Source organism: Xyrauchen texanus, chromosome 28 (assembly GCF_025860055.1).
Source record: "Xyrauchen texanus isolate HMW12.3.18 chromosome 28, RBS_HiC_50CHRs, whole genome shotgun sequence".
In the NCBI taxonomy this organism is placed as follows: domain Eukaryota; kingdom Metazoa; phylum Chordata; class Actinopteri; order Cypriniformes; family Catostomidae; genus Xyrauchen; species Xyrauchen texanus.
Window position 1 is genome coordinate 39,107,516 of NC_068303.1, and position 144,179 is coordinate 39,251,694.

At 40.4% G+C, this 144,179-nt stretch overlaps 3 protein-coding genes across 3 annotated transcripts; 2 read left to right on the forward strand and 1 right to left on the reverse strand.

Annotated features, from left to right (window-relative positions):
• The first annotated feature begins 9,797 nt into the window (after nucleotides 1-9,797).
• Nucleotides 9,798-11,526, forward strand: LOC127621633 (uncharacterized). The gene is made up of 4 exons (XM_052095310.1): nucleotides 9,798-9,971; nucleotides 10,157-10,373; nucleotides 10,482-10,608; nucleotides 10,918-11,526. The coding sequence occupies exons 1-4, from the start codon at nucleotides 9,830-9,832 to the stop codon at nucleotides 11,248-11,250; spliced, it is 819 nt and encodes a 272-aa protein (XP_051951270.1). The 5' UTR covers nucleotides 9,798-9,829; the 3' UTR covers nucleotides 11,251-11,526.
• A 14,803-nt stretch (nucleotides 11,527-26,329) lies between these two features.
• Nucleotides 26,330-32,376, reverse strand: LOC127621731 (uncharacterized). The gene is made up of 13 exons (XM_052095444.1): nucleotides 32,262-32,376; nucleotides 32,041-32,127; nucleotides 29,944-30,028; nucleotides 29,813-29,840; nucleotides 29,509-29,618; nucleotides 28,987-29,156; nucleotides 28,610-28,807; nucleotides 28,381-28,467; nucleotides 27,874-28,127; nucleotides 27,645-27,773; nucleotides 27,038-27,178; nucleotides 26,730-26,842; nucleotides 26,330-26,591 (listed from the first exon to the last, which is right to left on the reverse strand). The coding sequence occupies exons 1-12, from the start codon at nucleotides 32,374-32,376 to the stop codon at nucleotides 26,804-26,806; spliced, it is 1,443 nt and encodes a 480-aa protein (XP_051951404.1). The 3' UTR covers nucleotides 26,330-26,591; nucleotides 26,730-26,803.
• A 1,614-nt stretch (nucleotides 32,377-33,990) lies between these two features.
• lrp11 (low density lipoprotein receptor-related protein 11) lies at nucleotides 33,991-103,298 on the forward strand. The gene is made up of 9 exons (XM_052095308.1): nucleotides 33,991-34,856; nucleotides 52,997-53,154; nucleotides 59,874-60,015; nucleotides 60,867-60,992; nucleotides 63,785-63,931; nucleotides 73,346-73,516; nucleotides 77,620-77,676; nucleotides 95,931-96,044; nucleotides 101,240-103,298. The coding sequence occupies exons 1-9, from the start codon at nucleotides 34,259-34,261 to the stop codon at nucleotides 101,392-101,394; spliced, it is 1,668 nt and encodes a 555-aa protein (XP_051951268.1). The 5' UTR covers nucleotides 33,991-34,258; the 3' UTR covers nucleotides 101,395-103,298.
• Nucleotides 103,299-144,179: the final 40,881 nt, after the last annotated feature.

Genomic DNA, 144,179 nt, shown 5'->3' on the forward strand with positions numbered 1-144,179 from the left:
AAAAGGTCATGAGGCATCAGTGTATTACTCACTGTTAATTCAGAGTCTGGGAGCGGAGCTTTAACTTCTCTCAAGGGAGTATGGAAGAAAGATTTCATCTTGATATTGGAGGAGGGGGTGCGGGCTAGGATTCTTAAAAACGTTAAGTCTGCATTTAGAGATGCAAGGATGTGTCTTTTGCAATTAAAAATGTTGCATAGATGTTATTGGACCCCCTCTAAATTGTATAGGCTTGGTCTTAAAGACACACCCACCTGCTGGTGATGCCAATCGGAGGATGGTGACATGGCCCATGTTTTTTGGTGGTGTGTTGAGATCCAGAAATTGTGGTTGAAGATTCCGAATTTTGTGTCTGATTTAGTAGCCACTCTGGTTTCGTTTTTCCCCAGACTTTGTATTTTGGGCGATGGGGCAGTCAATGATGTTGGGATAGTCATACAGAGAATTGGGTTCTGTCCTCAAAATGAATGACCTCCCCATCACACAAAATGCAGAGTCTGGGGCAAAATGAAAATTGTGTGACCCAACACGTCATATTACTAAATCTTTGAATCTTCAACCAAAATTCCTGTATCTTAAAAACATGGGTTGTGTCCCCGTCTTCTGATTGGCATCACTAGAAGGTGAGAGTGTCTTTAAGACCAAGTCTATACAATCTAGAGTGTGTCCAATTTAATTGATTCAAAATCTTAAACGCACCCTTGAATCTCTAGATGTAATCTTGAAGTTTTTTTTTTTTATCTTAGCCCACACTCCCTACTCCAATACCAAGTTTAAATCATTCTCCCATTATCTCTTGAGTGAAGCTCCATACCCAGACTCTGAATTAACAGGGAGTAGTACTCATGTCTAGTGCCTCATGAGTCATGACCTTTTCCAAAAGCAGTAATCACCACTTCTAGAGTATCTGCTCTTTTAGGGGGTGTATGCTACTCCCAAAAATAGTATAAAGCAGGTGGCATAGCTGTAAGTTCCTGAAGAACTGAGATCTGGGTATCCTGAAATTTTGGACCAAATTTTTAAACAATCTCAACGTGATGTAATCTAATATAGGTCATCAAGCATATTAACACCCCTCACAATCCAATCCGACCAGCAGAAAGGAACTCACCAAAATGCAGCTTTGGGTTTAGCCATATGCTCGAGGCAACATTTAAATAAATGTCTGAATTAACCACTGGAAACTTTTGTCCATAGCATGTGCAGATGCGAGATAACAGGGTGTGACTTAACTTAACTGATTAGTTTAATAGAAATGCTTTGCAATAGTAAAATAGGGGCAAAAACTTTCTGTTCAATACCAAACCAGGGAGGGGCTCTCTCAAGTGGAAGTGACCAATGAGCCAAATGTCTGAGACAGAATGCATAATAATAAAACAAACTTGCGTGTAGGCCTAGCCCACCTTTGTCAAACGGCCTATGCAATTGTTGAAATGTTATCTGGGATTATTACCATTCCAAATTAAGGACTTTGCTATGCTATCAAATTGCTTGAAATAAGAGAGGGGGACATCTACAGGGAGAGATTTTAGTAGGAAGTTGAATTTTGGAATACAATTCATTTTATTAACATATACCTTTCCAATCATCGATAAATGTATTGAAGCCCACCTACTCACATCACTCGAAAACCTTATTGTTAAAGGGTCAAAATTAACTCTAACTAAATCAGACAAATTTGCTGGGAATAAAATGCCCAGATACTTAATGCCCGGTTTGGGCCACTGGAAGGTGAAAATTCATTTCTGGGCAGTATGCTGTAAGAGCCAAATCTTCGGATTTAGACCAACTGACTCTGTAACCTGAGAATTCAGAAAATGAATTAATAATTCTGTGGAGGCAAGGCATAGATCTACTAGGGTCAGAGACTAATAATAATATATCATCAGTATAACGCAAAAGCTTATGTGCCATTCCTCCCACCATCACCCCTGGAAAAGTCTCCACCTTTCTTATCGTGGCTGCTAATGATTCTAGGGCAAGACAGAAAATAATGGAGAAAGAGGGCAACTCTGGTTGCCCCTATCCTGAGTAAAATAATCTGAAATTAATCAATTTGTTTGTACCGCCACGACAGTGTGTCTATAAAGTAACTTAATCCATCCAATAAAAGTCTTCCCGAATCCGTATATTTCTAACATCTTAAAAAGATAATTTCATTCTATGACACCTTGTCGGCATCAAGTGAAATGGCCGCGACCGGAGTCGTGATCATGATATTGATGAAATGCCTAATGTTATCAGAGGAGCTGGAGCCCTGAAAAACCCCCACCTGATCTATATGTATAAGAGATGTCATAACTTTACATACATTTTTTACAAAAGTTTTACGTCTAGCCTGAATCAGGGAAATTGAATGGTCTTACAATTCCTTGGATCTTTGTCCTTTTTAAGAATCAGACCTATCCAGGCTTGTGTCATGGTTGGAAGCTTTCCATTCTTTAGTGATTCCATATGAAATTCTAACAAATGTGGAGCCAGTTCTGTAGCATAAGATCTATAAAATTCAGCGGCAAAGCCACTGGGCCCCAGAGCCTTGACTGAAGGGAAGGCCTTAATTACCTCGACAGGAGAATTATTTTGCTCTATTGTCAGCTTAGGGAGTTCTAATGGTTCCACAAAGTGTCTAATATCTCCATCAGTAGATGAAGACGGGGCACTATAAAGATCAAGATTGAATCTATCAATGACCAAGGTATATATTTCACCACCGGCTGATTTTACTGAGGAAATTATAGAAAAAGACCCTCTCTGCTTTATATATCTTGCCAAAAGCTTCTCTGCTTTGTCCCCAGTCTCAAAATATGACTGTCTTTTCCTGAATAGCCAAAACTCCACATTCCGCAACAAAATTGTATTATATCTGTATTTCAAGCACTTCAGATCTGCTTCTGCACTTTTAATATTCTCTTCCAACTCCACGAACTCTCGTGCTTTGGATTTTTTGATGTATGAGGCATTATGTATGATCCAACACCTAAGAACTGCCTTAAGTGTCTCTCAAGACATGCCCACAGAAGATATTGAGGACCAGTTGGTCTCCATATAAACATTGATTTCAGCCTTTAACATTTGTTGGAAATCAGAATTTTGCAAAAGTGATACATTAAAGCACCAACTATATTATTTCATTTTCTCTGTATGTGGCAACATCTTTAAACTCACCAGGGCATGATCTGAGACTAAGATGTTTCCAATTGAGCAATCAACAACAGATGAAATGAGGGACTTAGATATAAAACAAATCTATTCTAGAATAAATCTTATGGAACTGAAAAATTATAGTCCCTACCCAATGGGTTCAAAAGTCTCCAAATATCTGTAAGACCAAGATTTTTACACATCCTTTGAAGCGTCAATGTTGCTCTAGTGGGCTTTTTTTCTTCACTATGATCAAGGATTGAGTCCATCAAAAGATTAAAGTCTCCTCCCAATATTATATCATGAGGGGTGCCAGCGGTTTGTAACATCCCTTCAAGATCCATAAAAAAGCCCTAATAATCAGCGTTAGGTGTGTTAATATTAGCCAAAATCAACCTTTTCCCCTGAACTTCTGCCAAAACAATAATAAATCTTAACAATTTATCTTTAATCTGTTTGAGACATTTGAATTGTAGATGTTTATTTATCAATTTAATAACCCCCCCTGCTCTTACTTGAACCAGCACTAAAGAAAACATGTCCACACCATATCTTCCCAAATCTTTCAGCTTCCTGCGGGGAAAGGTGCATTTCTTGAAGAAACACTATTTCATATTTCTTATGCTTAAGAAAAGAAATAACCTTCCTTCTTTTTATGGGGTGCTCCAACCCATTCACATTCCACGTGGAGAGAGATAATCCACTCATATTAACATTTGACATTTTGACATTTAGTGCAACAATCAAATCCTGAACTTCCCTTAGAACCAAACAAATAGAAAAAAGAAATACATGCGCATTAACCCCACGCACGACAGTGCCAACCCCTCTGAAGCGTCAGTCCCTCTGAACTCAAAGAGTTCATGTATGCCTATGAGAGCCCCCGCAACAACTTTGCCATCGGATTGCTCAAGTCTGGTGCTTCTGTACATATTTTGTGAGGCAAAATTACATAACAGAAAATAATCTATAAAACAAACTCCAGCCAATAGGCAGAATAAACACAAAGAAGGTGTAGATTCATTAATAGGTGTGAAAGGTCTCAAAGGTGTGGTCCTCCACAAATCAAGCTCTAGTCTCTAATGGAACAGCACAAAATAAATAAATAAATAATTGTATATATATAAAGCAGTACAGTTTCCTCAGACAGACAAACGAATGTTCAGTGAGTCGGCTGGTCATGAGTGCAGCAGATGACGAAATCCCAATGTCCTAGAAAAATACTCCACAAAACAAACTCCAACCAATAGGAGGCATAAGCAAAAAGAACATGCAGATTCATCCACAACTGTCCCGAAGCAGTGTTATTCCACAAAACAAACTCCAGCCCAGTGCTTAATTTGTAAATTGCATAGCCCGGAACATAGCGGGGCGACCAATCCGGCAAGTGATTAGGGGAGGGAGAAGTAACGGAACATTTGAGCAATCACATTAGTAGACCAAGCTTGCATCAGTTGCTTTTATTACAGCGTGCACTTGACAAACAAACCAAAAACAGAATAAACAATGTAATCAACACGAGCATTTCCATAGTAAAGTTACTTTTAGTTGTTTAAGATAGACTATAAAACAGACATTGCTTTCCCCTCTGTCTCTCTATTTCGTGCTTTGCTTATAATACCGAATAGGGTTAAACTGAGATAGTGGGGTCCAACAAGGCAGAGAAATAGAAGTGATAAAATTGTGGAGGTGTAGAGAGATGCTCAGTAGGCATTGCAAATTAAGTTAATTTGAGAAAAACCCCTCTTACACTCTGCAATTGAAATTGGAACAGTGTTGACCACAATCAAAAAGTCTCGATATTCCCTCAAACCCCCGAATAGCAGATCGAGAGCTGTCAAAGCCAAACTGCTGACAAAGTGACTCGACTTCTTTGTGGTATCTATAATTACTGTGGCCTGTTTGGTTTCAGACGTTGGGCCCTGTCTAAAATGATCCAGTAAATTAAGATGTCTTTTCGCCATCATTATGCACCCCAACAAGAAGAGAGGTAATTTATTACCATGGAAATTGGAATAGTTACAGCTGTAAAATGTAATCGATCACCTCCAAAACAAGGCATGGACTCACACTCCATATAGCTAATTTCTTTCTTTTATTATTGTTTTACATGTAAAAAGTATATAGGAAGTTATTGACAACATTATCATTATTACACTTGATGTTTCATAAAACATATGTTTTAAAACATAAGTTACAGGTCAGCATTAATCTCTTTCAGTGCTGCTTGAGATGGGGGATCCCCCAAAACAGGTGCCAGATCTAAATTCAGAGTTACTGGATCCGAATCCTGCTTGTTCCGGCACAAATTAAGCCCTCCTCCAGCAGCTAGGTGGAACCAGCACAAAAAAAACGTTCCGGTTCCTCAGACAGTCGAGAATGTATTGAGCTAGTCTATTTCACTCAGAGGCCACATAAGACACACACCATGACTTCCTCAGTCCATTGATTTTATGACACATCCCTTGTAGGCATGTAGATATTTTACGGCCATACTTAGTATCCATTCTCAATCTAGCAGGGAATTTCAGTGTAAAAGTGATCTTCCGTCAATGCAAAAGCTTCTTGAAGGAATGTTATTCCAAGAAACAAACTCCAGCCGCTAGGCAGAACCAACACAAAAAGAAACAAATGTGGTGCTCAGCTTCCTCAGACAGTCAAGAGTAAGTACAGCGAGTCAATCAACTCCCATGAGAAACACCAATGGTTTACTCACCCACTGTTTCTATGAAATTCAAGGCTTGCTTGGGACATGTAAATACTTTGCGGCCATCCATAGTATCTATTCTCAGCTTGGCCGGGAACATCAGAGCAAAAGCGATCTTCCATTGATGTAAGAGTTTCTTGCATTCCTTGCATTGATCACGTTTCTCTCTTATCGAATTCAAAGTCTGGGAACAAGAAAATGTGGTTCTTCCAAGAAATCTTTCCTTTGCTCCTCACTTCATGCAACACAAGATCTTTATCGGATGATCTCAGAAATTTTTCCAGAATTGAGCATGAACTCTGTGAGCTTGCTCGATTTCTTGCTTCCTGTTGTGTCGAGCAGACTTGGGAAAAGCTCATCTAGAAATGTCACCATATCTCGGCCTTCCTCATGCTCAGGAATTCACAATTCATATGTTTTTTCAACTACTTCGGTTCTCCAAATTTTTAATTGTTTCAAAACAGCGTTCCAAATCTATCTTGGTTGCTAGCAGATTAGCAGCTAATTCTCTCTTTCCGATTTTTCTCTCGATATCCGACACTCTTGTAACCAACTCAGAGAATTTAGTTTCCACCGCCATAATCGATCAATGTATTACAGCAAGATCCTCTAAGTTGGCAACAACTTTTGTTAATATCATAGATATGTTGGACAGTTGATGCTGGATTTCTCCCACCGCAGCCTCCAAACTCCGCAGAGTCCCTGGTCTGCAGGCCCGTCAGAGGTTTCAGCTTGAGCGCGTAAGTGTCTTTTTATATAAGAGTCTGAAGATTTTGATTTCTTTGCCATATTGATTTTAAAGAACAGATATGTAGAAGGATGTATCAAATTTCACCGGATTATGACACAAAAATTATTCAAAACTAGCAAAGCGCACAGAGCTCGCTGTTTGGCATCACGTGACCCGCAGAATTTTAAATTGAATTAAGCACACCCTTGCATCCCTTGACATACAGGTGCATTAAAAAAAATTTTTGTGCCATGTCTATTTACTATTTACTAATTACTATTTGCCAGTAATTCATGCAAAATAGCCCCAACCAGGTATTTAGTGCATAAATGAACATACTTTTCAGAAGGTCGACTGTATTATAAATTCTTTATTCTTATATTTTGAGATACTGGATTTTTTATTTATAATAAATCAAAATAAAAGTTCCACTTTTTTAATGAAATTACAGAAATTGTTTTTTTTACACCTGACGTTTTTTTAAATCTTACCCCATTCTCCATCTTCCAGTACTAAATTCAAGTCTCTTTCCCATAACTTCTTAAGAGATGTTAAAACCCCGTCCTCTAGACTCTGATTTAGCCAGGAATAGTACGCTGAAGCTTCATGACCTTTTCTAAAAGCAGCAAGCACCATCTGAATAGTGTCTGCTGATTTAGGGGTTTGCTTACTACACCCAAAGGTGGTTCAAGGTAGATGGTGCAGCTTAAAGTACCTGAAGAATTGAGATCTGGGAATCCCAAACCGCTGTATAATATTTTCAAAGGATCTCAACGCTCCATTTTCATACAGGTCACCCAGTGTAGCAACTCCCTTCTCAATCCATTCTGTATAGGAGAAGGGGAACTTCTGCACAATGTAGGGTTTAACCAAATACTTACAGCAACGTTCAGGTAAATGTCCGAATTGAACATGCAGGAAACTTTTGTCCACACTAATTGCATGTGCGAAATATCGTGATGTGTCTTTACTTCTCCGGGCAGCTTGGTAGAAAGACTTTGCAATGGCAAGATAGGGTCAAGGACCTCCTGTTCAATAAAGAGCCAGGGCGGGACTCTCTCCAGTGGAAGCAACCAATGTGCCAAATATCTGAGACTAAAAGCATAATAGTAAAACACGACATTTATTCATTATAATATTTTACATATTTCGTACATGTTTAAACTTGACACCGGGTGGAGCACACGGGAAAGTGCATCGGTAGATCGGTTTCATGCTGAAGCAGAACGTTTTTTTACATAATGTTTTCTCCCGTAAATGTAAACGAGTGTAAATGCCAACATCATCATATTTGTCGAAAGGATGGAAGCCTGTCAACCAAAACATGTGCTCACTGAGTCTGCTTTTTTTTCCATGCGTTGCTCCTGGTCGGAGGTTTCCATAAATATCTAGTTTATACGTAGGGTTATGTCCTAACTAAATTTAACGGTGCCACGATCAAATATTTAGGAGTGCGTAAACTATGACTTAGTACCCATTTAGTACCCATCAACTAGCAAGGAGCCTTTTGAGTATCACCTTGGTAACTGCCTAGCAACCAAATGGGGTTACCTTAGCAACCAAGTAACAAATCACATATCTCTGCACCAGAATATCGTGGAGACTTCCGCTTTATTTCATTTTACTCAGGGTAGCAAGGAGACTTTTGAGTATCACTTTGGTAACTGCCTAGCAACCAGATGGGGTTACCCTAGGAGCAAAGTAACAGCTGAAAATGGCTAGTTAATATTTAATATCTATTTAAATAAATGTTGTATTCTTAAAATGCTGCTAGTTTAGGACCTGTGTGGAGTCTATTTCTCAGACTAGAGACTGTGATTTACTGGTCTTTTAGTTTTGCATCTGACCATCCAGTTCCCTTTCTATCCTGGTTAGAGATTATCTTTTGAAAACAGTAATGCATGGAATAGCCTCAAAGCCCATGGTGCAGGTTTTTTTTGTTTGTTATTTTTTTGGCAATTTTCTAGTTGGTAATAAACATTTAAACAGTTATCCATTGTATTTGATGTTGTAGGGTACTACAAAAAAGAAATATAATACGGAAAAGTAGGTGATATGTTAGCTTTTAGCTACAGCTTAGCGATTATTCTTATTTCTCCCACAATGCATTCCATAACGTCACATGAGGTACTCGCTGACTGTTGGACGACAGAAGAAAGCCCGCAGCCCACCTTACAATTGAGGGAGAGTGAGACGAGGAGTAGCTAACTAGTGAAAGAGTGACAGTGACAGATTTATAAGTAAGTAGATACTTAGATAGATAGAATAGCATAGCATAGATAGAATAGCATAGATAGTGAGAGATAGCATAGCATAACAGATAGCTTAGAGATAGATAAAGAGTAGATCATAAATAACGTTAGTCAAAATGGTTTATTACTGTGTTTGTGGTGGGTGCAAGAACTCCAGCAAAACTGGACATAGGGTCCATTCCTTCCCCAAGGACAAAGGGATCTTCCGAAGCTGGGTGCAGTTTGTGAAGATTAGGCGGGCAGATTTTTCAGCTAGCTCTGTCACCGCCTACTCGAGAATATGCAGCGCGATTTCAAAGAGGAGGATTACCACTCAGGGGATGCTAAAATGGTCTCACTTGGATTAAAGAGTGAGAGGAGTGCTAAATTACTTCCTACCGCCGTGCGTCTGTGAACGCAAACCTCTCTGCTTGCCCCGTCCCGAGGTCGAGAGACACCGTCTGCAGCAAGCGAGAAATTGCCACGGTAAGCATCATGCTAACGTTAATGTTTACAAGCTGCGTGTTAGCTAGCTCTGTGTGTATTTTGTATACCGTGTTCCCTTTGACACAGCCTCCACTAACTTACAAGCACGATCACTCTGACATTAGAAGAGCATATTTCGTGATTCACGAATAAAAATTAGAATAATAACAAAATTGCCCTGAAGTAAAAGTCCATATCATCATGAAAGCTTTATGGCTGTGCCATAGGTTATTGTTTCCACTGGGAAACTAACGTTAGTTGTAGCACACACGTCCCATTTTATTGATGGACTTATGAAACGACTGGGAATATTTACTTATCTTCTTGGAATTTCAAAGATGATAAGTAAATAATTCTCAGTACTTCCAAGTTGAAAATAAATGATTAAATGTTTCCATGTACTCCTGCAATGTGCTTGTACACCCAATGTGCTTGTGAATCACTGTTCTAAGTATTCATAGTATACCCACCTCTTATTTTACCACTACGCTCATTTGCATTTTGCTGACCCTTTTTCATATTTGTTTTCGCAAGATGTTGACAGACGCCTCACAGCAGGAGACTGTGGACAGTGTAGACACTGTGGAGAGTGTCGATACTGGGGATCAGCCCTTGCCCTCCTCCACTTCTGACGCTGGGACACAGTGTTCTTTGAAGCCCCCCCGATGGTCTCACGGTAAAACTTGGGTATTTTAAGGGGTAGTTATTAGATATAGTCTCTAAAACATTGCCAGCATCTATGCAACCAGAACATTTCCATACACATTGATTAAATTAATACATAGCCTACACCAAAAAACATACCAGTTTAGATTTGCCATGATTGTCTCATGTTTGGGTATGTTTACTGCCTCTCCACAGCTGTGCAGGTTAACCTGAAGCCCAAGATGGTCAGCGTGGGCACACAGACATCATTCGGCACACAAACCTCCACTCCCCTTGCTAGTCCTGAACAGACAGATGAAGATGATGATAATGCCTCTGTCATCAGTGACTTATCGTGGGTGCCCGAAGAGCCGATGCGTGAGGAGGACTTGTTTGAAGAGGAGCCACCTTACACGTGTGACCCCCATCACAAGTGAGATAGTTTAAAACCAACATAGACCATTTTGAATGCTCATTTTTGTGTACTGTAGCTTTGGTAGTTTGAATGCCCCCCCCAACAACAATTTTTTTGTTCTTGTAGTGGCATTGACAAATTCATTGTTTGCCAAGAGGAGCTGATGGGCCTTTTTGTCATCTGTCCGGCCTGTTGTGAGAGGTCAGATAGTAGCATCGTGCAGCAGGAAGGAACTTTTCTTAAGATCAAGCAGGTACGGTTTTGTTTACGCAGCAGGCCATCTGATTAGAAAATCAGAATATCTAATTACAATCTGATAGCTCTGACTGTCTTGCCAGTTAATTTAATTTACAATGTATGTACCAGGCTGGCTTTAGTCTATTGGTTTGTGATGGCATCATATTTGAGTGTTATACTGTATTGGTCATGTGTGTTTCATTGAAAACATGAAACCTTTGACCAGTAATGTACAGTACCTAATCTATATTGAATCCTGATATACTGTTGATTACACTTTTTTTTTTTTTTTCTTCTTCTTCTTCTTTTTTTTTTACATATCTAGGTCTGTGCATCATGTGGCTACCACCGTTTCTGGCAAAACCAGCCAATGCTCCACAGGAACATGCCGACCTGCAACCTCCTGTTAAGCGGGGCCATTCATTTCACTGGATGTTTGGCCACCCAGACATTAAGAATGTTGACTCTGTTTGGCCTGCAGTGCATCAGTGCGAGCAGTTACTTTCGCCATCAGCGCCGCTACACCATCCCTGTAATCGTTCAGGCCTGGCAAAACGATCAAGCGAAGAATTGTCAACCTCTGTGTGCGGTGTTGTCTGGGTTCACTGTGTGTCAGCTTGATATGCTTTTGCATGTATCACTGCATATGCATTCATGAAAGAGTGTGAGTGTGAGTGACTGTGTGTGACTGTGTGTGAGTAAGTGAGTGTGAGTGAGTGTGAGAACCATCAGTTGACCCTCAGGTAAGACCACACTTTTGCAGGCAAAAGAAACAATGTGCAAAGGTTTCAGGTCTAGCCCTTCATCAGTGGGCTTTTTTTATATAGATTTGTTTACTTGCAACCTGTGTCTTTGTTCAGTAATCCTTGTCCTTGTTCAGTAAATGTTTAGTAACCCTTACAAGCAATGCCAATAAACTGTTTTTTCTTATTAAAATTCATGTGTTCTGTGTACTTTATAACATTTTAAGGGCAATTGGGCGATCACAACAGAATAAACAATTATTTTTATTCATTCTCATCCAAACGAGGCCATTGAAAGCCCTGATAGGTTTGGTCACCACTTTGGAAGTTTTGTCTGATGGTTAAAACCACACAAGAGGGTAGAGGCTTCCTTATACTCCTCCCTAAAACTCCATAAGCCCAGCGTATAGCCTGCCTGTACGCAGTGTACCGGTATTGCCTAGGAATAAGTAGGAAAGATTCTTAAGTTTTAAACTCTGTAAGTAGGTTGGAAACGTCATTTGAAGCCTGTCTCTTATGCATGTTTGTGCATGCAACACATCTCCTGTCACCTATTGCTGTTGTTCAAAGGACTCAGTGTAAAAACATTGGTAAAGTAAACATAAACCATGAACATACTCGTGCGTGCTGGCTTGAAGGGGACCATGATCCTGTCTGAAGTGTGAATATGCTATTTGTAGCACAAACGGATTCAGGCAGCATGCCTCAAATCCAGGATGCCGCGTTAGGCACGTTACATCTGCTGGCCGCGGGGTGAGATCCTCGACCAGCGACCAAAACGCGCTCACCTCCCTACAACACAAGCTCTCCACCACAGTTTCCATGGGACGACACCGCCCACACAGACACCTGTCAAACACAGCGACACAGACGCTTACTACTCACTCACTCCCTCTCCCAGTAAGCCTGACGGTGTCAATGACAATCAATCACGAGGAAAACTAGTTGACACTATCAACAATAATCACACTGACGTCGGCTACGGCGAAACAACATTTTCACCGGAGAAAGAGGTAAAAGCTTAGAAATAAAGCATAAAAGTTATTGTATGCACTGCTGCTCATAGAATACTAGCTCCAGCGGTCATTGCTGCGTTTCTAAATGATAGCAACTCACCAGGACACTACACCAACTCTCCATTCATTCTCCTCTTGCCACCTCTTCCTCATCCCAGTTAGACGCCATAGTAGTCAGTGCTAGTCTGCTAGAATTAGTTCAAGTAGCTGAGAACGGCTGAGGCTACATTCCACAGCGTCTACCTCATGTGACGTCATCGCCGAATCACGTAAAATATAACCGTTTCTAACCAAAAACTACAAAAACTGGACTTTAACACCATTTTGGAGACATTTCTAACTTTATATACATATCTTGACTGCTTTATCTACCCATTAATCGACAGTGGTGTTTAACCTGCACAATGGGCTTTAATCTCTCTAAAACAATAGACTTTAGGAGAAAATAGAATTTCAGGAGAAATGGGTTTATTTTTGCCTATTTTTAAAACAAAATTTGACTTGCAAGTGTATAGCAACTGTCAGCAGTACCTTAGCAAAAGGGGAAAACCCACTCTGAATTGTGATTTCTTCATGGTAGTGCAACCATTTTCATTTGTTCTAATAAGTCAACATTTTTGAGTACTGAATTAGCACTTTAGAATGCTTTTGTAAGGAATAGGTGACACAGCATGTTTGCCATCACAGGTAAAAAACAACAATTATTTCAAACCGTAATAATATTGGCAATTAATAATTTTATGATCAATTTAAGTCATCCTTGATGAAAGGAAGCATCAATTTCGTGTTCTAAAAATGGAAGCATATATAATATAAATTTCATAAAGTAACTTGTGAATTATTTCTTCATTAGCAGTACTTTTACTTAAGTAAAAAAAAAAATTTGATAGCTGGAAAAGTCACCAAGTGTAATGAAGGCAGGAGAAGGCAGTCGGGGGGTGAGGATCTAAATATGGTTTATTTGCAAAATAACTAGACAAACACTGGAACAAATAAAACGTCCACAATGGAAAAATAAAACAAAAACACGAAAGACATCCAAGGGGTACACAGGTTGAGGAAACATCCACGGAGGGAAAAGGTAACGTTTAACAAACATCTACATTCTAACATCCACATTCTACGATCGACAAGGACTGGGGAACAAACAGGGTTTAAATACACAGGGAGAGTGATGATCAAACGACAAACAGGTGAGAACAATGAGTGCTGGCAGTGATGAGGGCCGGGAATTGTGGGAATTGTAGTTTAAAGACAGTTTACTAGTGAAACACGGGGCAGACAACAAGGGATCTTGACACCAAGTATTGTATCTTGTACTACATTTAAATGAAACACAATAAAAATGGGTCAAAAATGACCCGAACACCACAAGAGTGTTAAGACAAAAATAAACTAAAGTTCTTATGATAAATTATAAGAAGTTCGTAACAATGTTTCTTGAAAAATTCTTAAGCGGATTAGCAGAAATATTTTCTTATGAACGTCTTAATATTTTTTTTACGAATAAAATGACAGGCTTTGACTGACTGATACTAGCCTGCTCGTGAGGGTGCATTGTCTAACACATACAATAAATTAAATGTATCTATCTATTAAACTTTTTTTAAGTAGCAACCACCTCGCTATAATTTTTTTAAAATGTAAAGTGTGTGAGATGTGTTCGTTTAATGACATTAACATCATATGTATTTAGGCTATTATAATGTTGTAATAATAAATATTTGTGATCCTCATTTTAAGTCTTTTGAACCAGAAACACATTTTGAGTTTTATACATTAAAGTAAAAAGGACAGTCTCAGTGGTCTAATGATATAATTATTATGATTCTATGGACTCTAAAGATTGCAGAGAGAGAATGCCATTTTAATTAACAAGCATGATTGCTCACCAAATTAAGAATCTTCAAAACAACATTTATTGCTTGAATTTCATGATAACCTTTACATGGTTTGAAAGCTGAAAATAAAAATAACATTTACATTTGCTTTTATGCATTTGGCAGACCCTTTTATCCAAAGCGACAGTGCCCTTATTACAGGGACAATCCCCCCGGAACAACCTGGAGTTAAGTGTCTTACTCAAGGACACAATGGTGGTGACTGCGAGGACGAACCAGCGACCTTCTGATTACCAGTTATGTGCTTTAGCCCACTACGCCACCACCACTCCATTAATAAACACAAAACATAAAAAAATGTGTTTTGTTCTAAAATTTCATTGGAAGGTACGGAAGAGGATTAGGGCCAAGAAATAATAAAAAAAAATAAAGCCATCTCGAGATTAAAGTCATTATAATGTGAGATTAAACTCGTTAAATTTCGAGAAAAAAGTCGAAATACAATCTTGAGAATAATCCCATTAAATATCGAGAATAAAGTCGTTGTGTTTCGAGAAAAAACTCGTTAAGTTTAATCTCGCATTATAATGATAAAGACTCAAATCGTTTCAGTCAGCTTATAAAAGCTGTTTTGTTTTACATGCAGAAGGTTTCCTAATTGGGGCTGTCATGTTATGATCACATGACCAGCCAAATACTACTTGCTTAATCTCAATAACCGCCCTGTTATAGGACACTTTAACTCAAGGGGTGCTTCTCATTTCTAAAGCTGAGCATCCTCCTTTCCTTTCCTTGATTCCTTTCCTCGCTTCCTAGCTCCGCCCTCTTAGGAAATGAGGAAAGGATCCAAGGAAAGGAAATGAGGACAGAGGAATCGAAGCAATATTTATTTGTAAATTGAAATGCCCTACTTCCCACCAGAGTGCGTTTTTGTGCAGCTGGAGTACCTTGGTGCGCTTCCCGTTATGTAATTGAAACTTTATTTATTAACATATTCTTAATAAATGCAAATATAGATGCACTGTTGAAGTATGTGACAATTATGGTTTATTTAAACTGTGAAGGGGAAACTTGAAATCTATGGAAGCATATGGGTAGCAATATTCAATTTGACATTTAATATGCAAAATGACAATGCAATATGTAAAATGGCAATGCATTCTGTATTTAAATTTACATTTTACATTACCATTCTAGCAACGTTTGGTGCAAAATGAAAACGAAAATGAAATTACATAATTTACATTTGCCATTTCATACACTCGTTTTAATATGCATTATTGAAACGCTTTACACGTTGCAAAATTAAAATTAAAATGAAAATGTATTACAGAAATGATTAGATATGTGTAACATGTTCAAGCAAAAACTGTGGCAAAATGATCATTCAAATGTTATTTTTCTTAATTGCATTTACACTCACAGTCAAGACACTTGCGATTGCTTTTTCATTAAATGTCCCGCAATGAATGTAGCAAAATTCAATGTGCACATTGAAAATGCATTCCGAGCCGATCACGCCCCTGCCCCGCCCCCTCCCGCCCTGTCAATCACTGCATCAAAGCGGGGCTCGGCAACAGGTAAACATAACATGTTATGGCTATGTTACGTGTTTTGAGCTTACAGTCTATGGTTTTGAGGTGTTGGAAAAATGGCGGCGGCAGAGCTAATACGAGCGTTAAATTCACTAGCAGATGAAGTGGAGCGTGAACAGAGAAACGGTAGTATTTCCGAAGATTATTACGAGTATGTAGGTGATAGAACCAGTACGTTGTTGGAACGTCTGGGAGAATTTTCTGCCTTATCAGGCGCCGACACCCGTTTGGCTGCTGACCTCTTAAAGGTGGTGGAAGAACAATTGTATTCGGAGAGGCCTAGGGGAGTGGGGAGACCAGCAGCCGTGGAGATCCCTGGCGAGGCCATAGAGGGGTATCTTATGTATGGGTTAAAAGTTAAAGATATCGCGGCCTTGTATGGAGTTAGTCGATGGACGGTACATCGACGAATGCAGCAGTGTGGACTGAAGTAAACAACAACTTAAATATATTTTAATGATTTTATACAAATGCCTCAAGGCCATAATCTCTGTGTTTACTCCCGAATACTGCCATGGGGATTTTTAAATGTAGTAACAGTAACTGTTAATAGTTATCTAACGTTACTTCAATTAATTTCAGAAGTAACAATTGATTTACATACATACTACCGGCAAGTCTTATCCTGTGTGACTGATGTATTTAGACCTGCTTTGTCTTTGTGGTGGTGAAACGTCTTGAAGCAACAGAGAAACATACAATTGAATAGAATAATCTGATAGGTAGAAGTTAAACTAGGACATTCAGATATGACATGAATAACTAAGACACAGACACATGTGTATAGGGTTTTACACATTTCTGTTCATCACATAAATATCTGATGCATCTAATGCTAAATATATCACTATTATTCACTTGTTCCGCAGAGTTCAGAGTTGTACTCTGGCATTGAAAATACAGAACTGGACCGTTTGGTGATGGACATTCAAAGGGAGTATCGTATGATGAGAGCTTTTCTCCAAGCAAGTGGACATTTGATTCAGTGTAAGTTTGTTTTTGTTTACATACTTGCAGGCAGATTTATACTTCTGTGTGGGACCTATGGCAGACCAGGGGCCTGTACCATGATGGTAGTTGAACAAACTCGGGGTTACAGGATTGGTTTTGAGTCGACAAAACCAAACCGATGCAATCAGGCTTTATTGGTACCATGACGCAGCTCATCAACTTTCTCTGTCAACTCAGGCTTTGATCCTTAAGCTATGATTACTCCACACGCGCGTGCACATAAAAGAGTGACGTCGACACTGAACAACCAATCGCGTTCGATATGGATAGAGGGAGAGCTATATATTTTTCCGCGCAGGAGCAAGAGATTATTATTCAGAAATATGAAGAATATAGGAGTGTTTTTCAAGCACGCAGTAACACTGTATCTGCTGCCAAAGCAAGAGAACAATCTTGGAGGAAGATTGCTGATTGCGTTAATGCGTAGGCTAAGTTAAACAATTAATGTAAATTTATGTAGGATAATCATATTAAAAATTTATTAAATGCTAAAATTAAAATGTGTATTCGTGCTGATATATACATGCATACATAAGTGAGTGTGTGTGTGTGTGTGTTTAGGCTATTACATCCTAAGAAAGATTGATATTCATTGATTTTTAGATGCAACTCCAAACGTTCTTGGCAGCAGATCAAAACAAAATATAAAAATATAATTCAAAGTGGTGAGTATTTACCAAAACCTTTTATTACTTTTGTGAACATTTAATCACAAACACTTGTTTGCAGCAAACAGAAAAAAGTGTGACATAAGGAAAACTGGGGGAGGGCCACCTCCTCCAGAATACACTGTGGCGGAGGAGTTGGCACTGAGTAACAACAAGGGGCGGCTGATTATGGATGGGATTGCAAGTGCTGTACAGTCTGACCCTGGTGCTGGCTCCTGTAAGCAAGTGACACTGGGTATGTGTGTGCAATGCATTACTAATGTTTTAAAAAAAAAGTTAAATATGGCTGACTCTATGTTCTGCACAGTAGAGGGAAATACAGTGTCCCTGTTGAAGCCAGCACACATGCACAAAGTCTCCTGCACAGAGGTCAGTACACCAGACAGAACACAATGAACATAACCTGCTTTATAACAATTTTGATTTAAATTGGCCTTCAATTTATAGGGTGAACCAAATGATGAAGACACTCTGTCTGTGTCTTCAGAGACAGTTGCTGAGGTGAATGCACTGGGCTTTTTATTATAGCACACATTTGAATGTCATAATTAAATGACTGGCTCTTACACATCTCTTTTATTGTAGGATTTTTCACAACCTGCCCCAGAAACTGAAGCCTCTACCTCAATGGACTTCAGAAGGAATGTGAACAAGGTAATGCTTTAAACCCTTAATTACAGTCAGTCCTATGTTTGTAGAAAGTCATGCCACTTTTTGTGATTTGATCAACCTCCAGAAAACGTGTAATGATTGTTTGTGGTGGAATTGTTTCAGGTGGAAACAGACTCAGTCAGGGCCCTTTACAAAAGGAGTCTAGAACTAGACTGTTCACTGAAGGAGCTGGGCTGAGAGCTGAGGAGGCTCCAAATAAAAAAAATTAAATTGGAGATCAAACAGCTGGAAAAAACAGATCTCAGTATGTGAACTTTTTTTTTTTTTTTTTTAACCAAGTTACCCTGTATGAACACTATGAATGTTTATTAATGTCATTTTTCTTTCTCTCTTTCCTCCCTAGCCACATGACCAATAAAACAGTTTGAGACCTATCAGCAGTGTCAGTGTGCTTTTATTAAGCAAAATATTGTGTTGTGATTGCATCTCTGACAGCTGCGCCAGCTGGGTGGTCAATTGCGATGGGGTCAATTTCATCAGGGAGAAGCTGGTTTTGTGGCCCTGTCTGAGGGTCAGGATAGGGGGTTAGCAAAAACCTCTGGCATGCATAACCTCGATCTCCTACCAACAGGCCATAGAACAGAAAAGGGAAAAATTGTGTAAGCTTTTCAAATTAAAACTTTAAAGTGTACTGTACCAATTTTAACTTGCCTTCCTCAAAGCGCTGACACAAAATAGACTCACGGAAAATTCGTGAGTCATGCACTGAGCCAATCCAAACTTGTGATCATGCATTCATGATCACAAGTCATCTGCAGATGAAATGTACAGTAAATAATTGTCCTATCTGTTAGTTACTCATTTAAAGATTGATCTCAATGCAAATAAAAATAACTTCACATTTTTCAAATACCTGAACATTAAGGCTGTGAAAGGACTTTCTGTTCACATAATCTGCCTCATGTTCTCCTAGAGCTGTGGAGATTGCAACATGTGTGCAGTCTATTGCTCCTATGATTCTAGGGAATCCTATCATAGGAATTAAAAATATATATTTAAAATCATTCTTAACAGCTACTGTAGACTATTGCATTATATATTTCTAAGTATGAAATGTGCTTTTTTGCAGAAGAAAAAAAACGAACGTGAAAGGTTAAATTTGTTCATATGATGTCACCCAATCAAGATATCTTACCGGCAATTTTATAAAATCCCTCTTTTATGGACATGGACGATAAATGTCCAGGGAACACAATGAAGCTACCCCTGCAGAGCGAGGACCACCTTGCGAATGGTCCGACAGACCGTGTTTTTACCTAGATTCTCTGCATCACCGACCGCATACAAGTATGTACCACTTGCCAAAAAACGCAACGCAATACATACCATTTGCGGTACAGTAAGGGCATGGCTTCGACGAGTCACATTTGTTATGTGCGGCTCAAGAAGTTCACAAAGATAAGACATTCCTTCCGCGGAAAATCTGTATCTTTCATACAAGTAAGTATCGGGAAAGTCAAATGGATTTTGTCTGTCCCTAAAACTCTTTCTCTACGAAGTGCTCGTCTAACAATTTGCGCGGAGATGTCCACAGGACTTGGGAGAAAAGGTGAAGCCATTGCAGCAGAGAACAGACGCTGGGAATTAGTTGCGTCACCTATATGTTTCTTTGCTCACAGCTGATTGGTCAAACTTCAGTCTGAGATCTTGAATCCAGAACATAACCTGCCCCGGAGCAGGTTAGCCGTGCAGCGTAAGATACCATGGCAACGAACACCAATTAAAGCCGAGCTACTTTCATAGTACCTAAAAGCCAGAGTTGGCGGAAGCTAAACTGGAACATAGCTGGCTAGCCACCTAAACCGGCTTCATGGTACAGGCCCCAGCATAGCCTTGATGAGGTTTGCATTTATAGCCCTGCTTTGGTGTGTTTGTATTGTTCTGCAAGTATACAGCCAAACCAGTGGTGTCGACTACAGGAGTAGTCAGCAGAAGCAGGTATTTTACGTTATGACAAATTGTTATTTGGATTCATGTTTTATGAGCTTTTCCTTCTATATATTTGTGTAAGCAGCCTTTGCACTTTCATTACAAGCAATCAGGCACTATTACATTTAGTCCCAATGAATGCAAAACTACTGCAGATATATTTTGTATAATCCTGGGGAGGGTCTTTGGTTCTGACCAATTACAGCACTTGCATTCTGCGTAAATGCAATGTATAGTTATATTATGGAGAGGTGTAACCATCGTAGCTACACAGAGCATACGGCTTTGTTCCAATGTAGAAGTATAAACCAGCCTTCAGTCTACACTCACAAGATAGCTAATAAGATATTTGGTGTGTACACACAAACATTAAGTCCAGTTCAATTCTGAAAGATATAAAAACCATTAGTCATTATTATTATTATTATTAATTTTATTTCAGTAACTCTCTTTTTGAAATTCTTGTATTTACTTTGCATCAAGTAGAAGTGATTTTACCCAACTCTAATTAACTTTACGCAAACGCAACATTACAAAAATCACAATAATATCTCATCATCTGAAGTTTTTAGGGTACGTGAATCACTACACAGAGTGGACCCAGAGGGAACACAACTTCGAGCCCTGGCTAACCGGACTCTTCATCGCAGACAGTACTCCGTTCCTGCTCCGAATTGCATGTGGAATATAGATGGAAATCATAAATTAATACGGTAATTCGATTTTTTGGATGGCACCCAACTGGGATTGTCAAATGTTTTGATGCCAAAGACCCCCAAATATTATGATCTCCTTGTGAGGGACCTACATATTTTCATTTACTACACATTTATACTGTGAGACAATAATATTAAGCATTATATTTTGAATGACAACAATGTTGTTATAATTATATTCATTATTAAATTATATACAAGACAGATTTACAGGTGAAACTCAAAAAATTAGAAAATCGTGCAACAGTTCATGTATTTCAGTAATTCAAATTAAAAAGTGAAACTAATATATTTAGTATATAACTGTATAAATATGTATGATTATACTTTTCAGAGGGCCGACATTTCTGTATTTAAAATCCTTTTTAATTGATTTTATGTAATCTAATTTTTTGAGATTTTGAATTTGGGGTTTTCATAAGCTGTAAGCCATAATCATCAAAATTATAACTTTTGCACGATATTCTAATTTTTGGAGTTTCACCAGTATAAGGGTGGTGATCAGGCCCGGATTAAGAATTTAGAGGCCCCTGGGCACAATGTCTTGTAGGGTCCCCCACCCCACCCACACAATCAAGCTTTTGAATTTTTGGATACTATTTGCTGGTAACACCTATAGCGAGCAACTAGCTGGCATATGCAAGCACATAGTGCCTCACCTTTACCAATCCAGTTATATGAATCAAATTCTTCCATAATTAACACACAAACACGTACACACACCCATTAATGTAGCTTTCCTGTCTGTCTCTCTCTTCCTCTCCTGTCCTCTACTCCTCGGCTCTACAGGGGCTGCCGCTCTTTGTCTCTCTGCCCCTTTCCTCTTCCTGTGATGAAAAGGATGCAAACAGTATAGGTCATCTTAACTCAACTTTTTTACTCTTCTTTATACTCTCTTCTTTATACTAAAATAATTCTGCACTTATGTATTTAGCACTTTATTATTCATGGCCCCTAATGGCACTTTGTTTGATGATTGAATGATAGTGAAATGGTAGTAGACACATTACAAGATGCTGTAAGTATTATGGTATAATATTGGTTGCTTACAATACAAATTACAATTGCTGGTGTATGACCTGTCCAACTATTGACAAATGTACTACATGTAAGTCGCTTTGGATAAAAGCATCTGCCAAATGCCCTAAATGTAAATGTAAATCAAATGTAAAATAAAGCAGCTTGTTTTAGTTTTTTTTGATAATACTATATTTCATGTAAGTTGTTCTCTCTCTCTCTCTCTCTCTCTCTCTCTCACACACACACACACACACAATACCTCCTCCTCTCCTCAGGGTCTGTCTGTCTGTCTCATGCCCTCCTCCTCTCCTCAGGGGCTGTCTGTCTGTCTTTCTCCTCCTCTCCTCAGGGTCTGTCTGTCTGTCTGTCTGTCTTTCTTTCTCCTCCTCTCCTCACTTTTTTGTCTGTCTGTCTGTGTGTCTCTCCTCCTCTCCTCTCTCCGGCTGCCCTTAAAAAGACTTCTTCCTGGCTTTCCTGTTAGCAAACTCAGTTACAATGTCATCAAAATCCAAGTCCATGACCAGCTGAGATTCAATGGCCATCAGTGACAGTGCACTGAGGCGCTTTTGTGTTTGTGTTGTTCAAAGTTCATTTTTTAATTTGAAAAAAAGAGGAAGAAAAATAACTTTTTCAATATAATAATAAGTCGTTATTTCGACATAATAAGGGGACATTCTAATATGCATAAAGCCACATTTAGCTTTCTTATAATGTTTTATATGGGAGGAAAATACTTAACGTGAAATTAAACGCGTTACGTTCATATTCTGGACTCATCTGATTTTTTGTAGTATACATACTTTATTATGATTTTAGTATCATAATGATTAATAATACTAATTTAATAGATCAGATGCACGCACAATTATCCGTGAACTTGATAAATGTTGCAGATATGTTCTTCTAGGATAGCCTGTGCCTACTATCCACAAACAAATTGCTTTCAACTTATGTGTGCAAAATTCAGAATTCAACGAATGTGCAGCAATTTCTACAAATCGAGACATTTTTGTGAATAAAATGTTGTATTTTGTATTAGTGATCATAATTTGCGCATGCAACAAAGAGGATGTAGCAGGTGACGCGTGCATTTATTGACGTCTTTTCTGAGTCGATCTCATTTGAGTGTATTCGGCAATGCTTATAACGTGTAATTAAACACGTTGAGTTTATATTCTGGGCTCATCAGATTTTTTTTACATAGTATTATTAGTATGATTTTTACTGTCTGTTAATAACACTGTCCGTCTCTTTATGTTAAGGTTTGTATTAATTTCGATATGCCAGAGGGCAGAATAAGACAGGGAATTAAAGAATGCATTGTAGTTATGTTGACCTACTGTTTTCATAACACTGGATATTCTGCTAATTCATACTTTAAAACGTTGCATAATGGCAATTAACTTATTTAGCAATTACACTAGTGCTAGTTTTGTTGTCAGTGTTGCTCAAATGCACGCGTACGTGTCACCACCAGCAGTAAGTACCTGCATGTGTTGGGAAAAGGGAGAAGAGCGAGTTCGGCAAAAGGCGGATTCGAACTCGGCCGAACGCGTCAAAAGCTACCATCATGCACCTCACGCCTTACGCTACAGTAGTTATTTTGTGTCGAGCGTCTTTTTGCTAAAAAGACAGGCACCGGGTCGGCACGTAGTGCAAATATACGCTCCGTTTTCGGAAATGGAAAGAAAAAAAAAAAAATATCTTCCCCTCACTTGGGCCCCAAGTGCGCATGGGCCCCTGGGCCCGTGCCCATAATGCCCATTGGGTAATCCGGGCCTGGTGGTGATAGAAAAAGTTATGGAAATTTTCTAGTCAAAATGTGTACAAACTCTGATGTTCTTTTCTTGTCTCTCATCCTTTTTGTCTAAAATCAGCTGGCGATTCGTGATCCATGGAGGTATTGATGGGTTTAACCGTCTTGTAGTATATCTGAATGCTGCTACTAACAATAATGCCACCACTGTGCTGGATGCTTTCCTTGGTGCTGTTAGCCAGTATGGGTTGCCATCTCGTGTTCGTTCAGATAAAGGAGGAGAAAACATTGAGGTGGCTCAATTTATGGTACAGAACCGTGGAGAAAACCGCAATTCTCACATTACGGGAAGGAGTGTTCACAATCAGAGGTAAATGAAAATTTACTTGTATGGTTTGAAATCATGATGCTTTTCTGATATATATATATATATATATTTATGTTGGCTTGACATGTTCACCAACAGATGATTAATTCCATAACAATAACATTTTACCTCTGGCGAAATTTTGGCACAGTCATGCAGTGTGGCTTCTCCTTACGACAAACGTGAAATCAAAAAACCAATAGTAGCGCAGAACCTGATGGCACAATTAATGAGACAACAAACCACCACTTGCTCCATACACGTGTCCTCAAAGTCATACTCAAAATTAATGCTAAAGATCGGCTTTCTTTGATGGACACCATTTCTATCCCATATGTACAGTTGCAATCAAAATTATTCAACCCCATGGCCTGCAAGTCATTTTACTGCCAAGAACACAATTTTATGAAAAAATTCAACAAAGGCATCAGTAAACTATTATAGAAAGTTTATTAATACACATTTGAGTGATTCTAAGAATGTAAAGCAGAATAATTTATTCTTTATAACCTCTTTACAAACGCTACCTGTAAGTGCTTAGAAGCATCTGTCACCTCTCTACTGCAATCTTGGCCCATTTCTTGCTTGAAAAAGCTTCCAGATCACTGATAATCTTTGGCATTCACATTATCCCCGCTTTCTTCAAATTCCACCAAAACTTTTCAATGAGATTTAAATCTGAACACTATACAGGCCACTCAAGAACATTCTAAGACTGATCCCAAAACCAAGCTTAAGTAGATCTGGATGTATACTTTGGGATGGCTGTCCTGCAGGAAAGTACATTGCTTTAGTTCAATTTACTGGCAGAAAAGTTGCCAATAAAGTCCTGTAAAACTGTTGTTAATTGCTCTAAAATTGCTTTACAGTTTTGTTCTTATTAATTTTACAGCAATATACAACAGTTTTACATGCAACTTTTTTTTTACAGTGCACCATCTCCATGGTCAAATATGGAGGTGGTCCCGTCTCCTGTTCCTGGATATCTGCCTACCTGCCAAGTTCAGTTCCAACCCAAATCAAACGCACCTGTCTGTAATTTGCAAGTGCTCCTAAAGATCTTAATTAGCTTAGCCTAATTAGGTTCAGTGTGTTTGATCAGGGTTGGAGCTGAACTTTGACGGTAGGTAGATCTCCGGGTACTGGACACCCGTGGTCAAGACTATTCAAACACCTGTCAAATTCAAATCTAAATGCACAGATATGGCTTTGATCTATAAAAAGGTTATGAATTTTAGTGATCATAGTGTGATACTTATTTTTATTATCTTTTTTTTAAGGATTGAACGTCTTTGGCAAGATGTATACACACAAGTCCTTGATTTGTTCCACGCATTGTTTTACCATTTGGAAGTGACTGGACTGTTGAACCCTGATGATGAGATCCACATTTTTGCTCTGCATTGGACCTTTTCCTCCCAGTTACAACATCAGCTTAACACTTTTAAAGAAGCATGGAATTTGCACAGACTGAGAACGGTCGATCTCCATATCAACTGTGGCTGCAAAACAGAGATGCTGCTGATGATTTAGGGACTGTATGTATGCACATTTAAACTCAAGAACAATTAACACTTACTCTTATGCTGGTCCATTAAACCAGTGCTTCCAAAACCTGTCCTGGAGGCACCGCCCCCATGGGCACGTTTTGTCTCCATCTAATGCCATCTCAAACCCCAAGATTTTGTTTGAGAAGCACTGCATTAAACCACTAAATGTGACATTCGGGACATTCGGGAAGTCTTATTTAACACAATTTATGTAAATTATTAAATTTAATTTCCTCACTCATAACTACATCAGAACAATACATGTATGCCTTGGTGGCACATAAATGCTTGTTATTTTGCATAATATCAAAGCACCTGTCCTTGTATTTTTTTAAGGTTGATGAGGACTATGGTGTTGACTGGGATGGACCACATGCCATGGAAGATGCAAACAGCATTTCAATCCCAGATGTGCAGTTGCCACGCAGCCTCACTGCAGAGGAGATTGCAGGTCTTCCCAACCGGGATGTTCCACTAAATGACATAGTGAATGTTTATAATTCCACAGTGGCACAACTGACAGAGATGTTGAGATATTAGATGTTCTTGTTTTGAGCATTGAGGACTGACACCATGAACTGACATTCTTTTGGTGAGTTTATTGTAACATTGTGTATGAAATGCCTTAACTGCAGCAAGGCTTTGTGAGAAACAAGAGTAATGTTTTCTTATTAATATTTGTATTTAATTTGTTCTTATGTTAACTTCATTTAACTCGTAAGAATTTTCGAATAATGCAAAACTGGGAAAGTTCATTTCAAGAACATGTATTTAAAAAAATAATAATAATGTATAAAAAAACAATAAAAATACTGAAGACGACAAACACGTCATTACATTTTTTTCCCCCAAACATGCATTTATCAGTTCATGAACAATTTTAAATCTAACAACTTAGACAAGGCCAAAGCCAAACCTTGTGGATGAAACTGATGCTCTCATGGCTTGTGTAAATGCAAGAAAGGTTCTGCATCTTAAAGTAAGTTTAAGTGTTGTGAGGCAGGTTGAAGCCACTGGCAATGATAGGTCAGGTGATACTTCAACATACAGATGTTGAGGCAGAACAGCCCAGCCAGTCCAAAACTTCAGCAACTCGCACAGTTCAGCAGGTGATCCTGCATCAGTTTGGGTCAAACACAATATTTTCCATTGCATCATCCTACACATACAGCCATCTGCTGCTGAACATTGAACGCGCATTAAACTTAAAAAAAAAAAAAAAAAATTTTAAATACAAGCACAATATTTTTTACCTGTTTGAATATATTCACGCAAGAAGGCCGTAACGTCACAAGATTGCTCCAGGTTGAATTGGGCTTCATCTTCATCACTGTCTGGTTCTGGCCAGATGACTCTTAAGTATCATCTAATACAAATAGCAGCATTGAATACAAGCCTAAACACAGGGCAGCAAAAATTATATCAGTAATAAATTTAACTACCTAGTGTTTTATTAGTATTTATTATTTATAAACTGCCCCCCTCCCTGTATTTTAGTAAGCTTTTACCAGCCCAGTTCATTCACTTTAAGTATCAATAAAAAAAAATTAAGTAGAAAGACCTCTGGTTCCAGCACTAGTGCAGAAGATCTGGGAAACAGTACTGCAGCTAAACTGGGTTGTTCTTTTATCATTCTCAAAACACCAGTATCTTTGAGTCCTCTCCGCAGCTGTGAGATCTGTTTTTCACGTCGACCAATAACCTAGAAATTAACCATAAACCATACAAATACAGGTGAAACTCGAAAAATTAGAATATCGTGCAAAAGTTAATGTATTTCAGTAATTCAAATTAAAAGGTGAAACTAATATATTTAGTATATATAACTATATACATATGCAGGATTATACTTTTCAGAGGGCTTACATTTCTGTATTTATAATCCTTTTTTTTTATTGATTTCATGTAATATTCTAATTTTCTGAGATTTTGAATTTGGGGTTTTTATAAGCTGTAAGCCATAATCATCAAAACTTTTGCACGATCATCTAATTTTTCGAGTTTCACCTGTAGGACAAATGCCATGCAAGCCATGATAAATACCATGATAAACTTTTGTCCTAACTACTTACGTGAAAATTATTTTTCTTTTGTAGTGGTAGAGACAGTGCAAGTAGCATATCCAATGGGAGTTAACAGCTTTCACTTTTAAATAAGATAATACATACCCCATGGTAGAGAATGGTTTCTGCCAACCATCTTCTGTTGATGTTGCTGACTGCTGGCAGGTCCCAACTGATGGCCAGATTGTTGATACTGTCCATTTCGTTCGGATTCAATTCATTCTGGCTTTCCAGCTATGATTTATACAAAGTGTGAAAATGTAAGACTTAAACTTGTTAAATACTTGTTAAAATGTATATATTTCCACAGAGACAAAAGATAGAGTATACATACAAGGGACACAACTTCAATCACATCTGTATCAGGACAGTCCTTCAATTCCAGAATTGGAGTATCATCCTTACTACCACTTAAAAGGGGGAAGAAAGCTGCACTAAGTCCTGAGTAGAGTGGACCTCCATTAATAAATGAATGCCCAATCATTCTTCCAACAACTCTGAACAGGTCACCATCCAAAAGTGCTCTAGATGTCGAAGGAACCTTGTGATCATCTTCTCCGTTGAATAAAAGTGTTTTGCCACAGTTATCTGGTAAATTTATAACAAGAAAAATGCACTCAGATGACCATTCTTAATAAACCCTTCTATTAACTATGCTCATACTTATCAAATTGAGTAAAAAAAAAAAAAACTTTTCTTAAAATGTTTTACATCCTGTATTTGCATACCCTTTACCATAACTAAAGTGGAGGTCAAAGAAATGGTATGTCAAAGATACGTTAAACTGTACAGACACATTTTATCCTCCTTAACTCACTTAATTCTGGAAATTGTAACTTACCAATGTCAAGTTCAAATCCATTGTGGAGCTTTTCCATTATCAATGTGAAAAAGTGCTGTGTTACTCCATCCCCTAATGTAACATCTCCTGTTTTTTAACACAGATTACATACAATGTACATAAAAAACACATTACTAAAACTAAAATAAAACCAAATAGTAAAATAAGAAACAAGTATGCAAGAGTGCTTCATCATAGATGAAATGCCTTTATATACAAATATTCATACCTTTAAGTTTTACAGTTAACAGACTTGTCCAATCAATATTTGGACGTTTATAAAAAGTTAACATTTCCCGTTCCCGATCCTTTTCACAGCTGTGTAGATCTAGCTTAACAACTAGGTCTGGTTTGTCCTCAGCATTCTTTAAGATATGTCTTCGAAACAGCCGGGCAGCTGTTTCAAGATCAGGCTCAATCTTCCACTCTATGAAAACACAGACAAGTGATGACAACAAATCTTCAAAAGATACGAATAACTGTGATATGATTAATATCCCTGATAGCTTGCCTATTTTTTAATAGTTTAAGAAAAACATGATTTGTGTGCTAAAGCTAATACAGAGAAAGCTATGTTCAGTGGTATGTTCATTTAGATGGAGACACCTTCAGTGGCAGGCTCTGCTGATGGGCTGGTACTGGCTGAGAAAACAGTAGTGAGTGATGTTGAGGCCCTTTCCTCCCTTTCAGCATTATCCTCTGACATGGTTGCTGCAATTTCTTCCTGTCTTGTACTGCCAGTGTTATCTGATATCACTTTGCCTGACTCATGTAACCTGATATAACCATAATCACAGTACAGCAGTGAAAAATATATGAAAAATATTAAATTCAACATCACTCCTTCCCACAATAGTGATAACTTTTTCTTTAATTGAATGGCCAAGTATTATAATGTAAAGTATGTTGGCATAAATGTACATTAATCAAAAAACATCACTACTCTTATGAAGTAATAATATTTTTGGGGGAAAAGGCATCACCACGGTCTGTGAAAAAGGTCCAAAATGTTAAATCTGCATTAAGAGATTAGAGAACCACATCAAATATACATTATTTTAAAGGGAAAAAAGTGCCTATGTATATAAAATGTTTAATATTGTATGTAAATGTTTAAATGTCACCTACTTCTCACAAACATCAACATGGTCTTGTATTTCTGACAGGCTATACTTCTCATTGCAGTACAAGCATTCTGTCATTGGTCCAGTGGATATAGGCTGGTCACTCTCAAGAATCTGAACCACAAGAAGAAAAAAGACCTAAACATTAGCAGATAGTAGGGTTATCTTTAAATAGTAAGAAATATTAATTTAAGGAAAATCCTAAACTACATTATTTAAAAGTAGCTTATCACTTAATGTTGGTAGTTTAAACTTTTCCCCAACTTCTAGAATATTACTAAGCACAGTTTTTTTTTTTAAAAACCTACCTGCACATCTATATCTTTCTGGAGTGGCCTGATATATATGACAGCATGCCCAATCATGACAAACTCACTTAAGAGGTACTCAGGGCAATAGCCATCGTCTGGACAGGGTATTGTCTCTAATATTTTTGAACGTGTTGATCCTCTGGATCGCAAGAGCTGGAAACCGCCACACTCTTGTGAGATGGTCTGAAAAATACTGTGGAGTGCAGTATTTGTCTAGAACAAAGATAAAATATAAAAGACATATGCAACTTAAATTCTGAATATGAGTTTGATTATTAAAATGCAAGCAGATTTTTTTTTTAAATTGACTTACCTGGAAAGGTTATCCTCTTCTCTCCTATTCCTGCCCTCTCTAATTTGTTTTTCACTGAGGGATTTGGGACCTCACATTCCTTTCTTTTGGATAGGCAAAAAAAACGATGGGTATAGGACACACTTTTTGACTTTTTTGCTGAAGGTCCAGCAGTGTTGGGACGTTTAGGCAGGCGACCCCGTGAATTTGAGTATGGTGCAAATAATCTTAAAACTTCTGCTGCAATAAAATATGAAATATATGTTAGTCTTTGGTATTTTAATAAATTGACTGTTTAATGCTATATCAGGGTTGCCAACTGCCTTGCATTCAAACACATGCGAGTGGGGGAGTTCATGCGAGGAAGTTTCGAATTTCGCTGCACTTTACAGTTCAAATTAATTGCGAATTCGAATGACGTGACTAATAAAAATCAATACATCACGACATGACCTTTAAGTTACCTGAAATAAAAGAATACAAACTTTTTGCAGTGAAGTGGAGTAGGTGTGAAATGTTAACGTTTTGGACCGACTATTTCGATTTTTGGGCTATATTCGCGTGCTTAATATCTAGTAGTGTGACCGCAGGTTTTGTTTTTTTTTTTGGCCAAAACGAGCACTTTTCGTACAGACGCTCTATGGTCTCGTAAGAGTGTGAACGTCAAATACACTCCACAGTCCAGACCCCGAGTGAAAGTTGGCAACCCTAGGCCTAACCGTTTGACGACCGACCCCTTGTCTCTTCTCTTTCTGCCACCACTTCGATCCGGAGGCGTTATGCTTAAGCTGGACGATGGCCTTTCTGAAGGGGCAGCATTTGCACTTTGTCGCTCTATTGCTTGGGCAGCTTCTCTGAGAAGCCATGGAACTGACTTGTCCATGTTGCCTCACTTTTGAACCTTCTTGACCTTCTGCGTAATACCCCCGACAACACAACTCAAGTCCCGCCTTGATGCAGTGATTGACAGGGCGGGAGAGGGCGGGGCAGGGGCGTGATCGGCTCGGAATGCATTTTGCTACATTCATTGCGGGACATTTAATGAAAAAGCAATCGCAAGTGTCTTGACTGTGAGTGTAAATGCAATTAAGAAAAATAACATTTGAATGATCATTTTGCCACAGTTTTTGCTTGAACATGTTACACATATCTAATCATTTCTGTGATACATTTTCATTTTAATTTTGCAACTTATAAAGCGTTTCAATAATGCATATTAAAACGAGTGTATGAAATGGCAAATGTAAATTATGTAATTTCATTTTCATTTTGCACCAAACGTTGCTAGAATGGTAATGTAAAATGTAAATTTAAATACAGAATGCATTGCCATTTTACATATTGCATTGTCATTTTGCATATTAAATGTCAAATTGAATATTGCTACCCATATGCTTCCATAGAATTCAAACTATTGTACCAGATGTAAAAGGGAAGGAGCATTTATGAGTGCATCAGATGCAGTGGCGGAGCCAGGAATTTTTCATAGTGGTGGCCGGGCAGGGGCCAGCATTTACTCTGGGGTGGCACAAAAAACATAATTTTGCAAACAAACATGGCACTCATCCAACCTTAAAATAATTTTTAAAGTATTGTAGGTGCCCAAAATCACAATGATGTATAATGTACAATAGCTTACACATGATGTAAATGTATTTCAGTAATTCAAATTAAAAAGTGAAACTAATATATTTAGTATATATAACTATACACATATGCATGATTATACTTTTCAGAGGGCCGACATTTCTGTATTTAAAATCCTTTTTTTATTGATTTCATGTAATATTATTCTAATTTTCTGATATTTTGAATTTGGGGTTTTCATAAGCTGTAAGCCATAATCATCAAAATTATAATTTTTGCACGATATTCAAATTTTTCGAGTTTCACCTGTATAATCAAGGTATGTGTGATAGGTACTGTAGTTTACCTGGAGGTCCTATTGGGTCAGCGTGGTTACTGGTAGTTGGCTCCTCTTCATTCTCAAAATTTGTCTCCTGAACTGTCTGAGAAAGTGCTAGAATACAAAAATCAGTCTCAGTTGGTTTTCATACACTTTAAACAGTTTTATATATTATTGATTTCTATATCACTTGTTGTATTCAAACATATATACCAGTAGAGTACTCAAGTGTGTGAGTGGAGGTATACCTAACATTTCTCTTGGGCTTGTGCTCTCTGGAGATTCTTCTCCCTCAATCTCTGGGTCAGTCTGTTCTTTCTCTCTTTCATCCTGCCTATTATTCTCCTGTGTCTTAAGAGTCATTTGGCTGCTTCTTGCTACTCTTCCTGAAGAAGGATGCTATATCTGGTGCCTTTCTTTTCATTTTCCACACATTTCACTGACTGTCTGACATAAATACACCTGAGCAAAACATTTCAACATTAACATCATGTTTGAAAAAAACAAACAAAAATGGAGGACTATTATTGAACAAAGATTAGAATGTTTTTGTTATACTGTATATAAAATCGACCTAAGACCTAGGCTAGTAATTATATTGGAATGTTGAATCACATTAAATGTCTCATGATAAAAACATAACTTAATAAATGTCCTTATATATTCAGAGATAACATGGAAATATTTCTGAGCATCCAAGTCAAGTCAGCTAATATAAAGCCAACTGCTTCCTAACTGTTCACTTTGATACAACTTCACTGACACAAAGAGTTGAAAGGAACTAAAATAATAATTTATCTGATATTAATAACTCACCTGAATAGATGTGTTTGTGTGCTCAAACACGAGTTGATCCAGGCACCAAAACGAAGCTGCACCCCTCTTCACAGTCGAATGTTGGAAGCGCGCTACTGGAAACTCTCGCGATAGCACATTTGCCTCGCGATAGTTTAATGATTAAACTTTTTTATTTTTATTTTTATTTTATTTTTTTATTTAATGATTAAACTGTCGCGATAGTTTACGCAGTCTGAACGTAATAGTTTAGCCATGATCGATCGAGGTCCTTTTGATCAATTTCTACGAAATTATTATTATTATTTATAATAGATCGTAATTACGATCGGGGTGGCCAGTGGGGTGGCCGCGATTATTTCTATGGTGGCCGTGGCCACCCCTGGCCACCCCCTAGCTCCGCCCCTGATCAGATGCTGTAACCAAAAAGTTTTCCGCATAGGATGCTCTGGTGCTTCCTCACTCAAGCATCCTCGGGAAGCTTCCTCCATCCTTGCCTCCTCTCAGTGCAATTAAAGAATTGATACGTCCTTAATAATGGCAGATTTTGATCAGTTTCTGTGTCATGCTCGAGGACGGCGTGAGGAAACGAGGATGCACAATTTAAGAAATGAGAATCACGAAAGGAATAAATTAATCATGGTTGACTGTGAAAAGTGAATATCTACAATGGCATCAGCAGTGCTGGGAAGTAATGGATTACATGTAAACTGGATTACGTGATACAATTATGAAAATAAAGTACTTGTAATTGGACTAAAGTTACTTTTTATGGATTACATGATTACATATTAAGAAGGCAACGGCAGTAAATTGATAATAATTTATTGATCACCCTCGTCATTCTTTTTTTTCAATCTTTTGCATTTTTCAGTCTAAATCAGCAAACATGTTCATTCATGTAATGTTTAATGTTCTTTTTAAAAATCTACGAGATTACGTTACTGATTGCATATATGCCATGTAATTTGTAATGAGTACCTAACTACATTTCACAAGTAATCGTCCCAGCATTGAGCATCAGTAACTAAAAACCACTGCATTTGAATGATGCTGCACCCATGACCCTAGGTTTCAGTGTAAATCCAAGAGGACATAAAACAAATTAATAATAATTCTGAGTGCACAACTAATGCACAGACGAGACTTTTTTTCGTCTGATACAGCGTCGTGAGATGACTCAAAGGCAAGTGGGATTGCTGAGCCACAGAGCGCCTCCTGCAGGGATAACATTTCATTGCAGACAAAAGCTGCATCAGCCGCTCCATTCATTTCCGTTCAGAGACCCGTGAAAACGGCAGGTGCGTGCAGGTGCGTTGTCCTCTTCTTCTAAAATATTCAAATACTGGCATTCTTATATCAAAAAAAGAATCCTTAGAGTTTCAAATACAATGTGAGAAAGCGCGAGGCATTGTTTCCATCATTGATTAGGGACGTTCAAAGCGCCGTTATGTTTCTTTTTGCGCATCATGTCCAGCGAGCGCTCATCTATTCTCTTCTTCTCTGGATGATGAGCACGGTGATGACGCGATCCTCTCAAACAGCTGATCTTAAATCCAAAATATCCGGCGTGGAGGAACTTCTGGAGGAATTCCGCAAGCAGTTACAACAGGATGGGTCGGACTCGAGAGAGGATGAGGAGTATGGAGATGGCTGTGTGAGCGGGTTCAGGTCGGTGGAGGAGCGCATCATCCGGGCGAGCGCGTCCATCGAGCAGGGCGCCGCCTTCCTGTCCGCCCCGCAGCGGGTGTTTAGCTGGAGGGACTGCGTACACGTCTGCTGCTCTCATCCGCACTGCACGACCGCCATCATCCAGGAAGACCTCAAGCAGCCGGACGAGAGTTTACGCTGCTATTTATTTAACTGCTCGTACCGGGGCAGAAATGTGTGCTCGTTTTCGTTCCAGCCGGGATTCAGCTCCTACAGTTGGGCGAACGACAGCTCTGGACCGCATGAGCCCACCCGGAGCCCTGAGTCAACTGACCAGCCCAACACACCAGCCAGAGGGCCTTCAAATGAGATGGATCAGGAGAACTCCTTAATGCAGGGTGGGTTTCCCCGATTCAGAATGATAGTAGCAATACACGATGTTGATCAAAATGTTTTCCTTTCATTTATATACATCAATATGACAATATTTAGTAGGCCTAATAAACAGCAATATTTATCTAAAACATTGAATAAACATTTAAATTAATAAAAAATTCCACGCAGGGAATTCCATGATGACACAAACAAAACATTGTATCTTGAAATGATTCATTGAAATGGACAGTTTGAACTTAATCACAGAAATGAAAATAGATGAATGAATTATAATGCCATTATTGCTACTGAAGTTAAAATGAAAGGTGCTGTAAGCAGAGGTATGGTTAGGAGTTTAGAATGAATGGTTTAGAACGGGTTATTGAACGAGTCATTTTTGACACTGGGAAAAAATATTTTTAAATGAGTGTTTTTTGACCTTGGATGCATGTACATCTATTGTATGACATTTAAAAAAAAATAGGCATGTTTAAAAACCATAATAGGTACTAAGAAGAAAACAAGAAGGCAAAGAAAATAAGATTAGTTTTAATTAATCTAAAACATTTCTGTCAAATCAGTTATTACAGTTACTTTTGCTATGGAAATGGCACACATTATGTTTTAGTCTTTTCTTTATCAGTGCTGTTTAGAATACCAATTTTTAGTGTAATCCACTCGATCCAGGCATGCCTAGTTTATGATGCATCTTACAGGTGCGAGGATGCCTGCGAAGAATATATATATATATATATATATTTTAGGGCTGTCAAACTATAAAAATATTTAATCGTGATTAATCGCATTAGTTTTTGTAGTTAATCGCAATTAATCGCAATATCTTTATAAACATGAGAGGACAAAATATGCTTCCAGATCCAGATGTATTTTTCAGTCATCTACACAAAACCTGCCTCACCAACACAGTTGAACAACAGAACATGAACACAACACAATGCAATTAAAATTATGTACAAAATATGGTAGTTGTATGTGTATTATGACAGGATTTATTTTTATGGAGTTTTGACAGACATAATCTTTCCAGGAGCACAGTGGAATTAAATAGCTCTGGTCAAGTGACTTTTTGCACCACTCACGAAGAAAAGTCTGCACTGTCATTTACAATTGACAAATTAATAAAAAAATAAATAAATTGAGACCCCTTTTAGACCCCAGTCATAATGGTAACCAGTGGAATTAAATGGGCTAACAACAGTGTAGATTACCTGCTGGGTTCCAGAAATGTCTCCAACTGCATTGGCTAGTGCACTATCAAACAGATACTGTGACAGAACCTTGGAGACAGCAGCAGGGTTTCCGTTCACCGGTAATCAGTACCGCCACTCCCTATACACATATTACGCAGTCTGCATAAGAAGCTCCACTGGCTGCCTTTTCTAGCACGTTATACGTTGTTCAAAGACCCGGTAGCAGTTGCATGTGTGATGCTCTTGTTCTACCCGCTCCATACGGGACTCGAACCTAGGTCTCCGGCGTGGGAGGCAGGTGCTCTAACAAGGAGGCTAAAGGCTACAGCCTCTAGCATCAGTTGCTAGTGCACCTCTTGAGGTCAGGAGCCAGCTGGTAGATAGCTGTGCAGTGTGTAAACCTCACTGGTTTACACACTGCACAGCTATCTACCAGCTGGCTCCCATTACACTCACCCCCCTAAACCTCACTCCCATCCGGGTCACGGCACCAATGTGACACTCTTGTTCTACCCGCTCCGTACGGGACTCAAACCTAGGTCTCTGGCGTGGGAGGCAGGTGCTCTAACAAGGAGGCTAAAGGCTCTAGCGTCAGTTGCTAGTGCACCTCTTGAGGTCAGGAGAGTGAGTTTTACACACTGCACAGCTATCTACCAGCTGGCTCCCGTTACACATGCGCCTCACGCTTACACTCTTACTTCACGCTCGAACCGCATCTCACATCTTTTGCCTCGCGCTCACACTTTCACTTCGTGTTCGAACCACACCTCGCAACTTCTGCCTCGCGCTCGCACAAGGGTGGCAATCATTTTACAAAGTTCTGAGTTCTACTGCTGTGGTGCAGGAATCAGCATAATGTCTCCCAACATTTTCACGACGGTCAATGTGACATTAGCAGCGTTTGCGCAATTGACTTCTCATGAACTCTAGGGTCACATTACGCATTAACGCAGTAAAATAAAAAAATTGCCCGCAAACAAATTTTGCCTTAACGAATTATTAATGCGTTATTAACGCGTTAACTTCGACAGCACTAATTTTTTTCTGAGTGCATGGTCAAGTGCTCATGAAAATGTTGGGTCTAGCCATTTTTGGAGATAGAGAGGGAGTCTGCTTCATGGATGGAGTTGGGACGGTCGTTCCACCATTGAGGTACAGTGAAGCCAAAAGTCCAGGAAAGTGATTTGGCGACTCTTTGTGTTGGTACAACAAGGCACCACACATTTGCAGAACACAGGCTTATAGGTAAGCTGGAACAGACCCAGTGACTGTTCTGTATGCCAGCATCAGAGCCTTTGTAAAACAAAACAGAACTTGATACGTGCAGCAACTGGCAGCCAGTGTAGAGAGACAAGGAGTTGTGAAACATGCACATTCTTGGGTTTGTTGAAGACCAGCTGTGCTGCTGCATTCTGGATCATTTGCAGAGGCCTAATTGTTCATACAGGAAGGCAGACTAAAACAGCATTACTGTAATCCAGTCTAGATATAACAAGAGACTGAGCAGTAGCAGTGGTAAGAAAACCTATATGCTTGAATAAAGGGCCCCAGTGATCTTGTAAATATCGATGAATCGTCACACCTCTACCCAGTAAGTAGCTGATGTGATTTGGACACTACACCTCTACCTTTAAAGACCTACTGTACCTGATAGATAAGACTTGAACCAGCTAAGCACAGTTCCTGTGATGCCCAGAGTAGAGATGGTGGACGGGATGATCTGATGGTTGACTGTGTTTAAGGCTGCAGATAGGTACAGCTGAATAAGAACAGATGCTCTGGAAACAGTCTCAGTCACTGTCTCAGATATTCGGTGAAAGACAGCAAGGCAGTCTTGATGGAATGTCTGCTTTTGAAGCCTGACAGATTGTCGTTTAGCAGCTTGTTTCATGAAAGAAAGGCAGAAATCTGATTGAAAACTACCCTATCGAGTGTTCCCCTTCTGTCACTCACTCGACGTTGTGTCAATGTAGTGACACTAGGGGTCGCTCTTGGGAGCCCCAAAACACCTCAGATCTTTGAGAGATGAGTGGAATTTGCATGCCAGTCCCCTGACATACGGGGTATAAATGGAGAAGGAATGCCCACTCTCATTCAGATTTTTTCTTCGGAGCCGAGCGGTTGTGTATCATCGTGTACTTAGTTGAAACACCTTTGGCAGTGATTACAGCCTAGGGTTGCAACGGTATGAGATTTTCACTGTATGATAACCGTCTCAGAAAATATCACGGTATACGGTATTACACAATTACTATTATCAGTGAAAACAGAAGGGTTATTTTATTTATTTATTTATTTTTGAGCAAACACTTTATTATAATTGAACTTGAAACCATTTATTTTATTGAAGTATGTGTAAAAGAAGTCTCCCTTTTGAAAATAAAATAAATAAATAAAATTTTTTAATTTAAAATAAATAGAAAAAATAAGAAAGCTAACAGAATTATAATAAACAGAATTATAAACATGATAAAAAATATCATGTAACTATAACATGTTATATAACTAAAGCATGTTAGTTTAAATGTTAAATGAACTAATACATGAAAAATAACATCAGCTGTGTGAGCTTTTAAAGTAATGTCCTATGATTATTCACAGTTAACATATACTGTAGGCGCTCCTGTCTGTACCTTTAACTCAGTGTTTCTCAACTGGTTTTGCTTCAGGACAGATTTTACATCGGAAATCAAGTGACGTATCCTGGGTTGCATTTCCTTTTATGTTGCATAGTTTAGTTCAAGGCTTTCAAGTACAAGACATGCATCAAGTGACATTATTTGAGTTGTTGACGTCAGGAAGTTTTCTCTCCCCCCTTTTAAAAATTGAAGAGCATATTTACTTATATGAGCCCATTATTATCCCGTTTGTTACCTAATATTACATATTTATACACATATTACACAGAAGGAAAGCTCCTCGTACCATGGTTAGGTCAGTGTGCTAGTCTTAAATAATAGTAATAATAATAATAATAATAAATTAATGTATTTATGAAAAATAAATACTAGCTGAAACACATCTTAATAAATTCTAACTTAAGATTATTTCATATGAAACTATAACATTTTGTCAAAATATAACAGTTTCTTTTACTAATGTAAAATCCTGAAACAGTTTTGTAAAGGTGATGGTGTGTAATTATTAATATTTGTAACTATTTTGGTAAAGGGGCCACATCGGGTTTAAGTAGTGCATAGGGGGTCACATTGTATTACTTTTGAGATACAATGTTCTGCATTGATTTGGTCTTTGTATCTTTTAAGCCCAGAAATAGTTGTGTACTCAATATTCTGAAGTGTATCTGTGACTAATGGGACTATTCTGCAATTGCCTAAAGTATTCTATTGCTCTACAAAGATAGATACTTTTCTATCAGGCATTAAAAAAATGAAAAAGGTGGAGATTCTAATTTGTTTTTTGCCATCTCTACTTCCCTGTTAATTTATTATTCAGTTTTAATAATAATAATAAAAGAAAAAAAAAAGAAATTTATAGAACTTTTAATGTTTGTCGCAAAGCGGGCGAGTTTACTCATTTTTTTTTCTAAAACTTTACCCATTTACATGCTAAAAGGGTCATGATGTGGGTCTCCTCGATGGTTTGACTTTCATCACACAACTGAATAACACCGGCTGCATGACTATGATAAATGATTACTGCAAGAGTTAGATTAACATACAGGTGCGAAGGGACTTCAGCCTTTCTAAATTGCACAAATAAAAAATACATTTACATATTCGTCTCTGGCTTGCTTTTGCTTGCATGTCAATGATTACCCCTCCATGTGTCAATGATGCTGAGATCTACTTTTATATTTAATTTAATCACTGAGAATGTTTACCTGCAAAATTAGTAGCACCAATCATCACAAGCAGCCTCAAGAATGGATACAGAGTTGCCATATAACACTTTTCCTTGAGCAGAATATTGCACTACAGATCGTAACATTTTTTCAAAGGAGGAAGCGAGACGTGTATGGTTGCCAGATTGCACAAAATAAGTATAACATTAGGCGGAATATTTCCAATTTTCCCAAGTATAAATCTCAAACTGGGGGTGTTTCGTCTCTTATCTGGCAACCCTGAGCATGTTAAACGCTTGTGGAGACGCGTTAGGTCCCAATGAAAGTTAACTGAAATATCCAATGAAAAAGAAAAACGCATTGTAGCGAATCAGCTCTATATTCTTCCACCATTAGGTAGCGAATCAGCTCTATGAAATATTAATAATCAATCATAACTTGTTATAATCGATTATGAATATTTGGATCAGTTAATCGGGTTAACTTGATGTAGCTACATTAACATTATAACCAAATACTCGGTTCATCCCGTGAACACTCAATTTTGGTTATTAATTAATTATTTAATTAATAGAAATGTACATTTCCGGGGCAAGGGAAATGTCTTTCTTACTAAGTATTAAGAGCAAGTAGTCAAAATCTATGATTAGTGACTTTAGATATGAGCTTGAGACACAGACAACTTTACATGTGACATGAACAAGACTTTATTAACTAGACTAAACATTTAAACTACTCTAACATACATATACATACATTCATACAGTTTACCAAGGGAAAGAGGGCTGAAGCAGAATACAGGAAGGCAAGAAGTTATAGCATTGTTTGAAGTTCAGCAGATCAACAGCCTGAGCAAACCATCATATTAGTTCTGACACGCCCTTTTTAGAAAGGGGTGAGGATACTTAATGTATCAAATAATGAGACTAAGTTTGATACTTGCATGTCCCATTTGAATTAAACTGTCCTGATGCAATTTGTTGAGGCTCCAGTTGATCTTTGATGATGTTGTCTTGATGAGAGAGAACCAGTGAGAGTCAGAGACAAGGCCGGAGCCTGGCACACGCTTGGGAGTCCTTGGGGCCTTCTAGTTTGGCATCATTCAGCGAGAGAGTGAGAGAGCACAAGGCTCAGAGGGCAAGAGGCAGGAAGCAAGAGAGGCTAAGAGAGCGAAGATAAGAGAGGAGATAGGGCTAAGAGCGAGGGCTAAGTGAGGGCTAAAAGAGATGAGCAAGAAGGGCGCAGCAATTTTATACCCTCAGGAAACAGGTCCCACCTCTCATTGGCTCGACCAATGAGAAGGGTTTGGGTTCCAGGCGGGAATTTGGTTTATTGCTCTTTGTTGTAAAATTGCCCATTGCATGTGCAAGAAAGAAAATAGGAAATGTACTTGTAATACTAATATGTTGTTGTTATCGACATATCATGTACACAGTCATTTCAATCTTCAAAATACCAAGTTATAGAGACCAAATATGCCACACATATGATTTTGGTTATCCATAGTATGCAAAGTCTGAAACATTAACCCATTAGTTTGCAAGAAAACATAGATCAAGCACATTTAAGGGAAAATGTGAGATGGCACATTAGATACATGTCAATATTTTTATCACATGGATTATATATATATGTATATGGAATATATAGGATTAAAAAGTGTTCATTTCTCCTTCTCAGTAAGAACTGAGTTAGAATCAGCCCTCTCTAACATTCCTTTGGAGGTCGTAAACTTCTCCTTCCTTTGGGCAGGAGAATGATTCCTTTGTTCCGTCACGGCTCATTTGCATGTTTCTGGCTGGGTTTATGACGGTAAGAGATTTTGGGCTGAATGACTCAAAAGATGGCAAAACATAACGTAATATCATTCTACTGAAGATCTTATATTCGAATTTAGCTAGGCCAAATCGTAAGGTTTAATTTGATACCAAGAAAAGTATATTTAGTACACTTAAAAGGGAATATACACTGAGGCTATTAAATATGAGGCCTCAGAGTTTAAAACACACAACGAAACAGTTCTAACGAGTTTGATATACCTCAGAAATACACAACATACAGGGATTACACGTATTTCATTAGCAATATGCAGTTCTGTGTTTAACTGAAAAACACACACACACACATTGTTACGTTCAAAGTTTCCCCCTTCCTGTCCACACGATAAGCACGTGGTGAGCATGCGGATGTCACATGCGGTTCTCTGTCAATAGTTCATTGTCTCTTTGTCAATACATTTATTGTGCTTGTGGAGACTGGTTGGCGCTATTTCAGTAATTAGGGGAGTTTTTAACAGTAAGTTCTTGTTTGTTCGTGAATCTGTTAAGGCCACTGATCCTCCGCCATACCTTACAGCATTTATGATAAATGAGCCGCTGGCCACATTAAACCATGTGGAGGGCCTGATCCAGCCCGCGGGCCGTATGTTGCCCATGTCTGTTTTTGATTTTTGCGAGATTAGCATTAAATCTGCCTTGGCAGTCCTAAATGGTCTATCACTTGGGCGGCCGCCGAAATATCTTCAATGGGAGAACCATGGCATTGCTCTTTCCCTGCTGTCTGCGACCCAGTCCGAATAGACCAGTTGAGAAACACTGCTTTAACTCACACACACATACTCATGTCATACCCCCTCGCCTCACTTCTCTCAGACATTTTCACACGTGCGTGTGTGTGTGTGTGTGCGTGTCGCAAGTTGACGAGTCTGACAGGCAGACAAGGAATAAAGGAGATGCGTACGCGCATATGAGATTATCCATCCTGTTGCATTTTTTTCTCAATACCAATGTACATGTACATGCAAATGTACATGGTATGATAACCGTCAATTTTCAAACCATGGTATACCGTGAAACCGGAATACCGCTGCAACCCTATTACAGCCTCAAGTCTTTTTGAGTATGCTGCGACATGCTTTGCACACCTAGATTTGGGTATTTTCTACCATTATTCTCTACAAATCCTCCCAAGCTCTGTCACGTTGGATGGGGACCATTGGTGGACAGCCATTTTCAGGTCTCTCCAGAGATGTTCGATTTGGTTCAAGGCCGGGCTCTGACTGGGCCACTCAAGGACATTCACAGAGTTATCCCTAAGCCACTCTTGCGTTGTCTTTGCTCTGCACTTAAGGTCATTGTCCTATTGGGAGGTGAACCTTCAGCCCAGTCTGAGGTCCTGTTTGCTCTGGACCAAGTTTTCATTAAGGATATCTCCAGGCGGTCGGCTAGGAGCCCCTTCTCCCCTCGCGGTCGGCGGCTGCTCCGTTGGGGTGGACGGTAGTGGCGAGAACTCTACTACGGCGTATCCCTCCTCCTTCCCGGGTTTTGGCACCAGTGTAAAGGTATTCAATGGAAAGGAGGAAGCGAGAACCGGCTTTTCAATATAAATAATAGGTTTAATGATAAACTTAAAAGACAACACAAACACACACATGACGGACATGTCCGCTAACGATCTCTCTCTCCCGCACGATACCCTGCAGTCTACCTTTATACCTCGGAGGCTTGTTTAGCCTAATACGGGACCGGGTGTGTAGGATCGCGACCCGGCCCCACCCTCTGCCCTGCCACACAATTCAATATTCGTTTCATCAGACTAGAGAATCTTGTTTGAGATTCCCTTTTTTTATGTGTCTTGCACTAAGGAGAGGCTCCCATCTGGCCACTCTGCCATAAAGCCCAGATCGGTGGAGTGTTGCAGTGATGGTTGTCCATCTTCAAGTTTCTCCCATCTCCACACATGATCTCTGGAGCTCAACCAGAGTGACCATCGGATTCTTGGTCACCTCTCTTACCAAGGCCCTTCTCCCCCATTTGCTCAGTTTGGTCGGGCGGTCAGCACTACACTGTAAATATAAAACCCTGTAAAAAACAGTAAACTACTGGCAGCTGTGGTTGCCAGCATTATACTGTAAAAATACTGTTTGTTACCATTCTTGAAATTAACAGCAAGTTACTGTTTTTGACAGCTACAGTATACAACTGCAATTTAGCTGCATATTGCTGTTAAATTACTGACTATCTACTGTTGTTGAAATTAAGAGCTATGTTCCCAGCATGCACTGCGGCATGAAGAATTTACTTAGAATTTTTACTATTTGCTGGTTTATTTTGATGTTGTTTTTGTTGCAGTCTAAGATACTTGTATTTTAATGTTCAGCTTTTACTTTTTATGTGAAGGTTTGTTTGTTAATTGTCACCATTGTTGCGTTTTGTATGCCGAGAGTTGATATCTGTGTGTGTCTTCTAGCAACTTCTGTTATTCTGTAAATTCATCAAAAACATAAAACACTCAGTTTGCTGATATAATTTTGCTGAAATATTCTTTACTGTTTTTGCTTTTATATTTTAATGTGTAATGCATAACTATTGACACGTTTTGAGCCGTTTATGAGGTAGGATCAGATATTCCGTCTGACCTTATGTTTTGTCTTCCACCTAGCACAGTGCATCATCTAGTGGTTTACTTAAACACAAATTGACTGGCCGGAAGAACATAATATACTAATAAAGAAGGTCTGAGGTGCCAGCTTAAGAGAACACTAATCACCATAATGGTGACTTCAAACAAAACACAACTATTGATAACAAACAACAACACTAATTAAACTAAGACTTCTATTAAGTCTGAATAAAAACTTTTGTACATGTTTTTTTGTTTGTTTTAAATTTTTGTGGCCCCAATACATTTCCAAAGCATGCATACTTATTCAAGCGCAAAGGCTTATGGGTATGTCACCATTATAACCCACAATGCAGTGCTATGCTGTTATTTTACTGTGTGTAGGTTTTTGTTTTTTGTTTTTAATAATAAAAAATACACTTTTTAATCTTGGCAAAACTGTACATTTAATATGTACATTACTTCAAAGGTTGATTTTTTTTATATGACTTCTCATTAGACAGACAAGTGAAGGCTGATGTGAGATGATAAAGAACAGAGGAGTTGGTCAGAAGCATCATGATATATATATATATATATATATAATATTTTTTTTTTTCAAAATGTCACTATAGCTTGAGATGATATCACGATTTTAAATGTAAATTTTCCCCTAATGCCTTGCATAGAACAGCTATTTACTGTAAAACTAGTCACTTCACAGTGAGTCTGCTCTTGATCTCCCAGAATGCAAATTTTTTAACCGCAAACTACTGTATTTAAGAATCACAGTATATTGCTGTAGGAATTTGGCTGTAAATTTACAGTAATTTTTTACAGTGTAGGAAGGGTCCTGGTTGTTCAAAACTATTTGGGAAAATGTAGGCAAATTTTTTTTTTGTCTTTCCCAGATCTGTGCCTCGACACAATCCTGTCTCTGAGCTCTGCAGGCAGTTCCTTTGACCTCATGGCTTTTGCTCTGATATGCATTTACAGCTGTGAGACCTTATATAGACAGGTGTGTGCCTTTCAACAAATATTCCATATTCATGTCCAATAAACAGAATTAGCCACAGGTGGACTCCAATCAAAGTGTAGAAACATCTTAAATATGATCCAGACAAATGGGATTCACCTGAGCTAAATTTCAAGTGTCATAGCAAAGGGTCTGAACACTTATATAAATATGATATTTCCATTTTTTTCTTTTTAATAAATTTGCAAAGTTAACAAAAATCAGTTTTTTGCTTTGTCATTATGGAGTATGGTGTGAAAATTGATGTGACATTTTTAAAAATCATTTTAGCATAAGGCTGTAACATAACAAAATGTGAAAAAAATGAAACTGTCTAAATACTTTCTGAATACACTGTATATATCAATATTTTATGACATCCCTACAGATGTTTAATGAGGAAGACTGTAAACTGTCAAATAGAGTTGGACACAGCAGTGCACTATATTGTTCCGTCACAATAAAAGTAAATATGATATAAATATATTACTATAAAACAAATAATCAAAATAATATTAATTCTGTATCGTATTATAATAATAAGCTTAATATTCATCTGGGTTCCAAAATATAAGTGAGTGAAGTTGAATGAATGTTTGCAGAAATGTTTATTCAAAATATATGTACACTGGCAGCCAAAAGTTTGGAATAATGTACAGATTTTGCTCTTATGGAAAGAAATTGATAATTTTCTACTGATCATTCAACTGATCACAATGTATATTCAGGACATTACTAATGTGAAAAATTACAATTACAATTAAAATTGTAACTACTCCAAAGATTTTTCATCAAAAATCCTCCACGTGTAGCAATGACAACTACTTGACATTCTAGTTGTCAGTTTGTCCAGATACTCAGTTGACATTTCATCCCACACTTCCTGTAGCACTTGCCATAGGTGTGGCTGTCTTGTTGGGCACTTCTCACACACCTTACAGTCTAGCTGATCCCACAAAAGCTCAATGGGTTCATGATTACTCAAGGATGAGTTGTTGGAGTGATGGCTGCTGGAAATGGGGCCTGTCTAGATTTGATCAACAATGACTTTTTTCAAATAGTGATGGTGCTGTTTTTACATCAGTAATGTTCTGACCATACATTTGTGATCAGTTGAATGCCACTTTTTTTAATTAAAGTACCAATTTCCTTCTGAAACAGCAAAATCTGTACATTATTCCAAACTTTTGGCCACCAGTGTAGATAAATATTGCTTTTGGAGCATATACATTATTAGGGGTGAGTAAAAATATTGATCCACCACTTGATATGCTTTAAACGCATTTGCGTGGTGCAATTGAAGCCTGGTTTTCACATGAGTGTGACGCGATGGGATAGTGCAAAACCGATCACTCGATATGCAGCGATTTGCCTTGGTGATCATAAGGCTTACTTTGATATCATGGCACAGATTTCAAAGACCATTAGAAAATGAATAGTTCAAAGTGCTATTGAGGAAGTTACACATCTCAAACAGCTGCACAGACGCGACATTCTATTCAGCACTGATGAGGAAAAGAAACACTCTGCATGCGCCAAAATAATTTCTTTTCAAATTACACATTATCACCTAGTATTGTTTGCCTTCAGATATTCCTAAGAATTACTTAACATCATTATATCTGAAAAATGATATCTGATATGGAGTGGAAAACAAATATTTTCACTAGCACAGTCCAAATTCCGTAAAGCGCTCTACTCATAGGTACAGTCCGAATATGAAAACTAGTCCTATAGAAATAAGGAGTTAATTAAATGTATTTAGAATTCACAAGTAAAATTGAGTGTTGAATTCAAGAGGTTTTAGATGCTTAGTTTATGCAAATTGAACAAATTATGCAAGTAAACAATAAACATGTAAGAAATTATATCTACAATATAATATGTGCAATTTATCATATTTAGATTAAGAAATCATATTTATTGATGGAATACATGGAATTTGTTTATTTTTCTTAAATGTGACCAAAATGATTAAAAACGAATGATGAAATAACATTTCTAAAATGAAATAACTTCATAATGCACCAAATTAGAGAAAGAACTTCTTTCATATGTCAACAAAATGGATATTCTAACTGAAATATACCCATATGAATCGATATCGAATCGAAATCAGAATTGAATTGATTAAAATTTAGCGCTTGTGAATCAGAATTGAATCGAATCGGAAAATCAGTATCAATACCTAGCCCTATAAAATTATATTTATTGAATTCTAAATGAAATACCATTTTTCCTTGTGTTCATTTACTGGAAAAACTGTGTAATTGTGCATTCATTATATTTATCTAGATTTGTATTACTTGACTTGACTTAATGACGGCTTCATCCAAGGTGGATATGCGTCGCTTCATGAGTGATTTCCTTCCATTGATGGCGATCTTTGGCAAGCGTTTGTAGATGTCTGGTCCAAGTGCTTCCATATGCTTTCCGGCTAAGGTTAAACAGCTTCATAATAAACTGTTCTCCTGATCTTTGGAAATAGCGTTTGGTGGTCGTTAGTATGCCACCTTGAGGCCGTTTCCAGTGAGGGTTGTTTGTGCTTAGAAAATTTGTGGTAGCCTATCCTCAGGCATTCTTAGCACGTGGCCAAGCCATCTCCAACGATTTTAATTAAATTAAATTAAACATTTTGAATGTACTTGGCTACATCAATATAATGGTTATAATGGCTGTTAGAAATTAGTTTAAAATTATTGTAATAACTGTAATTTACCCCGGTTGTACACTGAAATGGGGTCCCCCAGCTGGACGTTGCTTGGGGCCTCGAAAATCGTAACCCGCCCCTGCCATTTACATTAGGACAGTGCTTTGGAAAAAATGAACTTACAATTTCTTTTTCACATTTGCCTTTCATTTTAATATTGGCAGATTTGCCTCAAGATTTCTTTGAAAATGGAATGTCAAATCAGCAATTGTATTTTAGTTTTGACTGAGATAATGAATTTTTTAAAACTTTTTTTATTAGTTCTTTATTTGAAAAGGGACCATGTATAATTTTTAACATAAATGTTTCCATTTTATGCATTGTACCGGATTTAGCCAAAGGCAAATTTTCATCTGCAGTCCCCTGGTATTGTCACTATTAGATAAAAAATGTAATCATTCATTTTATTTAAAATTCTGGTATATACTTTGCGGACATTTGTGAAAATTAAATGGTTAGTGGGGTTTTCATTTTCACATTTGATCATTTTATTTAATTACAATTGGAATAAGATCCATACCTTTACACCTGTATAGAAGGATTAATCTGTCATTTTACTCATTGTGAGGTATTGGTAGCATTGCAATTCTAAGCATCCTTTTTGTTACTATTACCCATTGTATGATCCTCAAAGGTACAAGACTGTGTACTTACTGTCTTTCATGAGGATACAAATTACAATTTCATGAAGCATTGCAAATTACATTATTGAATAAAAAACTATGGAAATATATAAAACAGGTTTTAGGTTGTTGGTTATAAGTATAGAAACATTATATTTTAAGTTGACTACAAAATATTCCTATATATTAGAGGTTTCAAAATGTATGTGTTAACGCATGCGATTAATAAAAAAGTTTAACGCGTTCATTTTTCTTTGTCACGATTAACGCATTTTCCTTTAATACAGCATAGACCAGCAAATACACTGGTCGGACACATACAACCTTTGTTATGTGTCCGCCCGGAATCATTACACTGACACACACACCAAAAACACACAACAGCCTTCCCGTATCAGTGATGAAATGATGGAGAAATGACCTCTTAATGCTATTTGTTGGACAAAACAAGCCCAGATGTGACTTGTGACAGAAGGGTCAATGACATGACGGAAGTTTTTTTGTTTAGTTGGTTTAGTTACATTTAAAAGGGTTCAAATTTGAAAATAAATGTACAAATTACTTGCATACATTCTTTTATTGAGGACCTAGTCTAAAAGTTTTGGTTTTAATAAATTTTGAGAGAATATTTGGGGAATGATGGCAAAAATGTCAATGTGGTGTAAACATAAAAACTTTGTACCAAAAAATTACTCTTGCTTAAAAAAGGTGAAATTCTCAATAAAACAACGTATCAACTAGTTTGGCATAATCGTACATTAGAACTACACTACTGGTCCAAAGTTTAGGGTCACTTATTCTTTATTATTATTATTTTTCACATTTTAGAATAATAGTAAAGTCTTCAAGACTATGGAAGAACAGAAATTGAAATATAGGAATTGAGTTGTGACTAAAAAAATAAAAATAAATAAAATCTATGTTATATTTTAGCATCTTCAAAGTAGTCACACTTTGCCTAGAATTTGCAGACATTAACTCTTGACATTTTCCCAAACAACTTCTTGATATTTCACCCTGGGATGCTTTTTAAACCGTATTGAAGGAGTTCCCATCTGTGTTCCCATGGCTGCTTTTCTTTATTATTTGGTCCAACTTTTTTTAAAAATACAATATTAGTTTTAAAATGAAATAAATGAATATGTTGGCACGATTATATTTTTGTCTACAAAACTCATTTCAAACATTTAAGAATACGGCAAATTTTGAATCTTTCAGATCAAAAGATTTTTAAGATCATGAGAGACATTTCAGTAAAGTGCATTTAATAGTAAATAAAAGTAAAGTGCTCGTGTCCATGATAATGCCTGTCAAATTAGATTTTAAATTGAAATGTCAAATTGTGTAAGCGGTTACACCATTTGACTCCTATTACAAGACTGTCTGTTAGAAGCCAATTTGGACAAATATAGTTTAAGATACTGATTAAAGTTAAAGTGTAGATATTACACAATATTACACAACATTTACATAAATATTACATTAAGTAAATACTACTTTGACACCTCATGTTGAACATGAACAGCAGCTTTAAAATACCTCAAACTCCAACAATTCAGTGATAGGAGTAAAGTTACTCAAAGATAAAAATGTTCATCAATAAAATACAATTAATTGAATTTCTGCCATTTCACAATTAATACAATATAATAGAGGACAATTCAATGCAAAGGTCTCCCTTACCATGGAGAAAATAAGTTTTGTGCACAAACAGAACTGCATGCAACAGCTGGGAAGAATGTGTTCACCTGGCCTCATCAACCTGACCTCCTATTCTGTTATGAGTCTGATGTGCTGCACATTATCTCTGAGCCAGAACCTTTCAACTCACGTCATTCAAAACTAACGATTTCAAAGCACACGCACGACCCTAATCACACATGATTCTCCCCCTCTCTCTCACACACAATTTTTGAAAACATGTTTTTACTCTGATTTGTTGTTGTCAGATATTTTTCCTTCATTGAAATCAAATAAAACTCCATGTTACTTCACCTTGTTGACTGTCATGCTTGATTTCCAGTGTCAATTTCTTCAACAAACAATGGCCTTTGACTGTAGAACCAATATGATCAGGTGGTGTAACTGGTTTGTGTCAGCTGGCGTAACCAGTATTATTCATAAAAATATGATAATATACAGATATATTAATGTGGAATAAAATGTACTCTTCTATTGCAGTGTAATTATATGTTTATTTTTTATTTTTACATAATTTCTCAAAGATTATTTAGAAAACAGAGGTGCTTTTTGCCAGACTTTTTACCAGACTGTTGTGCTTTATTACCTGTTAGATATCACTCTGGGATTTGTTTTTCTGGATTAACCTGGAACAAAATATTTTCTGACCTAAAAAATTGACCCATGTGAATTCTCGATAATTGTATGCGTTCTCTGTAAGCACTTTTAAAATGTGAAATTTAACTTCTCTTATAAATGTCCCATATATCAAACCACTTTTATATCCAGTTTCCTTTTCAAAAGAGTTTATACAAAGTACATGTTACATCCTGCTTAAATGTCCCTGTTTGTTTGGACAATCTTATTATCGTGAAAATTCGTATGTTCTATTTTATTTAGGTGTAATATTGAGAAAATAACAAGTTTGCAGTAATGCAAAGATATTATTTAATTTTGTAAAATATTTTAATTTGAAAACACTGCATTTATAGTTGTTGTTGTTGCTAGTTTGTATGTTTGAGTTGAGAAATACACATTTCAGCATTATCAGTAATCTATTTGTGCATTTTCCTTGATAACCAAGCAAGTTGACTCATGTTACCATTTGTTTATTATATCGCAATTGCAATATTAACCTCAAATATCGCAGTATGACTTTTTTCGTGCATCCCTACGACATGCTTTGCTGTGTACATTTTTCTGGCCCTTTGCCAATCACATGCCTGATCACTGAAATAGATGGCAAAAAACATCACATTTGTCTCTGTGACAGTGTAAGGCTCCCCTTAAAAAAAATCTAAACTAGCCACAAATTTGCCGCTCTTTTTTCACTTGCGAATTAGATTTTGATTTGCCTCAAAAGTTTGCCAGAAGTTTGCAGCTCTTCACTGGTAGTGGTGAACCTTTGGCAACAGTGTACAATTTTCTACAAGTTTGCCGCTCATTTACGTGTGAAACATATCAGTGGCGAATTTTAATTAAGTTTGAGGCAAAGTTTCCATGAACTCTCGATTTTCGTAAGGGTCTGTTAACAGCTGGGGGAAAATGGTGGCCCACAGCCAGATAATTTTTTGAGCCAATCAAGACTTTGAAGCACTTTGTGCCTGTCAATCATTCAGCACTTTCACAGGACAGCCCACATATGGGCAGCAGGAAGCTAAGAGCATCAGTTTGATTGATTTGATGTGCCAGTTTGTTGTGTGAGAATGCGATTTTGCTACTGTTGCTTTTGAGAATCATCATCCTAGACGTAGTACCTGTACAAGGTCAGTGTAACTGCTTGGGGTTTGCTGACATTAAAAAAAAAATTATTACTTTTTTTCTCTCACCTGTGTCATTGAGGTGCTCTCTGATTACAACGGTCTCCAAGTATCTCTGTGTGTGCGTGTCTCTTTGGAGGGCGGGATTATGATTATAGGGATCATGTAATGACGAAATCTTGTGAAAGCTCCAGAAAATCACTTAAAGCACCTTTTAAGGTTCATACTTGTGAGTGGAGGTAAGGAAGGATTGCGAAACTAGTCTAGTGACAAGATCTTAAGGAAACCTAAATGCAAAGTAAGAAGTGTATTAACATCATTGCAATAATTCACAATGCTGCTTAATTTTATATTGCCAGCAAAATTATTGGGAATATATTGAGGCCCAGCTCTAATGTAAAAAAGACTGTGTTTTATATAGAACAAAAACGCAGTTTTTAACAATATTGGCAATTGGGGGCCTGGGTAGCTCAGCAAGAAAAGATGCTGACTACCACACCTGGAGTCGCAAGTTCGAATCCAGGGCATGCTGACTCTGCTGAGTGTCTCCAGACAGGCTTCCTAAGCAACCAATTGGCCTGGTTGCTAGGGAAGGTAAAGTTAAGTTGGGTTAACCTCCTTGTGGTTGCTGTAATGTGGTTCTCATTCTCGGTGGGGTGGGTGATGAGTTGTGCGGGATGCCGTGGAGAATAGCTTGAGCCTCCACACATGCTAGGTCTCCGCAGTAATGTGCTCAACAAGCCATGTGATAAGATGTACGGATTGACAGTCTCAGATGCGGAGGCAACTGAGATTCGTCCTCCGGATTGAGTCACTACGCCACCACAAGGACTTACAGTGGACTGGGAATTAGGCATTCCAAATTGGGGAGAATGGAGGAGAAAATACACAAAACAAAAGAAAAAGAAAACAATGTTGGCAATTAAGTTTGTCACAGTAACTGTTAATCTTGACAATTCGGGTGTTTGGGTTTTTTCAGGTTTGGACGAGCCACCTCGCAGTGACGCAGGACAGGACTTGGTGGTTCAGCTGCCGACAGACTGGGCGGTGCTAGATGGTAGAGATAGCACTGATGATCATGACATCACACATTATGAATGGACTCTGGTTAAAGGAGACCCCTCGGTTAACATGAAGGTACAACTTTAGTAGTCGATGTTCTAAATCTCTTATAAGGTAACATTGTTATGAGATATTTTTAAAAATCAATTTATTGTTAAATGTTAAACAAATTTAAGTCTTTCCTTACTGTGACGGGGTCAGACATAGAGGCAACAAGAGTCTAAAATTAGTAAAATCCTAGTTCCCAATAATATCAGGGAAAAGTTCTGATTTAATTTAAGGGCAATGGCACCAATTAGTAAAACAGATATGTCGGCTGACCTCTAATTTCACGAACACGATTAATCTTTCATGAATTAGGCCTGTTTTTTCCATATGAAATTCCACAGAGGTCATGGCTTGTTATTTTTTCTGTCTTGTCTTATCAAGGTAACTCAAGCAAAAGTCAATATAACATGTTTTATCAAGATAACTTAAGTTCCCAAGCTTCAGATTTGTATCTGTTTTTGTTGTTTGAATCTACACTGAGTCAAAAGATTATGACCACTCACACGTTGATCGTCTCCAAATAAGGCCACATGTCGTCTAGGTTACGGATGTAACCTCCGTTCCCTGATGGAGGGAACGAGACGTTGTGTCGGAGAAGCGACACTAGGGGTCTCTCTTGAGCGCCGAATATGCCTCTGATCCATTGAAAAAAGGCCAATGAGAAGTTGGCAGTCAGTATTTGCATACCCCGCCCCCGGACATACGGGTATAAAGGCGAGGCAAATACTAGAGTTCATTCAGGATTTTTCTGAGGAGCCGAAAATGGTTCTGGCCACTACAGCGGTTCGGCTCAGCGACGTGGCCGGGAAGACACAACGTCTAGTAACCTAGACGTTCCCCGTCTGTCGCTCTCTCCACGTTGTGTCGGAGAAGCGACACTAGGGGTCCAATTTAAATCCGTCATGCGCTGAGCTGTGTACGTGTTCTGCTGACACAGGAGCGGGCAGGTATTTGTTACGTGCCATACGACCAGCTGTGTCAGACTTGACGTACCCTTCCCCAATGCCCCAAAAAAGTAATCGGAATCCTTCTGGTTACCCTAGGCAGGGGAACAAGGCGACGCTTGCCAACCTGGGAACGGGCCAAGCCTGGCTGGGCCTCTTTTCTCTCTATGTTTCTCGCATAGAGCAATAGACAGCCGGGGCCCTTACACGCACTGAGGGAAGGGGGTCTTACCCAATTTCCCATTCTTCCAGGGGGGAAAAGACCCTGCGGAGACCACCCCTGCCCAACTGGGAAGGTACGGTGGTGAATACATCACATGTGTTTTTAGGCGACACGTGGAAGTGGTGCGGTGGCAGATCCAGCCTCAGCGAGGGTGGAGTTGCTACACACGGCGACCGGGGGACAGCCGAAACTTACCCAAGGAAAACGCGAGTCTGCTCGTAAGGGGACCATATTGCGAAAAACACACACAGGGGGAGTCCTCTTAGGAGTCCCTACTCTGTGGAGCACCTATTCCAGTACAGGGTAGATCTGAGTACCCGCAGTGGATTGGGTCGGCAAGTTCCTCTGCCGAACTGCGGACCCATGAGGGCAAGGGAGAAATCGACCAGGGATTCGCGTTGGGTGAAGTCTCCTGGGAAAAAAGACACACTGTTTTACCTCAAGCAAGGGAAAAGGCGTATATGCAAGCGATTCACCCGGCCAGCCCATCAGCGTGTTACCGAGTTCTACTGGCTCAGACCTGAGAAAACACGGGATGAAACTGACTCAACCCTGAGATTGTAATATCTTGCAAAGGTGTTGGGTGTCGCTCAACCCGCTGCTCTACAAATGTCTGCCAGGGAGGTACCCTTGGCCAGTGCCCACGAGGACGCAACACTCCTTGTCGAGTGAGCTCGGACCCGCAAAGGGGGGGACACGGCCTGGGTGTGATAAGCCAACGAAATGGCATGTACAACCCAGTGGGAAAGCCTCTGTTTGTAGACAGCGTTTCCATTCCTCTGTCCCCCAAACCATACAAAGAGCTGCTCAGAGCATATAAAGCTCTGCGTGCGGTCCAGGTAGGTATGCAAAGCACGTACCGGACACAGCAACGAAGGGGCTGGGTCTGCCTCCTCCCGGGTTGGCGCTTACAGGTTCACTACCTGGTCTCTGAAGGGCATGGTAGGAACCTTGGGCACATAGCCCGGTCGCGGTCTTAGGATCACATGAGTGTCTGCCGGACCGAATTCCAGGCAAGTGTCGATAACAGAGAACGCTTGCAGGTCCCCGACCCTCTTGATGGAGTCGAACGCGATCAGCAGGGCAGTCTTAAGAGAGAGGGCCCTGAGTCCAACTGATACTAGCGGCTCGAAGGGAGGTCTCTGGAGGCCCGCGAGGACTACCGAGAGGTCCCAGGAGGGGAACAGGCTTGACCGGGAGGGATTTAACCTCCGGGCGCCTCTTAGGAACCTGATGATTAAGTCGTGCTTACCAAGGGACTTGCCGTCTACTGCGTTGTGGTGAGCCGCGATAGCAGCGACATACACTTTTAGGGTGGAAGGGGACAGCCTCCCCTCCAGCCTCTCTTGCAGGAATAAGAGCACCAACCTAACTGCACACCTCTGTGGGTCTTCCGCCCTGAAAGAACACCAATCTGCGAACAAGCGCAACTTCTGGGCATAAAGCTGCCTGGTAGAAGGGGCTCTGGCTTGGTTGATCATGTCTACGACGGTAGGTGGTAGACCAGCTAGATCTTCCGCATCCCGTCCAGGGACCAGACGTGGAGTTTCCAAAGGTCTGGATGTGGATGCCAGAGCGTGCCCTGCCCCTGAGAAAGAAGGTCCTTCCTCAGGGGAATTCACCAGTGAGGGGCTGTCGCGAGGAGCACGAGGTCCGAGAACCAGGCCCGGTTGGGCCAGTAGGGAGCCACTAATGTGACTTGTTCCTCGTCCTCCCTGACCTTGCACAGAACCTGTGCAAGAAGGCTCACTGGGGGAAATGCATACTTGCGTAGCCCCGCAGGCCAGCTGTGCGCCAGCGCGTCTGTCCCAAGGGGAGCCTCTGTTCAGCCATACCAGAGCGGACAGTGGGAGGTCTCTCGGGAGGCAAGCAGGTCTACCTGGGCTCTGCCGAACCGTTCCCAAATCAGTTGGACCGACTGGGGGTGGAGCCTCCACTCTCCGCTGGGTCAGCTTTGTCGTGACAGTGCGTCCGCTACCACATTGAGCTTGCCGGGAATGTGAGTGGCACGCAGCTGGCTCCAAAGGAGGAGACGACGGGCGAGTCGTGACATGTGGCTGGAGCGTACTCCGCCTTGGCGATTTATGTACGCTACCACAGTGGTGCTGTCTGACCTGATTAGGACGTGTTTGTCTCGAATTTACTGGAGAAACCGGCCCGCGGCTGCATGCCCTTTGCACACGCGCCCCAACCCAATCTGGAGGCGTCGGTAGTGACACCTGCTGCAGGGACACCTGCTGCAGGGGCACTCCTGCCCGTAGAAAGCAGAGGTCTGTCCAGGGTTTTAGTATTTTTCATCAGGCAGGGGTGATTATCACTCGGGACTCGAGTCTGAAGCCAGTGCTGAATCGGTCTCATATGCATCAACCCCAGCGGCGTGGTCACGGCAGAGGATGCTATATGCCCCAGGAGCCTCTGGAAGAGTTTTAGAGGGACCGTCGTGCCTGGCCTGAATTTGGCGAGGCATTTCAGCACCGACTGCGCACGCTCGTTGGTGAGACGTGCGGACATTGAGACTGAGTCTAACTCCATGCTGAGAAAGGAGATGCTCTGGACCGGGGTGAGCTTGTTCTTTTCTCGGTTGACCTGAAGCCCCAAGCGGCTGAGGTGCCTGAGCACCTGGTCTCTGTGAGCGCATAGTAACTCTCGGGAGTGGGCCAGTATGAGCCAGTCGTCGAGGTAATTGAGTATGCGGATGCCGGCTTCTCGGAGCGGGGCAAGAGCTGCCTCTGCGACTTTCGTGAAGACGCGAGGGGACAGAGATATGCCGAAGGGGAGGACTTTGTACTGGAACGCCTGGCCGTCGAACGCGAACCGTAGAAAAGGTTGGTGTCGCGGCAAAATTGAGACATGGAAGTACGCGTCCTTCAGGTCTACCGCTGCGAACCAATCTAGGTGCTGGACGCTTGTCAAGATACACTTGTGCGTGAGCATTTTGAACGGGAGTTTGAGCAGCGCTCGATTGAAAACTCGCAGGTCCAAGATTGGTCGTAAGCCGCCGCCTTTCTTGGGTACAATGAAGAAAGGGCTGTAGAAACCCTTCTTCATTTCAGTTGGAGGGACAGGCTCTTTCACGTCTTTGAGTAGAAGAGTAGCGATCTCCGCGCGCAGGAATTTGGCATGTTGGCCGTGCACTGTGGTAAAGCGGACGCCCGTGAAAGGGGGCGGGGGCCTGGCAAACTGAATTGCGTAACCGAGTCGAATGGTCCAGGCCAGCCAGCGAGACGGGTTGGGAAGTGAAAGCCACGCATCCAATCTCCGTGCTAGGGGCACCAAAGGGACGGTTATTTTTGACGTACCCGGTGGGGCTTCGCAGCGGGGTGGAGCAGGTAGTACGCCGTCGGGAGGCGCGGATGCGTCCCGAGGCTCTGGTGCTGAGAAAAGACTCAAAGCACTTACCTTGCTCCGGACATCCGGCAGGGGGCGGGTTGGTGACTGAGGAGGAGGTCCTGTAGTGGCGTCCTCTGGACTCGTCAGAACCGGCCGGCCGGGGAACAGTCGTGAGGCTGAAGGCTGGCCTGGTGCCACGTCCAGCGTGCCGGGACTGTTGAGATCTGGGGGCAGAGTGCCGTGAGAACGGCATTTGCGGGCCAGATGACCAAGAGACAAAGGAAATAGCTCTTTTATTGAGAATTTGGGTAGCGCTGCCCCGGTGAAGGGGAGCGGCAAAAGAAAAGTTTTTAAAGGAAAATTCTCCTCCCGGCCCTCCACCGGGGGACGGAGTGGTCTTACCATCTCCGGAGCTAACGTCTTGGGCTCTGGGTCGTCCGTCTCAGGAGCGCCTGGGAGCCTTCCGGGTCCTCGAGGGGGTCCGTGAGACGGGGGGCTTCTGCTTCCTGCAGAGCACTCGACGCGTGGGCTGAGAGCTGGGCCCAGGTTGAGGCGGAGCAGCTTGTCGTTTCCTCGCAGGGGGACGCCCTCGGCGAGCAGACGGGGCAGGGCCTGGGGCGGCAGGTTTGCGGCGGGGCAGGATATGTGATATCGCCTCCGTCTGTTTCTTCACCGCGGAGAACTGCTGGGTGAAGTCCTCTGTGGTGTCGCCGAAGAGACCGAACTGGGAGACTGGAGCGTCGAGAAAGCGAAGCTTGTCGGTCTCACGCATCTCGACCAGGTTCAGCCATAGGTGTCGTTCCTGGACCACGGGGGTGGCCATGGCCTGCCCGAGTGACTGCGCCGTGACCTTCGTGGCTCTGAGGGCGAGGTCGGTCGCTGAGCGCAGTTCCTGCAGCACGTCAGGATCAGGGCTACCCACGTGCAGTTCTTTGAGCGCCTTGGCCTCGTCTGAGTTTTTTTATACTGCGCTGTCAAAGCGCCCAGATGCAATATGCACTGCCGTGCAAGGAGAAGAATTGCCGCTGTAATGCGCCCTCAATCCAACAGCGTCAGAGGAATACAGGAACGGGTTTGTTTTCACGCGAACAGCATGCACAAGCATCGGCTCTGAAGAAAATTTCTGAATGAACTCTAGTATTTGCCTCGCCTTTATACCCGTATGTCCGGGGGCGGGTTATGCAAATACTGACTGCCAACTTCTCATTGGCCTTTTTTCAATGGATCAGAGGCATATTCGGCGCTCAAGAGAGACCCCCTTGTGTCGCTTCTCCGACACAACGTGGAGAGAGCGACAGACGGGGAACAGTCAGTTCTCATAGTCAATGTGTTGAATGCAGGATGGGCAGGAGTAAAGACCTGAGCGACTTTGACAAGAGCCAAATTTTTATGGCCAGACGACTGGGTCAGAGCATCTCTGAAACGGCAAGACTTGTGGGGCACTCCTGGTCAGCAGTGGTGAGTACCTACTGACAGTGATCCGAGGAGGGATCCGTGGTGGTGGTGGCGTAGTGGCTAAAGTACAGGGCTGTTAATCAGAAGGTCGCTGGTTCGAACCCCACGGCCCCTACCATTGTGCCCTTGAGCAAGGCACTTAACTCCAGGTTGCTCCTGATTGTCCCTGTAATAATTGCACTGTAAGTCGCTTTGGATAAAAGTGTCTGACAAATGCAGAAATGTAAATGGATAAACCGGCGACACAGTGTTGGGCCTCTAAGATCATCAATATACGAGGGCAACACGAGGGCAACGATAGCTATCCCATCGATCTGAACCAACAGAAGATCTACTCTGGCACAAGCCATAGAAAATTATAATGATGGTTACGGGAGGATTGTCTCACAGTGCATCGCACCCTGCTGCATATGGGGCAGACTGGTCAGAGTGCCCATGATGACCCCTGTCCACCATCGAAAGCACCTACAGTGGGCACGCAAGTGTCAAACCTGAAATTTGGAGCAGTGGAAGATGGTCGCCTGGTCTGATGGGTCCTGTTTTTTCCTGTGTGAATAGGACTTGAAGGATCTAGTGATTGAGAATGACTGAAATTACTCTTGACAATGGACAATTCTTAAACATTTAATTAGGTGTTGTTACACATGAGATGGACAGTGATACAAACATGTACTTAACCATTTAATGTGGACCATTTCACTCCTCCTCAGCTGCTAAGTACAGAATAGATTTTTAAATATAATGTGAGGTGGACGTTCGCTTGTATTTATTATGTGGTCTGATGTGTTGTGTAGGTGACTCACCAGGGCCTGCTGAAACTCAGTGGTCTCAGAGAAGGAGTTTACACCTTTCAGATGACTGTCACTGACACAGCTGGACAGAAAAGCTCTGATAACGTGTCTGTCAGTGTGCTTGCACCCGCACCAAATGCAGAAGGTAAACTATTATTTGCATGTTATGGATGTGCAAGACTACATTTTCAAAATCGACTAGTGGGTGAATTGTCAGAACAATTAATTGAAGCCCTGTATAAGGGAGCTCAACAGTTGGGTCCCAAAACATGAAGTCCTATTTCATTTTCACAGTCCAGTTGTTTTCACATTCTAAAGGTTGTAGTAGGTTCCTAGTGAGATGCATGACTGAATACAAGTCTTATTTCCCCAATATGCCAAATCATACGGATACAGTATGCAACTATTTTAGAAAAACATCACTTAAATAAACGTAAAAGCTGTTTTCTTATTGCAAAGGTTGTAATAGGTTCCCTGTGAGAAGCATGACTTACTACAGGTGTTCTTTTCCCAATATGTCTAATTACATAATTTAAGAAAAAATAACTAAAATTCACCAAAATCATATTTTCACATTCCAAAGGTTGTAGCTGGCTCCTAGTGGGTGCACGACTTACTACAGGTCTTATTTTCCCAATATGACTAAATATACGTAAACAATATTCAATTATTAAAAAAAAATACATCACTAAAATTCACCAAAATTTTATTTCACATTCCAAAGTTTGTAATAGGCTCCTAGTGAGTGAGAAACAAATCAAACAAATGTCATTAAAATTATTTTATCTCATTCTAAGCCGCTCAAGTTGAAGTTAAGGTTGTAGAAGGCTCCCAGTGGGTAGACTAACTTACTACAGATCAAATTTTGACAGCCCAGCCCATTTATTGACCCCATGTGTATTACTATAATAGAGCTGTAATCTTAAACTTGTATATATACAGACTTGTGTGTGTGTGTGTGTGTGTGTGCATGTGTGCGTGCGTGTGTATTCTCAGTGTGTACAGGTCACTGTTCTCGGTATCAGTTCATGTGTGATGATGGCTGTTGTATTGATATTGGTTATGCCTGTGATGGAAAGCAACACTGCCCTGATCGATCTGATGAAGACTTCTGCCAAAACTGTGAGCCAAACCAATCTCCTACCATCTTATCAAAAGCTTTTGCACTATTTGAACTATTTTAAAATTGAAACTGCATTGTCAGAAAACAAATGGGCAAAAATGATACCTTTTGGGTGCAATAGCTTGTCACTCGGACAGTACCCTCAATGGTATACCTCCTGTACCCTCTTTACTCCTTAAAGGGGTCATGTCATGAGAAATCCAATTTTCTTTTAGATTTTGACTTAAAAAGCCGTCGTCACACTAGCAGACTCAAAACAACTAGTTTTGGCTGAGGGTGTCACAAGTTTAGACTGTTTTGCTGTATCTCTGCGTGGCCTTCCGAAGGATCCTAACGTTAGGCGTTCCTGAAAATGACTAAGTATTCTTTTGAGAACTATTATGATTCAGACATTGCAAAGAAACGTGTTTTGAAAGATGGAGCAGTGCCAACTATTGGAAATGATAGTAATGCTGGTGAGTAACTATTGTTAGTAATAGTAACTATTACTATTGTTTAAAGGGGTCATGACATGAGGAATAACATTTTCCTTGATCTTTTAAAATGTAAGAGTTCATTGTATTATAAAAACATACTGAAAGTTTCAGAACTGAAAACTTCCTCTTTAATATAAAAAAGATCATTTATTTAAATCAAGCTGCAAAAATGGCTTGTTTGGAATTCGTGGAACTTGTGACATCACAAAGACTAAATACATCTGCATATGCAACACCACTTCATCAAGATATCAATGCCTATTTTTCATCATTGTACCCTTGTCCTTGCCCACTGGTGCTCAGTCTGTCACACAGGTGAAGAGGAAAGAGATGGCCCATAATGGGAGATTCATCTTAAGTCGACTTACACAGGACAACTTCATCTGGATTTAAATGTTTTTCTACGTAAATGTGCACTAGACAAGCACCTTCGACTGTTATCATGGATCTCGCACTTCTTTTAAAAGATGCAAAGTCAAGTTATAACTCTAAAATGGAGACCCACAATGTGTTTCATTTAGCTTGCCTGTCTTATTTTTGTGCTGTTTTGAAGACGTTTCCGTTTTTGCACCCATCTGTGCTATTTTTATTTGTTGTTAATTTTAAACATGAATTAGATGGATGTCTTTGATCATTTTGATTTGTTTCCAGCAATGTTTTAAGAGCGGTACAAGCACAACTTGAGAAACACATTCAGTCCTGTGTGTAAACAAACACGAAAGATGTGAGATGTGAAGACCAGCGTCTCTGCTTTGGCCTGTTGAAGCCGGTTGAAGCACTCAACATCAGCATGGATTATATTACCTTTGCATATTCAGAACATTTCATCATGGATTGCTTGTGAAACACTCACAATATGATTTAAGCTTAGCAAAGGAACTGTTATTGAAAGATGGTGCAGTTAAAATATTATTGGACTGCAAATCCTTAATTAAATCAGGGAAGGGGCTATTTTCACCACTGCCAACTTTGCCTAGTATTCTAAGTTTTGGGGAGCAACAGTGTGTTCTGTTTTCGATTGTTATTTCAGTCAGAACAACTGTAATAGTTTACTGCGTGCTTCACATATATTGGGACATACTGTATAGCTATCATTGTTTGCCTGGACTGAGAGCTTTAGGGGATTTTGTAAATTGCTTGCACGTTTCATGCTTACATTCTTGGAAAAAAACTGTTCCACATGTGTTTTGGCAGGGGATGTTTACTCCACAAATATGTTAACCAATCATAACAGTATATTGAAGTCTTTATTGTCAAGGTTCGATTACAGAGAGGGCAAGGACTCATTGAGAGGTGAGATGATGAGCTTTATTTAATATTATAAAACAAAAACAGAAACAACCCCAAAAACTTCAAGGTCCAGGGTAGAACGCTACAGGACAGACTGGGTTCAATGCTCCGGGCTGGAACAAACACACAAGGCAGGGCTGGACAGGAACTGACACAGGAGAACCTAACAGGGTGATAAACCACAACGAACTGGCACGAGACAAAAAAACACAATGGGGTTAAATAAGAAAGAAACAAGGAGGGAAAGCAGGTGATGCAAATTAACTAAAAATGAGGTAACAAGGGGGTGGGTTCAGGACGAAAGATAGGAGAGCACATGGCAAACAACTAAACAAGAACCATGTTCTTACATCAAACACAACAGACCGGACAGAAAGAACACATGGCAATGAAGCCATCATTAGCCATGTGCTCAAACAAAAAGACAAGATATAGAGCATGAGTGTCTGGATCCCAACTCAGAAACCAGACCGAACCAGACCGAAGAGTCAGGATCCAGACACCATGCTCTGAACATGAGACACACAGACAAGACAGAAGAACACATGGCCAGGAAAACAACCAAAGCCGTGTGCTCACACAGAGACATAGAACATACGTGTCAGGATCCTGCCACCACAATAAACTTGAATGACAAAAGTTAAAGGATCCTGACAGATGTAGCACAATAATAACATTGCGTTTCAGACAGAGGGCAAGAGACAGGTCGGAAAAAGGTCATATTATACTGTTTTTGTGATAAAAAAAAACCTTTACTTACATTTTAAGTGAACCTTTAGGAAAATAATCAAGTAAAAGAAAATGCATGACATGACCCCTTTAAGGTACACGTATGTACCATTTAGGGACAGATAAGGTGCAAATAGATTCCAACTGACATGTAAAGGGTACAGTAGGTGTGTTTTTGAGGGTACTTCCCCAAAAGCTGTTGCGATATAAGATTTTGATATTACTGCCCACCCCTTACTGGAAATGTTTGACCTAAATGCATAATAGAAATGTGTTCTGTATTGTCTCTTTTGTAGCTGATACTGGTCATATGTCCAGCCCCCCCTCTAAACATAGACCAGATATACAAACTGAAAAAGCAGCCCAGAAGCCTGCAGAAATACAAATATCTGATATCCCTCATAAACCTGAACAACACCAACATTATGGAATAGGCATCCAAGGTAAGACATGAAATACATATTGTTTTATTCTGGAAATAAAGTTGCAGCTGAATATAAGCTGCCCCTGATCAAAACAGTGTTATTGGGGGTGGGGGACCCGGACCCACAAATAAGTTGCATCTGTGTATAAAGCAAAGCGTACACTACACGACTTGCAGTCAGTGTCCTGCGACTCAGTCTGGTTTTTCGTTGTGCTGGTGCGAACGCTTCAGGACTGTAGTGTATCAACTACATGACCATTCGTCCCCGACTGAGACCATGTGTTCACCTGGTATTAAGATGAGTTTTGGGTGATCCGATTACAACTGTACACGCGAGACATCACTGTTACACCTGGTCATCTCATTTGATTACTTGTGTTCAGATTTTGAGGACAGTCTCTGATTTCATGAGGAAATACATCTGTAACGTCACGCCAGCAGAGGGAGCCCTCTCCCGAGTACTGACTGTGTGCCACTCCCTCTGATTCTCTGGTTACTTCCTGTTTGTGTGATATTTAAGCATGGCCTGGCCAACAGGCCATTGCGAAGTATTGCCAGTCTACCTGCCTTGCTAAGCGTTCACTTGTCATTGTCTTGTTTATCACGTGTATGACCATTGCCAGCTTTGTTCTGTTTTTGCCTCTTGGATTATCCCTTTTGCTCTGTTGTTTGGATTGAACTGCCTCATTGTGTCTTACCTCTGCCTGCCTTAAAGTTTATGCTATCTGCCTGCCGATCTTGATTTGTTTGCTGTGTATTTTAATAAACGACTGCATATGGATTCAGCCTTGGCTTCCACCTCATTACATAATACTTCGCCACCGATGACTCCAGCAGAAGTTTCTAATCTACAGGCAGCGTTTGCTTACCAAAGTGACATCCTCAAGGGATACCAAGAACAGCTGAGCAAACTACAGGCTACTAACGAATACCTCCATTCGTTACCACCTCCTATGCCTAAGAAGGTAAGCTTTGCTTTACCCAATAAATTTGATGGTTCGGCAGAGCAATGCAAGGGGTTTCTCCGGCAAGTAGAGATCTTTTTTAATCACCAAAAGGATGATTTTGAATCTGATGAAAAGAAATGTGCTTTTCTAATGTCTCTGTTAACTGGTAAAGCAATTGATTGGGCTGCAGCGGTCTGGGAAACGGACAGTTTGATTCAAGGATCATATGCATATTTCATTCAACCAATCAGAGATGTGTTTGAATATCCAGCAGGAGGCATGGATGTTTCAACACAACTTGTGCAATTGAGTCAAGGCCGCCGATCAGCTGCTGATTACGCCATAGAATTCAGAACGATCGCTGCTCAGAGTGGTTGGAATGATGTTGCACTCAAGGCCATGTTTCAACGAAGTTTGAATGTTGAGTTACAGGCAGAACTCGCTTGCAAGGGAGAAAACCAGTCATTCTCAGAGTATGTGACGCTCGCCATCAAGATTGATAACCTCATGCGCAATAGCCCTGCAAGAACCAAGTCACCATCACAGGGAATCACTCCGACAAATCAAACTTCCCAAATATCCAATCCATTCCTGACTACTGCTCAATCCAGCCCTGAACCCATGCAGTTAGGAGTTACCAAACTCTCTATGGAGGAGAGATCACGACGGCTGATACACACTTTGTGTTTTTACTGTGGAGAAGCAGGCCATGTTAATGCCATGTGTCCACTAAAAGCCAGGAAGACTACCAAAATGACTAGCCGGGTGAGTGTTGACAATCTTCCTCTTCTTTCCACTAAATTCCCCACTATCAGTGTCAAGATTACTACTGAAAGTGACTCTATCGATTCTACAGAATTGATTGACTCCGGATCTGCGTTGAATTTAATCCATCAAGGCGTCATCAAGAAATTCAACATCCCCACACAACCTTGTGACCCACCACTCAAAGTTAACGCTGTTGACAACAAACCCATTGGAGATGGCATCAACCAACAAACTCTACCCGTACAACTCCAAGTAGGACAATTTCATACGGAAACCATCTCATTCTATGTGATTGATTCCCCACACCATGAAATCATCCTAGGATACCCATGGCTATCAGTTCACGACCCAGTCATCTCTTGGCGGCATGGTGAGATTACGCAATGGTCACAGTTCTGCAATACACACTGTCTAAGCACCATAGTTACCAAGCCGTGTTTAACCACAAGTATTGAAAGTCCTGATTCTAAAGCAGTCACCACTCCATCATGTTACCAAGAATATCAAGAAGTCTTCAGCAAGACTAAAGCGACCCTTCTTCCACCTCATCGTTCCTGGGATTGTGCCATTGACCTCCTGCCTAATGCGATGCCTCCCAAAAGTAAGGTCTATCCCTTATCACACCCAGAAACTCAGGCCATGGAGGAACACATTGAAGAAGCTCTCAGTTCTGGTTTCATTCGTCCATCTACTTCTTCAGCGGCTGCAGGCTTCTTCTTTGTGGAAAAGAAGGGTGGAGGACTTCGGCCTTGCATTGACTACAGAGGTTTGAACAATGTCACTGTTAAATTCAGTTATCCATTACAATTAGTACCTTCTGCCCTTGAACAACTCCGAGAGGCAACAATTTACACCAAGTTAGACCTCAGGAGCGTCTACAACCTCATCAGAATCAGAGAAGGGGATGAGTGGAAAACAGCATTTCTGACCACTAGGGGGCACTATGAATACCAGGTCATGCCATACGGATTGGCCAATTCACTGGCAGTCTTTCAGTCTTTCATCAATGAGATCTTCAGAGACATCCTGAACAAGTACGTTGTTGCATACATTGATGATATTCTCATTTACTCCAAGTCTGAAAGTGAACATAAGTATCACGTCAAGACTGTGCTATTCAGACTACTAGAGAATCAACTTTATGTAAAAGCTGAGAAGTGTGAATTCCATGTCAAGCGAACCTCATTCCTGGGATATAACATCAGTCATCAAGGTGTAGAAATGGACAATTCGAAGATTACAGCAGTCACTGAATGGCCCCAACCAACCACAGTCAAGGGACTTCAGCGCTTCTTAGGATTTGCCAACTTCTATCGACGCTTTATCCGTAATTATAGCACTGCAGCTGCTCCACTGACGTCTCTGCTGAAAGGTAAACCTTCAACGTTAAAATGGACTGAAAATGCCACACAAGCCTTCGCTAAACTCAAGGACAGTTTCACGACAGCACCCATCCTCAAACATCCAGATACCAATCTGCCGTTTGTAGTAGAAGTTGACGCTTCAGACAATGGAATTGGTGCAGTGCTCTCTCAACGCCATGGACAGCCAGGCAAGCTCTATCCTTGTGCATATTTTTCTAGAAAACTCACTGACGCAGAACGCAACTATGATGTCGGCAACAAGGAACTTCTATATATGAAAGCCGCAATAGAAGAATGGAGACACTGGCTGGAGGGTTCCACTCACCCATTCCAGGTTGTAACGGACCATAAGAATCTTGAGTACGTCAAGAGTGCCAAGAGACTAAATCCTCGACAAGCACGCTGGTCACTTTTCTTCACAAGATTCCAATTCACTGTAACTTACAGACCAGGAAGTAAAAATAGCAAGGCTGATGCCCTATCCAGGCGACATGATCGTCCCCAAAAAGAATCCACGCCAGAATTCATTCTGCCACCATCAGTTATTATTGCACCTGTTACATGGGACTTGATGGAGGAGATTCAAAGAGAACAACAGAATGAACCAACACCACAAGGTTGTCCCTCCAACAAGCACTATGTTCCTGTAAATCTTACGTACAAGAGTCATGCAATGGGTCCATACATCACTCTGTTCCGGTCATCCAGGTATCTCAAGAACTCTTTGTCTCACACAAAATTCATTCTGGTGGCCATCAATGATTAAGGATGTGGCTAACTATGTCAAGTCATGCTCGATCTGCGCTCAGTCCAAAACACCTAAACAGTTACCCTCTGGTTTGTTAAAACCTTTGCCCATTCCCCAACGACCTTGGTCACACCTTTCAATTGACTTTGTCACCGATCTACCTCCATCAACTGAATTCACAACAGTCCTAGTTATCACTGACCGCTTCTCAAAATCCTGCTGTCTAATACCTATGAAGGGCCTCCCCACTGCCATGGAAACTGCTCAAGCACTGTTTCAACATGTTTTCAGAGTTTATGGCATACCCGAAGACATTGTTTCAGATAGAGGAACACAATTCACCTCACAAGTATGGAGGGCCTTCTGTAGACAGCTGGACATCAATGTCAGCTTAACCTCAGGATATCATCCTCAGTCCAACGGTCAAGTGGAAAGATTGAATCAAGAGATTGGCAGGTATCTACGGTCGTACTGTGGTCATGAACAGCATCGCTGGGCAGAGTTTCTACCATGGGCAGAACTCGTTAAGACACTCATCCACTGGTATCACCCCATTTCAATGCGTGCTTGGATACCAACCCCCTATGTTCCCGTGGTCAGGAGAACCATCTATGGTACCTGCAGTCGATGACTGGATTCATAGTAGCGAGAGGGTGTGGAACACTGCTCATGTACGTCTGTAAAGGGCTGTTAGGAACTAGGAAATCCAGGCTAATAGACGACGGCTTCGACATCCTCCCTACCAACCTGGACAAAGGGTCTGGCTCTCCACACGGGACCTCAAGTTGCGGCTACCAAGCAAGAAACTAAGCCCAAGGTATGTAGGCCCATTTAAAATAATAAGACAGATAAATGAGGTCACATATCAGTTGGAGCTTCCAGTTAATTATCGTGTCTCTCCCTCCTTCCATGTATCCCTCCTCAAACCGGTCCACCCGGGTGCTGACCCCAACCTTGAGAACCAGGAGCCACCCCCACCGCTGGACATAGATGGATCCCCTGCTTATGCGGTAAAGGAATTGTTGGACTCAAGAAGGAGAGGGGGTCAACTCCAATATTTGGTGGACTGGGAGGGGTACGGACCTGAAGAGAGATCTTGGGTAGCCGCCCATGACATCTTGGATACATCACTTATCAAAGACTTTCATCGAGCCAGACCCGATCGTCCAGCACCACGACCACGGGGACGTCCTCGTCGAGCGACAGGAGTCGCTCCTAGGGAGGGGGATTCTGTAACGTCACGCCAGCAGAGGGAGCCCTCTCCCGAGTACTGACTGTGTGCCACTCCCTCTGCTTCTCTGGTTACTTCCTGTTTGTGAGATATTTAAGCATGGCCTGGCCAACAGACCATTGCGAAGTATTGCCAGTCTACCTGCCTTGCTAAGCATTCACTTGTCATTATCTTGTTTATCACGTGTATGACCATTGCCAGCTTTGTTCTGTTTTTGCCTCTTGGATTATCCCTTTTGCTCTGTTGTTTGGATTGGACTGCCTCATTGTGTCTTACCTCTGCCTGCCTTAAAGTTTATGCTATCTGCCTGCCGATCTTGATTTGTTTGCTGTGTATTTTAATAAACGACTGCATATGGATTCAGCCTTGGCTTCCACCTCATTACAACATTAATCATTACGTCTGTTTTACTTAATGATAATAAAGTGCAAAATAGTAAAAGATGAAAGAAAACTGCTAAAAAATGTCACACAGTTTCTCTTAATATTCCCAAAAAATTATGTTTAGAGCAGTTATTTTAGTGCAGTACCTGTAACTGAGCTTCTAGTGTGCCTGCTGCTCATTTCAGTGTCACTATTGTTCATGTTCATGCATTTGCTTTTTTAATTTTCCAACAGATGAAATTTGAAAGATGATTTTATTTATTTTCTTTCCCGAATTTGGAATGCACAATTCCCAATGCGCTCTAAGTCCTTGTGGTGGCGTAGTGACTCGCCTCAATCAGGGAGGCAGAGGACGAATTCCAGTTGCTTCTGCGTCTGAGACTGTCAATCTGCGCATCTAATCACGTGGCTTGTTGAGCACGTTACAGGGAGATGTAGCGTGTGTAGGCTTCACACTATTCTCCATGGCATCCACTCACAACTCATCATCTCGAGAGCGAGATCCACACATTATTGCAGCCATGAGGAGGTTACCCCATGTGACTCTACCCTCCCTAGAAACTGGGCCAATTTGGTTGCCTAGGAGACCTGGCTGGAGTCACTCAGCATGCCCTGGATTTGGCATTCGGCAGCACCAATACTCGTTGAGCTACCCAGGCCCAGATGATTTTTTATTTTATTTTCTAATAATTTTTTGTCTCCTGCACCCCAATCTTGCTCTCCTCTTTCAACAAACATGAAAGAACGGCTCATGCCCATTTTGCTATTCGCAAGAGGAAACATTTAAGAAAAAGAGATTAAAATTATAAAGACAGAGGGTAGGGAGATGTAGGTGAAGTTTAATTTGATTATATTCTAATAATTTTTTGTCTTCTGCTAATTCCTTGCTCTCCTCTTGCGCTCTTTCTATATTTCATTGGCTGTGGCTCATTGTCATCTCACCCTTGTCGGTACAGTGCGCACACGTAACGACAAGATGTCTAGATATCAGGCAGTTTTGAAAACAGTCGTCGCGTCTGGGACTTGTCTTGGCCTGTCGCAAGAGTGCATACACAACAAGAACTTTCATCGTGAGATCCGAGACTTCTCGTTGCAGACCAGTCACAACTCAGAACATCAAAGGAGATGAGCTTGAGTCATGTAGTGTACACTAGGCATAAGTCACACTGATAGCCTGACAGAGGTTGCTACGGCAGGCATTAGGACTCAGGAGAAGCTGACTTCCCTTCTGCTTCTCAGTTGCTCCGTAAAGATTGCCTCAAGATCTACTTATTGTATTACATTGTATTTTGGCTTGTTTAAATCAGTGGCATCTGCTTTAGTAATTGACTGTAACAGTTTTTCCTATTCTGTTTATTAGGGATGTCCCGATACATTTTTTTAGAACGAGTACCAGTACCGATATTTTCTTTCTGATACTTGCCGATACCGAGTCCGATAACTGTTTTTTTGTTTTATATTTTCTGAACTTTATATCAACTGATTATTTCCATTTTATCATCAAAATGGTGGTTAAATAGATTAAGTAAATTAAACTTTAATCAAATGAAAATATAAAAATTAATTTTAAACATAATATTTTATAATTGTTTTAGCAAATGATGTGCTTATATATAGAAGCTCACAGCGCAATCCAAAATACAGCATTGGAGATAAATTTAGTCAAATAAAGTGCTGCATAACAGAGAATTACAGATGTAAGATGTTGCTTAAAATAATATAACTTCCATTAACTTATTATTACTATTATTATTATAATTATAATTATTATTAGTAGTAATACAGTAAATATTACATAACCTTATAATAGCGATATATTTCTGTCATACATTTTTTAATTTAAATTGAGCTTTTATTTTGATTTTCAACATAAAATATTATTATTTTTATCACATGAAGTGCTTTTATACAGAACTTCGCTTTGTCCACCTGGGGGACCTCTGTGTACCCGTGGACCATCCCCTCTTTGAGGGTAGTGAGAGCGGACGAGTAAGGAGGTCAGTTCCAGGCAGTAAAAGTTGCCTTGTTAACTCGGTGTGGCTTCAAGCGGCACCCTGACCCGAGGAACCAATCGTCTAGCCGTGAGGGTTGAGGGGAGGACGGAGGGTTCCTGTCCAGCCCCATGCTCACGGTGGCCTGGGCTAGCATATCGGTCATCTGGGCATCAGCCTCGAACTGGGTGGGCAAACCCGAAGGCGTTTTCCTCCATGTCAGACGCCACGATGCTCTCTGATGCAACGGCGACGTCATCATCCTGCTCCATGGTGCCAATGGAGACATCAGACTGGCCATGAGGTGAGCGGAATGGGAAACAATCGAGCGTGCTGGGGGCGGGTGGTTTATGGGGATTTACCCAGGGAAACCACGCCTGCTGAACCCCCCCAAATCGCCTCCATCGCCAGCCAGGTCGTCCTCAATCCCGTGGGAAGAAGGAGCAATGCGGGGGGGCAGCTGGAGTGGCGTTTACCTTGAGAAAGGAAAGCCGCGACCACAACAATGCAATGGTCAAGATCTCGCAACGAGTACAATGAGTACATAAACGCTGCCTCGGTGTGATTGCGACCCAGACACACAAGGGAGCGCCTATAACCGTCAGAAGCGGAGAGATATCTGCCACATCCAGGAACAATTCAAAGGTGGAAGGGCATCTTGACAAAGACGCGTCTTTAAATGTGTTAACTCTTTTAGTTTCGAAAATAAACTCTTTTACAGGAGTTGTTGCTCTTATAAGAAGATGTCGAAGCACCCAGGAACAGTGGTGAGATCTTCAGCTCGCTGAACACACAACCGCTCATCTCCGAAGAAAGAATTTGACTGAACAGATGCACGATCCCCACCTTTTATACCCGAATGTCCGGGGGTTGGGACATGCAAATTCTGTTCGCCTATTTGGCATTGGCCTTTTTCATATTCAGAGTTATCCGAGGCTCCCGAAAGAAGCCCCTTGTGTGACTACAATCGACACAAGGTCGAGTGAGAGGAACTAACCCACTGTTTTAGCTCTCAAATATAATTCAGGTTTTTCCAAGATGCGGTATCAGGTTTGACGTCAAAGATGCTGAATGCTACTGATACTCCCGTGTTTTCATTACAGGTCATGAGAGGCATCACTTTGAATATGCATTTTTGGTGAATAAAAATCTAAATTTCAGTCTTCCTTAAAACTTGCTTCAGAAGACTTGAAATATAGCACATGAGTTGTATAGGCTACTTTTATTATACATTTCATGAGTTTTTTGTCATTTATGGGGTTCGACAGCCTAAGTCCCCAGTTTCTTTTATTGTATGAAAAAGAAAAGAGTGAATATTCTGCTAAACTTCTGTGTTCCATAGAAGAAAGTAATACAGGTTTGGGTCACGCTTAACCTTAACAACTATGTTCTAACATGAAATACCTTAAATACTATGTATATACTCTGTAACTGCATGTTGTTCTGCAAAATTCCCACATTTGCTGCTAATGAGGTTGAGGTAAGGGTAGGGTTAGGGGCTAGAGTTAAGTTATGGGGTAAGGGTTGGACTAGGGCTAAGATTAACAGTGTAACTACAAATGTAATTAAATGCAAGTACTTTAAATGTAATTACAATGCAACAAAATGTAAATAATACATAATAAGTACATTGGCCACCTAATATAAAGTGGGTCCTAGGTTTGTAATGACATGAGGGTAAATGTTGAGTGATTTTTTATTAATACTATTATTTCATTTTTGGATGAATCAAAGAATTCCTTTAAAATTTCAATGTACATTACTAACAGAACATTCACAAATGCCTAAAACAGTTAACCAGGGCAACATTTGAAGACACAGGCAGCATAAGAACTGCTCAACAACATACAGCTATTGCTTTGTTTCATCATGAGTTCACCTGAGCTTGAATTCCTCTACTGTGTCCCTCCATTCTCTTCTTATAGCTGTTATTAACAAAGCCTCTCTTTATCTAGATACTTGATACTGTTTAGAAACTCTCTCTCTCTCTTTCTCTCTCAGATCTCTGTGCAGCTCCTCCAGTGGTCGGCCCATGTAAAGGTGTTTTCCCACGTTGGTATTATGAATCTGCAGCAGGAGAGTGCCTACACTTCCTTTATGGCGGCTGCAAGGGAAACCACAACAACTTCCTGCAGAAATCTGATTGTGTGAATGAATGCATCCAGACTCCATGTGAGACTCACTACCATTACATTTGTTTTTACCATTTATTTATTTAATTAATTATTAAAAGTGTACCCAGAATTTTTTTCCTCCATACATTTTTTTTTTCCTTTTAAAAGAAAATTTATTGTAATTTTGTAACTTATGTATAAAAGCGTGACCACTCACGTGATGATATGACTCAAATCATATCAGTATTCTTATAAAAGCTGTTTTATTCTACATGGAGAGGGTCTCCTAATGGGTGCTGCCATGTTAGAGTCACATGTCCAGACAAATATTACTGAGTATAATGTCAGTAACCGCCTGTAAAGCAGTCCAATGGAAAGGAGGAGGCGAGAACTGGCCTGGCGATATAAACACTATTTTAATGATTAACTTAAACAAAAGACAAACACACACACATGACGGACATGTCCGTAAACGATCTCTCTCTCTCGCACCACTGTCCGCAATCGGCATTTATCTCTCTTGGAGGTTTAATTAGCCTGATAAGGGAACGGGTGTGTATAATCACGACCCGCCCTCCGCCCCGTCACACTGCCCTATAATCTCAGGTCACCTGTATCATACACTTTCATTCATGGATAAAGTCAGGGGTGTCAAACTCATTTTGGGTCACAGGCCTGATTGGACCAAGCGACACTGCTTGGGGGCCAACGTTTATATTTGTATATGATATATGCTGTGTGTGTGTGTGTATATATATATATATATATATATATATATATATATATATATATATATATATATATATATATATATACATATTTGTGTATTAAAATGATTACTTTAACAAAATTGCATCATATATAATCCTATTTTATCAACTTTGTATACAAAACATTTTGACATAACTGAGAGCAACTTGCTGTAAATCACATATTCATTCACTGAAGGATTCGTCAACTACAGCTTTAGCCTCAATAAACCATCTGAAACTGAACATAAATGACAAGAAACTGAAACCTGCTTACAAATAAAAGTTAAATGGGATGGAAACAATGCAACAGTTATTGCATCCAGGCACAGATTTAGAAAGCAGAGGCCCCTGGGCACAAAATCTTGGAGAATCTTGGAGACATTTTCAGAAATATGCTTGTGGAGACAGAGATGCCTGATAGCTCACCCTTTTTATTTTCTTTATTTTTCAAAAGCACAAGGTTTTGTTGTTATTGTGTGTACACAAATAAAAGTAGATCCTTTATAGTCTCTAATGATGTCTTAAACTTATCTGTATGCCCCAAAATGACGGAGAATTTGATGTTGTTTCGGCTGTAATGATGAAAAAAATCCAGCAGGAGACGCCGGCGCGTCTGTCGACCCCAGAGGGTTAATCAGCGAAAGGTTCTAAAAATATTAAAAACAACAAGGCCATACTTCTCTGCAGTGAACTGACAGAAAAAGATGAAAGATGTAGGCTACTTTTAAAATATTATGTGAAATATTACATGAAAGTACCCTGAACTAGAGAATGACTCCCACATATTATATACATTGATAAGCCTAGACCGCATATCTGCTCATAAAAATGAACAGTCAACATTAATACAACAACGTTACATGATTTAAAAAGCAACTTATCATACGGGGACAGATGGGTGGTGAAATGCGGGTGCTGGACTCTAGCTAAATCAGAAAAAATATTTATTTAGGTGGGTTCAGAAGGCTTAGGTGTCGATCCAGGCATCTATAATAATTAGGGTTTTTAATAAGGGGAAAAAGTAATAGATAGACCTACATTTTGAGGCTGTCAAACTGGTAATGTACGTTAACCTACCCGTCACCGCCGGGTCTCTGACGCCTTCAGTGGCTTCCGAAGCACCTGCTTCGGTTTCGGTCTCAAGCGGAGTCGGAGACTGTGGTGGTGGGGGCACTTGAACAGGTGTCTGTCACTCCAACCGGGCTGTGGTTCTCTGTCTTGTCATGCTGGTGCTGATTCTCAGGTTCATCTGAAATAGCAAGGCTGGATGTTGTGCTAAACTCCTCTTTGCTAGCATCACCGCAGGCGCCGCCAGGCTCTATATTTGCATCGAGCCGACTTTTGAAAAAAGTGGAGATGGTTGGAATATTTCTCCTTATTAAATCCTCTCTGCTATCCTTCTCCCTTTTAGCTTTCCATTTTTGTGGCTCCACTGCTCCACCGTTTTTTATCCATGTTTTTTGTTTTTTCGATGTCCTCAATTCTCTTTTTTTCACACTATCTTCTACCGCTGGTCTTGCAGCTATCAACAGTTTTCCGCGGTAACTTGACTCATTGTCATCATCAGACACAGCCGACACAGCCAAAAAACTGATCATGATACTTTTTTGTGTGCAAATAAATGATTGTTAATACACATACACACAAAAACAATTTTATTTTAATAAAAAAAAATAAAAAAGATGAGGCCACACTGTTAGGGGGGTCTTGGAGGCCCCCTACAGGTAGGAGGCCCCCGGGCACCGGCCCAATCGGCCCGGTGGTAAATCCAGCCTTGATTGCATCTAATATTTATTCTTGAATCTGTCCATGTTGTTATTATTATTTCCATGAGAGAAACTTCACTGTGGGATCTGTCAGCCTCAGACATGTGTGGTGTTCGCTGATACGCGTGACTCTGCGAGTGCTGAATGTCCCACGTAATTGAAAGATAACATATCACATATCTACATGCAACACCACATGTTTAAATGTTTATCTGTTCTGTGGTTGCTAATAAAATAATAATATGACATCTTACCCAAGTTACAGACTAAATTAATGGGAATGTTTTCAAACATTACTTATTTATTTTCTCCGCTAATCAGCCCCGCGGGCCGGAGATGACTCCATGGCAGGCCGGATGTGGCCCATGGGCAGTATGTTTGAAACCCCTGGAGTATGTTAATTAAGTTAGGTGTCAGTGTCAAGTCCAAGGCGACATAAAAAAATTTAAATATAAAATTATAAATATAATATACATATAAAATATATGAATATTAGGGCTGTCTATTTAACATGATCATTAAGTGTGATTAATAATATAAAAATCATTCAGCGCGCCTCAACAAACCTGCAGCGCAGCTACAGAATGAGAGCCGCTCACACAGGACGTGTTCTTGACAGCTGAATGAAACACAACAGAATGCAAATGAAAGATCAACATTTTGCTTCTCTCCATGCTAACAAACAGTCCATATCCTGTAGCAAAATGTCCCACACTTTGAATTACAAAAATGTAATGTAGATAGAAAGCAGATACGATTCTGTTGTCATTTTCAAAGATCATTAAACACACACACACACACACACACACACACACACACACACACACACACACGTTAGTGCGGCTATCCAAATGAGGACTCTCCACAGACATAATGATTTTGATACTGTACAAACTATAAATTCTATCCCCTAAACCTAAACCTCATAAAACACTTTCTGCATTTTTACATTTTAAATAAAACATCATTTAGTATGCATTTAAAGTGATTTAAATTATGTGGACATTAGAAATGTACTCATGAACCACATTTATAGGATAATATCCTTGTAATTACAAGTTTGTAACCTAAAAATGTCCTCACACACACACATACACATTAGAGATACCCTTAAACCAGTATACTTTCTCTAGAAGTACTTTAATTAGAAATCATTAATATTATTACCCTCTTTAAAGGTTTTGTTTAGGTTAGTAACGCAAGTCTAATGGAGTATTTGGGAGAAGAGGTCACAACGCTGTTATTCAGTGTAAACTGACTCCGACTCAAACCCTAACCCCTGCAGACTGACGCAGCACTCATGTAATGTAAAGTAGCTTATAATCAGAATGAATGCTTTACATACTTTATAACAATACAGCAATTGAGCGATACTGAGAATAAGTGTAAATGCTCTAGGAAATGTACCTTAAAATTAATTCTTATTAAGTCAATATCATGTGGGCCACAAACATTTCTCAGCAAATATTGATGTGCGATTAATTAATCGGCATGTCGTTTAATTAATTGAATGAAAATTGAAGCGATTGATAGCCCTAGTTAATACGTTTTATAATATTTGTATTTTATTATACATTTGTAAATGTCATTTATACAATTGAGAATTCTGTGACACTAAAGGTGATTCTGTTTCTGTCTTTCAGCAGTAACAAAACAGCAGATCTCTGCAGCTCCATCACCCAGCATGAAAACATACACATGTATGTACAATAATATCTCTTAACTTGATACACTTCCAATGTATTGGTTTATGATAGGATATAACTTTATTGATCTCATATTTTCAGTTTCATAAACTATATAATTTTTTTTTATTGTTATTAAATATTGTTAATAGAGAATAATGTTGTTAACCAGGATGATAGGTTGACTTAAAGATGCTAAAATAGATTTCAGCTTTATATTCAAAATCAAATACAAGTAAAACATTTGTAGGTTGATTTCACGTAAAAGTGTAATACTGCGACCATTGTGCTATCAAAACAGCAAGCCCGACACAGCAACATTAACTCGACCAATGGGGCGAGTTATGAGTCAATGAGTTGGGGCGGGACTATCTACTTAACAACCAATGGAAGACATGGGAAGTGTTCGGGATACTGCTCGAAAGCATTACCTGTGTTCAGAATGGCATACTACCATACTAATCTGACTATTTCAGCCATAATATATATGACAGAAGCAGTAAGAGTAGAATTGGTAGTATGCCATTCAAATCTCAGTCAGTCATTATTTTTACCATTGCATTTATAGAAACTAGTGGCGCAGAAATTATATTCCACCTTTCTAAAGCACAGACAAGTTTTAGGCTGCAGAGAGGATTAAAGAGAACTTAAAGGTATAGTTACCCAAAGAATTATAATTCTCTCATCATTAACTCAACCATTTTTAGGTGAACAATGTTTTTTTAACACTGTCCTTAGTAAGTTTTATATTTCATTTTTGTGTAGGTAGCAGTATCAAAAATGCTCACAGCAATTTTGCATGCAATAAAATGCACAAATATATTATACCCCAGGGGTCTTCCCAATCCTGTAAAATTAGCCTAAAACGCCTAATCAAGGCATACCCAAAGTAAATTTAAAGCTGTTCTTGAACCGTTTGGAGTACATGCATGGTTTTGGTCACATTTGAAAGGGGACACTCTGAAGTTTTTTCTCCAGCAGTCAGAATTACTGTAAGTGCTACTGATTTTGAGTAATAGAAGTTTGAACACAATGAAATAGAATTTTTTTTTTCCGCCTGAAATTTTTTTTGCATACAGATGCCTGCAGATGACTATAACTTGTAGCTATTAGCTTGAGAACACAATGGGATCACAGCATGAATCCTTACCTAGCCCAGGTTCAAATGTTATAACAATATCATAAAAAATGAATATTTTACACATGTTTTTCTAAGGGTACACCCAGGCGTTTTACAAAAGTGCCTTTTGGATACTCCAAAAGGACACTTTGGAAACCTAGGACTAAAAGGCTGCAACTTTTGAACGCTTCAACGTACAGTCATCATTTTGGGCTCTAATGAAAGATGACACTTAGAGCTATCATATTCCATATCCAGATCCACTATTAGTTTTGCTGACACAGAGTAACTGATGCATAAACACATTAGAGTGCCTTTTCCCTTCTTGAAACTAAATGTTGTGCATATAAAAGAGTCAAAACTAGTGCTATGGTGGACAATTTGTTTATATAAAAAATACACAACAAACTATTTACATTAATTTTTACATAAAGTATTTACAAACCATTATAAAATTGTACATGTTTCTAGCAACATGCCAGTCATTGTAGCAGTCACATTTGTGTACAAAGCACAAAGGCACATCACAGGAAGAGTACTTCACTGGTGTCTTTGCATGACACTGCCTGCACTTCAGACGACCAGCGGTGCAAGATTTGGTGATGTGCAACGGCCTGTGATGTGCTCTTAGGTGGAGCAGGAGATACGGGTCTGGCTGTGGATTGAGACCCCAACTCTGCCATGCTCCTCAGCAAGTGTCTCTCTGAAAGCCCTCCTCTCTTGATGAGGTGCTGTCCTGCTGCTCCACTTTATGTGGCCGCTTGCTGAGTGGGGGATAATAAATAAATGTAATTTACAAAGCTAGACACAACTTTTCCATCTTTTCTGTATTATATATATATATATATATATATATATATATATATATATATATATTAGTTTTTCTTTTCGAGTGTGTAAAAATGTATTATTGTATGTATATTTACTGTAAATACTGTATACTTTGCCAATGTACTATGGAACAAAGAGATGGGCCTACACCTCCCCATGAATTCAGCATTGTAACAAATAGATGGCTCTACACCTCCCCACCTCCCTGCATTGTAACAAAGAGACTCTCAAACACAACATATATTCTTATTTTCAACTTATATTTATTGATTTATTTACTATATATATATATATATATATATATATATATATATATATATATATATATATATATATATATATATATATATATTTACAGTAAATATACAAAACATCTATATAGCATGTCAATAGATCTGAAACAAACAATGAACTAAAAACACGCACAAACGGTTCAAACACTCACTGAGGAAACACACGACAAAGGGTAATTACAAAATGTGTATTCATTATTCAAACTAAAGCTTATTTATGCGGAATATACAGTAATATATGTTATAAACACAAGAAAACACTTACTTGTCCAGAGCCATGTCTCATCTCTCCATCTGCCTCTGAATCATCTGTATTGTTTTCAGAAATTTCATCTCCAAACTCAGAATTTTGACAATGAATGCCTTCTTATATCACATCCTGGGGTGAAAATCCTGTTTTTCAGCGTCCGTTTCACCATATTTAAATCGCCAAATGTGTAAACAGTTCCAAAGCAGCTCTGCATGCATTTACGCTGAGGCGCTACAGCAGTGGGTAAACTTCGAGGAAACTTTGCTACACACACAACAGATCCGATCCTCTAATCGTTCCACTAAAGCCGCATATCACTGTTTTCAGAATTTCATTGGCTATACGATGCGTCAGTCATTTCCACTCTTCAATGTAATTGGTTTGATCAGTAAACAAAGGAAAGTGGGTATGCCCTTACATTCGACACAGACTGTGATTGGGTATTGAAGGCTTTGGACAGGACATGGAAGCTCCTATTGGGTCAAATGAGGTGTCAATCGAAAGGTCAGAGTGCGTGCTTCCATTTTGATACCGGATATAGGAAATGTTTACATCTGAACTGAAGTTATTACCGGTAATATGTGAAAGATTAGGCACAGCTGCCAGGTGCTTTGAAATGATGCAACAAGAGTCTGTGGATATTTATTGATGTAATAATGTGATTTGGACTAAACATTTTACTTGATTTGATCATTTGGACATTTGACAATGAAACAACACCGTTTTTGTCGGGAAGTTATGGCTCAGTGTACAACTATAAGGTATCATAGGTGAGTTGCCTAAATTTTGTTATTGGTTGTTTATATGTTGGTGGTCTGACAAAGATATAGATTGTACCTGCTGTTGTGATTGTATCTTAAAATGGTTTATATCAATAGAAAATCAAGAACTGTAGCTTTCCAAAGATATGTGGCATGTGTACCAATGTAACACACAGCTGTTTTGTTTATCGCATACTTTTATTTTGTACATTTAAGGGCCCGTCCGCGGGCCTAGATTTCCATGGCGTTAAAGTTCCAAGAGGTATGGTCCCAATATGTCCTTCTCACCAAATATCTGGACAATTATAACTTACATCATTTCGTAGCCAAACTGTCTACTGACAATATGTAAGAAATGCAATTTTCTTTTTTTTTGTAGTTATTATAAATGTTCAAGTTGGGCCCAGAGACAACCAAAGTAGTGGGGTATAGGGGATCTTCTACCGTTTATATATATCTATATAATATATACTGCATATACATTTTTGGTTTTGGTTGTCTTTCCTTGCATCCATGCTATGTTCTGATTAATTATTATGAAAATAAATAAAAAAAACTAAATCTATTTTTTATTATGAAAAGGCTCAAAACATGTTGATTAATAAAGCTAATTTTAGACGGAAAAAACCTTATACTCTAAAGCAGTGTTTCCCAAACACTGTGCCCGCGACACACTAATGTGCCATGAAAGATTGTCAGGTGTGCCTTGGAAAATTATTAGATTACACAAAATAAATCAGGGCTCTGGACTGAGACTAATTTTTCAACCATTTTTCCTAACAGTGCGATTAAACTTTGCAAGAGGTTGCATTGGTGCGACTACAAAGTTGGCTGACTCTCTGATTGTGCTCTGTCATTTTTTGTTCCGTATGAGAATTATTAAATGGCAAATGTTCCAAACGTGAAAGGAAACCCGGATCAGTCAGTGCTGTTCAATGGACGGATCAGTACAGAGACGTGCATTTACACGTGGACCGGTCTCGAGCACTCAGCCGCGCAGATCATCTTTAACAGATCTGCAAGAAGCACAGGCTGGGTCACGAATTCGGCATTGATTATTTGTTTAAAACCTATATGAAAGCACTTAATGTGTCGATGATTAAACCAGTTGAAAATTGTATTAAACGGCCCCAACATTCTAAACAGCACTGAAAAGGAATCACAAAAAATATTCATAATGAACTTATATCAATATAATAGTGAGAGAATACAATTTAATTTCTGGGTGTGTTTTTCTTATGAAACATGCCATCATTTGTTTTATGATTATTGCTAATCGTGGTTTTACTTTTACTTTTGGTTACTATGATCTTATTGCAAATGCCACAGTTAAACTATGGATACAATGGAACTTTCCTTCTGTGTAAAATATTTTCTTTCAGTTGGACTAGTGCAACCAACTCAAGTGCTGGTGCGACCATTTGTAAAATTTAACACCGGTGCTACTAGTCTTAAATGTTAGTCTGGAGCCATGTAAAAAATTATTTGCTGTGGCATTGCAAGTATTAATTTGCAAGAACAAATCTAAAAATAAGAAAAGATGAAAATTTGATGTTTTATTCATTACTCATTTAGCACTCTTGCCACCTGTGATTGCCATCGGAGGCAGTCCTCTGGCCCCTGGTGGACGGAACGCCCCGCCGTGTTTCAGCGGCTGGTAGGGGTCTCCTCCGCCTCTGTCAGCGGCCCTGACTGCTCCAGGCGTTCTTTTAGGAGCCCTTCCAACGCTCGCGGTCGGTGGCAGTACCTCCGCTCTCAGGCAGACGGGCTCCTCCATACCCCGGCGAATGCCCGTGGCTGCTCCGCTGGGGTGAATGGTAGTGGCGAGGACTCTATTATGGTGCATCCCTCCTCCTTCCTGGGTTTCGGCACCAGTGTAAAGGAGTTAATGGAAAGGGGGCGGTGAGAACCGGCTTGACAATATAAATAATATTTTCATTATAAACTTAACCAAAAAGACACACACAGGTGTCGGACAGCTGTCCGTAAATCTCTCTCTCTGTCACACTGCCGTCTTCGGTCGGCCTTTATCCCTCTCGAGGGCTAATTAGCCTGATTAGGGGTCAAGTGTGCGTAATCACAACCCAGCCCCAGCCTCCGCCCTGCCACAATTGTCCTGTAACAAACCTGGCTTAGCTAAACCATCTCAGACAAATTAAGATTAATTCTTGTTTTCTGCAGTGTGTTTTAGCGAAAGATGAAAGATGACATCACCACCACTTTAAAACTTGTTCCGGCGCCGGTGCATACTGGCATCTTTCGCTAAAACATACTGCAGAAAATGAGAATTAATCAATCACAACAACATTCTGCAGTCAATATGGCCAATTTATACAATAAAAAACAGCTTCCAAATTGTCAAAATCACGGTGACGGACTACTTTTTTATCAATATATATATAGTTCGAATGCTGAAGTAATGCTGAGTAAAGATATTCAAATCTGTTTCCACGCCACCGGCACAGAGAGACTAGCTCTACACTTCTCATTACACAGTTCACACATACCTGTGATGTGGCAGCATTCTTCAGTTTCGGATACTTCTGGAACACTGTATTGGTTCAGCTGCATGTTCTTGTGTATCGGTCCTCTTTTATGTGTCTATTAAATCATTTGACAGTCGTTTTATTGTTTGTGTCTGTATTCAACATATGAACAATATGCCGTGTTTTATACCTTTGTAAAGCAGCATATTACATTCAACATTGTGTGACTTGAAGAGGTAAGGGATACAGTTATTTCCTTGTCCCCAATAATAGGATAAAATTCAATATTTGTTTATTATCCTACTTTGTCGAATTATGATGACTTTATGACTGATCTTCGAAATCAATCTTGTCTTAATGTGAATTAAGTCGAATTTGCCTCTTAAAAGAAGAATAACACAGAATAACACAAAAACCAAGGTCTTAAAAAACTTTATTTCCAAGTCACATGACTCCATGCGAGGAGCGGACGTGTAAACGGCGAGCACTGCACACTTTGAACTCTGTGCATTTTTTTTACACGGAAGCAACGATTTATTTATTTTTTTGTTATTAGCTTTTTTATTGATTCAAAGTTAATAACACAAAAGAGAAAACACAGCATATTTGCACCGAATCAACATTTAACTTTTAACCCTCACTAATATCTCTCCCCAAACCCCAGCCCCACCCAACCACAAAGAACACCCCTGTGTTCATATAAAATAGTACACACACAAAAACATTTATAAAATTAAAATTAAATATAATACACATGCATAATTAAACTAAACTCCTCTCTCCTCATCCCTTCCCCGAGAGTCCCCCAAAACTGCCAAATACCTACTCCACTTCCTGAAAAACAATTCCCCCAACCCCAGCCTTCTACCTGTCATCTCCTCAAAAGCTGCCACTCTTCCAATCTCCGCACACCATTACGGAAATGGTGATGCTCCGTCCGACTTCCAACGTCTTAAAATAATTTGTCTACCAATCATCATGCTAGTCAGAACCCAATTTATTATATACTGTATTTGTATAACTGCCCCATCGCCCAAAATACAAAGTCTGGGGCAAGTAAAATTTGAGTGCCCAAAATGTCACACAAATAATTATTAACCAAAAATCTTGGCTCTTAACACATCCCCAAAAGACATGGGTCGTGTCTCCAACTTCTGATTGGCATCGTCAGCAGGTGTGTGTGTCTTTAATACCAAGCCTATAGAATCAAGTGGGGGTTCAATTAAATCTATGTAAAATCTTAAATTGCATAAGGCGAACCCTTGTATCTCTAGATGCAGCCTTGACATTTTTTAGAATCCTCCTTCCTCCAATACCAAGTTCAAATCTTTACATTTATGCATTTGGCAGACGCTTTTATCCAAAGTGACTTACAGTGCACTTATTACAGGGACAATCCCCCCAGAGCACCCTGGAATTAAGTGCCTTGCTCAAGGTCACAATGGTGGTGGCTGTGGGGATTGAACCAACAACCTTCTGCTTAACAGTTTAGTGCTTTAGCCCACTACGCCACCACAAACAAAATCTTGTGTAGGCCTAGCCCACCTTGTCAATCGGCCTATGTAATTTGTTGAAATGTAGTATGGGATGTTTACCATTCCAAATGAAAGACTATGCTATCAAATTGCTTGAAATAAGAGAGAGGGACATCTATAGACTGTAGCAGGTTGTTGAATTTTGGAATACAATTAATTTTAATAACATTAACCTTTCTAATCATCGATAAATTTAATGAAGCCCACTTGCCCACATCGCTCGAAAACCTTTTTATTAAAGGGTCAATATTAACTAACTAAATCAGACAAATTTGCCTGGAATAAAATACCCAAATACTTAATGCCCTTTTTGGGCCACTGGAAGGTGCCTGTTACTGGACAGTATGCTGTCAGAGCCAAAGCTTCGGATTTAGACCAGTTGTAATCTGATAACTTGGAAACAGAATAATTCTGTGGAGGCAAGGCACAGATCTAGTAGGGCAGGGTAACTTAATCCAACCAATACATGTACTCCCAAATCATACACTTCCAAAATCTTAAACAGATAATTCTACAATATCAAATGCATTATCAAGTGAGATGGTAGCGACCGGAGACTGATCATTCGCTACTGAACACATAATATTCATGAAACGCCTAATGTTATCAGAAGCGCTATGGCCCCGAATAAACCCCACCTGATCTATATGTATAAGAGATGTCATAACTTTACAAAATGTTTACATCTAGCTGGATAAGGGAAATTGCTCACTGAACAATTGTTTGACTGTACGAGGAAACTGAACAGCTTTAGTTTATTATTTTGTGAATCCTCATTGTGTAATTAGATAAAATGCGATTGTTAATCATGTTTAAAAATAAGTAATTAAATAATAATTGTATTAATAACCCCAGTGAGCAAGTTGAAGGAGACTGTGGCAAGGAACACAAAACTCCATAAAATTTGTATTAATGGAGAAAAATAACCTTGGGAGAAACCAGACTCACTGTGGGGGCCAGTTCCCCTCTGACTAACATCATGAATATAATGTAAATATTACTTGTGTATAGATAAATTCATGGTTTAAAATTATTAAACTAAGTAAGTGTTAAGGGTCAGTGTTTAAACATCTTGTTTGAAATGTAATGTAAGTCCATCCTGGATTAACTGCAGAAGTTCACATAGATGCAATTGTCCTTGTTAATTGGCTGATGTTGGCTTTTGTTGGCAGTTGTTAGTCTATGCATTCCATTTCAAAATCGTAGTCCATCAATAGACCGAGGTAATGTAGGCAGAGATCAGGGATGTGAAATGCAGTTCAACCTGGCCGGTAATTTCGGTGAGGTTCGGTGTGGTCCATCCTAAATCCAAGGTTCAGACAATGGCATATAACTTTTGTCCCATGTCTTATGGTTGGAGTTGGCATCAGTTCATCCTCTGAAGTCCATCATAATAGACTGAAGTGATGTTTGGCTGGCACAGGCTGCATTTAGTCATCATCATTCAGCGACACGTAGCAGTGGAGTCCAACACGATGCAGGAATGGTGCTCCAGTTCTGGTGACCTCAGGATAGGAGTCCCGAGGTTGAGACAGGGAAACAAATAAAGTAATATTAGCATAGATGCCATTCAATTTATTGTAGAGTTATAAATCATGATCAATGTTTCTGGTTCTGGCAGACTAAACTAAAGCAGCCTAATTGTGGGTTGGAGGATAAATTAGGTGTATGCCTGGCTAAATAGGTGAGTCTTTAGTCTAGACTTAAACTGAGTGAGTGTGTCTGCATCTCGAACAGTGTTAAGGAGACTATTCCATAGTTTAGGAGACAAATATAAAAAGGATCTACCTCCTTTTGTGGATTTTGATATTCTAGGAACTATTAACAGGCCAGAATTTTGTGATCGTAATGAACGTGATGGAATATAGCGTGGTAGAAGGTCACTAAAGTACTGCGGAGCTAGACCATTCAAAGCTTTGTACGTAGTTAACAGAATTTATAATTAATACGGAATTTAACAGGTAGCCAATGTAACAATGATAAAATGGGGCTAATATGATCATATTTCTTGGTTTTCGTTAGCACTCAGGCTGCTGCATTTTGAACCAATTGAAGTTTATTTATTGATCTTGCTGGGCATCCTCCCAGTAATGCACTACAATAATCTAGTCTTGAGTCATGAACGCATGAATTCATTTTTCGGGATCAGCAACAGAGAGCATGTGCCTTAATTTAGCAATATTTCTTGGAAGAATGCTGTTCTACAAACATTGGTAATTTGATTTTCAAAGGGCAGATTGGTATTAAATATAACACCTAAGTTCTTCTTGAAACATCAAAAGCCACAACATGTTTTTTAGATCCTATACCAACTAAGCTCTTAAAAGAGGTATCTCCTGTAATTTCAGAACCTCTTCTTAATATTATTAACTCCTCGCTATGCTTAGGACATGTCCCAAGAAACTTTAAAATGGCAGTTATCAAACTGCTTTTTAAGAAGCCACAACATTATCCTGGAGAACTGGCTAATTATAGACTGATTTCAAATCTCCCGTTTATGTCAAATATACTAGAAAAGGTAGTATCCTCCCAAATATGTTAATTTCTACAGAGAAATAGTATATACGAAGAGTTTCAGTCAGGATTTAGTCCTCATCACAATACAGAGACTGGACTTATCAGTTACAAATTACTTGCTCTTATCATCTGATTGCGGCTGCATTTCTCTTCAAGTGCTTTTAGATCTTAGTGCAGCATTTGACACAAAAGATCACACCATTCTCTTGAATAGGCTAGAGAATTATGTTGGCATTTATGGAGTTGCATTAGCATGGTTTAGGTCATATTTAGCAGACTGCTACCACTTTGTCTATTTAAATGAGGAATTGTCAAACCAAACAAAATTAAAATATGGAGTGCCGCAGGGATCAGTTTTAGGGCCTCTGCTTTTATCCTTGTATATGCTTCCCCTGGGAGATATTATCAGGAATCGTGGAATAAGTTTCCACTGCTGTGCCGACGATACACAACTTTATATTTCTTCAAAACCTGATGAGATTTCACAATTCTCCAAATTAGCAGAGTTTATTTATTCCTTCTACTCAATTCTGACAAAACAGTGGTACTAATCATTGGACCAAAAAAACTCTAAAAATAAGCCACTACAATATAATTTGACTCTCGATGGATTCATCAATTTATTCTTTATAGTTTATTTCATCAAGTTCTTCTGGGCTTTGGGGTTTATTGAGTGTATGAGATCGATCTGGAAGATTATTAGTGAAGCTATCTTTAGTGGTCGAAAGAATAGTTCTACCTGAACGATAGTATGGTGTAGATTGAGTAACATTAGCTGATTGTAGCATACAAGAGACGAGGTAATGATCCGAGATGACAGAATTAAATCTAGCGTATGATTATGGCGATGAGTTGGTCCTGTTACATTTTGTCTGACTCCAAGAGAGATCAGAATATCGATAAATGCTAATCCCAATGTGTCTTTTTCATTATCTATGTGAATGTTGAAGTCACCAACAATTAAAGCTCTATCTACAGTAACTACAAGATCTGATAAAAAATTTAGCAAATTCACCAAGGAAATCAGAATAAAGCCTGGGTGATCTATACATTGTAGCAAGGACAAAAGATGACAGAGATTTTTTATTTATATCTGACAGTGTCACATTAAGCATTATTAGTTCAAAAGACTTACATTTATAACCTGTCTTTTGAGTAACACCAAAAACTTCACTGTAAATTGTAGCAACACCTCCTCCTTGACCCTTCAGACGAGGCTCATGTTTATAGCCATAACCTGGGGGAGTAGATTCATTTAAACTAATATATTCATCCAGTTTAAGCCAGGTTTCAGTCGAACAGAGCGCATCCAAACTATGATCTGTAATAATTTAATTAACAATTAGTGCTTTGGTAGAAAGATATCTAATGTTTAGTAGCCCTATTTTTATATGATGTGTATTTTAAATTAATTTGTTTAGTTCAAGTTTGACCTTAATAAATTTTTTTCTAAATGATTTAGTCAGGGTATGGTGTTTGGTAGTTCAGGGAACAGACACAGTCTCTATGAGATATCTAGGAGATACTGTCTCTATGTGTTGTAGTTTATGTGACCTGTGTGATGTCTCAAGGCTGCTAGCAGACGTTCGGATTAACCAGTTTGTCTGCTTCCTGACCTGTGCCCCAGTTAGTCAAATACTATCATTATTAAGACTATGAGCCAAATTACTAGGAGGAGGAGAGCGGCACCTTCCCTGGAGGGATGGAGTCCGTCTCTCTTTAGCAGGTCAGGTCTACCCCAAAAACTCCCCAAAAACTCTTCCAATTGTCTATAAATTCTATTTTATTCTTCAGACACCACACAGACATCCAGCCATTCAGTGACAATAATCTACTATAAACTCTGACTGGCGAAGTCGGACATCGTTAGTGCCGACATGGATAACAATTTTAGAAAATCTCAGTTTAGCATTAGCCAGCACTTGTACATTTTATTTGATGTCAGACACTCTCGCCCCCGAAATGCAATTAACAATAGTGGCTCTATTTCCAAATTCCTTACAATAGAATCGCCAATAACAAGGGCTCTTATAACATGATTCACAGTGGGTGTATCACTGAGTGGGGAGAATCGATTCGAAACCCTAACAGGAACGGGAGAGTGGTGTCTCTTTGCTGAGCGAGTATGCTGCTGAGACGTCACCCAAATGCCCTGCTGCAGGGGCTCTACAGACGGAACCAAAGTGTGTATGTTGCTCTCTGTACTACTCGCATCTGAAACAGTATCTACCGGCTTCTCTTCTCACTGACCTCCACTAGCGTTCGTATGCAAGTCTCTAACTCATTAACCTTCTCCGTCAGTCTGACTAATTCCTTACATTTATCACATGTGAATCCCTCACTGCTGATGGCTATTGTAAACATGTGACAATGTGGCAAATGCAGGAAGAAATAACATGAGCGGATGCCATGACTTACCGCAAATTGTTTGTTGTTGTTGTTGGTTGTTCCTGAGCGGTGAGGGTTTGAAATTGATATGAATCCCTCACGCTATAGTTTTTGGTTGTTGGTTGTTCTTGATAAGCAGTGCTTTGAGATCGATGCAATAATCTGTGTACCACAGAGGAGAAAAAACTGGTGCATGCTGAAAAATTGCACTCAGTTTAATCACGATAAAAATAGAACACGGATGCAGGTGGAATATGTGTGCAGTTGAACCGCGATAAGAGAATAATACGAGGGAAAACCCGATGCATGCTTAAAAATGGCAGATGTTAAGGATTAAAGGCTGAAAACAGCTATATAAGTGATGCTAAAAAACTAGCAGGCTATAAACACAGAATCTAGCTAGGTGCCAGCAGCAACAGGTAAGATACACGCAGATGAAACAGTAGAAAGGCGGAATAACCTGAAATGCGGTAAAATGACAAAGGATATAACAATGAACGATGAATATAACGATGAACATTTGAGAATAAGAATAAGCAATGCTAAGCAGCCTAAGCAGGCTACAAGCAAACACTCGTGCAGCGTGCCGTCATCAACAGGAAATCCAGTGGCGTCAGAATTCAACTCTCCACTCTTCAGTGTTTATTCTGCCTATTGGCTGGAGTTTGTTTTATAGATTATTTTCTGTTCTGTAATTTGGTCTCACAATATTTGTACAGAAGCACCAGACTTGAGCAATCCGATGGAAAATTTGTCATGGGGACTCTCGTAGACATACATGGACTGTTTGAGTTTAGAGGGATGGACGCAGTTTGGTGCTGTTGTGCGTGGGGTTAATGCGAATGTTTTTCTTTTTTCTGTTTATTTGGTTCTGGTGGAAGTTCGAGGTTTGAATATTGGAATTTGGTCTTTCTAATTTTATTTTTGACACACAATCTATTTTTTCTTATATGTCAAAATATCGAATGTTAATATGAGTGGATTGTCTCTCCCCACCTGGATTGTTAATGGGCTGGGGCACCCCATAAATAGAAGGAAGGTTGTTTATTTTCTTAAACGTAAGAAATATGATTTTTCCCCGCAGGAAGCTGAAAAATTTGGGAAGATATGGGGTGGACATATTTTCTTTAGTGCTGGCTCAAGTAAGAGCAGGGGAGTTAATTCATAGATAAGTAAACATCTACAATTCAAATGTCTCAAAAAGATTTTTGCAGAAATTCAGGGGCAAATGTTGATTTTGGCTAATATTTACGCATTTAACGCTGATGAACTGGGCTTTTTTATAGATCTTGAAGGGATGATGCAAGCTGCTGGCACCCCTCATTACATAATATTGGGAGAAGACTTTAATCTTTTGATGGACTCAGTCCATGATTATAGTGAAGCAAAAGTGAGCAAGCCCCCTAGAGCAACATTGACACTTCACAGGATGTGTAAAAATCTTGGTCTTACAGATATTTGGAGACTTTTGAACCCATCTGGTAGGGACTATAAATTTTTTTCATCAGTCCATAAGATGTTTCTAGAATAGATATTTTTTTTATATATATCTAAGTCCCTCATTTCTTCTGTTATTGCCTGCTCAATTGGAAACATCTTCTCAGATCACACCCTGGTGAGTTTAGAGGTGTTGCCACATATGAAGAAAAATAAATCTTATTGTTGGACCTTTAATGTATCCCTTTTGCAAAATCCTGATTTCCAATAAATGTTAAAGGCTGAAATCTGTGTTTATATGGAGAAACACTGGTCCTCAGTATCTTCTGTGGACGTTTCTTAGGGGTCAGATCATACAGTATGCCTCATTCATAAACAAAAACCAAATTACAAGAACTTTTGGAGTTGGAAGAGAATATTAAAAGCACAGAGAAATAACTGAAGCGCCAAATGTTGTCTGATGGACATTTTTACCCCGGCCATTGATATTAATAATGCTTTTGAAGAATCCTATCTTGATCTTTATAGATCCACATCTTCGTCTTCTAATGAAAATATTAGAACATTTATGGAACCATTAGATCTCCCTAAATTGACGACTGAGCAAAAAAAAAAAATGTATCTTGATTCTGAGATAAGCTTGGAGGTGCTTGACAAGGTAATTAAGGCCCTGCCTACAGGCAAGGCTCCGGGGCCAGATGGCTTTGCCACTGAATTTTTAGATCTTATGCTACAGAACTGGCTCCACTTTTGTTATAAATTTACACAGAATCACTAAAGAATGGAAAGCTTCTGCCAACCATGACACAAGCCCGGATCAGTCTGATTCTTAAAAAGGACAAAGATCCAATCTAGTGTAAGCGTTACCATCAAATTTCTCTGATCCAGCTAGATGTAAACATTTTGTCAAAAATTTTGGCTAACCGATTAAGTAAAGTAATGGCATCTCTTATACATATAGATCAGGTGGGGTTTATTCTGGGCCGTAGCTCTTCTGATAACATTAGACGTTTCATCTATGTCATGTGGTCATTGGTGAATGATCAGACTCCGGTCGCTGCCATCTCACTTGACGCTGAAAAGGCGTTGATATGGTAGAATGAGATTATCTTTTTAAGATTTTGGAAATATACGGGTTTGGGAATACTCTTATTGGATGGATTAAGATACTTTATAGACACCCGGTAGCGGCGGTACAAACAAATTGATTAATTTCAGATTATTTTACTCTGGATAGGGGCACACGGCAGGGCACCAAGCCTAAACAGGGTATTATGAATTTGGGTATTTTATTCCCAGTAAATTTGTCTGATTTAGTTAGTTAATTTTTATCCCCTAATAATAAGGTTTTTGATGTGGGCAGGTGGGCTTCCTTACATTTATCTATGATTGGATTGGGAAGGTTAATGTTATTAAAATGAATTGTATTCCAAAATGTAACTACCTGCTACAATCTCTCCCTGTTGATGTCCCCCTCTCTTATTTCAAGCAATTTGATAGCATAGTGAAGTCCTTTATTTGGAATGGTAAGCATCCCAGTTTGCATTTCAATAAGTTACATAGGCCGATTGACAAAGATGGTCTAGGCCTTCCATTGCCTAGGCATTGTTTTTTATTATTATGCATTCGGTCTCAGACATTTGGCTCATTGGTCACTTCCACATGAGAGGAACCTGTAGGCTTGGTCTTAAAGACACAGCCACCTGCTGACGATGCCAATCGGAGGATGCAGACATGGCCCATTTTTTGGTGGTGTATTGAGATCCAGAAATTCTGGTTGAAGGTTCAGAATTTTGTGTGTGACGTGGTGGGCACTCAGGTTTGTTTGGCCCCAGACTTTGTGTTTTGGTGTGAACTTGTGTGATGATCGCCAGGCAGATTATTTTGAGGGGTTGGAGGTCAGCTGGTGTGCCCCAATTTCCGGAGTGGTGCATGGAGATGGAAAGGGTGGCGGCTTTTGAAGAGGTGTCATTGGGTAGATGGGGTCATTTAGATTTGTTTGTCGAGAAATGGGGCAATTATTTGTAGTTTTTGGAGGGCCCTCAGGGTGGGGCATGGAGAGAGTAGTGTCGTTTTGTGTGAGTATGATTATTATATATATACTTTTTTGTTTGTGTGTTTATGTGTGCTTTTTTTCTATATATCTACTCATGTGTGACCACGGGGGGTTTGGGATTTGGAGGGGAAGGGGTGCTTTTGGGTTTATATGTTGTTTGTGTGTGTATACTGTATATATATATTATAAAAAAAATTATGTTAAAAAAACACCATTATTTTCAGTGGCTGTTCTGGATAACATGGTGCCCAATGCGAGACCTGACGTTGCACCTCCAATAATGCTCCTGTGATGTAGAAAACTTTTAATTACAGAACTATGCTTTAACACACAAAATATATTAAAATCCAAAAAGCAAAAAATGATAATTCTCTCATCATTTCCTCACCCTCATTCCATTCCAGATTTGTATCAATTTCTTCTTTCTGCTGAACACAAGCATAATTATTTAGAAGAATATCTCGGCTTTGCTGGTCCATTTAATGCAAGTTTGAACTATATTTAACCTCTGGAGTCTTATGGATTACTTTTATACTGCCTTTATGTCTATATGTGATTTTTGGCCACCATTCACTTGCATTTTATGGACCAGCAGAGCTGAGATGTTCTTCTAAAAATCTTCATTTGTATACTGCAAAAGAAGTAAATGATGAGAGAATACCTTCTTTAAAATTTAACCTCCCCTCCTCGTTTTCAACTATGCAAAATCATCAATGACATTGACATATCTGCCCAGCAATCACACGGTTGATACAAATTTTCTTAAGACCACTGAGACGATCCTGTGTCATCTTTACAGTTGATCATGGTTATCTTGTTTGTTCAGAATGTAAGAATGCATTATGAACATCCATAATACTAACCATATAGAGCCTTTAAGGCTGAGAAGCCAGTCAGGAACAACTCTGGGCAACTTTCTTCCATCGTAATCAAGCTAGATCGAGGCGGGATGGCACGATTTGGGGCCTTCAGTTCCTTCAGACCGCTCTCTCTCTCTCACGCTGTTTTTCAATCGTTTTCCATGTAAATATTCAATATATACTTTATACTTCTCGGAATATCCTTTAACGTCTGTTGTTATTTATGCTTGAGGACTTGCTATTTGCTGTTGTCATTGCATAATTAATGAGGTGCATCTGTGTAGGTTTTGGGGACTGTTAGGGAATGTTATTAATTAACATTTAAAAGTTATTGGGGGTTATAGTTATGTTTTAAGTTTCGTTTAATGTTAATAATGTTATTTTATGTAATGACATGGGTTTATGTTTTAGTTACCCTGGGAAAGATTAGTGTTCCTTTGAGTTAGTTGTGATACTGTTTGTCCAGTGATTGGAAGATCGGATAATTTTACTGACTTTGATCTTAGAGTCTAGTTCAGCAAAATGAACAGATCTTTATTCAAGTCATTTAGTTAATTTGAGCAGAATTAAATTAAAATGTAATATTTTCAATAGCCAAATCCCCCAACAAATCTACTTATGCAAACTTTGATTATAGTCCCAATAAAAAACATTACAATGCAGCCAAAGACCCGTCACTAAATGACAGCCAACATAAATCTTCTCATAGCTTTGAATCAAGTGAAACATTTGTTTAGATAAATGATTCGACGTTACATTGTGCTCGTAACTCCACACACTGAGTTATAACTGCTTGTGAAATCACATGATTTGACCTGTGTGATACATGCTTTGAAGCATTGGTTCAAAACAAACAATTCATCAAGTTAGTAAAGCTTAATGAAGCGTTCTTAAGGGCTCTTCACTTACTGTAGTTGAAGCCTGACCTGTTGATTGCTTGAGCGAGACATCCGTTTGATCATTTTATTTATCAAGAACAGGAAAGCAATGGCTCAAATTGGCTAGTTGTCACTCCTTTCCAGTCGATTCCCATCTATCCCGCTATTAATGGGTACACCAGAAGTGGGTGTATTTTTATGTCAGCCGAAGTTCAGTTGAGGTATAGGCTAAAACTTCCAGCGCCCCTGATCTATATTGCTGCTCACTGTATGTCTCTGCTACAGTCTACTGTCATTAAAATAACTGCATCTGCAGCTCTACTATGCAGGGCCTCATGTCATGGGCCCATGGGAGAGAGAAAGGGCATTAAAGGAATATTCAGAATACAGTACAAATTAAGCTCAATCAACAGCATTTGTGGCATAATATTGATTACAACAAAAAATTTAATTTAACTGCCCCTAATTTTCTAAGCTAAAATCTGGGTTACAGTGAGGCACTTACAATGGAAATGAATGGGGCCAATTCAAAAGTATATCCACAAGACTTGAGACATGATCAAATTGCATACTAACCTTATCTGAGTAAAGGTTTTTTTTTTTTACAATGTTACAACTTTGTTGCCATGACGAGTTTTAAAAGAAGAATGAATTCCAAGACTGATCCGAATTTTCATGTACATAGTCTTACATACACCTACAAATCTGTTAATGTCTTGAAAAACTTGTATTATGACCCTTTTGAATGTGTTTTAATAATTCTCTTTAATGTGTTTGAGCTAACACTACTCTTGAAGAAATTAAATGACTGTAGCATGTAAAACATTTAAACTATTAAACTATTTTTCTATGTGCAGCTCCCTTTGCTGCTGTCTACAAGGGAAAAATGCAGTATCCTCTCATAGACTCAGAGAATTCACTGCTATCTAAAGCACATCACATGCTGGAAGGACACCCGCCTCCCGAATCAGGTCCGTACAGAGCACTAACAAACTTCACTTACACTACCTAAGGTTTGGACACACTTGTCTTTTGATCCACAAGCTTATGCTTAAATAAATGTTGAAAAAAAAAAAAAGTTTTATTTTTATGTATTTTTTGGTCCCACTTTATATTAGGTGTCTTTAACTATTATGTACTAACATTAAAGTACATACAATACAATGTACTTATTGTGTAAATACATGTTGTTCTGCAACATTCTTACAAGGTTCACATTTGCTGCTACTGAGGTTGAGGTACAGTTAGGAGTAGACCTAGGGTTTAGGGTAAGGGTAGGATTAGGTTAAAGGGTAAGGTTAACAGTGTAACTACAGATGTAATTCAATACAGCTTCTTTAAATGTAAGTACTGTTACGAATGAGCAGCGAAGGCAGACGAGGAGATGCGGATCCAAATGCAGTCAAACTTTATTTAAACAGACAAACCAATAAACACAAAGGAAAACCCTCAATGGGGAAATAAACATAAAACTGAATACACGGGCAGGGGAAACATACCAGGCTAAACAACATTCAACAATCGACAAGTAGTGAACAAAAGGCAGGGCTTAAATACACACAGGAACAAACAAGGGAATGAGGGACACCTGGTGAAGCAATCAGGGAAGGAGAAACAATCAGAGGGAAACCAATCATAAAAAGAAACTACAAAGGACTACAAAAACCAAACAGGAAACAGGCACTAAACTAAATTTCAACATAAAAGCACAAAAACAAAAGACAACAGAGAACATGACAGAACCCCCCCCTCAAAGGATCGGATTCCAGACGATCCCAAAGCACAAAAACAAAAGACAAAAAAGCCCACAAAAAACAAAATGAGGGCACCAGGGGCAGACAGACAGTCCAAGGGGGCACAGGGGGCAGGCGGGCAGTCCAAGGAGGTACGGGGGGCAAACAGGAAGTCCAAGGGGCAACGAGGGGCAGACAGGCAGTCCAAGGGGGCAACAAGGGGCAATGAGACGGTCCACGAGGGCACAAAGGGAAATGAGACAGTCCACGGGGCCAATAGGCAGTCCCTGGGGGCACAAAGGGACAGGTTTGGGGGCCAGGGAGGTATCGACCGGGCAGGGACAGGTTTAGATGGCCCGGGGGCTGGCCATAAGGCAAGGGCCGGCTCAGGGGGCCTAGGAGGAGGCCACAGGACTGAGGCCAGTTTTGGTGGCCTAGGAGATGGCCATGGGGCAAGGACCAGTTCAGGAGGTCTGGGAGCTGGCCACAGGGCAAGGATAGGTTCAGGAGGCTTGGGACCTGGCCGCAGGGCAAGGACAGGTGCAGGAGGTCTGGGAACTGACCTCAGGGCAAGGACAGGCTCAGGTGGCCTGGGAGCTGGCCATAGGGCAAGGATAGGTTCAGGTGGCCAGGGAGCTGGCCACAGGGCAGGGACAGGTTCAGGAGGCTTGGGAGTTGACCACGGGATGTGGGTAGGCTTGGGGGACCTGGGTGGTGGCCGCAGAATAGGGGCCAGCGGAGCCGCGTGAGGCGGAGCCAAGGAGGACTTCGGAGGCGGAGCCGTAGAAGACTTGGGAGGTGGCGTAGGCGGAGCCGAGGGAGGCCCAGGAGGCGGGGCCGAGGGAGGCGATTGCGTAGTAGGCCCAGGAAGTGGAGCTGTAGAGGACTTGTGAGGCGGAGCCAAGGAGTGCTCAGGGGGCAACGCCAAGGATGGCTCAGGAGGCGGAGCCGGGGAAGGAGCTGGAGGCTGGGCCTAGGGAGGCTTGGGAGGCAGAGCCGGGAGAGGCGGAGCCGGGAAGGAACTAGGAGGCGTCGGAGGCGAGGCTGAGGGAGGCTTCGGAAGCGGAGCCAGGAGGGGCGCCGGAGGCGAGGCTGAGGGAGGCTCCGGAGGCGGAGCCGAGGGTGGCTCTTGCGGCAGGGCCGAGGGAGGTGGCGCCATAGGAGCCTCTAGATGCGAGGCCCTAGGAGTCTCTGGAGGCGGAGCCGCGGGAGGCTGAGCCGTGGGAGGCGGAGCCGTAGGAGGCTCGGGAGGCGGAGCCATAGGGGGCTCGGGAGGCGGAGCCGTAGGAGGCTCGGGAGGCGGAGCCGTAGGAGGCTCGAGAGACTTGAGGGGTGGAGCCCTGGGAGGCTCGAGAGGCTTGAGGGGCGGAGCCCTAGAAGGCTCGAGAGGCTTGAGGGGCAGAGCCCTAGAAGGCTCGAGAGGCTTGAGGGGCGGAGCTCTGGGACGCTCGGAGGGCGGAGCTCTGGAAAGCTCGGGAAGCTCGGAAGGCGGGGCTCTGGAAAGCCCGGAAGGCAGAGCTCTGGAAAGCTCGGAAGGCGGTGCTCTGGAAAGCTCGGGAAACTCGGAAGGCGGAGCTCTGGAAAGCTCGGGAAACTCGGAAGGCGGAGCTCTGGAAAGCTCAGGAAACTCGGGAGGCGGAGCTCTGGAAAGCTCGGGAGGAGGAGCCCTGGAAGACTCGAGAGACTTGGGAGGCGGAGCCCTGGAAGACTCGGGAGGAGGAGCCCTGGAAGACTCGAGAGACTTGAGAGACTTGGGAGGCGGAGCCCTGGAAGGCTCGAGAGGCTTGAGAGGCTTGAGAGGCGCTGGCTCTAGGACGGGTACAACCACTGGCGCTGGCTCTAGGACGGGCACGACCACTGGCGCTGGCTCTAGGACGGTCCCGGCTACTGGCGCTGGCTCTTGGACGGTCACGGCTACTGGCGCTGGCTCAGGGACGGTCGAGGCTACAGGCGCTGGCTCAGGGACGGTCGAGGCTACAGGCGCTGGCACACGGATATCTGTGGCTACAGGCACTGGCTGATTGACGTTTGAGGCTATCGGCACTGGCTCATTGACGTTTGAGGCTATCGGCACTGGCTCACTGACGTCTGAGGCTACAGGAGCTGGCTCGTTGACATCGGAGGCTACAGGTTCGCTGACCGTGGCTGACGAGGGCTCAGGCTCACTGACCGTGGCTGACGAGGGCTCAGGCTCGCTGACCGTGGCTGACGAGGGCTCAGGCTCGTTGACCGTGGCAGGCGTGGGCCGGGAGGCGGAAGCCCGTCTTCTCTCCCTCCTCCGGGCAGACGAAGTGGACCGTGTGGGTTCTGGGAGCGCGACTGGCGTGGGGGTCGGTTCGCTGACAGGTGGGGCTGGTGTTATAGGGCGCGCCGGGGGTGGCTAAAGAGACTCCACTGTGGATGGTGTGGTAGGGTGCTTCACAGCAACGCCCACAGAGAGCGGTGAGTTGCACACCAGTAGGGTCGCCACCAGGAAGTCGTGGAGAGTCCAGCCACGCGTCGCTTGTGGCAGCCGCTCCTTCAGCGAACCGTCCAGATTACCCCTGAAGAAGGCCACAAGGGAGGATTCAGGGAAGTCCGTGACACTCGCCAGTTCAATGAAGTCGCGGACGTGGTCCTCTATAGGTCGGCCCTCTTGCCTCAGGCTGAGCAGCCGGTAGTTAGCCTGCTGGACCGCTGGATCCATTGGTGGTCGATTGTTCTGTTACGAATGAGCAGCGTAGGCAGACGAGGAGATGCGGATCCAAATGCAGTCAAACTTTATTTAAACAGACAAACCAATAAACACAAAGGAAAACCCTCAATGGGGAAATAAACATAAAACTGAATACACGGGCAGGGGAAACATACCAGGCTAAACAACATTCAACAATCGACAAGGAGTGAACAAAAGGCAGGGCTTAAATACACACAGGAACAAACAAGGGAATGAGGGACACCTGGTGAAGCAATCAGGGAAGGAGAAACAATCAGAGGGAAACCAATCATAAAAAGAAACTACAAAGGACTACAAAAACCAAACAGGAACTAAACTAAACTTCAACATAAAAGCACAAAAACAAAAGACAACAGAGAACATGACAAGTACAATGCAACAACACATAAGAACATAATAAGAACATTGCATCAAATGCTTAAGTACATAGTAATTAAAGACATATTACATAAAGTGGTTCCATTTTTTGTTTTAGTCATAGTTTTAGTCTTTTGACAAAAATGTAATTTAAACTTAGTTTTATTTACATATATATATATATATATATATATATATATATATATATATATATATATATATATATATATATATATATTAGGGCTGTCAATCGATTACATTTTTTAATCAAATTAATTACATGGTGTCCCGATTAATTAATCACGATTAATCGCATTTTATCGCATATACAAATATTTGCAGAGAAAGCCCCTCATATAACAATAATTCAATATATAATGATGAAATAATTATATATATATATATATATATATATATATATATATATATATATATATATATATATATATATATATATATATATATAGAAAATTGTTAAATATTTATATATATATAAATATTTAATATTTAATCATGCTTTATATATAATAAAATAGGGGGCATTACGATTAATTGGTTAATTTTTTTTAATTCATTATTTTTTTATAAAATTAATCGCACTGAATTAACACGTTAAATCGACAGCCTTAATATATATATATTTATTTGGTCTGGTCTGACACCATCAGTGGAATAATAGCGTTCAAGCGGGTGTATTTCTTCCTATTTCGCGGTAGCTGGTGCGCAAGTGTCGATCATTAAAGAAACCACAATGTCCTCTGCCATTTTAAACAGCACCCATTGTGTAATTAATCAGTCTGTTGTGTCTCTCAGCTGTGATGAGCCGTAATACTGAAGTTGTTCATTTAAAGCCGTTTAAAGCTATTTCCTAGCTTTAATAATGTAGTAGTAATACAAGAGATCCCAAAGAGCTGTTGTATGTAAACAGTGGCTGACGCTGACTTACTTCACGTCACCTAACTGGCTCATATTACACACAAAGTTATCTTTTGCTGGCTAAAATATGACAAAAAAAAAGACAAACAGAAGCTCTTAATACATATGCACTGCTCTTACACTTTAGTTTAGAATGGCATGAACACAAGCGGAGTGATACACAGTGAAGTGTCAGAATGCTGATGGTGTCCAACCATCGGTGCTCATGGAACGTCTCTCTTCCAATCAGATTCGAGGACCAGAACTACTGTTTTGTGTATATATATATATATATATATATATATATATATATATATATATATATATGCTCAAATATATGAACTATAGTTTTATATACAGTATATGTTCAGATATGGCTGTATATCAGATTTCTGTATGCTTCACTATTACATGTGTGTATATATTTATGTGTTTGTGTGTGTAGGTGCGATCTTACCCCTAACTCTGGGTCTGATCATCAGTGCTCTGCTCTTGCTAATGGTGGTGTGCAGACTTTGGCTTGTACGTCGCAGACTGAAAAAAGCACTGCCTCTCACCACAGAAGAGTCTGATTACCTCATCAATGGCATGTATCTGTAGTAGGACATCCACCTGCCAATCAACCCTCCAAGCAGCTACATCGGTGGTTCTCAATTGGACACTGTATTTACAATGGACATCAAGTAGCGACCCAACACAGTACTAAAATAGTTTATCGAAATGTATTGATATCACCAACTGAACAGTCCTAACAATAAGCAATAGCTAATGACCAATAACTACTCCACCGCACACCAAAAATTGTTGTCAGCACAGACCATATTTATTAGCCACAAGATGTAAACATTATGTATGCTAGCATAATTTATGTGTGATAAAATCTCTGTTCTAAATGATTTTATTGTGATTAAATTGCTTAAGAGTACATCATTATGGCAGCAAAGTTCCAATTTTGGACTAACTTTTCCCTGATAAATGTAAATGTAAATGGTTTTATCACATTCAAATTATGTTAACAAGTATAATGTTTACATCTTGTTGCTATACTTTTGAAATGGTATCCCCTATACCCCCAACCCCCCTTTTTTTTCTTTAAATAAACAAGGTGCAAGTCAAAAATAAATAAATTGTGCCAAAACAACATTATGCCACAAATGCAGCCGATTGAGCTTAACTTCTATTGAACCCGGAACATTCCTTTGATAATCCTGTTTATTTTGCTATCTTCATAACTACTCAGCATTTTATGATTAGTTGCATTTTATTATTATTTGCATTTAGCTTTTTTACCCTGCTATCTGTGACCCTGTCAGAACAGACATGCAACCCTTTTTTGGGCCATGACCAGTGTGCTTCAACATGTGGTGTAGTTAGTGGAAACACAAGTGGTTCTATTCTATTGACTGATGGTAACTGTTCTTACCATTGATTACTACATTTCCCCTTAAATACAGACTGAGACAAAGGTCTTAGGCTTAATCCATACTCTGTCCGTATATGTATGTGCCTCCCAAATCAGAGTGTATTGAAAATACTGAGAAAGTTTCCTGAATGGTGTATCATTTTCATTGGATTTGCACCTGTAGGGTTTTTGGGCTAACAATCCAATTGATGTACTTTTGTACTGACTACAAGTATTACAATTTGGATTCAGCCAGATATATGCTGCATGATACCACAAGCTTGCTGGATTAAATATTTTCCATCTGTATGACCTTAACCAGAGACTTACTGTATAACAACAACAACACACCTGTTTGGTGAATTGGGGTACATTTCTGACAACTTTTCTCAGCCTTATTGGAAACACATTTTGATTTGTGTCCAGTCTGTGTCCTTATGTGGCACTGTCATGACAACAGCTCAGTTCAGTGTGTTCATAATGTATATCACTGTAGGGAATACAGGTTTAATTTAAAGAAGTATCTTAAGGAGTTCTAAATGGCAAATTTACAAATAAGAAAAAAGAAAGGATTCTGACAAGATCTCTCCAGGTTTCCAAAAATATGGCCTTATATGAGTGAGAACATCAGGTCAGGGGACTGACAAAGATTTGAATGTTTTTATGGTTTACTGTGATATTAAACACTATATGTATCTATATAATCTTCTGTTACTCAGTGTAATTGTGCTGAAATGTTTTAATGTTTTAACATGATAAAATATTAATAATTGTAAACATCACATTATATTTAAAAAATAAAAAACTGTAAATTCCATTAAATTTCAGAGCTATTTGAGTCTAATGGTTGTTGTCAGACAGTGAGTAATCACATTTTGAATGCAATTGTGAATTTAGGAGAGGGGTGTCCAAATGTTTTCTTTTGGGGTGCCAGATGCAGAAAAAATTAGGAGTCGCAGTGCTGCATGGGGGGTTATATGGTATTTAGGTTGCCTCCTTTACATTACCTTTATCTTGTACGCTTAATGTGTGAGTTTTAATCACACTTTGTGCTCTGTGCTTTGCTTGAAAAGTTAATGTGTTAATAAAGGATAATTTACTCACCAAGAACATTTGTAATTGAACCATGTCTTTTAAATATATAGGCCCAATATTCTCTGGAAAGAATGGTGTGCCTTAATTTTGAGTTCGCAACAGTGGTTGGTTCGTAACAGCTCGCCTGGGCGAACTTTTATGAAAACTTCTGTAAAGGCAACAATGGAAAAGAGGAGGCGAGAACCGGCTTGACAATATAATTAATATTGTAATGTAAAACTGAAACCAAAAGACACAAACACACACATAGGACAGACAGCTGCCCGTAAACATTCTCTCTCTCACACCAACATCCGCAGTCGGCCTTTATCCCTCTTGGAGGCTTCTTACTGCCATCGGTCCATATCATTGATAGGTGTAACCAGCAGCTAATTCTTGTTCACTGCTTTCAGTCATGGTGTTTCTCAATTCTAAGAATGCAGAGAATGGACTTGTGTGCTTAAGAAGATCAGTCTTGCCAAGCTACCTTGTAAGAACGCATGCGGAAGGGCATCTACTGCGAAGTTTGAGATGTGCTGCGAACTTGCTGTTGCTTAATTAACCGTCAAAATACATTTGAAGCCAGTAAGATAAATACATTACAGCAATGACAGCATTATTTTAACTCTAGAGAGGCAGAGCATGCGGTCATCTGACCGTTGTGCTTTAAGAAAAATAAATATTTGCTCTCGATCAAATTCCAGGGCCCTATTTTCTTGACTTTTCCTAGATATTTGAGTTTTATCGCCCAGTGCGCTCAAATTTTCTAATTTTGTGAATTGACGGCCGCCTCGCATCCACGGCATGTTTATTTGTGCCGTTCAAGGCTGCGGTTCTCTTTTCTCCCAGCAGATGGCGCAGGGGCTCACTTTTAGTCCTACAATAATTTTGTATACGTGTGTATATATACTCACCTAAAGGATTATTAGGAACACCTGTTCAATTTCTCATTAATGCAATTATCTAATCAACCATCAATCCACATGGCAGTTGCTTCAATGCATTTAGGGGTGTGGTCCTGGTCAAGACAATCTCCTGAACTCCAAACTGAATGTCAGAATGGGAAAGAAAGGTGATTTAAGCAATTTTGAGCGTGGCATGGTTGTTGGTGCCAGACGGGCCGGTCTGAGTTATTTCACAATCTGCTCAGTTACTGGGATTTTCACACACAACCATTTCAAGGGTTTACAAAGAATGGTGTGAAAAGGGAAAAACATCCAGTATGCGGCAGTCCTGTGGGCGAAAATGCCTTGTTGATGCTAGAGGTCAGAGGAGAATGGGCCGACTGATTCAAGCTGATAGAAGAGCAACTTTGCCTGAAATAACCACTCGTTACAACCGAGGTATGCAGCAAAGCATTTGTGAAGCCACAACACGCACAACCTTGAGGTGGATGGGCTACAACAGCAGAAGACCCCACCGGGTACCACTCATCTCCACTACAAATAGGAAAAAGAGGCTACAATATGCAAAAGCTCACCAAAATTGGACAGTTGAAGACTGGAAAAATGTTGCCTGGTCTGATGAGTCTCGATTTCTGTTGAGACATTCAGATGGTAGAGTCAGAATTTGGCGTAAACAGGATGAGAACATGGATCCATCATGCCTTGTTACCACTGTGCAGGCTGGTGGTGGTGGTGGTGTAATGGTGTGGGGGATGTTTTCTTGGCACACTTTAGGCCCCTTAGTGCCAATTGGGCATCGTTTAAATGCCACGGCCTACCTGAGCATTGTTTCTGACCATGTCCATCCCTTTATGGCCACCATGTACCCATCCTCTAATGGCTACTTCCAGCAGGATAATGCACCATGTCACAAAGCTCGAATCATTTCAAATTGGTTTCTTGAACATGACAATGAGTTCACTGTACTAAAATGGCCCCCACAGTCACCAGATCTCAACCCAATAGAGCATCTTTGGGATGTGGTGGAACAGGAGCTTCGTGCCCTGGATGTGCATCCCACAAATCTCCATCAACTGCAAGATGCTATCCTATCAATATGGGCCAACATTTCTAAAGAATGCTTTCAGCACCTTGTTGAATCAATGCCACGTAGAATTAAGGCAGTTCTGAAGGCGAAAGGGGGTCAAACACAGTATTAGTATGATGTTCCTAATAATCCTTTAGGTGAGTGTATATATATATATATATATAAAATTTATATATCTGTAAAGTGTATTATTTTATAACTAAATACAATATATACATTGAAAATATAGACAGTAGGCCTATATTCTATATATTTAAAATAACGCAAGTATCTATGTGAATATATTGTGTATATATTCATAAATTTTTCTACAATATATATATATAGCTACAGATGTCGACTTTTTCACTTTCCTTGTGCCGTACTTCAGTTGCAACAATAAATGGTAAAACACAGATACTTGCGTTATTTAAAAAATACAGGCTACTATAGGTCTACTGCCTATATTTTTAATTGATATATATTGTATTTAGCTATAAGATAATACACTTTACAGGTAAAGGTAAAATACAGGTATTTCTTTTCTGTGCATGTGTTTACGTGTACATGTGTTTGTAATCTGTCATTACCTTGACTGTAATTATTAATCAATTAATAATAAAATACCATTCATGTATTTTCAGTCTTTAAAAAAACTATTTTCATCAAATAAATGTAATTCTTTACATCCAGTATATATATATACTGGATATATATATATAATGCATATTAATGAATCACGAATCGAAATATGAGGTAAAATTGCAAACATGCTAAGGTGATAAATATGCATGCAAGTTTCACTTTTTCAATATGTAATGACACATCAAAAATTATTTGAGGGCAATTGACAAGTAAGCTGATAAATGGGTGGCAATATTATGATCATTGCATCGAGAGCTATAAAGTAGCCACAGATTGCCTGGAGCTCACTGTGTAATTGGAGCAGCAACACCGTTTGGGCGGTGGCACAGTTGTGTGGTATATGTGCATAATTACAATGACTCGAAGGTTACATTTGACTACACAGCAAGTGTTGGACTTGCTACAAAATATTAATGAGATGGAATTGGAGGGCGAGGAATGCAAGGTGTTCGATGGAGAGGAGGAGAGAGATGATGGAGGTGGGGTTGATATTAAATCTGATTCAGATTCAGAATCAGACTCTGAAATTTTGTGTGCTGGGGACTCATTTCAAGAGGCTGCAAGAGATGGCACATTATGTGTTGAACAAAATCCTGGCAACCCTCAGGGTAGAGCCCAAGAGGCCAATATAATGAGAGAACCCCCAGGGTCAACATCTTATGCCAAGGACAATATTACAAGTCCATTGAGCAGCATACTGTGTTTGATTGACACAGAAATGTGTCAAAACATATGAAAGTATACTGTTGCGGAAGCTGGGCGGAATAATGCTGAAAAGTTCAAACTGAACTACAGAGACAAACTAAAAGCATTTGTTGGTCTTGTTTATTTGAGAGGTGTTACAGGAGGCAAAAGCATGAGATTGGATTACTTTTGATCTAATGAATTTGGACACTCTTTTTTCAAAGAGACAATGTCGCGACAGAAATTCCGAGATATCATGCGCTATCTGCGCATTGATGACAAGAACTTGAGAGCTGCCCTCCTTGTGACAGATAGATTTGGCATTATATCTGAGATATTTGACAAATTTGTGAAAAACAGCATTGCTTCATACATGAGAACATAACAGTTGATGAACAACTGTTCCCTACCAAGGCACGCTGTTGTTTCACACAGTACATGGCCAATAAACCAGACAAATTTGGCATAAAATTCTGGGTGGCCGTTGATGTTGAAACAAAATACTTGCTGAACGCACATCCCATATCTAGGGAAAGACAACAGTAGGCCGGCTGGTCAACGGTTATCGGACAATGTTGTCATGCATCTGGTCGAGTCTTTCCTGGGAAAGAGAAGAAATATAACGACAGACAATTTCTTCACCTCATTGCAACTGGCAATCAATCTTTTGGCGAACAAAACCACCATTGTTGGCACAATGAATAAAATCAGATGAGAGATGCCCCCATGTACACTGGCACAATCTGAAAGATTTTCCACCAAGGTAATGAGGGCTAGAAAAGTCACACTCACTATTTACCAGGCAAAGCCAAAGAAAAATGTATGCATCCTGAGTACAATGCATCAGACATTTTCAAATGATAATGGCGCAAAGAAACTGCCCAATACAATTTCCCACTATAATAGCACAAATGTTGGCGTTAATGTACTGAACAGATGGCATGACTGTACTCGGTAAAGGGTGGATCCTGTCGCTGGCCTGTAAGTGTGTTTTACATCTTGGACCTGACTGCAATTAATGCACACATTCTGTTCAAACAGTCCATGAATGTAACCATCAGCAGAAAGCAATTTATTTTTGCTTTGTGCGCATCAAAAAATGGCATAATAGCACAGAAGTGACTTTTTCTTTGAACCTCTTCTGCCAAAAGGAGACAATATCAAGTCAGCAGATGTTCAGGGAACAAAACTTTTGAGATCTGCCAGGCATGTAAGTGACTTGTCTTTGGCACATGCTCCAAGAAGCCACCAAAATTGTGTTTGGAATGTTGACAAAGTTGGTCAGTTTGGAAAATGACGCATGACGCGATCATTGAGGGGGATTGCACTCTAGATTTCGGCTGTCGGTTGAGTATACCGGCACATAGAATACATAAATAGCACTAATATTGTAACTTTTTCATTTTTGTTTTTTATCTGTTTTGTTTTTTTATTCAGGTAGAATATATTTGTATTTTATCTAGCGTATTATAGCCAAATGTATTGTGTAATGGAAAATACATATATTTGTGTAGCCTTTATCCTTATTTACTAAATATATACTATTTACCAAAAAGCCAGAACAGCGCAGACAATTTAAAGTTTCACCTACTTTTTTACAGTTGTTTTTCAAGTTCAGTAAATGGTAAAAATGCAGCGTCTCTCATGTCTTTATTGTAAACTACACACACAAAACAACAACACTTATACACCATGTGCCTATTTCACAATGGAGTCAAAGAGTGTCTCTGACTTCAGGTCCTGTGAGATGTAGTGCCCAGGAGCCCGAATGCCCAAATTAGCATTCCAATGTCGGAGAGGGGGTTGGGATGTTGGAAATGTATATGGTGGAGTTACAAACATCTCAACATTCACAGTTCAAATTACTGATTCAGTAGCTTAGTTGGCAGTAAAATATCCTGAATGCTGTTTGGCTTAAACTCTGCATATCAGATCACCTCAGCAAACCATATGGATGAGTGAAAAGCCAAATTTGTATGTAATCTTAACCTCTGAAATACTGGTTATTTTGGGGTAAATTGCAATTTTTATAACACAAGCAATTTAACTGTTTTCGAAAAGTACATGATGTTTTCTAATAGTTCCAATAAGATAATACACTTTACAGGTAAAGCAGTCAAACATAAATACATTAACATATAGCTTCTTTCACACCCTCACCATATATGAACCAGGAATCGAAATAAGAGGTCATTTTGCAAATACTAAGCTAATAATTATGCAGACACATTTTAAATTTTTTAAATCACTATTTTATCCAATAAAAACAAACGTGGGTACGTGGGTACGTGCATCCGTGCGCTGTCAAAAGAACATGATTTTATCATGGTAGGTTGGATCACACTGCACAAAAATGTTTCCCATCCGCTCGTCGATATTTAGACCTCTTGGCATAGAAACACGGAAGGGGACTCTTCCAGCTACAGGCCTTCGATCACAAGGTAATTTATGCCAAACGAGAATTAAATTATACAAACTAAATATACGAGCATATCTTAAAATAAATGTAAGACAATTTTACCAGGACAAATGGATCTGGACCAACCATAGACAGAATGTCAATAAATTCGGTCTATAAGCAGTTATAGGCTAACTGCTGCCTAACTTACAGTGACATTTTTAAGACCAATTCATTGGCTACGTGCAAGAGGTGCCATCTAGCGATCATTATGTGCCAGTAGCAGTGTCCCTGTCTGAAGACTAGGTGGTCTTCTGACCCCTTAAGTCGCGCTAAGCGTAGGTTAAAGTGGTTCCGCGCTTCTAGTGTCAATCACACCAGTGACATTTTCCAGGACTAATGACACATTAAAATAATAAAGTTTGTAAACACTCCATGTGTTTATTACTATATTATAATCAGGGGTGTAAAGTAACAAATTACAAATACTCACATTACTGTAATTAACTACCTTTCCCAAGAATTTCACTTTTTTAAGTAGTTTAAAAATTATATACTTTTACTTGAGTATATTTTAAGCACTTTTAATGCACTATTTTCGCTACTTCCCCATCCTGATTTTATTTTTTATCTATCAACATGATTGGCTAGGGAGAGTCTCGTGACTCCCATCAAATCACACATAAAAAACTTGAACAGCAGCTGCAGATCTGGTGCGAAATGTTATGGATGTGGAGAATGCCTCATGCACAGTTTACAGCTGAACATCAGGGCCGTACCTGGTAGGGCTTTTCGCAATGAAAAAGGCCAATTGCTTGATTGTATCATGTGAGTTTAACTTGCTCAAGCCAGATATCAGCATTAATCCTGCCTCTAATTTGAAGAAACATATCGAGATAAATTTCAACACAGTGGACGGCAAGTCCTTGGGTAAGCGCGACTTGATTATCATGTTCATTAGAGGTGCCGGAAGTTGAATCCTCCCCGGCCAAGCCTGTTCCCCTCCTGGGTTCTCTCAGTGAAGCTTGAAGCCCTCTCCTTGAAGACGGCCCTCCTGATCGTGCTCGCCTCCATCAAGAGGGTTGGGGACCTGCAAGCGTTCTCTGTCAGCGCCACCTGCCTGGAGTTTGGTCCGGCAGACACTCACGTCACCCTAAGACCGCGACCGGGCTACGTGCCCTGAATTCAGCAGAGGAATTCCCCGACCAGACCCACTACGAGTACTCAAACTACTCTGTACTGGAATAGGTGCTCCACAGGTCGGGCCCCCATGTGGACTTGTCCCCCTGTGTGTATTTTCCGTGGTACGGTCCCCTTGCGAGCGGACCCGCATCTCCCTTGGGCAGTCCTCACTGCCCCCCGGTCGCCGTGTTTGTAGCAACTCCTCTCTCCCAATAAGGTAGGATCTACCACTGCGCCATTTTCCACATGCGACCTGAAATCCCATGTGATGTATTTCCCCCAGCCTGGGCAGGTGTTGTCTCCGCAGGGTCTTTCACCCCTGAAAGAATAAGAATTGGGAAAGAACACCTTCCCCGATGCGTGTGATAGCGTTAAGATGGCCAGAGAAAAGGCGTGGCTGGCACGTCTTGCTTCCATACTTGGCACGTCGCCTTGTTCCCCCCATATCAGGGTGTATGGAACCAGAAGGTTATGATGATTTTATAGGGCATTGGGGAAGGGTAAGTGCAGTCTGACATGGCCTGTCGCTTTGGCAGGCAACTGCCTGCCCGCACCTGCGTCAGCAGTGCACGTACACGTTCAGCGCATGGCGTGATTAAAATTGGACCCCTAGTGTCGCTTCTTCGACACAACGTCGAAGTGAGCGACAGACGGGGAATGTCTAGGTTACTATTGTAACCTCCGTTCCCTGATTGCACCACAGTACAAGCGAACTCTCATAGTAGTCCTCATGAACAATAGTAAACAATGCAAGTACATTGAGTGAGGTCAGCACAAATACACACTGATTTTTTTAAAGGTTTGTCATTATTGACAGAATCTTTCCAAATTAAAAGTCATTGTTTTCCTTCCGTGGGAAAGCCACTCTAGCAACCCCCCGTGCAGCATCTTCTACCCACGGGTATGAGGCCAGGCGATTTGGGGAGTTCAGTGGGCGTGGTTTCGCCGGGTATTTCCCCAAGGATCTCCTGTTCCCCAGCACGCTCGTTTTCTCCCGTCTGGTCCCGAAATGAGACCAGCCCACCTCATGGCCAGCATGACGTCTCTTTCAGGGCCTGCAAACAGGATGAGGCTTCGATCGCTGCATCAGACAGCGCACTGGCGATATCGGATGCTGATGACTCGACTGGGCTGCCACCTTCGGGTCTGCCTGCCCAGTCTGAGGCTGATGCAGAGCTGACCGGCATGCTTGCCCGGGCCGCCACAAGCATCAGGTTGAAATGGAATCCTCCACACTCCCTAGTGCTCGCGGCTTGATGATTGGTTCCTCGGTTCAGGGTGCCGCCCACGGCCACGCCCCCCCGTCCCTTTCTTACCGGAGGTGCACGACGAACTGACAAGGTCATGGAGGGCACCTTTCACTGCCAAAAACAGACTTCCGGGTTCATCCGCTCTCACTACCCTCGACGGTGGGGTAGTCCACGATTACACGGAGGTCCCTACATTGTCTCTGGCGATCAAAGCCTACAGTGCCGCTGGACAGGCCGCCTCCGCCCTGCATACCATGGCCATCCTGCAGGTACACCACGCCAAGGCACTAAAAGAACTGCACGTGGGTAGTCCTAATCCTGATGTGCTGCTGGAGCTGCGCTTGGCGACCAACCTCGCCCTCCGGGCGACAAAGGTCACAGCGCGAGCACTCGGAAGGCGATGTCCACCTTGGTGGTCCAGGAACGGCACCTGTGAATGAATCTGGTCGCAATGAGGGACGCTGACAAAGCCCGCTTTCTCAACGTGCCCATCTCCCAGATTGGAATTTTTGGCTACAACATTAAGAGCTTCGCCCAACAGTTCTCGTGGTGGAGAAGCAGACAGAGGCCATCCAGCATATCTTGCGGCTCAAGATCCCGCACCCCGTCTGCTCACGAGGGCATCCCCCTGCGGCGGCAAAGCCCAGGCGGCTCCACCTCAATCCGAGCCCAGTTCTCAGCCCCAGCGTAGAGCCCCCCCACAGGAAGCTGATGCCCCCGTCTCTCTGGCCTGCACGAGGACCCGGAAGGCTCCCAAGCACCCCTGAGATGGACGACCCAGGGAGCTGGTATCCAGACTACTCCATCCCCCCGCTGGAGGGCAGGGAGGTAAATCCTTTGTTTCCTTTTCTCTTTTGTTCCCACATTGTCAAAAAAAGAGTTATTTCCTCACTCCTTGGGTCACACGAGAAGCCAGGGCCCCTCGAACGCGGTCTCCCCACCTTCACGTGCCCATCCGCGCCACACCACCCGCCAGTTGTGATGAGTCTCGAGGACGGCCCAAGAGGCTCTCCTCCTCAGTCGCTAACCCGCCCTATGCCGGTTTCGCAGAGCAAAGTAAGTGATTTGAGCTCTGACTCAGCACAGCAGCCTCGGGTCGAAGCAACACTCCCCGACACGATGTCGCCTGCTCATCCCCACCGCGAGGCCCCACCCCCAGGTATGTCAGATGCGATTATCCCCTTAGTGCCCCTCGCCCAGAGCCTGGACGTGTGGCTAACGCTTTCCAACCTTGCTGGCCAGGACCATCCGACTCGGCTACGCGATTTAGTTCGCCAGGTGCCTGTTCAGCGGCGTCCGCTTCTCTTTGGTGCCGGGCCAGAACGCCGCCACCCTGCATGCAGAGATCATGAACCTTCTTCGCAAAGGCGAATGCAATTTTATTACAAATTAGTTATTACAAACACGGTGACCAGGGAGAGAGGGCCCTCTTCCCAGGGAAGACACGGTTTACCAGCGGGGAAACCATTTTGCGGAATATACATCACACCTAAGGAGACAACCAACACATGTGGGGAACTTACCACAGTACGGGGCCACACGTTGTGAGAGATAAGATTATGAGAAATTGTACTTTTGTCAAGGCTAACTGCTGAACAAAATGTTCGTTCCACTGAACAACTTGTTTTTCTCTTTCTGACTTGTTTCTCTTTCGTGGAAGAACTATTCTGCTATTGTGTATCCCACTATGTTAAACTAGGTTAACCCATTTAAGGTGAAGAAACTATTCTGCTAAATTCTATTGGCTTATACTGCTTTACTGAATGATACAGATGTGCTTGAACAATAAACGACAAGAGAAGGAACTGATACACTGTGTAGTTGTCATTTGTTTCTCTTCCCTCATGAGGTAGGAGGCGCAAACTCAACGAATGCAGACTGAGACAAACTATTGATAGAGGGACCAAAGAAAACCAATCCTTACTAAGTAAACTCCAGGGTTGTCTTACACACGTACTGGGGCGGCGACACTCTCCGAAGGCTTGGCGGCCCCAGGGCTAAGGAGGAAGAACATGCAAGAAAGAGTGCACGTCTTCACCTCAAGGGAGGGGAAAGGAGCTATGCACAAGTGGTACACCCAGCCAGCTGACCCGAACTTACCTGTTTGTGTCACCTGATAACACACGGGATGAAACTGGCTCAACCCTGAGATTATAAAACCTTGCAAAGGTGTTGGGTGTTTTCCAGCCTGCAGCTCTGCAGATGTTTGCTAGAGATGTGCCGCGGGACACCGTCCAAGAAGCCACAACACCCCTGGTAAAGTAGGCTTGCAGTCCAGCAGGGGGCAGCACATGCTGGGCATGGTATGCCATAGTGATGGTGTCGATAGTGAGTGATCCTCTGTTTGGAGACAGCATTTCCTTTCCGCTGTCCAATGAGGCAGACAAAGAGCTGCTTGGAGCTTCTGAAGCTCTGCGTGCGATCCAAGTGGATGCGAAGAGTGAGAGGGAGAGATGAATGGAACAGCAGGAAGGATTCAGCTCGGTGAATGCGTCTGCTCAGCTCTGAAGAAGAAATCTGTGTGTGTGTTTGTATGCGACACTACTTTTATACCTGTATGTCTAGGGCAAATTCCACACGGCAATTCTCATTGGCCTTTTCTCAAAGATCAGAGATGTCTGGGCTCCCAAGGGTGACCCACCTAGTGTCGACTCATCGACACAACGTCGAGTGAGTGACAGATAGGGAACAGTCAAGTTAAAAGTCTCTTATTTTGTATGTTTGTGAGGTCGAAGCTACTTAAATTGCCCTGTAAAGGGACAAATAAAGATTTACTACTATTTTGGGCCTCTATGAGATAGCACCATGAGGCAACATTTACCTACAGAATGCAGGCTTCTGGAGGGAAGTAGTGAGTTTAGATAGTGGGTGCAGAGCTAGTGGTTGTTCTGTAAGCAAGCATCAATACCTTAAACTTAACGCAAGCAATCAAAGGCAGCCAGTGCAATTTGATGAAGAGAAGCATGACTTGTGCTCTCTTGGGCTCGTTGAAGACCACTATAACTGCCGCATTCTGGATCAATTGCAGAGGTTTGACAGTACATACTGGAAGGATTGCCAGAAGAACATTGCAATAGTCCAGCCTGGATAGAACAAAATCTTGAGTGAGGATTTGTGTTCAGTTCCTGATCTTCTTTATCTTGAACAAGGAAAATCAGGCATTCCTTATGATGTGGTCTTTGAAGTTCAACTGATCGTCAAACACAACTACAAGATTTCTGGCTGTATTGGATGGTGTAATTGTTGATGAGTCTAGCTAAATGGGGAAGTTGTGATGAATTGTTGGGCTCACTGGAAGCATGAGCAGCTCTGTCTTAGCAAGGTTGAGTTGGAGGTGGTGATCTTTCATCCAACTTGAAATGTCTGCTAGACAGGCTGAGATCCAGGCTGCTACTGTCCCTTCATCAGGCTGGAATGAGATTGTGGCAGGGCGGAGGGCGGGCCAGGTCGTAATCCTACACACCCGGTCCCATATTAGGCTAATCAAGCCTCCGTGAGGGATAAAGATGCCCTGCAGTTGACCTTTATCCCTCACGGAGGCGTGATTAGCCTAATACGGGACCGGGTGTGTAGGATCACGACCCGGCCCCGCCCTTCACCCTGCCACAGAGAGGTAGAGATGTGTGTCATCAGCACAGCAGTGATAGGAAAAGCCATGTGCCTGAATGACAGATCCTAGTGATGGCTAGGAGAAGAGGAGCAGTCCAAGCACTGAATCCTGAGGCATCCCAATAGCTAGTTGGTGAGATTTATGGCACTTTTCCACTGCACGTTACGGTTCGACTCTACTTGACTCTGCTTGCTTTACTTTCCGAGCTTGCTTTTCCACTGCAGTTTAGTGCAGCCTCAATGTGGGTGGTATTATAGGCTGATCGTCATAGTTGCGCCGCCTCTACTGATGTGACATCATCTTAAACATGACACAAACACACAACAAAGGAGCAATGGAGGATATTGAAGGAATGATGTTCTTCATTCTCGGCATGTGGCTGTTTTTCACAGCAAGATGATAAACTTTGTTTCAAAAGAGGCTGACTGACGCAAGACAAAACACAGCTAAATAAAACAGGAGAGATTGGGAAATCATACACCAAAGTGCAGATAATTACATCACTGTGTTAGCTCAAAGACAACACACGAGGGTAAGATACCCTGCCATTTGGCTTATAGCAATGACGCTGGTAGAGACTATTTTCTCTGAGCAATCTGTGATCTGCAGGGTTTCGACGTCACATTTAGTATGCAGACTCCTCTACCCTCCAAGACACCCTAAAAGACCTACCTGGGAGGTAAGATTTGAAACAGTGGAGTGCAGTTCCTGTGATGCCCTTTTTTATTATGGTGGACAGGAGAATCTGGTGGTTTACTGTATTGAAAGCAGCAGACAGATCCATCAGGATGAGTATGGATGATTTGGATGCCGCTCTCGCCACTCTCAAAGCTTTGAGACTGGCATGAGCAGCATCCAAATCATCCATACTCATGTAGAGTGTCTGCTTTTGAAGCCAGGCCATTTGCTGTCTAGCAGGTTGTTCTGTGTAAGAAAAGATGAGACTTAGTTGAACACGACTCATTGTGTTTTAGCAATGAATGGGAGGAGGGATACTGGTCTGTAGTTTTCTAAAAGTGCAGGGATTAGGGTGGGTTTCTTAAACAGTGGGGTTACCAGAGCCTCCTTAAATGCAGTGGGAATGGGACAAGTGAGAAGAGATGTATTAATGATGTGAGATAGAGCAAGTTAAATTGAAGGAAAAATGGCTTGAAAGAGTTGGGAGTGGATAGGATCAAGAAGGCAGGTAGTATGATGGTTGGAAAGAAGTTTGTATACTGCTTCCAAGAGTGGAGAGAAAGTAGGAAGAGTGAGTGTGTGTGATGTTAATGTGTGTTCATGGATTGTGGTGAGGTGAATTGACCTGCTGATGGTTGTTATTTTAAAATCAGCTGTTAGAGATGATGATGTGGGAGGGGGAGGAGGTGGGCAAAGTAGAGAGGAAAAGTTTTTGAAAAGTGTCCGAGTATATAATAATTGTTAATATTTTTTTGATTATAGGATATTTTTGCAATGGAGACATTAGCAGAGAAGGAAGAGAGGCGTGACTGATACCTACTTAGGCCTGGATGAGAGGGGACAAATGTTATCTAGACAAGATGTTAAAGTGGAGCATAGAGAATTAGTAGCATTATTTGCATTAAGTGAGGAGAACTGGTTAGAGGGAGGAAGTGAGGATGACACCATAGAGGAGAGACGGGAGGGTGAGAATGAGCGTAGGTTATGCTGAAAAGAGACCTGAGGAAGAGTGTGTGTTGCGCCATGAGGTAATTTAAAGATGAAACTAAGGAAGAAGTGATCAGAAGTGTGCAATGGAGTAACAAGAATAAGATCAGTAAAGTTACGTGCGTAGATGAGGTCCAGTTGGTTACCTGACTTGTGAGTTGCCGCAGTTGAGAGTTATTTTAGGTCAAACAAGGCAAGCAAAGTGTGGTAGTCTGCAGCCTGAGGTTTTGAAGTCCACAGGTACTACAAGAGGGCTGCCATCTTCAGGGAAGTTTGAGAGCAACACATCCAACTACACCAAGAAGTTACCTAGTTGACCAGGGGTGCTGTATATAACTAAAAACATTTTTTTATCAGGGTGGGTGATAGTAATCGCATGTGATTCAAATGAGATATTGTCACACCGAGACGGTAAGGAAATATGTTTCCATGTACTGGAGATGAGCAAACCCATTCCCCCACCCCTCCCTCCGGATTGGGAGAAAGTGAAGTTGGTGAAGAGGACTGTGTGGCTCTCTCTGGTTGTATTTTGAAAAGTTGACTGACAAATATGAAACCGGACAAAAGCCTATGTAAACCTCCGAAATCATAAGTTGCCTTATTTCTTTGTGCTTTGGCTTTGCACATACTGCATACAGCCTGTAAAAATAGACATAGTCATAATCTAGCCTATTGAATAAGTTTATTTGCCGTCGGTAGCCTATGGGCGACTCCGTTTCTTCCTCTCTGTTGAATATGCAGCAGGTAGGGGTGGAGCTTGCACAGTCGTTGACATCAACTAATGTTACTTAGTGGCGAGTTAACAGCAGTTAGCAGGAAAGACAGCAAAAATTAAGCAAATGAGGCTTTGGGGATTTTTCCAAAAGAAGTCAGTGGGTAAGAATTCACATTTGTTTTTCTCCTTAAAGTCTGAAGATCATCATCTAGCTGGCTTTCACCCACAGTAGGCTAAACCTCAAGAGGTCCACTACCGATTGCCATTACATATCCTCTAGCCTCCTTGTGTAGATTGACGTAACATGGTAGCTCTTTGTTAGCGCATTTGCCTTTCATGCCGGAAACTGCGGTCCGAGTCCCTTTCGGGGAGTACTTTTCTTGTTTATCAGGTGTTGTTTTCGCTAAGGATAACCAATAAGCATTAGCATAAAATGTATGTGTGACTTGTTTTGTGATATTAGTTTGTAGTAAATATGCACTTTGATTTGATCAAATGGTTTTGTAGAGTGTAGCAAAGATGAGCAACAGACTGAGGAGCCAGCAGCAGCAGCTGTGCCAGAATCAGGCATGGAAACTGGTAACAATTAATCAGTCACTTTACTTTAGAGAAAGTTAAAAGTGAAACATTGTTTATCCCAATGATCCTAATGAAAGGATTTTGACAGATGAATTATTCTCATAGAGATGATGAGAATTATATACAGTTCGATTCCATGGTGTGTCAATGAACTTAGACTAAAGTCATTCATGTATTGCTTTAACTTAGGATCTTATACATCATTTTGACTATTTATGTCAAAAAATTATTTATAAATTATTTATATTCAATATTTTTTTACCTCACTTTACTCACTATAATATAACTCTTTTGTGATGACTTTATGGTAATGTACATAAAAAGGGCAATCCCACTGATCTGCTCTTCCCAATATATTTTCTTCAATGGTATTGGTCTACAATTTGCATTAAGTTATGTGCTGTATCTGTTCTTTTGCATCACAGATGATTCAGGGAGGAGAGAGGATGAGTTAGTCAAGGATAGTACTAGAGTGGAAGATTTAGGAACTGTAGAAACAGGCCCAGCAAGAGCAAAACTCAAAGAATACCCTCTCACCAGCTTTGAGTGGTTGCTAGTGTGAAAATAAAATTGTCTGGGCTAAGCCCCGGATGTCCTTCAATGCTGGAAACGCCTCTGGTCTGGAGAGTGAGTGACGAGTGTTAGAGATAGTAGGAATTCGGAAGCATATAGTGATATAGGACAGAGAAAAAAGATGTCAAGACTCACCGGTCTTTACACACATAGGTCTTCACTCGTGGAGGCCTTCACATGAGGGCTTTCGCTACCGCTACCGTGGTGCCCATAACACACACACACATATATATATATATATATATATATATATATATATATACTATATATATGATTAACAAATGTCATGACTTCAGCACACAGTAAACAAACAAGCGTCTCCTTATTATAAACATAATAAAAAAATACTTCTTTTTTTATGTCTGAAGTTTAAAAGCATGCCATTTCAGTGGCATGCTTTTAAACTTTAAACCAACTGTGTTGGTCCTTTGTTGTTTTTATGTAGCACCATGGTCCTGGAGGAACGTTGTCTCGTTTTGCTGTGTACTGTACTAACTGTATATGGTTGAAACGACAATAAAAACCACTTGACTTGACTTGACTTTTGAAAAGCTTTATGATATATAGTCTTATCACAATACTGTTCATTTATTCATTGAAAATTATATCAATGGCGGCGACGGCGGTGGCGGTGGGTGCAGCAGGTGGAGGCTCTGCTTGCCCCCGTACAAAACCTGCAATCTACAAAACTTATAACGGGAAGGTGATAGTGGAAGATGAACTGTTAAACTTTATCGTGGTTAAAATGAAGACACTTAGCCATGATGAAATTGTTTTGTTGGCAGTAAATAACTTTTCATCTGAGTGGATTGAGGAATCCAAGCGGCTTTTGTTTGAGGTATGCCCGAATACTACGCTACGCTGTATCGGACATAAAGGCCCACAGAAGGATGTGAATAATATTAAGGCCTGTTTGAAGGTTCTAAATGAGTGCGGTGAAAGTATTCCGCGGTTTGTTTCACATTACTTGGATGAACTGCCACCTGTCGGGTTTGGCAATATGGATGCCTCGGCGTTGCTTAGTCGGGTGGAGCAGCTGAGCCAAGAAGTCTCTGGCTTGAGGAGGGCATTGGAAATACAGGCAGAAGTAAGTGAGAATTTGAGGGCAATTGTTGCAACTATTGATCACAGAGTGATAGCGGTGGAGACGAACAGCACATCTGACTGCGGCCCTGGGGCTGCCGGCGCTGCACGAGGAGGGGTGCCGGGTCTGACAGGCCCTGATCGACAGGAGACAACAACGTATCTAGCTGGGAAGTATCGGTTTGGTCTGGACCCCGAGATTGCCAGCACCTCACGCGGGGGTGAGAAGGGGCTGGAGGGCTGCACTCAACAACATGAGCTCCTGGATGTAGCAGTAACATCGCCACGATCACAACTACAGGCCTCACAGTGGAGTGTTGTTGTGAAAGAAGGTCGCAAAAAGTCAGGGACCCTTAAAGGAACTGTGCCTCGAAAACCACACAACAAGCAAGCTTACCCGAAACGTCAGCAGAGGAATGTGGGAATAATTGGAACTGGTACTGAGAGCAACATTGGCGTGGTGAAAACAAAGCTGGTGAGCGTGTTTGCCACAAGGTTTTCTCCCACGCTGGATGAAGACATGTTACGTGGCTATCTATCTGAGAAATTGGAGAATGGATCAGTGACGTGTCGAAAGATCGAGTCGGCTCACAGCAGGTACGGCTCATTTCACATCACTGCTGAACGTAACAATGTTGATGATATGTACGATCCAAAACTCTGGCCCGACGGGACTTATGTTCGCCGTTATTATGAGGCCCGTGGCCCTAAGGTAGTTAATGCGGGGGGGGGTTAATTGGATGGTCATGGTACATCTGCAGCTCGACATGAGAGCCAGTCTGCATAGTGGCTGCTATGTAATGTAATAATAGGCTATATGAACGTCTGTGTCGGGTCTTATAATGCGCGTGGGCTTCGTGTTGGCCACGGTGAAACTGATAAATCATGCCGTGTTGTTGTGGACAAATTAATGGAGACATGTGACATTTTGTGTGTCCAGGAGACGTTCCTGGCTAAACAAGACCTGGAAGGACTAAATTCTATGTATAGTTATTTTCATGGGGCGGGTGAGTCAACAACTGACCTAAGTGCTAAAGTTGTCCGGGGGAGAATTCCAGGAGGGGTAGCCACTATGTGGAATAAAAAATATGACCAGTTGGTTAATGTTATAAGATTGGGAGTTGATTGGGCTATTGGGCTTGAGCTGTGTTGCAATGATAGGAAGATAATTATTTTGAATGTATATATGCCATACGAGTGCATACAAAATGAGGATGAGTACCTCAGTAGATTGGCATTTATTATGTCCTTTATACTGGACCATTCTTCTACCTGCATCTACGTCGTTGGTGACATGAATGCTGATGTAACTGATGCCAACTCTTTATTTGGTAATCATTTAATGCAGTTTTGTACAGATGGTGGATTGATTTTATCTAGCAAGGCACTATTGCCAAATGATAGTTATACTTATATCAGCGAGGCTTGGCATTCCACTTCCTGGCTAGACCACTGCGTTTGTACAGTGGATGCCCATGACTCCATCGATATGATGAAGATTGATTATGATCTGGCTACACCCTTATGGACCATATACCCTTTCTTATGGTGTTGAACACAGGCCATTTACCGGTGTTGTTGCCTGTGGATAATGGCATTGATATAGGGAAAATAAGTTGGTCAAAATTGTCTGAGAAAGATCTTAATAAATATGTCAATCATTCTGATGCTTTGCTGGGTGGTATTAAGCTCCCACAAAATGCCTTAATATGTCAGGAGATGAACTGTAAGAATGTACAACACTGTAAGGATTTATGTACCATGTATGAAGCTATTGTGGAGTCTCTCAGTATTTCGAGCAGGGCGCTATATAAATATAGGACAAAAGTGTGCAATATTAAGCCAGGTTGGAAGGATCATGTAGAATAGCTCCATGCTGAGGCCCGATATGCCTATAAAAAATGGGCTGAGGCAGGCAAAAGCAGACATGGCCCTTTGTTTGAAAACAAGAAATGCACTAATGCCAGATTTAAGTATGCACTTCGCTATATTAAAAGGAATGAAAACACTATGAGGGCTGATTCACTGGCATGGAAGCTGCAAAAAAATTATGTTAGTGACTTCTGGAAAGAAATAAAAACTATTAATAATTGCAAAACATCTCTTCCATTTAATATAGATGGAGTGAGTGGTCCTGGTAACATTTCACAGTTATGGCGGAAACAATATTATGAACTGTTAAACTGTGTAAAAAGTTATCCATTCCAAGTGAATAATGTTGAGTTTAATGATGATGTTGCTGTCACTTCTGCTGAAGTCTATGAAGCAATATTGAAGTTAAGAGATAATAGGGCCTGTGGACTGGATGATATTACAGCTGAACATCTTAAACTTGCTAGTAAGAAATTGTGTCCTTTGGTGGCTATGTGCTACACAGGCTTTTTTGTTCATGGAGAGTTACCTGATTCGATGCTCTCTGTTGTGCTAGTACCAGTTATTGAAGATAAAGTGGGGAAGCAGAACTGCTCTGATAATTACAGACCAATAGCTTTGGCCAGTGTTATGTCCAAAGTGCTGGAGACAGTTATATTGTGTAGACTTGAGAGGTATGTCCTGTCTATTGATAACCAGTTTGGTTTTAAACAAAACCATGGCACTGATTTCTGTATTTTTGCACTGAAAGAAATGTTAGATAAATATAATTCCACAATGTTCTTGTGTTTCATTGATGCTTCTAAAGCGTTTGATCGTGTTACTCATGAGAAATTATTTTTGAAATTGTCCAAAAGTGGGGTCCCTGGTTTTTTAATTAGAATCTTGGTGTATTGGTACTCTCATCAGACGATGAGAGTGAGATGGGGGAATGTAACATCTGTTCCCTTCCAAGTGACCAGTGGTGTTCGTCAGGGAGGAATTCTGTCTCCTTTTCTTTTTAATGTGTATATGAATGAGTTGTCCTTGATTTTAAATGCATGTGGTACAGGCTGTAGGGTTGGTGACTTATTAATTAAGCACCTTATGTAGGCAGATGATTTGGTCATCTTTAGCCCATATAGTGCTGGTCTCCAATGGCTTTTGAGAGTATGCACAAAATATGGTGTTGATTTTTATATAAAATATAATGCTAAAAAGAGTAAGATCATGATTGTCAGAAGTAGGGCAGACAGGCAGTCAACCTTCCCTGACTTCTATCTGTCTGGCACTGCACTTATGGTGTGTAGTGAGATTACATATTTGGGCCATATTATTGCAAGTGATCTTTCTGATGATAAGGATATCTATAGGCAGCGTCGGAAGCTGTATGCTCAAGCGAATATGCTGTGTCGTAAGTTTAGCATGTGCTCGGTATCTGTGAAGATCTTACTCTTTAAAGCGTTTTGTACACCTTTGTATACGGCCTACCTGTGGTGTCGTTATAAGCAAAGCAGCATTAGAAAACTTATAGTGGCTTATAATGACAGCATGAGGCTACTGCTGAGAGCTCCAAGAAGCTCCAGTGCAAGCCATATGTTTGTCAGTATCGGGGTACCTACCTGCTCTGCTGTTTTACGGAATCTTATGTATAAATTTATGTGTAGGGTATCTGAGTCAGAAAATGACTTAATCAGTGTTTTGGCTAACCCTGTACGTAGTTCTGTTAGATTTTCTTCCAGCCTGTGGAACCATTGGGGAACATATTATATGTTCATATTATAAGTATATTATTCACTGAACATTATGGAAGGCTTTGTATATTTATATGTATGTATGTGTATATGTATGTAGGAGTGTTGGTATGTGTATGTATGTAGATTTATATATGTGTGTATATATATATTTTTTGTGTATGTTTTTATTGTGATATGGATCCTCCTGGGTCTGAAATAAAAGTTTTCTTCTTCTTCTTCTTCTTCTTATGTAACCATCAATATCAAAGGATTCTGAATACCAGTAATGTATTGTGTTGCACAAGTTTTGTTTGCAGATATGTTTGCATTATGTGACAAGGAGGTGGGTGGGCCCGGGCTGTGAGGACACATGCCCTGCCCTGAATCAGGCTAATCAGCTGGGTGGGGGATACGTGGCTGCACTGTGTGTGTATTCCCATTCATCCGTTCGTCCAGTTACACAGTATTATGTTCATTTTAGATGCAACCCATTCTCACCCCCAAAGCATTCATTACTGATGCTTGTGCAAGAAGCCCTGTGTGTCAATATACAGAATAAACCCCAAAATCAGCCTATAGTGTCTGTTTTCTGACACGGCAGGTAAACATAAGGGCAGGGCAGTCTCATAATGGAGGTGTAATATGGTTCATTCTGTAATTATAGAAGTTATTTTCATATTCCAGCTTTTAAATCAGCATTGACTCAATCAGTTTTGAACAGGAAATTCTTATTTTTTAAATGATAAAAAAAAAAACTAAATTAATCATGGCTTTATTTGAAATACACATGATATAAATAATCAATAATATATATATATATATATATGTATTTGAAAGAGTACCAAAGTAGTGTAGTTGTTTGTTGTACATAGAAACTGCATAGTATAAAACATGAAGTGGGGAAATGATCTCAATGTCCTCAAAGCTTCTTTTACCTCTTAAACTCTGCAGAGGAGGTGCTATATGGCAAGCCAGTTTAACACTTAAAACCCTGAAGTCCCTAGTATATGTATTTTTTTTTTCGACATTCCCTGGGACATGGAGAGTTATTATGGGTGGACTTGAACCAAAAGAAAACAGTTGCTTAGAAACATCACTGAGGACTGTCAGAGACTTGATGGACCACTCATGCACACACCACTAAAGTCCTCTGCCTGCATTACCAAATGTTAATGGATGTCTTGCTTCAGTTGTCTAGTTGTCTGTTGTCTAGGGCATAAGCAGGCATATGCCATATGCTCACCCGTCAGAAGATGTGAGAGACAGGACCCAAAAGCAGAGGTAACAGTTCAACCGTATTTATTAATCAACACAAAGTTCTCTTTTCAAGCTAAGCAAGCCCAGGAAATGTTTTGCCCCTGACACGCAGACGGAACAGCCTCCGTGGCTGTGAGCACAGGCAGGGATGGGGGAACGACCTCTGTGGTCATGGGCACTGGCAGTGCCAGGGGAGCATCCTTTGTGGCTGTAAACACAGGTAGGGACAGGGGTACGACCTCTGTTGTTGTGGGCACTGGCACTGGCAGGGGAACAGCCTTCATGGCTGTGAACACAGTCAGAGACATGGGAACAACCTTCGTGGTCACTCGCATGTACAGTATATACATTTACTTATACAAATATATTGTGAAAACAGTGCATGTTATTTTTATTTTTTTATGATCTATGCAGATGCTTGACAACTGTGTCCTGTAATTATATCAAATGTGTTTTGTTTTTTAGTTTTTTTGCCTTTTACTGCTGTCTTTGGTGGTATTTTCTCATGATATCAAATAATTTTAATGTATATTTCAAAGAAGGAAAACAATTTAACTATACACAGAAAAACACATTATATAACAAATAACCATTAATTCTTACGTAGTCTATATATGTGTGGCAGGATAAGTGATAACCATCCTATTGGCCTGTTTAGGGAATGGATTTGGCAGACCAATGAGGTGGGAGCTGCCATACTATTTAAGGACCATTATTTTGACGTGTCCTGGTGATTCTGGGTTCCTCACTCCCTGCCATTTCCGTTTTCGTTTTTGTTCCCGTACAGGTACGATGAGGCTTTGCTCATGGTGTAATGATATGAACATCTCAAGGCTAATAAGCTTATGTACAATTTGATTAGAGCGGACCTGGAGTGGGCTGTCCCACTGCGGGTTAAAAGTGTGGGCATACTGCGGGCATGTTGCAGGCTCACAATGGGCCCCACTGGGGGCCTACTCTGCTTAACCCTAACCCCAAAGTGCAGCCGAGTGTGCCCACAATTTGTGTGGGTATACTGTGGTTATGGTATCTGGGCCACAGTAAGCCCTGTGGGTGTGCTCAGTGGGTTCGTAACAAATAATAAAATTAGTTTGGCCTTACTTTGTACCAGCAGAATACCACAGCATATGCAGAATAACTGCAAGTATTGAAAGTTGCATTTATAAACTAACAGTCATATGTTTCAAATACTTGCATTTATTCACAGCCAGGAAAAAATGAAGAAAATATATATTTAAAATTGATTACAAAATTGATCATGGATTAAATACGAAGTAAAATGCATTTTATAAAACAGAACAATAACCACTTAGACCACTTAGAAAACATTAAGTACAAATCAATCTCAGGGGCACCAGTGGATCTCAGCCATTTTATCTTCTGGTCCTTCTGCTCCTTCCTCCATCCCTTTCTCTAGCATTTTGATTGCAGCTTCCACTTCAGATGCTGTGGCGTGGTTAATTTTGGTCACAGTATCTCCGTGAGAAACAAAACAATAATTGAAAAGTAAAAGTCAAAAAGATTTGTTTAGGGCATTTCCACCTCAGGAAGTTCCCCGGGTCACCAAGAATCTTTTGAGGAACTCAAACTAGTCGACTAGTGCTGCTAGTCGGCATTTGAAATAATAGTCAACTAGTCCGTTAATATTGATTCCCATGAAACTTCTCAACATTTTATTTACACATTTATGTTTTAAAAAAAATTCTACAAAGGTTACGCCTAAATTTCTGTGATGTTAACGTTACTTATAAAATTATTATTAACAGAATTTTTTCAAAAGCGTTTATATGAAGCGGATGATTTCATTTCACATCAGGTCTCAAATGCGTCTTTCACTCGTGGTGTGCGCAGAACAACGTCCTGACAAGCAAAATATGGTATGTTATTCATGCTTCGTTCTTCATTATTATTAGGCCATAATTTAATATCACTTTCCAGTCGTATTTTTTGTTTAGAACATAAAGTGCATGTTAACAAAGATTTCAAAACTGAAATCAGAATGACAGAAAGCATTTTTAATTATCTGCCAGTGTTTTTAATATTCATTAAATGACAGACACTTTTCCGTTAATGCAACCTCTGGTTATAAAATGTCGGCTAACGTTTAGTTCGTAGAAGTACCGTAGTAGTTTTGGTCAAAACTAAACAAATGTCAGCTGTAAAAAAGTTCTTGCCTGGTTGAGCCACATCCAAAAATATTCTGTAATTTGGCCTTTACAATTAAATTCTAACTTTTGATTTTGTTCCCCTTCTAATGTCTTATCGCACATGTACATTACATACTGTACCTATGACTGCTCTGCAGACCAGCAGATCCCCAAAGGCCAACTTCCATCCAGAGCCACGCCAGCACAATTGTTGAGCAAGCGGGGTGGTTAGCATGCACACAAGGATGCGTCTTGTGTTGGCAAATGGGTTGGGACCCCCAACTATTGCCAGATACTTTGCCTAAATAGAGGTAATAATGTATTAGTGTACTCACAAGACAGAAACAAACTGTAATGGAAAATATAATAAACTTGTGATTATAGAATATGGTATTTGAAGAACCCAAATGTTTCACTTTAGCAGGCCTCCTCCTTATGCCTATTTTCGACTATTCCAAGGTCCTGCATGTTGCTCAGTGGCAAACGGATGCCCTCTGGCAGGACTGCAGCTGGAGAGGTGCGATTTGTCAAAGACAATAACAGCTGTTTGATCACAGCCAACCCTTCTTTTAAATGTTCGAGCTGACTTAATATGTGCTGTTCTATTGCTGTTGACACAGTAAGTTATAACATGTTATATATAAAAGCCCACTGTACAATCAAAGTCGTAAACAGCAAGCATAGCATTTACTAATGTGATTTGAGAAGTTGTGTGTAGGCTCTAGACTGTCCCTATGTCCATTTATCAAAACTACTATTGGGAGTAATTTATGTATGTAAACAGTCAATCCAGTAAATGAATATCAGAGGCTTGCAGGTTTCAAGAAAAGGAGGGAGGGGGAGAGAGAGAGAGAGAGAGAGAGAGAGAGAGAGAGAGAGAGAGAGAGAATTGAATTTGAAAAACACCTTTATTACAAATTCTCTCTTTTTTTTTTTTAAACTTAAAACAAACTAATTAAAATAAATTACATAAATTGAATAAAACAAAGATTGTCATTTACAACAGAGCACAAAGCCCCTCCATAACACCAAACATCCTCAAACATGGCAAGACATGAAGTAGCTTTATAAAACCTAAAATCAATCAAAATTCTTGACTTCACCATGGCACTAAACACAGACACCAGATTAAAATCCTGATTTTTTTCAATTTTACCTTTTCGACTCATATATATTGCCATTTTACTTTTGCCCAAAACAAAATTTAACAACTGACACTCTCTCTTTCGTCTCTTTGTATATTTAACCCCAAAGATAAAAGCTTGCATTGAAAAATCTTCATCAAAAGACCCAAACAAATTTTGTAAAACCTCAAATAAAGGTTTAAGTCTATGACAACTCATAAAAACATGAAAAACAGTCTCCCTTTGTGAGCAAAATGGACATTCATGGCCTACCTCAGGATTCAACACAGATATAAAGGCATTTACAGCAACAATACAATGTAAAATCCTCCACTGCAAATCTCCAATTTTCTTATTTAATGGTGGCTTGTAAAAAATTCTCCAATTTGGCTTAAAAACTTCATCCAAACCTAACACCCTTCGCCAAGGTGTATCAGTTTTTCCATTTAATGCTTTTTTATTAAAACACTTCACACATGACTTGTACAATCTCTTTCCATTCACATCTTCAAAGTTCAAAACCACTACTTTTTCAGCTTCCAGAAAAATTCCACCTTCCTCCTCTAAATTAGGTGAAACCATCAACCTTGGAAAAAATCATTATCATTGGGAGTAATTTCTCCCTCACAATGTTTCTTAAGTAAATCAGTCTCTTCCTCTGTAAGGATAGTCTGTATCATTCGTAATAGTTTTTCAACCACTCGAGTGGATCTAAACCCCAATTGTGTTGCCACCGCATCCACTTCAATAAAATCTGGTCCTGCCAGACTCATCAATTGACGAAGAGTCACCACTTTAGCCTTTACAAAGGCTTCTGTCATTGACACTGATGCATTAGTGATGTCCAGTCTCGCACCACAAAGCAAAGGCTCTTCCAACAGCCAATACAATGATGTGGGAACGCTTCTCCTTTGGAGTTTAAAAAGACTCCATACTTTAAAAAGATTCCGATAAAAAACTGGAAGTTTCTCCACATTTAAAGTTTTTGGATCCAATAAAAATAAGGATTTGTCCAGAGATAGACCTGCAGCAGTTTTAAAAATAGCACTTGCCACTGGTCTCCAACTTGCAGACTCTGGGCCTGTCAGGAAACGTTGTATGAACTGTGCACGAAAAGTTGCTGTCCTACTTTGTAGATGCACAAGCCCTTGTCCACCTTCTTCCTTGGGTAAGTACAAGATGTTATGGATCACCCAGTGCATCTTATCCCAGAAGAAGTCTATCAACATTGATTGTATCTTAGCAAGAAAAAGTAGTGGTGGGTCAACACAAGTCAGTCGATGCCAAAGAGATGAAGCAACAAGGTTATTAATAATAAGGGTTCGACCCCTATAGGACAATATTTTCTTAATCCACTTCCATTTATCCAAGCGGCCCTTTATTTTCTCAATCATCCCTTCCCAATTTTTTAATTGAAAAGACTCATCCCCCAAATAAACTCCCAAATACTTTAACCCATCCTTTTTCCATGTCAGCCCACCAGGGAGTTTGGGGGGCACTGTCATCCGCTCTCCCACCAAAACTGCTTCACTCTTTGACCAATTAACTTTTGCAGCTGATACCATTTCAAACTCATCCAAAGTTTCCATTAGAAGGTTTACATCATTTTGCTCTTTTACAATTACAACAACATCATCAGCATAAGCTGATAAAACAAAAGAACGTTCACAGTTCATCAATATGAGGCCATTTAAAACCCTTCTCAATCTTTGCAAAAGTGGTTCTATTGCTAATGTATAGAGCATACCTGATAATGAACAACCTTGCCTCACTCCACGCTGAACCTTAAAAGGAAAACACAAGCCACCATTAAATTTCAACATACTCTCAATGTCATTATATAGTACTTTAATGTAACCTTTAAAAACTGAATTAAAACCAAAGGCATCTAAAGTCTTCCATAAGTAATCATGCTCTACGCGGTCAAATGCCTTTTCCTGATCAATGGAAATCAAGCCAAAATTAACACCACAAATATTTGAAAAACCATCAGATCTCGGATTAAAAAAATGTTATCAAATATGGATCTTCCAGGCACACAATAGGATTGGTCAGGACTAATTATATCATCTAAAACTTTCCCTAATCTAATCGCCAATACTTTAGACAGAATTTTATAGTCAGAGCACAGTAAAGACACTGGTCTCCAATTTTTAATATCACTCAAATCTCCTTTCTTTGGAAGGAGTGTAAGAACTGCTCTCCGACTACTAAGTGGTAAAAAGCCACAGACCAAACTATCACGAAGAACTGCAAGCAAGTCTTCTCCTATAATGCCCCAGTATGCTTTATAGAATTCAAAAGGAATCCCATCTATCCCTGGAACTTTCCCATTTTATGTACTCTGGAGAGCTTCATACAGTTCAATTAAAGTTATATCTTCACTAAGTTTTGCATTAGCACTTTCTGATAAATTTGGCAGATCTTCAAAAAGAAACCATCAACATCTTGATCTATCCTAAGGTCAGAACTATAAAGATTTTTATAAAATGAAACAGCTCTTTTTCTCATTTCGACTGGGTCTGATAACAGAACCCCAGCTTCAGACCTTAAATTCTGAATATAACGTTTTTGACCGTTCTTTTTTCTAGTCCGAAAAAAACTTTGATGGAACATCCATCTGCTCCACATCCTGAAAACGTGATCTGACCAATGCCCCTTGTGCCTTTCTCTTATAGAATTCAGACAGTTCTGATTTTTTCATGAAAAGAGAATCTAAATGGTCTTGATTTCCTGTTTCTTGAATTAAAACTTGAATTTCTATAATTTCCTCTTCTAACTTCTTTATAGACTGAGTTAAAACTCTTGTGACATTTAGAGTATATTGTTGACATAATTGCCTAATGTTTACTTTCCCAATGTCCCACCATTCCTGTAAAGATGAAAAAAGATCTTTTGTTCTTTAAAAGACTCCCAATAAAACCTAAAAACATCTTTAAACTGTAAATCTGACAACAGAGACACATTAAAATGCCAATAAGAACTACTTAATTTAACAGAACTAACAATCATTCTACACACAACCAAACTATGATCAGAGAAACCTACTGGAAAAATTGAGCCATTTACAAAAAACTAAGATGATGTTTAAAAACATAAAACCTATCTAACCGTGCCATTGACAACACATTTTCACGAGCATGTGTCCATGTGTATTGTTCAACGTCATGGTTAAAGTTTCTCCATACATCACCAAGCTCATTCCCTTCTATCATTTGTATCAGTTTTCAAGTGAAGCCATATGTGGTTCTACATGATTCCTGTCTATATTTCTTTCGACACAATTAAAATCTCCTCCCACAACCAAAAATTCTTCATTATCACATTTTTCTATTACTGTATTCAATTGATCTAAAAAGCACATTCTTCCTATCTGTGAGGTTGGTGCATACACACAAATAAAAACAAAAACATGATCTTCAAAATGAGCTTTTATCTTTAACAATCTACCTTTTACAGTCTCCTCTACTACACAAGATGAGGGAGCAAAATTTTTATTAAACAAAACTGCAACTCCTCCACTAAGTGAAGTATTGTGACTCAGAAAAAGAAGACCACCCCATTCCTTAGCCCATTCAACAGCAATTTCCACATCACTATGTGTCTCCTGTAGAAACAGGACATCAATTTTATTCTGTTTCGCTACTTCATAAATCTGAGCTCTCTTTCTGCAGTCTCTAGCCCCATTAACATTTAAAGATGCAATGCGAATGTCACTCATAAATAAAAAGAAAAAAGAAAACAGAACACCGAGAGCAAAGCATCCAATAAGGGCATAAATACTAAACCACTTCATCATCATTATTCAGTTGGAATTGAATTTTTGTGACGATTTTTTTTAAACGATATACCTCTTTATCTGTAAATCTTCCTTCACTCATTAAACACCTAATATTTTCCAGGAGTCTTCTGAGATCTGGAAAATATTCTTCAATTTGCACTCCTCTCATATTTTTGGTCACCTTCAAGAATTTTCTGATCTCATCCACTCCATATTCAAGACATGACCAACTGGATTGTGAACAAACGGAGCCACTAGAATCAGAGCACTCACCCTCACTGCTTTCATTGTCCACTTTATTCCCTTCTTGATTCTTTCTAGCCTGTTTCAAAACCATGCTTTTGTCATTTTTTTTCCTCTTCAGAGGCGTTTTAAAAACAACCTGATCCATATCCATTAAAGTGTCCTCATTTTGAACTACACTCTCCACTTGTGACTCAGTATCAAAGAACTGATTCAATCTCATTTGTGTGTTGTCAAGAGCTCCTCCACAATCAATACTGTTGCTTTCCACACTCTCCCTGTTTATAATTTCAGAATTTTTGGCATTTCTTTCATTAACTTCAACACTTTCTCTAGTTAGATCAGATTCAACATTTTTTTCTACAGACATTACTTTTGGACCACTAGAATTCGGTGCATTAGAAGTACTGGCGACTTCTCCGTCTTTATTCTGCTCAGCGTTACCATTTACAGCGTCATTCTGCCCACTGCGCTGAGCGCTGTTTTCCACCAGACTTTCCACACCCAAAGCACCTCATCGTGTCTGTAGTTACAAAAACGGTGTAATCAAACTCATCCACTTTAAATTTAAAATTTACATCAAGATCAGTTCTACTTCCGTTCAGAATCATAAACGTGAAACGCCTGAACGACACTACATGCTTCACCAACCCCGATTTACATCCTATAGCGATCTTTTTTATGGGAGCAATCAGTTTGCCAAAACGTGACAAATCCTTCATCAACATCTCATCTTTAATGAAGGGGGGTACGTTCGATATTGTGACTTTTTTAGCAGGAGCAGAAAGAGGTAATACTGGAGTATATAATCCACGTATGTTTATTCCCTTTCCAACAACTTCATTCGCTTTTTCTACTGTATTTAAAAACAGTACAATTGAGTTATTCATTTTGGACGCCGCTAACACACATTCATGACCCACTACATCACCGACCGCTACACTACACTCCTCCACACTCCCCGCAGCCACCACCTTCACACCGTGGCGCCGCGTGAGTGCGTCGAGAGCATTAATTCCCTGAGCCGCCATGCTCCCCAGTACAAGGACTGGCTTAGGCAGGCGCTCAGTACTAAGTCTCTCTACTAATTTCTCAACAAACAACAAACAAAACAACAAAAAACACAAAAAAGTAAGAGGGGGAAATAATCTTTTAAAGCCACAACGGGCACAAAAAAAGACCACACACTCACCACACCACTCGCTCCGCTCAACAAACGCCCGCACATGCGCACAGACAGAAAGAGAGAGAGAGAGAGAGAGAGAGAGAGGTTTAACAAAAACTTTATTGTTACAATTAACAATCATACATCACAAGTTATCAAAATAATTTAGTAATGCAATCTTAAAAAGAACTAAAAGAATAAAATACACAAATCATCATCAACCTCTTATTAACAAAAGTAAACAAACTCAAAAATAAATATTATTCCTTTTTAAAAAAGTAAAAACAACAGACCATATCAACAGTACATAAAATTCCATTAACTCCCCAAATTTCAGAAAACCTCATCTCATCATTGATAAGAGCATAATAAGCTAATTCAACTTTAAGCCTTCCTGCAATCATATTCCTAAACATCATTTCAGGATCTGTACTAAACCGTTGTAGTCCCTTATTTTTTCTTGTTTTCCAAATCACTAGTTTTGCTGTTCCTATCAAATAATTTAGTAAACATGCTTTCCTTCTGATAGAAAAACTATACTTCACTCCTCCAATAAAGATTTTCTCTGATAACTCCTCATTAAAAGCTTGAAAGAATAAGAATCTTAAAAAGGCCTACTAATCTTTCACATCTTAAAAACAAATGTTCTAAATTTTCAACCCTCCCACAAAACCTACATTCCTCACCTACTGCTGGATTTAGGTGTGCCACATGTCTGTCTGTAGCAATTGCCCCGTGAATAATCCTCCACTGTAGATCTGCAGTTCGCTTCTCTATGGGAGGTTTATACAGGGCTCTCCACATGTCCCTCACAAGGAAGTCTGGCTCCAACATTTCTGGCCACTTTGAAAGTTTTTGTCTTGTAAGTGAGTCTTTATACAGAACTTTCAATGTATATTGCTTTCTTTGATGTGTTCTCAAAAAACTCCAATTGAGGGGTTTCTAAAGATAATATAGAATCTGCAACTCCACTTTCTCATTCTTCATTAATGACAGAGGTGATTTTAATCCTTGGAAATTCCAGTCCACTTTGAATATTCATCAAATGTACCCAATGCACTCCCTGTAACTGCTTGGCAACATATTTAAAATTTCTTCTACGAGCTTAGATGTAAGACATGAAGACCTCAAGCCCATCACTTCTCCAATGGCCTTCACGTCTTTCCACTTGTTTTTATTTAGCAGGTGCCCCAACTTAACAACTCCATTTCTCAGTAAGCATGTACGTACACTTACTGAGGACAACAGCCTTGTCTGCAACATTGGGTTAAAAATGAAAGGTTCCTCAGTAACCCAGTGTCCTGGTTTATCCAATACTCTTTCAATTTTAAAAACAGTCCTCCAAGAATGTAGCATTGACTGGTAAAAAGGTGCAAGTTCAGACAGACTCAGCTCTCCCAGCCTTATTAAAAATAGATGTCTGTCCAATCCAAGACCATCAGCCTTCTGTAAAATCCCTTTTGCAGTCTGAGTCCAAACCAGGTCTTTATGGTATAGTAGGCTCTGTGCCGCTTGTATTCTGAAAGCGCGAATGCGGCTCTTTACATCCAAAAGCAAGCCCTGTCCTCCTTCCTGAACAGGAAGATAAAGCGCTGCTGCACGAATCCAATGCTCTACACTCCAACAAAAGTCCACAAATTCCTTTTGAATATTATAAATCATATCATCAGGTGGCTCCATAACAATAGTTTGATGCCATAATGTGGAAGCAGCTAGGTTATTAACTACTAGAACTCTCCCTCTGTATGACAATTGTGGTAGTAACCATTTCCATTTAAACAATCGGGCAGCTTGAAATTGTTTATTCCCTTAATAAACACCTAAAATTTTCAGCCCTTATCAGCAATTGTGGCGGTCCTATCCCCTCCCACTTCCCGATAATAAAACCTTCAACTTTTCCCCAGTTTACTCTTGCTGATGATACTTTCTCATACAGTTCAATAGCCTTTGTTAACACTGTAACATCATATAAAACTGTAATGTCATCAGCATAAACTGATAGTGACACTCTAGAATTACTTATTATTCCAGGAATTTAAATTCCACACAAATCTCTTCTTAGCCTACACAAAAGAGTTTCAACCACAAGGCCGTACAATTGCCCAGAAAGTGGGCAGCCTTCTCTAATACCTCTTAATACTTGTATTGGTACACTTAAACCACAACCAGCTTTTACTATTACAAATGCATTAAAATACAATAATAAACATATGATATAAAAATGTCACCAAAACCACATTTTTGTAAGACATTAAAAAGATAACCATGATCAACTCAATCAAAAGCTTTCTCTTGATCTAATGATAAAATGGTTAAAATCAATTATATCCCTCACTAAAAAAAGACTGTCCATGATCGACTGATTAGGAATACAATATGTCTGGTCCTTCTGAATTAATGATTCCAAGTAAAATTTGAGTCTGTTTGCTGGACATTTTGAGAATATGTTGTAGTCCAGACACAACAAAGATACTGGTCTCCAATTTTTCAGAAGTCTAAGATCCCCTTTCTTTGGGATTAAGGATAGTACTGCACATCAACAACTTGTAGGAAGTGACTTGTTTTCAATGCTTTCTAAAAGTACTTAATATACGTCTTGACCAAGAATCTCCAAAAATTGTTTATAAAACTCTGCAGGTAGTCCATCAATACCTGGGGATCGACCAGAACACATTTGTTGCATTGCCTCTGTGAGCTCCAGCAATGTAATTGGTTTATCCAAGGATATTTTCTGCTCATTCCCTAATTTGGGTAATTAATTTTGTAAATCAGAACCATTCCCAGAATCACAACACTCAGCATCATATAAGTCTCTATACAAATCTGCTGCCAGCTTCTTTATTTCTGCAGGATCTGATGTAAGAGTCCCGTCATTACGACGAAGGTGGTACATTTGCTTTTGCTGGACACTTTTTCTTTCAAGGTTGAAAAACAAAGTAGTAGGAGCATCCATATCCTTAATAGAGCAAAACCTTGCCTGTATTAATGCTCCCTTTACTTGCTCTTGTAGAAAGAAACTAAGTTCATTCATCTTTTTTTTTAAGTTCCTTCTGTTCAGTTCCATTGTTATTAAAAAGTGCACTCTCCAGCATTTCATTGTCTCTTTGAAGATTTTTCACTGTTGCTTATGTGGCTCCTCCCCATTTCTATCAATCGTAATATCAATGGTACAGTTCCAATCACCTCCAATAATAAAACATACATTATTTTTATCAAATTTCTGAATTGCTTTTTCCAACTTTTTAAAAACTTCTATTCGCTCAGGCACACCATTCGGTGCATAAATATTTACAAAACTGGTACCCATAAACTCTATCTGAGTTAATAATATTCTGCCTTTTACAATCTCTTCTGAAGCAAAAATATTTATATCAATATTTTTGGAAAATAAAATGGCTATACCAGCACTATTGTTTGTCCCATGGCTTAGAATAGATTTTCCTTCCCACCTCGTACCCCATTCAATTTCATAATCAATATCAGTATGTGTCTCTTGCATAAAAGCGATAATAATCTTTTTTATTCTAATCAACTCTGATACCATTGCTAACTTACTCCTGTCCCTTTCCCCATTTATATTTAAGGATCCAACCTTTAAAACCTCCATTAAAAAACTGAGAAATAGAGAGGACAGAAGCAGAATAAAACAAAGGAAAACAGAAACCCTAGGTGATTTAACCATTACTTTTGTGAAGTGCCTTCTCTTTTCTTAGTTTTGTAATGATCTTCTTCAGTCTGAACCTTTTTTGCCTACTTAATGCCTCACAGCTAACTGTCTTCTGTAACATCAACACTGACACCATGAATTTTTCTGTGTCTGGAAAAAAATCTTTCACTTCAATAGCTTTCCCAAAAGTTACATCTAAGAAATCATTTATCTCTTGCAGTGTATATCCATCATCCATAATTTGTGACCCAAAATCAGAGATATCAGATAATGTATCATCATCTCTAATCTCAGTGTCAGAGATCAACCAAGCTTGATTCCACCCCCCACACAACGATCACTCTCTCCGGATTACTAATCACACACACCTGTTCACCATTAGCAGCCTCATCAACAAGCACTATAAAACACTCACCATAACCCCAGTTCAGCGTCAAGCCTCCAACAGGAACAGACCTTTCACCGTTGTCTTCTGAGCCTCTGATGCACCCTGGTTGCTAAGACGTAACGTATACTCACCTGCAAAATCTCTAACCTCTGTGTCCTCGTTCTGTTGTCTCCAGGACTCCTGTTCGAATTTCCTATCGTCAGTGATCCAGTATTCTTCCAAACCTCCAGTGAGTCCTCCGAACCTGCTTGCTAGTGACTGCATCCATAAGAGAGAAGACTAGTATCAATGAACTGTGACTACTTGGTATCTACATTCCTGAAGTGGGTGTGCTTACCTGTTGCCCGTCCTGCACTGAGTGATCTTCACCGTATCTGCACTTGAACTCACTAAATACTCACCTAGCACTCTTGCCACTTTGAATAAAGCTGTGTTTGGATTCACTTACCTCTGCCTCCTTGCCTATATCCTGACAGAAGGCTTGACCGTACACTGCTATGAATCCTGCACAGCCCGAAGACGGCGCTTCCACAAACCCCGCTTCCTCTCTGGTTTATGTCGCCAACTCCGCCTCCCGACCAGCGCCCTTCTCAGGCCGGGCGGAGGATTGCAACGGGTTCTTGCTGCAATGCTCGCTCACCCTTGAACAACAACCTTAATTATATCCAACAGAAAGATCAAAAATCTCCTTCATTATCCAGCAGTTATCCGGATCAGCGTTAAGGTGGGCTGAGACGTTGTGGTTTCAAGGGACTTCGGTCACATCCTCATTGCAGAGTTTCATAACTTATTTCAAGGAAGTGTTTGGGCGTCCGGCAGGAGATTCATCTGTCAGGGAGCAGCTGTTACGGTTGCGTCAGGGTAAAAGATCCATTTCTGATTACTCTCTGGAATTCCAAACTCTAGCATCAGCAAGTGGGTGGGACGAAAAAGCTCTCCTTGCTGTTTTTCGAAGAGGATTGAACCCCACGCTTCGTCTCCAGCGTGCCATATACGATGATACTCTAGGACTTGAAAGATTTATGCAGCAGACTCTCCCAGTGCATCAAAGATCCCAGAACTGTTATCTAGACATTCAGCAACCAGCCTCCGTACTTCATCAGGTTCCACCTGAATTCTACTCAGAACCGAGGTCAGAAAAGATGCAAGTAGAAATCCATCGACTATCTCAAGCTGAGCGCAATCGCCGCCGAGAATTAAGATTATGCTTATATTGTGGGATTGAGGGCCATTTCCTTCGTACATGCCCATCACGCCCTCCCTGTCTACTTGTAAGTTCAGTTCTTAACCACCCTTTAGTATCAACCCCGTTAACAATATCAGTAACCCTGAAGTCTCCGAATTTCCACAATTCAGTCGCGGCCATCGTTGATTCCGGGTCGGCAGGCGATTTCATATCCGGAAGTCTCTGCAAGAAACTCAAACTTCAGAGATCCAAAACATCCAAACCATACTCCATCCATGCAGTAACTGGCAAAGTTATCAACAGGGGGTACGTAACATCTCAGATAACACCCATTACATTATGTGTTGCGAACACTCACCAAGAATCGTTTGAACCGTTCATTCTCGAGAATAGCCAAACTGACATAATCCTTGGTCGTCCATGGCTCATCCGCCATCAACCTACCATTAATTGGAAATCTGGAAAGATTCTGAATTGGGGTTGCAACTGCCCTTCGACTGACGTTGCACTCCCAGTCCCGTCATCCACCGAGCCCCCAGAACCGGTTTCAGTGAGTTCAACTTCCATCGAAAGCCCGACAGACAACCTGTCAGTGACTATTCCTCCAGTGTATTCTTCATTTGCGGATGTGTTCAATCCTGTTGCAGCTTCCAGGTTACCACCACACCGATGATGGGACTGTGCCATTGACTTGATTCCAGGGGAACCCTTTCCAAAGGGTCGGGTGTACTCCTTGTCCATTCCTGAACAGACTGCTATGCAAAAATACATAGAGGAGGCTCTACGCCAGGGGTATATCAGACCATCCACCTCGCCTGCTGCCGCCAGTTTCTTTTTCGTCTCCAAGAAAGATGGAGGGTTAAGGCCATGCATAGATTACAGAGCTCTCAATAAGATCACAGTCAAATTCAGTTACCCACTCCCTCTTGTCCCATCCGCCCTCGAACAACTTCGAGAAGCCAGAATGTTTACCAAACTTGACTTAAGAAGTGCATACAACCTAATTAGAATACGAGATGGGGATGAGTGGAAGACAGCATTCATTACCCCCGCAGGGCACTGCAAATACCTCGTGATGCCGTATGGTCTGGTAAACGCTCCTTCCGTCTTTCAGAGTTTCATGGACGAAGTGCTCCGAGACTTCCTGAATCGCTTTGTGTTAGTCTACATCGACGACATTCTAATCTACTCGAAAGACCCAGTACAACACCAACATCACGTCTCCCTAGTACTCCAATGGCTCCGGGAATTCTCTCTGTTCTTGAAGGCAGAAAAATGCATGTTCCATCAGACCACTGTCGAGTTCCTGGGTTACCGCCTCAGCGAACGAGGAGTTGAGATGGATGACCACAAGACCAAAGCCATCACCTCCTGGCCCACTCCACAGTCGGTAAAAGAACTGCAAAGATTTCTGGGCTTCTCAAATTTCTACCGAAGGTTCATAAGTAATTATAGTATGTTAACAGCTCCACTAACTTCTCTCCTGAAGGGAAAACCAAAAGCTCTTTCTTGGAACTCTGATGCCGAACACGCCTTTCAGTCTCTCAAGACCGCATTCACCAGTGCGCCCCTGCTCCGTTACCCAGATCCTGAAAAGGTTTTCCTCGTCGAGGTAGATGCCTCTACTACTGGGGTAGGAGCAATCCTGTCGCAGTGCTCAGAACACTCTTCCAAACCCATTCCCTGTGAGTTCTTTTCATGTAAGTTATCCACCGCTGAGAGCAACTATGACATCGGCAACTGAGAACTCCTGGCCGTTAAACTCGCCCTAGAAGAGTGGAGGCACTGGTTGGAAGGGGCAAAGCACCCGTTCATCGTCCTTACTGACCACAAAAATCTCCAATATTTGAAGGAAGCCAAAAGACTCAACCCACGTCAAGCTAGATGGGCCCTGTTCTTTACTCGTTTTCACTTTCACATATCTTATCATCCAGGTTCAAAGAACATTCGAGCAGATGCCTTGTCACGTCTCCATGCCCCCAACGCATCCCAGGAAGAACCCGAAGCCATCCTGCCAGCAAAATTATTTGGTCACCCCATCCAGTGGGACCTCGACGAACAACTCCTCGAAATATCACAGCGCTTCCCTGGTCCTCCAGAGTGTCCCGCTGGAAAGATCTATGTACCCAAAGACTTCCGCATTTCTCTCATCTCCTCCGCCCATTCGTCTGTCGGAACAGGTCACCCAGGCATCAGTAAGACTTACTCGATTCTCCAAAACAAATACTGGTGGCCAAACATGCAACACGACATTACGACATTTATCCAGGGATGCACTCTCTGCGCCATGACTAAGGTTCCACGTCATCTGCCTACTGGGAAATTACTACCACTGCCCATCCCACATCGGCCCTGGTCCCATATTGGGGTAGATTACGTCACAGACCTTCCAGCCTCTGATGGCTATACCTGCATCCTTGTGGCCATTGATCGATTCTCTAAGGCCTGCAAGTTAATTCCCCTAAAGAAACTGCCCACAGCCTTTGACACTGCAGAATTACTAATGGAGCATGTCTTTCGTAATTTCGGCATTCCAGAGGATATCGTGTCTGACAGAGGGCCCCAGTTCATCTCCAGAGTGTGGTGAGCATTCTTTGCTCTACTGAACGTAACAGTAAGCTTAACATCAGGCTACCACCCACAGTCAAATGGCCAAACTGAACGAAAGATCCAGGATGTCAGCCGTTTTCTTCGTACATTCTGCCATTCCAACCAGAACATCTGGAGACGATACTTAATTTGGGCAGAGTATGCCCAAAACTCCCTCCGGCAGGCGTCCACTAACCTAACTCCATTTAAGTGCGTTCTGGGTTACCAGCCACCACTATTCCCCTGGTCTGGTGAGACATCAGAGGTACCCACGGTCAACACATGGTTCCAAGACAGTGAAAGAGTATGCACACCATCACCTTCAGCAAGCTATAAACTGCCAGCAGCACTTTGCAGATACCCGTCACCACCAGGCTCCCAATTACCAACCCGGGCAACTGGTATGGCTTTCCACCCGAGACATCCGTCTAAAGCAACCCTGTCGTAAACTGAGCCCAAAATACATTGGTCCATTCCCCGTCGAAAGACAAGTCAACCCAGTCACCTACGAACTATGCCTGCCTGCTCAGTACCGCATCCACCCCACATTTCACGTCTCCCTCCTAAAACCCCATCACTTACCTGTACCTGTTCCCTCTGCAGATCCTGTCCCTGAAGATAACCCCCCGATACCGTCCATTGAAACCGAGCCCATCTACAAGGTAGAGGAGATATTGGACTCCCGACGTCGGGGTGGTCGACTCGAATAGCTGGTGGATTGGGAGGGTTATGGACAGGAAGAGAGATGCTGGGTACCTCGTAATGATATCCTCGATCCCAATCTACTCACGGAGTTTCATGATCGGCATCCTGGGAAACCAGCACCACGACCTCGAGGCAGACCCCCACGACGTCGGGGTCCAAGGTCAACTGGCGTGGACTCTGGAGGGGGTAATGTCAGAGATCAACCAAGCTTGATTCCACCGCCCACACAATGATCACTCTCTCCGGATTACTAATCACACACACCTGTTCACCATTAGCAGCCTCATCAACAAGCACTATAGCGTCAGGCCTCCAACAGGAACAGATCTTTCACCGTTGTCTTCTGAACCTCTGATGCACCCTGGTTGCTAAGACGTAACATATACTCACCTGCAAAATCTCTAACCTCTGTGTCCTCGTTCTGTTGTCTCCAGGACTCCTGTTTGAATTGCCTATCGTCAGTGATCCTGTATTCTTCCAAACCTCCAGTGAGTCCTCCGAACCTGCTTGCTAGTGACTGCATCCGTAAGAGAGAAGACTAGTATCAATGAACTGTGACTACTTGGTATCTACATTCCTGAAGTGGGTGTGCTTACCTGTTGCCCGTCCTGCACCGAGTGATCTTCACCGTATCTGCACTTGAACTCACTAAATACTCACCTAGCACTCTTGCCACTTTGAATAAAGCTGTGTTTGGATTCACTTACCTCTGCCTCCTTGCCTATATCCTGACACTCAGTTCCAGCAACCATTTCTACACTTTCTGACATTACAACGTTTTCAACAAGAACCATTTAAACACTATTCCTTCTATCATCATCAATCATTACTCCATTATCATTTACTTGTAATGCATCTTCATCTTTTTCAACATTTGATCAGTATATTTACTTTGATCATCAGTGACACTTCCAATCAATTCAACATTGTTTCTTTGCTCTGTGACGTGAGCTTGTGATTCCTCTGAAAAGACTCATTTTACATCACAGCAGCAGAACAGCAGCAGAACTAGGCCCAGCAACCTCCTCTCTAACCTGATCCTTATGTGGGCATGCGTCCTCTTATGCCCTATGTCACCACATTCAAAGCATCTCATGCTGCCACTATTCACGTAAACTATATACGCTTTTCCTTCATGCTACACTCTAAATTATATATATCCAGCTCCGTGCCATTTAAAAACATAAACACTTGCCTCCTAAATGACATGACATGTTTCAAAGCTTCACTTTTGCATCTTAATGGTATAATTTTTATCTCACTTGCCAACTTTCCATATCTGGCCAGGCCCCGTTCAATCTCATCATTATGAATGAAAGTGGGTACATTTGAAACAGTTATTCTCGTAGTTGGATTAACAAACGGTGAAACGATAACAAAATCTCCACTTACTGTGATTCCCTCACTAATCAAACGGTTAACCAAACTTTCCTCCTTGACAAAAAAACACCACTGCCTTGTTCATTCTAGATGCTGAGGCAATGTTGTTAAATCCAACGTGTTCTCCTACTGCCAATTCCAAAGAATTTCCACTAACAAAGAAAACAATTAATAGAAAATACTGAAATTTGAAAATTTAAAGCGAAAAAACAAACAAAAAAAACACGGGATTCGTTCTCTCCACGTAACCACCCGCACCCAAAACCTCCCAGCATCGAGAGAGAGAGAGAGAGAGAGAGAGAGAGAGAGAGAGAGAGAGAGAGAGAGAGAGAGAGAGAGAGAGAGAGAGAGAGAGAGAGAGAGAGAGAGAGAGAGAGAGAGAGAGAGAGAGAGAGAGAGAGAGAGAGAGAGAGAGAGACTGCTGTCAGCTACTGCACAAGGGCTACAGCAGCACCTGTACCTGCTGGAGAACTAATGTCAGAACTGGGCCCTGACAGTCAATCTGAAAAAACTACAATTATGATTTTCCAGAAAAAAAGCCAGATTACAGGACACCAGATACACATTCACTCTGGGGAACACTGCAATAGAACACACCCGACACTACGACTACCTCGGTCTAGAAATTAGTGCTTCAGGGGGTTTTGGTCTGGCAGTGAATGCACTAAAAGAGAAAGCTAGAAGAACATTCTATGCTATTAAGGGCATATTTACCCAAGTTGACATTCCTGTAACAATCTGGTGTAAGATCTTTGATAGTATTATAATGCCTATTGCTCTGTATGGATGTGAGGTTTGGGGTCCACTCTGTCTGGCAGATTACAAACACCCAATAGAATCTCTGCATGAAGAATTTTGTAGAAACATTTTAATAGCTCAGAGAAGAACACCTACTAATGCATGTCGGGCCGAACTAGGTAGATACCCCCTTATTATAAATATTGAAAAACGATCCCTCAAATTTTGGACACACCTAAATTCAAGTTCCCCTAACACACTGCAACACGAAGCCCTTAAAACCCAAGAGCTGAAGCCTAAAACCAGAAAACTCACAAACCCACTAACAACTAACAAACACCAGTTTCAGACCAGCACTGCTGAACAAAACCAGATCAGAATAAACCAAATCATAAAAGAAAGCAAAAATTCATATTTGGACCATTGGGAAAATGAAAGTAAAAACCAAAGCAAACTGGAATGTTATCGGGCCCTAAACAGAACATATAATCTGGCAGAATATCTGCACACTGTAAGAGATCCAAAACAGAGACGGCTCCTCACCAAATACAGATTCAGTGATCACAGTCTGGCCATAGAAAAAGGCCGACACAGACA

What these genes read in the sequence shown, in the direction of transcription:
- LOC127621633 (XM_052095310.1), top strand. Translation starts at nt 9,830, where the DNA reads ATGTTGACAGACGCCTCACAGCAGGAGACTGTGGACAGTGTAGACACT. An exon ending in GCCCCCCCGATGGTCTCACG is followed by an intron (nt 9,972 to 10,156) that starts GTAAAACTTGGG and finishes GCCTCTCCACAG; the next exon opens with CTGTGCAGGTTAACCTGAAG. An exon ending in CTTTTCTTAAGATCAAGCAG is followed by an intron (nt 10,609 to 10,917) that starts GTACGGTTTTGT and finishes TTACATATCTAG; the next exon opens with GTCTGTGCATCATGTGGCTA.
- LOC127621731 (XM_052095444.1), bottom strand. Translation starts at nt 32,376, where the DNA reads ATGACTCTTAAGACACAGGAGAATAATAGGCAGGATGAAAGAGAGAAA. An exon ending in AAGCCCAAGAGAAATGTTAG is followed by an intron (nt 32,128 to 32,261) that starts GTATACCTCCAC and finishes TTTGTATTCTAG; the next exon opens with CACTTTCTCAGACAGTTCAG. An exon ending in AGAAAGATATAGATGTGCAG is followed by an intron (nt 29,619 to 29,812) that starts GTAGGTTTTTAA and finishes CTTGTGGTTCAG; the next exon opens with ATTCTTGAGAGTGACCAGCC.
- lrp11 (XM_052095308.1), top strand. Translation starts at nt 34,259, where the DNA reads ATGTTTCTTTTTGCGCATCATGTCCAGCGAGCGCTCATCTATTCTCTT. An exon ending in GGAGAACTCCTTAATGCAGG is followed by an intron (nt 34,857 to 52,996) that starts GTGGGTTTCCCC and finishes GGGTTTTTTCAG; the next exon opens with GTTTGGACGAGCCACCTCGC. An exon ending in ACCCGCACCAAATGCAGAAG is followed by an intron (nt 60,016 to 60,866) that starts GTAAACTATTAT and finishes GTGTATTCTCAG; the next exon opens with TGTGTACAGGTCACTGTTCT.